The sequence below is a fragment of the Onychostoma macrolepis genome, chromosome 15, assembly GCF_012432095.1.
Source record: "Onychostoma macrolepis isolate SWU-2019 chromosome 15, ASM1243209v1, whole genome shotgun sequence".
Lineage (NCBI taxonomy): Eukaryota > Metazoa > Chordata > Actinopteri > Cypriniformes > Cyprinidae > Onychostoma > Onychostoma macrolepis.
Window position 1 is genome coordinate 16230628 of NC_081169.1, and position 144179 is coordinate 16374806.

General features: G+C 37.8%; 3 protein-coding genes across 7 annotated transcripts in view; 2 read left to right on the forward strand and 1 right to left on the reverse strand.

Annotated features, from left to right (window-relative positions):
* Positions 1-567: 567 nt before the first annotated feature.
* Positions 568-75963, forward strand: LOC131520887 (unconventional myosin-XVIIIa-like). The gene is given in 49 exon segments (XM_058745408.1): positions 568-1367; positions 3115-3356; positions 3884-3930; positions 5293-6516; positions 7320-7412; positions 7671-7736; positions 8976-9098; positions 10075-10140; positions 10997-11084; positions 11536-11642; positions 13629-13805; positions 14591-14801; positions 15476-15618; positions 15952-16052; positions 16202-16265; positions 16378-16522; positions 18557-18568; positions 20377-20550; positions 20640-20730; positions 20907-21099; positions 22318-22404; positions 24622-24763; positions 24865-25024; positions 25636-25822; positions 26707-26944; positions 27458-27567; positions 30826-30891; positions 37183-37311; positions 42077-42220; positions 43085-43174; positions 44324-44443; positions 44828-44939; positions 47622-47749; positions 48388-48428; positions 48430-48540; positions 51833-51956; positions 52091-52291; positions 52766-52876; positions 54381-54485; positions 55516-55662; positions 55755-55868; positions 58565-58681; positions 61508-61591; positions 62528-62665; positions 63589-63774; positions 65287-65426; positions 71875-71997; positions 72878-74353; positions 75824-75963. Coding segments are annotated over 47 exon segments (8085 nt in total). The 5' UTR covers positions 568-1367; positions 3115-3319; the 3' UTR covers positions 74346-74353; positions 75824-75963.
* A 17960-nt stretch (positions 75964-93923) lies between these two features.
* Positions 93924-111811, reverse strand: pipox (pipecolic acid oxidase). Of its 3 annotated transcripts, none has more exons than XM_058798996.1 (9): positions 111773-111811; positions 110786-110925; positions 110358-110506; positions 108131-108344; positions 106572-106754; positions 104744-104896; positions 103435-103584; positions 101404-101479; positions 93924-96297 (listed from the first exon to the last, which is right to left on the reverse strand). In XM_058798996.1, the coding sequence occupies exons 2-9, from the start codon at positions 110891-110893 to the stop codon at positions 96167-96169; spliced, it is 1164 nt and encodes a 387-aa protein (XP_058654979.1). In that variant the 5' UTR covers positions 110894-110925; positions 111773-111811; the 3' UTR covers positions 93924-96166. The 3 variants fall into 3 exon arrangements, with proteins under 3 accessions (XP_058654979.1, XP_058654978.1, XP_058654977.1); XM_058798995.1 differs by lacking the exon at positions 111773-111811 and adding an exon at positions 111298-111470; XM_058798994.1 differs by lacking the exon at positions 111773-111811 and having other exon boundaries at positions 93925-96297; positions 110786-110988.
* Positions 111812-134128: 22317 nt separating this feature from the next.
* The window catches only part of sez6b (seizure related 6 homolog b), a 182803-nt gene continuing 172752 nt past the window's right edge, over positions 134129-144179 (forward strand). For 2 of the 3 annotated variants that reach the window (XM_058745539.1, XM_058745540.1), the window contains exon 1: positions 134129-134400. In XM_058745539.1, coding sequence (XP_058601522.1) covers positions 134316-134400 — 85 coding nt within the window. In that variant the 5' untranslated portion in view covers positions 134129-134315. Of the gene's footprint in view, positions 134401-134619; positions 134656-144179 lie in introns of those variants that run through there. The other variant, XM_058745541.1, reaches the window with a different exon arrangement.

The window sequence follows — 144179 nt, forward strand, 5'->3', positions numbered from 1 at the left end:
TCAGAAGTTTTAGAAGATAGACATGAAGATGGACATAGACCATTCAAAAGTTTGGAATAAGTAAAAAAAAAAAAAAAAAGTAAATCAAGCCTTTTCCGCTAACCAAGGCTACATTTATTTGATCAAAAATACAATTAAAACGGTAAAACTGTGATTTATTATTATTATTATTATTATTATTATTGTTTTGTATCTCTATGTGAATATATTTTAAAATGTAGTTTATTCCTGTGATGGCAAAGCTGAATTTTCAACAGCCAATCAGTGTCACATGATCCTTCAGAAATCATACGCTGATTTACATTTTTATTATTATCAGTGTTCAGAACAGTTGTACCGCTTAATATTTTGTGGAAGCCATTATGCCTTGTTTTTTTATGCCAAAGTTTAGCATTTATTTAAAATATATTTTTTGGTAACAATGTAAAAGTTTGTAGTGTCACACTCCAATTGAATTCATTCTTGCTACCCCCCCAAACTTGTAAGTCTCTTGGACTGCTTTTTGGTCATTTTGGAGTTTGACAGCCTTTGTCTCCGTTCACTGTCTTTATATGTAAAACATTGGAAGATATTCTTCAAAAATCCACCTTTTTGTTTCCACAGAAAAAAAAGCCAGAGTAAGGCTTTAGTGCTCAGCTCTCACACTGATATAAGTGTTCATTAGGTGTGAGCCACGCCAGCTATTATTTCCACTGTGCTCTGCTCTTTTGAATTCACTCTGTGTAGGAAGTGCCAAGGCCTTGCGTCATTTCCTCAACCTTCTCTCTCAGCGCTTCTGGTTTTCTCCTCTATTTCCCCTCTCCACCCTACACCTCTGTATCTCACCGAGCAGAGAAAAACGCTTATCCAGCGCTCATCGCCTTGATGCCCGCTCCACGTCCCCCAACAACAAAGTTTGCACCGTCGTTCAAAGTTTGAGAGCTTCGTACTATTCTTTGAAACCAGCAGTCACCCTCACATGTGCACGTCTGTACTGGACCAACGTTTTCTCTGGAGCAGCTGAGCAGGAGAAGCAACTGTGGATCTGTCCATCGCCTGGCCTACATTTTTGGGGGTGGGGAGAAAGCAGTAGTGTTGCAGCGGTGGTACTTGGGGTTTTATTTTTAGTCGCTTCCCGACCCTCTACCACGGCAGCTGTCTCCCTCCTCCTCCTCTGACAGAGCAGAGTCAGGAATAGCCTATCACTTTGCACCTCTCAGAACTAGGGCTGCTGGTTAGTGTGACGTGGGTCTTCTGGTTCTCAGGACTGTCTCTCTGTCTCGAACACACACATACACTCGTCTCACCACTTTGGTTGGCACTCACCTGCACTCTGACCTTCGTAGGGAGCGACGTTCAGTGTTTGGAGCTGCCGCAAAAGATCACAGGTAAGGTGGCAGACGTTAGGTATGTTGATCTAGATCTGTGGAGGACTCTGTGGGCTTGATGTACTGCTGCAGTCTGGACTCAGGCCGGCTCTGTCACCTATTTTTAGGCTTGAATGTGATGGCACACTGGGAGCAATGACCGGGCCAACCAGTGCTAATGATAAATCTAGTCAATTAGTTTTGCAGTTTCACTTGAAAAGGTGAATTAAATGAAGGGTTTTCTCATTCTGTAGTGTTTGGATTGTGGATTGTGCTGTGTAATATGGTATTTTGAGACTGGATTGGCATTTCTGAGGTTAAGTGCTGAAGGCCATCATGCTCAATGGAAGCTTTTGTTTGAGTTGGTTTGCTCTTGTGGAAAAAGGTAGTGCCATTTCAGGTGTCTTGTTTATTTTACTCTTGAGATGAATGTTTCAAATGGGCCTCATTTTGGACTTTTGTGGCTATTTTCGAATGCTTTTGAACTCTTTTTCTGTTCAGTGAGTGTCGAGTGTTTGATAGATGAAGTCAGGGGGTTATTTTGTGTATACAGTCATTGGATCATATGCTTCACAGTCTGTCTGCTGAAGCTTTTATTGATGTGGCTATAAACTTTCAGCTGTTCATTTGTCTCTTTTGTTGAGCTGAATTGCTGTTGCTGACTTTCGGTATACGTTTCTTTTATTTCTCAGTTGAACTACAATTCAGTTCAAGAAATAAGTGTAATTTTAGTGGTTGAATTGCATTTAACCTCCATAAATGCCTACTGTATAAACTAAATTGGCTACTGTATAATTGTGTCCTCAATTAAAGCTGTTAAATTTTATTATGTTTTGACTGCTTGTATACTGTATGTTGTGTAGCCTTGTTATACATGGACATATATATATATATATATATATATATATATATATATATATATAAAATATGCTTTATCCTATTAACAATATTAATCACACATATTTTTATGTTCCTTTTTTGTTAACAAGTTATCTGTTTGTTACTGGTTTTGTTAGTGATGTGGGCTGCTTAATGCCCATGTGGTAGCTCTTATAAAAAGTCTGTGCTGTCAGTATGACAGAGCTCTGTTAACAGATAAGCACACCATGGGTAACTTTATATAGCTGCAGTGTGTCTGTTGGCTGGAAGGCCTGGTGAAGGGTCAGTGGTGGCGTGAGGGGCTTCAGGGGAGTTCAGGGTGGGGATCTAGATACAGGGTTAAAGGAGAGGATGGCAGCCACACCAAACAGGTCTAGTGGGGGATCCCAGAATAATTCACGCAGCTGATGTAGTGGCGTGATAATGAGGTGAAACTACTTTGTGTTTACTAACAAAAGCTCTCTGGCAGTTGTCCTTTTCTAAAGGACATTTTCACTCATGTCGTTCCAACTTGTGGAACACAAAAGTAAGTGTTTTAAAAATGAAAGTGACCAGACCTTTAAGGATCTTTAATATTGGGTGTAATGTTCCTTTAGGAGGGCACTAGACTCACAATATTGTTTTGTGTTTTAATGTATTTTAGATTAATAATTATGAATATTTAAATTCAAAAGACTTCAGTTATATAGAAATCAGACTGCAGCTGTACAATGAGCCCTTTTGACCCCCATACGTCTGTAATATGTCTCTTGTTCTAATATAGAGTATGTCAGCAAGTTCAGAATTTGCTTGATTTTTGGGTCCTTTTTAAAGTCTTGATGAAATAAATTCCCTTAATATGCAACTTTGAGCAAATCCCACTGTTTAATCATTTCTTTCTACCCAACAGAGCCAAGAACCTCTCTTCTTTCCAGCATTGTGGGTCTTATTTACCTGAAGTTTGTGACCTCACATAACATAACTGTGGAGACCAGCATCCATTGTGCCAGCCTCTTGTCTGCTGGTCCCTTCATCTGTCACTCATCTTTTCATCCTGCCCTCCCTCCCTCTTCAAACCCTTACCCGGCCCAGCCCATGACAGCAGCGTTGCCAGCATGGCATTCTCATCACGCTTTTCCTTCTGGGAGCAAAAGGAAAGTTATGTTCCATTCTCCATTCTCATCTTTCTGCACTGTGTGACATCAGCTAGGTGGTGTGCATGAAAATGCATCAATGCTTTCACTTTTACACCTATCTGTAGCAATGCCGTGTGCACGGTTCATGAACGCACAGCTGCTAACAGCCTCTGGTTAGGGCATGTTTGTCTGTTCTGGCCAGATGGAAAACACAAATCACTGTGTGAATATGACCAGTGTGATTCAATGTCATGGGAGAGTGTAGTTTGCCAGCTTTCTGCCATAGCTTTTTTGATTACATTTTGAAAAGCTGCCACTGGCTTGAACCCAGCCGTAAACTGATGCTACTGCTTATAATGTATAATTAGAAATGGCACTGTAAATTGGTGCCTTATTAGGTTTCAAAATTGTATATTTTTCTGCGCAACGTTGTCTTTAAAAATGCCCTGCATGAAATGTGTGGGATACAGCTGCATAATAACCTCAGCATAGACTTATTGTCCTAAATCAAATGCTAATGACCTTTTACATGGACCTTTATATAGATCAAAGAAGAGAACAAGCCAATCCCCAAGAGTTCAAATAACAATGTAAGTGCCCAGATATTCTGCATGCTAACAAATGAAGTATTACTGCTCAGAGAAGAGAGGAATTGCAAATTGAAAAGCACTCTGTCCATTTGTCCTTAGTTACACGTATCTAATTAGATATTTTCAGTTATTATTTGCAGAATAATATGATGTTAGCTCCAAGTTCACTTGTTTTGACACAGGATGCAGTATTGTTGTCAAAGGAAGCTCGTTTCAGTGGCTGCTTCAACAGTATACCACTTTGAGAATGAGTATTTAAGAATAGCCAATTATTTCCTGGTAGATTTATAAAAAACATCTTTTATTTAACACACATGGACCATTGATTTCTCACTTTTACACCTGCTACATGGTAATTTGCCTCTAAATGGCGTTATCTTGGCTTGAAGACGGAGACAGTTTGTTCGATTCTTTGTTCTGTTGAATGACGTGCAGCTGTTGCACACCACCAGCTGTGCTTTGTCTGAGCGGGAGGTTGGTGGTTAAATCAAGAGCCTAAATAAACATATCAGTAAAGCACCTTAATCAAAGTTCTTACTCGCCATCTCAGCAAGATTTCAAGTGTTAGAGTGGATATTGTTTTGGACAACAGCCTGAATCTATAATTTGCGTTCTCTTTTAATAATAGGCATTTGTTACAATTTAAAGAGGCAAGATTTCGATAAAAAGCAGGGTGTTTATTTTGAGTTGAAAAAACTTGGGCATTAGTGAGCTATGTGCAAAACCTGTTGACAAATAGACATACGGTATCTCAACATCTCATAAGCCACTGACAGAATCTGCTGGATATGTGTGTAGGAGTGAAGAGACAGCGTGGTAGGGAGCAAGACGGGGTGAACTTTCAGTCTGAGTGTACAAATGCATGCTTGGAGAGGTGCTCCATGCAGAAATTTTAAGTGCAAAAGTCACTGAAGTGTATTTATGCAACAGTTCACCTCCTCTGCTATCTCTCTTCCCTCATGCATACAAATTCTGTATAATATGTCAACAGAAACCAGTATTCTAATCTACTTCCCTTTCACCTAGTTTGTGTTTGTTAGCCAAATGGTTTTGTTTTTCTTTGTCTTTTAGTGAGAAGGTACAATATTTACAGCATTTGAAAGGCCGCCATGTGAATAGGTTTCATTTCCTAAAAAAAGTTCGGAGATATTTTTACTGAGTGGCCGGTCGTAGAACAGTAAATGAAGCAGGAATATGTGCATAGGAACCAACATAAAGAAAACAGCATTGCATGATGTGCTGGTTGAGGAAATAATTGAAAACAGCAATGTTTTAAGATGTATAATTGTGTAATTTAAAGTTCTTTTCAATGATCTTTCCTCACTAACTTTTCTACATCTACCGTACCTGCTGGGTGAGTAGTCTGACAGCGATGGCAGCCTGAGTAGCCGCTCCCAGTCGGTGCCCAGCCTGGAGCCTGGCAGAGGCCTGCTGCGTGCTAAAAGTCCTCAGCCTGTTCGGGACACACCCACAGAGATCCAGTCCCAACCTCAATTCAGGCGAGTCAAAAGCCCCTCACCCAACAGAGACAAAATGGCAACCAGAAAGTTCTCTGAAGTGCCCAAGATGCCGGAGCGCTTCAAAAGCCCTGAGCCTCCCCAAGCTCCCCTGAGTCCTGAACTTTTTCAGAATGGAGAAAGGAAAATGAATGGCACCCTCAATGGCAGTGTTAAGACTACTGCTAGTGCTAGTCAACCAGAGCTCACAGAGGACTTGCAGGGTGGCACCCATAAGAAGGTGGTAAAGGTGGTGCGCAGAGTGATTAGGAGGGTAGTTCCTGCTGAAGAAGACACAGCAACAACCCCTGCAGCCATGTCTCCAGAACCACCTAAACCAGCTTTAGAACCACCGAAACCTGAACCAGCATCTGTTCCAAAAGTTGTAAAGATGCCCGTGTTCTCCTTCAAACATGATTCCATAAAGAAGGAGGAAAGAGATGATATCTCTGCTGGACTGGCTAGTTTGATGACACGAGGCAGGGCCAGGGAACATCGTCCACGTATCCGCAAGGATGAGCCTCCTGAAAAAGAGGATGTGAAACCTGTAGAGAAATATCAAGAGAAGGAATTTTCTGGACCAGCACAAGATAAAACTGTGCCGAAAGTAGAGGCCTCCAACACTCCAAAACAAGAGCCACAGACTTCAGCATCTGCTGCTACCTTGACGACTCCTAAGTCTCCTGCTTCACCACCAGCAGGATTCATCCCAAAACCCAACCCACTCTCTCCCCCATCTGGATTTGTTCCTACACCGAAACCCTTAGGATTTGTCCCCACCTCAAAACCATCTGCTCTTTCCCCTCCAGCAGGCTTTATTCCTGCTCCAAAACCTTCTCCTGTGACTCCTGCTGGATTTGTTCCAAAAGCTCCTATTGTTTCTTCACCTTCAGCTCCTATTCCAGATCCCAAAACATTGCCTGTTATCCCCAGTTCTACACCTGCTGTTCCTAAAGCAACTGCTTCCTCTGCTCCAACCGCTCCTGGTAAATCCAACACCCTTAACCCCCCAGCCCCCAAAACAGATCCATTTGCCCCTCCATCAGGGTTCATTCCCACCAATAAACTGATGCCTATGAAGAAACCAGAGGTATTGATCACACTGATTACTTGGCTGCATGGATTGCTGTACTTCACTTAACTTTGTGAGGAGTGCACTAATGTGAATGGCGTGTACCACTAGTACTAAGATTATCCACTTTATAGTCTGTTTGTAGCATGTAGTGATTTGTAGCTCTTGGAAGTGTTGATGAATTGGGCTTTTGGTTGTTTGACAGCACCCTTCTCTTAGGCTTCTAACTCTGTCTCTGAGTTGCCTTTCTAGTCTCTTTGTATTTAACAGGGCTGTGATTACAGTACATCGTAGACCAATGGAGCTGCGATCAACTTAAGCTTATGATGCTTTTGGGAAACACAGCCCAGATCAGCCCACGACTTGTGGTTCCTGAATGTTGCTGCTGGAAAACCAACTTTAGTGTGCAGATCTTACAAATTAATGGTGGAGTTGAAGACCGTTAGTAAAATAAGCCACCTCAGAGACCCACAGAGCCATTTACTGGTTTTGATTAGGAGCAACATACATCTGTGTGGACACTTTTGTAAGATCATGGACGGTAGATTTTATGGATTGGATACTGGTTCTGTGTCGCAAAAAGCATAGTGAAGTGCAGCGTTTCCCAATCCCAGTCCTCGCCGATGCAGAGAGGGGGGCGCGATGAATATTCGTCGAATTGGGAAACGCTGGTGTAGTGAATGCTGGATGCTTGATTTGAGTGGTTTGGTTCTAGTATTTCAGATCAGAAGAAACTAATTTGTAATTGGTTGCATGGTAACTTCAGTTCCTTAAACAATACTTTTGTGACTTTGTGTGTGGTTTGGACATACTATTTGAAGGTGAAGACGGGCGTACGTATGCCACCAAGTCAAGCAGGGAGACCTTCTCCTGGGAGCATTTCTAAACCCTCTCTACCAATCTTGTCCAAAAAGGTGTGTGTTTGTGTGTGTTTTATTAAGATCACACTCTGCAGCAATTAGATGATATGCCTGCTCAGCTCTGCAGGAAGGGAATGTAGCATGGCTAACATACACACTTGTAATGTTGCTTTAAGTCAAGTTCTGTGTAGAGCTTTTGCAATTTATTCTTTTGAATAAATTGATATTGGCTACTACATAACATTACTTAATAATAAAGCTATGTGCATAGTCTGAGTTAGACTCACCTCTTCTTGGTGGTCTGACCTATAGGAGAGTCCGCCACTGAGTCCCACAGAAGAAGCACAGAGACGGCTGGAGAGGATCTTCGCTGCACCTGTAATGCCTGTCCATTCCTCCTCTTCCTCTTGTCTTTTATTTCTGCTTCCTCATCTGACTCACTCACTCTTTCTCTCTCTGATGCTAAAATGTGCTTTATCCTGATTGTTTCACATGGCTCTGAGTCTGACTGCACTGGCTGTAGACCTAAAAATAAGCCACTTTAAAGCTTGACAGCACTTACGCTGACTGAATACTCATGGGGAAATAGTTTAATACACTACATTGTTAATGAGGACAAGGGATTTTAAGGACATTAATGTGAACAGAGTGACTACATAGTGCCTTCATATCTAATGGTGATGAACTCAGTCTCTTCATAAGTAATTTATGGCTTTATTCCAAACTCTAGCGAACCTGCCTACCTAGCCCCCTTGATGGCAGTTCCAGAAATCTCTCAAAAATAGCTTTAGGCAAAGTTTTAAACAAGCTAGCCGAAGACAAAAAATAAACCTAAAATGACTTATTGATTTGTTTTCCCTCAATGTTTTCAGATCCCTTTTAAACAAAACAGAGGGGGAAAAGTTTCAAAATGGCAGCCAGTTTGAGAGAAACTCTGATTATACCTAATAATACTGAAAAACATTCAGAATTTTTTTCTCATAAAAATGTGATAATCTTATTTTACCAAACTTTTTATTTATGCTATGCTTGTTTGTTAGTGTAGTATATTGTTAGCTTGGCAACAATGATAATGCCAATTTACAGTACTGTTGTTTTTTTTTTTGCTTGCATTGTATTCTGTATAATGGGCTGCTCTGCTACAAGACCAACAAATAGGTGTTTTCCCCTCTTTGAAATAGCTCAAGCTTCTGCTCTGATGTCTACCCTGTTGAAAAAACAGCATATGCTATGTTTTGAAGCATGGCAGCTGGTCCTGAGCTGGTCCTAAGCAGCTAGCTCCTGGACCAGGACCTCATAACGAGGACCAGCTTATAACCAGCTGCCATGCATCAAAACATGTCATTGTTGTTGTTTTTCTATAAGTCTCTTAAACCCTATGTGTCTGTTTTTATAGTCCATTTTTGTCCTTGCTATATCACCATCTCATGCACCTTCAACTTTTGCTATGTGCTGCAGTACAACTTTATCTAGCAAACAGTTTTTCATTGGTTCACCTCTCACCTCCATGTGCCTGCTGTCCTTTCATCTGTGGATACATGTCTCATCTCTATCTCTCTCTCTCATCCACCGCTGTCTCTGTGGCTGTGATTTGTTTTGTTTGGCTGGCTGGTCTAGCTGGAACCTGTGGCCAGTGCCTCTGCGTCGTCTCAGGTACAGGGCCCCTCTGGGGACGGCTCATCCCCCACTGCGCCCCTCCATGGCTTGGCCGGAGTGTGCGCTCGTGTGGCCTGTTGGAGTGTAAGCTCTCTGTTCCTCTTTCTAACCCACCCCCACCCTCATACATCGCTACATATGCTTTTGTGCTTGTGTTATCAACATAAAATAGATGCTTATATTTTTATTAAGACAAATATGTTGTCGGTTTAGCTAACTGAACTTGATTTGTTCATATATCATATCTTTGATAGAAGGATTGCCTGCTTGTTTATTGTGTATGAGAGATGATTTTAAACCAGTGTTGATGCGGTGCATGGTAACTCAGGGTTAGATGTAACTGCATGAAACCTTCAGTGTGAGAATGAATTTGCTTCTGCTGCCCCACTGATCAGCTTATAAGTAAATAGCAGTGGATACGCTCTCCAATTTCATAAAGACTTTGATTTATGAATATCCCTGTTGTCTCCTCATGCCTCAAGCTCTGTACATTACCTCATTTATGCATTACCTCATACAACCAACATAGTGTCTTTTATATATCCTTGTATCACCTTTCTGAGTTAACCATGCTATTGTTAGCATAAATCATGTTATGTTCAGATATGTTTATATCTTTAATTTAAAATAGTCACATACACCATGTGGAATTTTAACAAAAATGTAGCTGTAAAAACATGGGAAAAATATCTGCCATGTTTGACCAAGGAAATAAAAAAATATATTACATGCATCTATGAATATAATATAAGTATATAATTTGTCTTTTTTTAAAAAAAAAATTAAATATAACCTTTACTAAATATGACCTGCTCTTGACAGGTTTCACGAGATTCTTCCTGCTAAAGGTTTATTTCCTAAGGGTGACCATAGTGCCTTACGCTGATATATCACATGATCAATAACCCTTTTTATTCACAGGATGCTTTAGATGCTCTCTGTGTGGAGCTGAGGCAGGCTATTAAACTGATGAATGACTGTGTTTGAGAGATGCACATTATAACATGTTATGATGTCTAACGCTGCTCTTGCCCCCTCATGCCGACCTGCCGTCTCACAGGGACAGGTGGAGGAGGATCCCGTGGCAATCCTAAAGGCAGACCATGCTGCTGCCGCCCATCCTAAGGTCTGCTTTCTGCTTTGTGTGTACCGTAGTTCACCTGCATTATCCCACCCTTGACCTGTCGTGTCAAACTTGCCCTTGTGTTGTGGAGTGTTGTGTTCGCACCCATCCCATTTCATTGGCAACACTACAGCCGTAGAGCCGTGATTGAGAGAGACACTCAGAGATAGCAAAACAGACAATCTGGGTTCATCTAACATTTAATTAACATTGGATTGTTATTAACTGTGCCTGTAGTGTTTTCTACCCTTCCTTCACATGTGCCACTGTACTTGTAGAGTGTGCCGGTTTATCTACAATAATAACATGGTATACTAACCAAACACCAGAGGAGAGAAGCTTGTGAACTGGAACACAATCAATGGATCACTGATATACTATCTCTCACTGTCAGCCCTTCACAGCGGTAGAGTTCATGTTCAGACCAGTGTGTGTAGGTCAAGCATGAGTGCAGTGGAATCAGACATGCCCAGACAACCAGAACATCGGGCTTGTAATCTGACCCCGTCCATCATTTGACGCCCGAGTTGGCTTCATCTACACCTGCCTTTAAACTCTTCCCATCTTGCATGACAGCCCACAGCATTTTAAGCTCATTTCCCAATGTAGACATTGGGAAACTGTTATTTATTTATTTTGGACTGATCTGAGACCTCTTTGTACTCTAATTCTTATTCTGTCAGCAGAGGTCTCAGATCAGGGTAAAACCATTTTTGTGTCATTAAATGATAACAGTCTTTCTCCGTTAGTGTGGACAAATGCATGGAGTGCATTTGAAGCGTATCAGTGATGTTCCTTTTCGAAAGGCCTGTGTAAAGCCATAAATAATGAGTTTGACTGATGTTTCTGTCCTTCACAGGTGAAAACAGAGGAGCAGATAGCTGCAGAGCAAGCATGGTACGGTTCGGAGAAAGTGTGGCTGGTCCACAAGGATGGATTCTCTCTGGGTTAGTACGAAAGCCATGCAAAACGAACTCAGAGTATTATTTTAAATTGAAGACAACAGGAAATGGCATTTTTTTTCTAATTTAACTTCCATAATTTGACACATTCCTATGTGAAAATAGAATATTGAGCTAGATTGGAAGAGAAAGTCATTTCAGAGGTGGAGAACGTTATTGCATTTTAATGAAAGACTATGGAAACATTTTCTCCCTTAGAATATTGTGCACCGATGTTTCGCACACAATTACACCAGGGACATTTATTAAGAAAGGAAATGGGGTCGATTTTGATTTTATGCCATTTGTAACTTAATACGGGTTTCATTACTATTACAGTAAGGAGCGCTTTAATGGCACTAGAATTTTAGACGTCTGTTTTAATTTTGTTTCCGGAATGATGTTGTGTGCAATCAGAAATAAAAATATTCACAGTGTTCTCTGGTGTTCTTTACAGCCACTGTGGTGAAGACAGAGGCTGGCAGTCTACCAGAGGGGAAAGTGAAAATCAAACTGGAGCATGATGGGACAGTACTGGACGTGGACGAGGATGACATAGAGAAGGTCAGTTGTCCAGGCTGATTATGTGCGCTTCAGTATGCACAAATAAGAGATTTTGTTCATAGTCAAAATGAAAGATTCTATTTTCTAGATGCCCGTTACAGATAATATTTTGAACAATCCATGTATGTTTAATTTTTAGAAAGTTTTTGACCTCAGAATGATTAATCACTGATATAACTGAACCTTCTGGTGACTTGTCTCTGGTGACATGCAGGACTTCTCCATTCATTTAGTCCTCTTAAAGCTTGCCCCTGTAATCTTGTGTTCATGTGCCTCCATATTTTAGTGCAACACCCAAATCTCAAAATCCAATTAACAGGCAAAGGATAGAACCAGAATTGGCTTTCCATATTAATGTGGCTTTAATTATACATTTAACATGTTGCTATATGAACAACCGTTTAATAATGACTAGTCTCGCAAACCTTAAAGGGATAGTTCACCCAAAAATGAAAATTCTGTCATTAATTACTCACCCTAATGTCTTTCCAAACCTGTAAGATCTTCATTCATATTTGGAACACAAATTAAGAGATTTTCGATGAAATCCATGAGCTTTCTGACCCTGCATAGACAGCAGCACCACTACCATGTTCAAGACCCAGAAAGGTATTAAGGACATTGTTAAAATAGTCCATGTGACAGTGGTTCAACCATAATTTCAACAAAACACGGAAGAGAAGAAATTGTTGAATGAAGAGTTATTTTTGTTTTTTGTACAAAAAAACTATTCTCGTAGCTTCATAAATTTAAGGTTGAAACACTGATGTCACATGGACTATTTTAACAATGTCCTTGCTACCTTTCCGGTCTTGAACGTTTCAGTTGCATTGCTACATTGTCTGCATTGCAAGGTCAGAAAGCTCTCGAATTTCATCAAAAACATCTTAATTTGTGTTCCTAAGATGAACAAAGGTCTTACGGGTTTGGAACGACATGAGAGTAAGTAATTATTGAAAGAATTTTCATTTTTGGGTGAACTATTCCCTTAAGTATACAAACAGTTCATGCTTCATTTAGAGCCGAAAATGACTCGATTCAGTCTGTTAAAGATTCTAACTGCAGAGATTTAGTGAATGATTTGTCAGACTGATTTAAACTAGACACGCTTGTGAGCGCTTTTGTGTGATACATTAGAAGAAACATCCCATAAGAGTCATTTTGTTCATGATGAGGTTTACGCTAGTTGTGCTGTACTGGTTTTTGAGTGCAGCCTAAAATGCAGAACACTATCCCATCTAATCTCATTTCATCATATTCAGTTCAGGTTGCACAATCACAACAGAAAACAATGATTCCTTTCACTGTAGTGCTGTGGAATCAACAGCAGAACAGCTGTGTGTATTTTAATGATTCTTCAGGTCTGCAGGGTTCATGCACAGGGTTATTTGCAGAACTCTTCTGCTATCTGGCCTGAATCCAGAGCCAAGTGAGGGTTAGACAGGCACAGGTGGGCCCTGGGTAACGTGCACAGGGTGGGAGAAAATGATTCCAGGATATGGGTCACAGAGAAACAGGTGGGATTTGGCCTAATTTTTAAAACAGACAGATTGACTAATATAGACACACTGAGAAGTGTAATAGTCTCTAATAGAATTTTCAGAGTTTGCACTATAAGGCCTTGATGAGGCATATGCTGGGCAATATTATCAGCTCACTTCCTGCCTGGCACAGTCGTACCTCCCTGTGAAGGGCAGCTCTGAGCTGATGATTTCCATAATGTTAAGGCTGACCTCAAATCAAGTTTTGAAACCATCTGTTCAATGAGGGAATTGCTAAGCTGGATCCAGAGTTGAGCTTGACAAGTTTTAAATTGCATTAAAGACTTGGCATGAAGTCTTGAGGCTGTTATGGCTAAATCACATTAATTTAAAACCCCATACTCTATTTTTTGTCATATTATGGTTTTTTTCAACTCTTTCCATTAATCACTAGTCAGATTTATTGCATTTTTTGACCTTTAATATTTGAAATCCTTCAATCCAGGCAAACCCGCCGTCATTTGACCGCTGTGAGGACTTGGCAGCTCTGCTCTACCTGAATGAGTCCAGTGTCATGCATTCCTTGCGCCAGCGCTATGGAGGAAATCTCATCCACACATACGCAGGGCCCAACATGGTGATCATCAACCCTACCAGTGCCCCCTCCATGTACTCGGAGAAGGTGAGAGACTGTTTTCTTTCACACTCCTTGCATCCAAATATGCTACTTCTTTAATATATAGTATCCAAATACACAATATTCATTAAACAGCAGGCAACAAATACTCACATAAACTGAAATGCATGTTATACTCTGACAGTGTGCGATTTATAGATGGAGTTACTCACTGTGGCAGCAATGCAGTGTATTATGGGTACTATATTTTCAACAACTGTCCCTTCATCAGTTAAACGCAATAGGAAATGGGCAACTGAAAGCCGCTAATGAGCTTTATTGGTTTTCATGAAAGATAAATTACTACCCATAAAATGTATTTAGAATCCAGAAGAGAATTTCTTTCGGTCATTGGTCCTAATTAAGTGATTTTACATTATGGATCAAGCTGATTATGTGCCGTGATGAGAGTTTTATGCAATCTAAAGCTGAAACTATGATATATGTGAAAATGTTATTGCACTTGTGCTGGAAAGATGGTTTACGCCAACTTTGTTTTCAAATTAACAGCTATTGATTTTCCCTTCTTTGGAAAATTAATGTTTATGGGTTTACATTTGAGACTTTAAGGTTTCCATTATTGACTTTTCTGTTGTACTGAAAATAAAAAACGGTGTAATACATTAAGATTATTAGTTTGGCCTGTAAGCTCCTTGCTTTTGTTTTTCCAACAATGATCTTCATTAAGTTTGTCCACAGACTTTTGTTTTCTTGGGCAAGAGGCATAAAAAAAATTAACGTGTTTATCAGTGTGTTAGAAGTTTATTGTTTTTTTTTCTCTGTTGTTTCAGGTGATGCACATGTTCAAAGGCTGTCGACGAGAAGACACAGCTCCTCATATATATGCAGTGGCCCAATCCGCCTACCGAAACCTTTTGACAACACGACAGGACCAGTCCATCGTGCTGCTGGGAAAGAGCGGCAGTGGCAAGACCACAAACTGCCAGCATTTAGTCCAGTACCTGGTGTCCATCGCCGGCAGCACTGGAAAGATCTTTACTGGTACAGAAACAGAAGCCATACTATACTAATCTAGTAGCATTTTTAAATGGGATTGTAGTGATGCACCAAAATTTTGGCAAATGGTGATTGCTTAAAATATTTGAAATCAGTACTTGCAAAAATGTCTTTGATCTTAACTTAACTTAACTTCCAATCTGAAATTTTCATACATTTGCAAAAGTGCAATACGGTGTAAAAACATTCGAATTTAATGAAAAAATGATTCTTTTTGTTTTTTTGTAACCAAGCTACTATTGGCCAATATAATATGGTCATTATGCATTCCCATTTTTAGCTGCATAGTATCTCACCATGTGCTTGAAAAGCTTGAACAGCCTGTGGTAAAGGGTGAATGGACGGGTGTCATGCGGTCACTGGAAATGGGCTTGTACAGCGTGGAGAGAGTGCGAGCGCTGGGAAGAGGGTGACAGATGAGGGCTGTGCTAATGATGCCCACTAAAGCACTCTGATAATTAGCCGTCATCAAGGCCTGCTCAACCCCTGCTTGGTCAATAATGACCTAATGAAGACTACAGTGCTCATTAACTATACCATTAAAGAGGCCTTGATGTTATCTCCGTATGCTCGACTCTGTATGCAGGATCCTGTCTTCTAGTGCGGTCAGTGTTAAAGAGTGAGTTCTTTAGTTAAATATTAATGCGTGTCTCCTCCAGCTGAGAAATGGCAAGCGGTCTACACAATCCTAGAGGCCTTTGGAAACAGTGCCACCTCCATGAACAATAATGCAAGCCGCTTCTCCCAGATCGTCTCGCTGGATTTTGACCAGGCTGGTCAGGTGGCCTCAGCCTCCATCCAGGTTTGTCGATATAATACTGGGCCATGTCTAAATTATATAAAATGCACACTGTACTAATTTTGTGATTTATAGTTAAATGGCAATCCTTCATCTATCCACCCAGCCTGCTACCTTTAATGCCCTTTTAATAAAATAATATTTAAATCAATAAGTAGTAATAATGTATAATAAAAATGTTAGCTTAATAGTTTTAATAATTTAATCATTTTATAGTACGGTACCTTAAAAATTACGCTTTTAAAATGGGCAAAGGATATAATTACCTTATTGTAATTTTATAAACATTTGTTCATTCTGTTCGTTTGTAATGTTTTGTCTTTCTTTTATATGTAGACCATGCTGCTGGAGAAGCTGAGAGTGGTGAAACGACCAGAGACTGAGTCCACTTTTAATGTTTTTTATTACATGATGGCTGGAGCAGACAGCACACTTAGGTAATCTCACAATAATTGTATGCATGTGAATTTTTCAGTTATTTTGTTTGACCCCAACTTCTCTGCTCTCAGAAAGCTTGCACTATTGAAGAAATCTGTAAAATAACTCTATAATTAATTAAATAACTGTATTTAAATTTTTTTTGCAGAACGGAGTTGCATTTTAACCACTTTGCAGAGAACAGTGCTTTTGGGATTGTGCCTCAAACTAAGGTTAGTTTTGAATGGATAGAATTTGCCATCAGAAAAATTTTAGTGAATGATGCATGCAGCAAATTTAATTTTAATTCTCGTCTAATATTCTTTTTTGTGTGTGTATACACAGTCTGAGGACAAGCAAAAGGCATCACAACAGTTCACTAAACTGCAGGCAGCTATGAAGGTGCTGGGCATCTCTTCTGATGAACAGAAAGCTCTGTGGCTCATCCTTGGAGCCATATACCACCTTGGAGCTGCAGGGGCCACGAAAGGTAATGCAAGGCTAACCCAGTGAGACAGTGTGGTGTGTCATGGATTTACTTTCAATCAAACCCAAGTCACCAATAACCCCAGAATAAACCCTTAGCAGAACGTATTTAGAAAGTTTAATATCTTGCTTTGATTCCAATTCTTCCCCTTTAAGCCCCACACTGCTAATTTAGCTCACAAAAGCATTCGACAGCTTTCTCTTTACACATCAAAACTGGAGAGCTCCAAACAAAAAAGCCTTAATGAGATAAAATGCTTAAAACGCCTAACAAGCACAGAAACAGACTTTATTAATTAAGGCTGACTTACTGTCTGCTTACTGAGCTCAAACAGAGGAGAGACAAGCAGCTCAGGGAACAGTTTGTTGTTGAGGAGTTTAGAGATATGCGTGTTTCTTTAGCTCTAATGGGGATGGATGGCTCAGCATTCACAGTCTGTGATATCACTTCCCCCTCATGCAGCCACAGGATGATGTATTAATGAACCTTTTAATCACCAGACTCCAAACTGTACTGTCTACATGCTGTCTCTAGGGTCCACAGTCATGGGAAACTCAGAAATAGCTGGGAATATTCAAATTGTGTGTGCGTTTTTATCTTATAACATCATAGAAAATTAAAATGTAAAAATCATCCAGCAATAAAAGGTGTGGGAAAGGTTTGGCTTGGATTTGAATACATGGCTATCTGTCTGTTTTAATTGTATGTAATGTGTACTAGTTTGTTGCTGATATATGGTCACTGCAGTCACTGAATTGCTCCGTATCTGCAGTGGATCCGTTCGTTCTAGTCTGGTACTCTTTCCTGTACCTGCATGCCTCCCCTGTGTCTCTCAGACAAATGTGGGAACGCCTTATTTCTGACAGGAGGTACTAATACTGCTTCAGTGTCCTGAGTTGGTACTAAAGACTACCATTATATGACCTCAAACATCATGACTGGTAAAGCTTTTTTTTTTTTAGCAACACATTTCACCTTGAGGACAGTATATTCAGTGTTTATAAAGATGTCTTTGTCTCCTGTCACTCAGTCGTACCTGACTGTCCGTACAGCAGGGGGCAGTGATGTTCTGCCTTTTTGTGTTTTATCTGGGTATTTACCCTGGTCAAGTCTGTTGTTGTTCTTCTTAGTACAGGCAAGTACCTGTAAAAGTGTCAAATAGTTTTGATATATACTACCAATCAGCTTTGGGGTCAGTAATAATTTTTTAAATGCATTAATTTAGCAAGGATGCATTAAAGTGACAGTAAAGACATTTATAATTATTTCCATTTCCGTTTTGATCAAATAAACGCAGCCTTGGTAAGCATAAGAGATTATGCTTTTAGATTTGATTTAAAAAAATACTGTGTAAACATTAATTAAAACCTCTTTCAAAAACACTGATAAACCTTACCGACCCCCAAATGAATGGTAGTGTACAGTACTTAACCAAGAAGTATCTACAGACTTACATAATTTACATTTATTAATTTAGCAGTCCAAAGCAACTTAAATAAACCCAATAAGCACAAGCAATTAAACCAAATAAAAAAAGTATTAAACCATTTATCTTTTATTAAACATAAATATTATTCTGCACAATTTTATTAAAAAATACAAATTAACCTGCATGGTATTTCAAGAAAATACACTTTTTAAAAAATTGTGATTTATAATGAACTATTATTATAACTTTTAAAAATATATATTTTTGGAGAAAATTTTCTACAATTAAAAATATACAAAATAAAAAACAAATCAATTTATTTAGTGTTTTACTAGTCCTGATATATGCTATTATATCCATTCATTGGCCAGCCATTGGTAAAAGCACGTACTGGTCATTTACTAATTTACATACAACTAATATGCAATGGAATTGCCTACTGAAAATGCATGGAAGAGCCAGTAATGTGTGTGTGTGTGTGTGTATATGCGAGAGTTTGTGTGCTAACGATTGCATTTTTGGTTCCTTGTTTGTACAATACTGAAAAGTGTCTATCATGTTCTAACCTCTTCTTCTCTACTTGCATGTTGCATGCTGTTACAAAGCAGAGGCTGATGAAGGTAAAGAGTATGAATATTATATATCAGCACAACAAGCAAACACCTCATTTGTGTATGTGTGTGTGGTTTTATGCTGTTATCGTAGTTGCCAGACATTTCCATTTGCATTCTTATTGTCTTCTTTTCTTTCTTTCTTTCATTTCTCTGCTGGGCTTCTTTTTCAGAGGTTTATAACCATGTCTTAGTCTTGAAGCTTAGATAAAACTTTGGTGGGAATATGTGTGGGTGTGGGAGGGGAGCATCGTAACTTTGTTGTCTTATAAGGCTCAGACTCTCTGATGTTTCTCCATGTTGTAGACTTTTCATTTCTGCAGTGCTTTTCTGTTGTTAAGACGCAAACACAAATAAAAAGCCTGTTCTCTCTCAGTTCTTGTTTATTTTTGGCATTCATCTATTCCACCAGAGGCCTGCGTTGTTTTTCGTGTCTCTCTGCGACCTCTTCTGGTTGCGGCAACCTCACTGCAGCTTGCGCGTCACTCTTCTTGTATAGGAATCTGTGATTTTGATCTGAGGTCAGTCGGAGCAATATCCGCTGGAAACAATTGAAAACCTTCAAAAGATTTTAAAAAGCTGACACATTTTCTGTGATGTCTAAACATTAAAACTCACAGACATTATCAGACCAATTTTGACAGTTCTGAAAGTGGGAGTTTTATGTAGTCAGTGGTTTTCAACAGTGGTTGTCCAAATTAACATTTGAAAATCAACAATATGGTACCAAAATAGCTTATTTGAGATAAAGCAATCGAATATATTCAAGTGTATTCAACCAAGTAGTATTAGGTTTTTATTTGATATTTATGTTTAAAAATCATGAGATTTATATGCTTAGCCATATACAAAATTAATAACATGACATATATATATATATATATATATATATATATATATTTACTAGTGCTGGGCATTAGTTAATTAGTAGATTAATCGCATCCACAATAAAAGTTACTGTTTATATAATGTGTGTGTACTATGTATATTTATTATGTATGTATAAAGACACACACATACAGTATATATTTTGAAAACGTGTTCATGTATATATTTATATTATAAATAAATACATTTAATATATAAACATAACATACACTTCTTAAATATATACATTCATGTGTGTTTATATATACATAATAAATATACACAGCACACACACACATATTATGTACACAAAAACTTTTATTTTGGATGCGATTAATTGCGATAAATCGTTGCACAGAACTAATATTTACACTGTTTTGTAATTTTTCCAGTAACCAGTAAACTCATCTTTGTTTCAGTTGAATCCATATTTAATCTCTTTTAGGATGTATTTTCTTTCACCTTTTGTAGTTTTCTTCATGATTTTTTTTTGAGGAAGAGGATATGTCACACAGCCTGTCCATGGCATCTGCTTAATTTGGCAAGTCTTTACCAAGTAACAGATGGATTTGCATGAAAATACCAGTGATTGACTGAATGACAATTTTGAATAACGAAATATATGCAAAGAGTTTCTCCTCCCTTCAAAACTGATATTCTAAACGAGCATAATGCTGCATTTTATCGTCCATGACCGGAACTGACCTGCTGCCTACTTTAATTTGTAATCGACCAGGTGAAAACCACTGCTCTTCTTCATCAAAACTTTTAGTATTTGGTTAAAAGTGGATCTTTACTAAAAATCTGTATTCTAAAGCTAACATGACTGTACATAAATGATGTAATCAGCGGATTTGCATAAGACTTCTCTCAGATACCATGAGAGCCCCACAGTCATTAGTGTTGCTTCATTCGACATGGTATTTATGCTGTCCCTGTGCATCTCACAGCGGGCCGGAAGCAATTTGCACGTCACGAGTGGGCCCAGAAGGCGGCTTACCTCTTGGGTTGCACCCTAGAAGAGCTCTCATCTTCTATCTTCAAACACCAGCCCAAAGGAACCTTACAGAGATCCACCTCATTCCGCCAGGGACCAGATGATGTTGGGACAGGAGACAACTCGGGTAAGATCGTGCATAATACAAGACCTCTGATACAAAGGAATTGTGTTTGCTGGCTTTGGCAATATTAAAATTTATGTTTTGCCTCACAGCTCCAAAGATCACAGCTCTGGAGTGTCTGGAGGCCATGGCTGCTGGACTCTACTCTGAACTCTTTACTCTAGTCATCTCACTTGTTAACCGGTAATGTTTGTTACCTATCATGGTCAGGACATTCATTTTCCTTTTATTAATGTATGCTTACCATACGTGCCTACCATACATCCCAGTTTCATTTGTGAACAAGAAAAAAGCCTGTATTGTTTGATGACTCTAACATACATTAAATATATATCTATTGTATGTTTGTGCTGGTTTAGAGCGCTGAAGTCGAGTCAACATTCCCTGTGCTCTCTGCTTATTGTGGACACACCGGGATTCCAGAACCCAAAGCTAGCCAAGCGGGACCGTGGAGCCACCTTTGAGGAGTTGTGCCACAACTACACACAAGAACGTCTCCAAACGCTTTTCCACGAACGCACTTTTGTACAGGAGCTAGAGCGCTACAAGGAGGTGCAGCAGTCCACCCCATTACAACGATCAAATTATTCCTTTTTAAAAAAAATTAATTATAGGCTGAGTTAAATCGATGTTGATTTTATTACAACCTCAAATTTAATTATGCAGAATTAACATGTTTGTCTAAGCTGTCATAATCAAATGTGCTTGCTTGCCTTGTTAACAAAATCAATAATCAGGCTAAGTACATGAACCAATCATAGATCAGTTATAGAGATAATGGTGCTGTAAGCAATGTTATGGAACTCCCTACAGACTTCAAGTCGGCATGAAATGAAAATTCTATTCTAAAAATAGATTGTTTTTTTAAATGCATGTTATAGAGCTTATTGTGAACAATTTATTCATGTTTCGTACTCTCATACGTTTAATGTTGTTTATTTTGTTTAATCAAAGTGTCATAACTCAATCTTTACAAAAATCCAATTAACAACCGATGAATAGAAAAAGTCCCAGCCCTACGTTTTTTTCTTTATTGATAATCTTTAACACGCGGGTGTACATAACAATACAGAAGTAAAAAATCAGTTGCTACTTCCATTTAATTGCGATTTTAATGTTTACATTTTTAATGTTTGCATTCAAAAAATTATGGCACATTGCGAAATTAGTGTGGGAAAATCTTTGAAATTCCCTCACACGAACAATGGTGAATGTGACCTCACCTGTAGTCACATAATTAGACACGCCTCCATTTCCAAATCCCCGCCCTACAAAGGCATTCTTGTTCCATCGAAAGAAATTAAATTGTGACAAAAGAAATGACAACTTCTCAATATTGTGTTTAACTTGAATGATTCAAATTCAACTACCGGGCTGGGCTGCCGTGTGATCGTGTAGGATGACTGACAGGCAGAAAATGCCTCAAAGTGATCTGAATGGTCGGCGCTTATATATTTTCGGCAGTTCACAGAACCTAGGGCTGTCATAGAGAGGACATAGTATTTCAGGACACCAAATTCATTGTGATGTTTGAGTGCCGTTCCATACTAATCGCTTACAGCACCTTTAATCAAAAGTCTTGAAATGATCAATTTTCATGCTTGAGTTTTGATCGATTCTGATTCTAAGCCTCTTACATGGTTTTTTGTTTGGCCACGAGGCTGTAAAATCATAGAACAAGAGAAAATATGGTATTAGAAAATTGAAACCTTTAACCCAAAAATCAGTTTGAAATCGTAGCTGACTCATACTCCCTCTATCCCTGTTTAGGAAAACATAGAACTTGCATTAGATGACATAGAGTCCAGTACATCACTGTCTGTATCAGCTATAGACCAAGCCTCCACTCAAGCATTGGTAAGCAACTCTTTTCTCCCCTCATCTTTTCTTTCCTCCTCAGGTTTTTGTAGTGCATCCCAGCCTGTCCCCAAAGGGGCCTTATCTGGAGAATGTGTGCTTTTCAGTTTCAGCAGTGACTTGAATCACTGAGTTTTCCCTCGTCTCTCACAACTCTGGGGAAAATTCAGTTTGACTGCTTGAAAGTTCTAGTCAATGACTTTTGTGTCCTTTAATTTGTCATTTGAGCGCGAACTCAACCTCAAAGTTGTTATCTGTTGTGGTAAGTTGTTATATTGTCGTATCTAGCCAGTTGTTGCAGGAGCAGCGTGTCAGGAACGTGGCTTTCTGGGATGTTAATGAGACCGGAGAGGCTGTTCTTTTTCTCTGTGTGTGTGGGTGGGCATTGAGTGGGAAGTGCCCTCCTTCTTCCCGAGGCACAACGTTGAGCATCTTTGTCAATGAAAGCACTTTTGATGACATTGTCTCTCTCACAAAATGTGTCGGGATCATGCTTAGTAGTCCCTGTTAAATCTGAAGCATATTGGAATCAGAGACATGTATGAGGCCATATATATATATATATATATATATATATATATATATATATATATATATATATATATATATATATATATATATATATATATATGTATGTATGTATGTATGTATGTATGTATTTGTGTGTGTCTTTGATTGAATTAATAGATTTAAATGGGCATCCTTGGCTTAAAAAAAGATTTTAGATTAGAATGGGTTAGTGATACTTGACTGATTGCAAAGACGATGAGTGTGATTTTTATTCCTGACAAGCTTTGAGTTTCACTATGAAGTGTTTTGAATGCCACCAGTGGTCACAATCACCAATTACGGTTTTGCAACTTGAAGTAGAAATACAAACACGAATGCCTGTGTAGTCATATAATCTTTTAAGCCTTTCTCTGCTTTTCAATTTGCTGAAGTTTTGAAAGAAATTCATAAATTGTCAAATGAGCACTTTAAAAATTAAGTAATTGAAAGCACTCGTTAAAACAACCCTGACGAGTTAATTAGCCAATCTGTGCCTGATGGAAATAGTACTGAGGCATAGTGACGATGGTCTCATCAGTGTGAAAAATAATATTTAAAGACATATTCTGAGCATATTCATAAGCCAACATAATTGCTGTAAGTTCTTTTCTGCACCGGTCTCATCCGCAGTTATTCAGCAGCCTGCAAAGTGTCAGTGCGGTAATGCAGAACAAGGAAGAAGCCATTACTGGTATTAATTGCTTAAGTAGACAGCCAGAGTGTAAGGTTTAAAAATGCCTGCCTGACTGCCCTGGAGCTCTTACTTAATACAGGCCTTTAATGAGGAGCCCAAGACTAATAGCTCATCTTTTTTCCCCTCGTTTTCTCCTCCTCTCTCTTATTCTATAAAGGATAGTAATTGCTTTCATGTAATGACTAATGTTGTGTTTGAGGTCATTATCGAAATTTGAAATGAAAAGTAAATTAAACAATGCATAGTCTTGATGAATGAAAAGGGGTTGAATTGCGAGTAAACAAAGTTCTTGAGAGAGATTGAGTTGTTATAGCCACAGTGCAGCATATTCTTTTGGGTCTAACGTTTTGTTATTCGCAATGATGATTCATGTGAAGAATCGTGCGGAGAGTGATGAGTTGGAAGTGCTTTCATAAGGTTTAGAGGTCCTTTTATAATGGGCTAATGCTGTTTGTATGTTGCGTGTACATAAGTGTGGTCACATTCACCTGTTCTTTATTCCGTGGATGAACTCTATAAAGTCTACTTTATAATATTTGATATGCAATTATCATGATCAGATCTTTGCTTGAAAACCTGTTGTATGCCTTTGCTGTGAAATTTATACTGATTTTTGAAAGTAAACCTAAGAAACCTAACTTACATTTGTTAGTAGTATTTCAAGATGAACACTTGAACACTAGACTTGGGTTTACTTCATTATATTGATACATAATTTATTTTAAAAAATCATGTTAAAATGTGAGTATCAAACATGATACACCAGGCTTTTGAGATCTTCTAATCATCATTGTATTGTATTTTATGTTAAACATTAAAAAGTATTTACACTCTAGCCCAAAAGTGGGGTTGTAACCTAAATCGTGGGCTCGTCTGGGATTTGAATCAGTTATGTCCCCAGCTCCCCAGTTTATATTACTGACCCCTGTCTACGGTTCAGTCTAACAGTGTTCTTGCATGTCCATATGTTTCAGGTACGGACCTTGGCCAGGACAGATGAGGCGAGGGGCCTGCTGTGGCTGATGGAGGAAGAAGCTCTGCAGCCCGGGGGTTCAGAGGAAACTCTGCTGGAGAGACTCTTCAGTTATTACAGCCATGTGGATGGAGAGAGCAAAGGTCAGAACACAATACACTTCCCACATGCCCACCCACGCACATACTATAACACACATGTATGAAAAGGTCATGCAACCTCATGCACTCAATGCATCCCTCAGGCCCCGCCCTGCTGCTGAAGAGTGAGAAGGTACATCACTTCCTGTTGGGTCACAGCCATGGGACTGACTGGGTGGAGTATGATGCTAGCGGCTGGTTGAGCCATGCCAAACAGAATCCTGCCTCTCAGAATGCGGCCATTTTACTGCAGGATTCTCAGAAGTAAGACCCTAATATCTGCCTGCTGGTGCAAACATTTAGTGAACTCCGTCTCTGCGAGTGCTGTGAGTTTGGGTTGCTTATAACTAAACGCGAAAACACAATGAGAATCACTTAATTTATGGTTACATTTTTTATAAGAAGAAATTAAGACGGCCAGGAAATTGTAATATTTATTGATTTATATTATGTACTTTAAATAATAATAGTAATAATAATAATTGTTATAATAATCATATAAAAACTGTATTGTATTATACAGTACACTAGTATTATTACAATATTAATAATGCTTTTTTTAATTTAATTTTTATAATTTAAATAATGAAAAATAATTTACTAAATTTAATAAATTACTGTTTAGTAATATTGAATGGGGATTTTATTTTAATTGTATTTTTTTGCAGTTACCTGAATTGTTTTGTTCAAATTAATATTTACTATGTTTAGTGTTTGGGAAGCTAATGTTGCTTGTTACTGAAAAAGCAACTGCTGAGATACAATTATGTATAATGGCAATATTTTTTGCTTATTTCAAATGTTGCATAATTTATTTGTGGAGGCGTTAAATGATCCAGCTCATTTTGTGTGTACTCTGGTCCTTCTCTCTGCAGGAAGAATATCAGCAGCTTGTTTATGGGGCGTTCAGGGGGAGCCACAGTTTTGTCAGGCTCTATTGCTGGGCTTGAGGGCGGATCACAGTTGGCCCTGCGCAGGGCCACGAGCATGAGAAAGACCTTCACCACTGGTGTGGCCGCTGTTAAAAAGAAGTCCCTCTGCATCCAGATTAAACTGCAAGTGGTAAGTACTTCAAATGTGAAAACTACATCCATACACTAATGCATTCAAAACAGCTAGACAGAGAGCAACGGAATGGAACCTTATTATGGACCTCCTTGACTGGAACAGAAAATGCATGGCTCTCAAGATGTATTTTTAAGAGCTAAATCTCAGCATGCTAATTAGAGCACGGCCACTAAAATATAAAGTAGAAAATCTAGATAAACTAGTTACCCTCATTTATAAATTAGTCAACCATTTTTTTGATGGCCAATGGGATGTCTTAGAGCAGGATAGCCGATGTCCTATTTAATTTAAAGATAAGTGCTACAATTAAATGCATATTTATTTTACATAGTGTGGTGGAGAGACCCTAAAATTGTCTTCATTCACTGTTTTACTGTGTTCGTATTGTTTGAATTGTTATAATTGCATATTTCCTAATCTAGCTGAGTGGGCGTGGCAATAAGCGGTGTGGAGAACTTGAGGGAAGCACTCATTTTAGCTAATTTATGAAAGTGTTTGTGCAAATGTTTTGATTTATCAGTCCTCTTATTTGTATTTATTTACTTCATCTATTTACTTAATTCTTGTTACATTATGTATAAATCATATTGTGAAACAAGAGTTTATTTTATAAAAAACATGGTATGTTGTGATTAGTAAGAGTGGGAAAATATGTATTTAAGATGGCCGTCACTAGTAGTAAGGAGGGGTGGACTGGAATAAGAGTTTGTGATGCTGTGTGTTACGCAGCAGTTCTAGTTTTAGACTGTGTTTTTATCAACAATCTTAGTTTTAAGCTCTTAAACACATTTGTTTGCACAATTTGCACATCGCCTGAAATAAACAACCTAATAATAATTGAAAAATGGCTTGAAACTTAATGTGACTATGTCCCATAGGATGCGCTGATAGACACAGTGCGGCGGTCCAGGGTGCACTTCGTGCACTGTCTGCTGCCTAAAGCGGAGACTTCAGCTGGGGATTTGAAGGTGTTGGGAGGACCCTCATCTCGCTCTGGGGAGATAGATGCACACGGAGAAAGCTGTGACAACGGCCTCATGCAGCTGGATGTGTGCTTGCTCCGGGCGCAGCTGCGTGGCTCCAAACTGCTTGACGCCCTGCGTATCTACCGCCAAGGTTAGACTTTAAAAAGCAAGGCATTTAAAACATAAGATAAAGACAGTGAATGACCCTGGTTATCGATCTGTGACCTTTAGTTTGAAGAGAATGTGGGGAAAAATGTATGAAGAGAGGAAAGATTTCAAAGTTCAAATTTTCCATGCAGGTTTGACTTTTCCGAATATCGCGTTTTTCTCGCAGGGTTTGTTGACCTTTTGTAGGTCTTATGTGGCCAGACGCTATGTGGTATTCTAGATGTCATTTTTTTTATTCTTGAAGACGTTCATGGGCTTATTTTGTTGAGTAGTCTTTTTGAAAACATTGCAGTGAAATCAGCAAAATGTCACTGGAAAATGTTTTGGCACATTTCAGCCTAAAGCCCTGAGTAAGCACAACATTCTCAAGATAAGCGACTGACCAATGCCCTCATCATTGCTCTCTGCTGAACCTCCACGGAACTTTTAGATTTCTAGAATCACACATGTCCTTCTCCTGTAATGCTCCTGTCATTCGGCTCTCCTTTTCCGCAAGGTTATCCTGATCATTTGGTCTTTTCGGAGTTCCGTCGCCGCTTTGATGTGCTGACTCCCCACCTGACAAAGAAACATGGGCGGAACTACATCGTAACCGATGAGAGAAGGGTGAGTGTCCTTTTAATGTGTGTGTTTGTGAGTGTGTTGTTTCTCTAAGCGCCTTTTGGCTCCTCCTTCATGAGCTGCTCTTCCATGTAATTGATTATGACAGTGCTCAGGGCAGAGAGCTGTGTTGTTGATTAATGGGGCTGTAGTACACATCTTTTCCCCCTTAATCTCAGCTCTGCTCTGGTGACAGGGCAATAAAGGCTTTAATCAGGGCCCAGAGTGACGACTCTATCAGTGGCATCATGTGGCATCCTGTCCTATCACTGACCCCGCTTCTGTTATTGAGTCTACAAAGATCTGTAATGTCTTAATTTGAACTTTGTGTATACAATGGATGTATATGCGTATATATGTACATTTTAAATATGCACATTATACATATGTGTGTGTATGTGTGTATATATATATATATATAGGCCTAGTATCAGTTAAACATTTGGACATATTTAACTGAACGTAGGTTTCTCATGACCCTAAATATAGTTTGATCCAAATGCGTATGCTTAAATACTTTATTGGCTTTTTGAAAAATATAAATGGTAATGTATCAAATGGTAATAATGAATTTACTAAACTTACACACATACATGCATACATGCATACATACACTGAACAAAATTATACATGCAACACTTTTGTTTTTGCCCCCATTTTTCATGAGCTGAACTCAAAGATCTAAGACTTTTTCTATGTACACAAAAGGCCTATTTCTCTCAAATATTGTTCACAAATCTGTCTAAATCTGTGTTAGTGAGTACTTCTCCTTTGCCTACATAATCCATCCACCTCACAGGTGTGACATATCAAGATGCTGATTAGACAGCATGATTATTGCACAGGTATGCATTAGGCTGGCCACAATAAAAGGCCACTCTAAAATGTGCAGTTTTACTGTATTGGGGGTGTCCGAAAACCAGTCAGTATCTGGTGTGACCACCATTTGCCTCACGCAGTGTAACACATCTCCATAGAGTTGATCAGGTTGTTGATTGTGGCCTGTGGAATGTTGGTCCACTCCTCTTCAATGGCTGTCCGAAGTTGCTGGATATTGGCAGGAACTGGAACGCGCTGTTGTATACGTCGATCCAGAGCATCCCAAACATGCTCAATGGGTGACATGTCTGGTGAGTATGCTGGCCATGCAAGAACTTTGATGTTTTCAGCTTCCAGGAATTGTGTACAGATCCTTGCAACATGGGGCCGTGCATTATTATGCTGCAACATGAGGTGATGGTCGTGGATGAATGGCACAACAATGGGCCTCAGGATCTCTTCACGGTATCTCTGTGCATTCAAAATGCCATCAATAAAATGTACCTGTGTTCGTTGTCCATAACATTCGCCTGCCCATAACCCCACCGCCACCACATCAGCAAACCACTCACCTACACGACGCCATACACGCTGTCTGCCATCTGCCCTGTACAGTGAAAACCGGGATTCATCCGTGAAGGGAACACCTCTCCAAAGTGCCAGACACCATCGAATGTGAGCATTTGCCCACTCAAGTCAGTTACGACGATGAACTGCAGTCAGGTCGAGACCCCGATGAGGATGACGAGCATGCAGATGAGCTTCCCTGAGACGGTTTCTGACAGTTTGTGCAGAAATTCTTTGGTTATGCAAACCAATTGTTGCAGCAGCTGTCTGGGTGGCTGGTCTCAGACGATCTTGGAGGTGAAGATGCTGGATGTGGAGGTCCTGGGCTGGTGTGGTTACACGTGGTCTGCGGTTGTGAGGCCGGTTGGATGTACTGCCAAATTCTCTGAAACGCCTTTGGAGACGGCTTATGGTACAGAAATAAACATTCAGTTCACAGGCAACAGCTCTGGTGGACATTCCTGCAGTCAAAACTGTGTGATAAAACTGCACATTTTAGAGTGGCCTTTTATTGTGGCCAGCCTAAGGCACACCTGTGCAATAATCATGCTGTCTAATCAGCATCTTGATATGCCACACCTGTGAGGTGGATGGAGCATCTCGGCAAAGGAGAAGTACTCACTAACACAGATTTAGACAGATTTGTGAACAATATTTGAGAGAAATAGCCCTTTTGTGTCCATAGGAGAGAAAAAAAATATAATTTTATATATATATATATATATATATATATATATATATATATATATATATATATATATATATATATATATATATATATATATATATATATATATATATATATATATATATATATATATATATATATATATATATATATATATATATATATCATTTTTTTTTTAAACTATTTGGTTTTATTAAATTTTTTAATTTTATTTTATGAGCATGAATGGACCAGAGAGTGATACTAAACTGTTCTCTTTTCCTTTTCTTTCTCTTTCTCATTCTCTTTTCTGGACCATAGAGTGAACTAAATTGTAGTTTAAATTAATTTGAATTTTATTATTTAATTTAAATCATTCATTCATTCATTAATTTATTTATTTAGAAAATTATCTAAAATATAGTTTAGAATTAATATGATTTAGTTTCAAATTATAAAGTTCAAGTATACAGTGGATCCAATTTTATTTTATTTATTTTATTGTATGAATGGACCAGAGAGAAAAGGAAAATAATATAAAAAAATATAGTTTTGATTACATTTTTTGGTCCCAGTTCCAATACCAATTTGTTGTTTGATGACGTACTACTTTTAACTGGTATTGTATGTATATTATCTTTTTTTATAGCACACAGGTAATAGGTCAGTATTAGAACATGTTATAGGCTCAAATAGGCCTATATGTATCTCAGGAGAATGATCTTTGTTTTCATGTTGCTTTTGCTATGTTTTTCAGAGGTCTCTCTTTGGTAACTAATTCTCAGCAGATTCCCCATTAGACCTGTGATCTGTCTGCTGCTGCTCAGTCTGAGACGTGGCTTTTGGCTTGTCTCTCACTGCTGAACCTGTTCACCAGTCGGTCCCTGAGCCCCAGCAGGGAGCACTCAATACCTCCCTGTGCTTTTAGCTCAAACTCTAGCCATTAGTCATCAGTCCACAGAGATTTTTTTAATCCCCTGCCATGTTGTTATTTGCCTGACATCTTGTCAGGAAGAAAGCACTCATGGGTGAGTGGAAGAGAGGGGTCAGACATTAAGACAGTTGTCTGTGACCTGGTTTCCCCAAGGTGGCTTAGCTTTTGGACAGAAAGAGCACCCCAGTCAGCACTCTGTCCACTTGGTGCCCTGCTGAGGTGGAAGTCATACTAGATCTTTATGTCTGTCTCATGGTTTTATACGTGTGTGTTTTAGGCTGTCGAAGAACTGCTGGAGTCTCTTGAGCTGGAAAAAAGCAGTTATCACATGGGCTTGAGCAGGGTAAGTCATTCCTCACAATACATGTACTAAACATTAAAAACGATAATGTAGCTAATGATTTTAGAACTAGAAGTGGCTCATTACCTGCAATTCTTAAGCTGTTCACTCTAGCCAGCAGAGTTTTTAAGTAATTTAAGTGTCTGGCATGTTTCAACACGCTAACTAGGCCTTCTCAATTAATCAAAAAAATAGTCAAGATTGCGATTTACGGAAAAGTGTCAATGCACACATCATGCAACAGGAGTAAACCGACATCTATTTACAGTGTTTCGTAGCAACTGAGCATTGTAACCAATCACAGACGTGTCTGTTGATTTTAAGATTGGGGGATTTAAACTCTTGACATCTGGCAACCGCAACAGTGAAAGCTTGTGAAGGCTTCTTACCAATGTAAGATAACACAAATGACAAATTAAAATGAAAGTTTTCCAGGATAAACAAGCAGCAGACAAATATTGCTGACGATTGTGCTTAATAAATCGACAGAAGCAGAAATTGTGATTTATGATTAAAATACAATTTATTGCACAGCCTGCATCAACACTGAACTGATTTGAGCTAAATAATGACACCATTGTTTTTTTTATCATACTCGCGAAGCTCTAAATTCATCTCAAAAAAGAAAGACTTCACATGTTCAGTCGCTCTATGTTATGGATCAGTGCATTGAGTCAGTTTGTGGCATACAGATTCGGCCTGAGTCACAAGGATCAGTTCCAAACAGATGGCATGATTTCCATTTAGATTGCCGAAACGTTTGCTTCTTCTACACCTCTTAGACACAGACAGACTTTAATCCGCTCTGCCGCTGTGCTCACATCTGGATGGAAAGTTCGGCAGGGTGGGCTTCGGCCAGAAAGACTCGTCTCCTCCTCTCCCGCCGTGAAGAACTCTCTGCTCTGGGCCGACGCTTTACCCAGAATGCTAAGCTGCAGATGGGACATGGCTGGCATCGTTGGCAGGCCTCATTGGCGGGCGTGTTGGAGCGAGAAAGACAATTATTCAGAGGTTTTCTGAGAACACATGAGCCAGGCTGGAAGGTTGTGCTATTGCACACTGGGTCTCCCCTAAACTTCGAATGATTAAAGCAGAATTCCTTTTGTGCATCTTCTGTAGACGATAGATTGATTCTGGCGAGGCACCGGCTTGCTTTGTTTGGTTTACTCTGGCTTGCCGCACGACGATAACTCACTACAAACACCAATCAGCCCAGCAAGATATTGTGCTTCCAGACAAAGAACAGAAGCCTGGAGAGAGAGCCAGAATAATGACAATCTGATAAATAGCTGATTACATAAATGGGAATAGATAAAAACGTGTCCAGGAAATAGTTGGCGGCCATCATTTTAGAATTCTCCTTCACACCACTGATGGTGATTTGTACATACAGTGGCCGTTTAAATTTTTTTATTTTTTTTATTTTTTTTTATTTTTTTTTACTGTGTTTTGTTTAAAATAGTAGGGCTATTTTTTTTTTTAACCTATTTTAAATTTTTTACTTATGGTTTTTTAAAGTAATTTTGAAACCTTATTAAAAATTTAAGTATTAAAGGAAGATTAATTTAATTTAAAGGAAAGCTCTAGGGCCAGATTTACTAACAGCTTTCATCAGTGCAAACCATCTTTTGGCGTTAAAATAGTACTGTCAGGATTACTTATGACGCGCAGTGAAGAATTACCGCTGAAAAGGCTTGGACAGAGTTATTTTTGTGCCTGACCTTACTGAATATGCATTTGTAGGAGTTTCCGTTTCAGATGCAAAATTTATGGGAGGAGAGTATTAAAATGAATCACGCAACGTGATTTACTAATGTATGCACTCATCAAATGACTGGTATTTGCGTCATTATTTAACGGCCAAACAAAGCATGTCTTAAAGCAGGTGGCAATTTGCACTGTTTTTGGTAGATTGCACTGGTCATTATGGAAATGATCTGGCTGCGTCTGTGTTCTTTTAATGTGTGCATTGTCAGTAAATCACACACAGAATTTTCCCCTCCCATCGGCGCTTTTATGGAATTGAGCTCTAACGCTAATTTGCCCCGTTTAGTAAATCTGGCCCCTAGTTTCTTGTGTACAGATGCCACTTAGTTTTATGTCTACTGTAGTAACATTAAGACATTTTTAAATGTGTCCAAATTTTTTTGGAGTCAGTGTTGATGTGAACAAGATCCCAAGCAATCATAAACTCCCTCCACTGCTTATTGAAAACAGTCATTGTACAGTTGCCACCTTAGTACAATACATCCGTCTAAATCACAGACTCCCCACAGACTTACACACAAGCTCCTCTCTTTGCACTCCTCCATCGTCATTTGTTTCCCCTTCTCTTCGTGAGGAATGTCATTCTCTCAGTCTCCATGGAAAACGCTGCCATTTGACCCCCGTGAAAGGACTTTTCCACCACGCTGACCTTCGGTGCTCTTGTGAGGAAAAGCCTGGCGAATCACAGGCCTGCTGGGTGAATGTCATGGGGCGACTTGGCTAACAAGCAGCCGCATGCAACAGAGACATTTCTGAACACTATCATCATGTTCTTCAAGTGAACCCTTCCAACAGAGTCTCTGAGGATGATGTAATTCAGTAAAATAGTGTTTCGCACATGCTCCCTAATGCCGTGGGTAATGTAGTTGTGAGTATTTTAGCATCTCCACCGAATCTTACATTTGACTCGAGAGGACCATGAATGAAGTTCTCGTTTGGGTGATATCAGGCTTTTTTTGCGGCACATCTTCACTGACATTGAGAAATGAAACTCAATTTTCCTTTGCTACTCTCCTGAGGTGGAGTGGTCCCTCTCTGATATTACACCTGCCTGAAAGCAGATAAGTGTGTGTGTGTGTGTGTATTGGCTGCCCAGCAGGTAGCTCAGCCCTGATGTTCTAATTTACGGGGTTGTAAAGGGTTGTGGGGAGCGTTTCAGGTAAATGTATTGTCTTTTATTTTTATTTGTGGTACCATTGGGTTGGCAGTCGAATGCCATGGGGTCCGAAAGCTGTCAAACTTTACATGAATATGGAATCATTTCATAACACTCCATTCTCCCCTATGATCTGATGCTTGGAGCTCTGAAAGATTGCCTCCTGTAATAACAATAACCAAGGCTCTACATCACTGAAAGGCTCTGGCTGCCTTTGATGTAAAAAGGAAGATTATACTGCAGAGCTGCTCCAGATAAAGGCTCAATCAAGAGGCATTTGTTGCCATTCCCTCAGATGAGTAGTAATTGCAGCAGTGGACTATCATCTCTCTCTCTCTCTCTCTCTCTCTCTCTCTCTCTCTCTCTCTCTCTCTCTCTCTCTCTCTCTCTCTCTCTCTCTCTCTCTCTCTCTCTCTCTCTCTCTCTCTCTCTCTCTCTCTCTCTCTCTCTCTCTCTCTCTCTCTCTCTCTCTCTCTCTGTGTCTGTCTGTCTGTCTCTAGATAGATAGATAGATAGATAGATAGATAGATAGATCTATATATATATATCTCTCAAACCAATTTCCCAAAGCAGTACTTCTTTCCAGCACAGGGTCTCAGGTACACCCCAGATTCTGTGCGGTTTTAATTAGGATTCTGTTCATCTAGATTAATCCATCTTTAAAACTAATAGAATGCTAATGCAATTAGACCATGTCCACAGAGTTTGATGAATGCACGTCTGCAAAAAACGCAAGGTCCACTTCCCTCAAATTTCTCTGATTAAATGGCCTAATGGAGTTGGATTCCGAAGTGTTAATCCACCTCGATTTGACACCCCCACCACAGAGCGGAAAATTACGAGTAAACAGAGCATGGGCAGAGGTTTAGAGGAAATCCTCACGCTTTCAGACAGGGTGACTGCAGAACTTATTTGCAGGAAAGGAAAATCTGGGACTATGAAATTGTATATATATCACTCACTTATATATATCTAAATAATATATATTAATATATTTGTATTTATAAATTTTTTAATTAAAAAAAAATAATTATACACAAGTTCAAAAGTTTGGGGTCTGGAAGATTTTTTTGAGTAATTTTTATGCTCACCAAAGCTGCATTTATTCAAATGTACAGTAACAAATGTAATATTGTGAAATAGTTACAATTTAAAATAACTGTGTCTGTTTTAATATATTGCAATATATTATAAAATATAATTTCCTGTGATGGCAAAGTTGAAAGCAGTCATTACTCCAGTCTTCAATGTCACATGATCCTTTCAGAAATCTTTCTAATATGCATATGCAAAAAAAAATTATTTCTTTGAAATAGTCTTACTGATCCTAAACCTTTTTTTTTTTTTTAATTTGTTTTTTAAATGTATCTTTGCATTACTGTATGTCTTAAGACCCTTTGGGTGAAAGTGTCTGACAAATGCATTAATTAACTGAAATATTTAAATGTATGTATCTTGGCGTGTGTGTGTGTATATATATATATATATATATATATATATATATATATATATATATATATATATATACATACATATATATATATATATATATATATATATATACATACATACATACATACATACATACATACATACATACATACATACATACATACATACATACATACAGGTGCTGGTCATATAATTAGAATATCATCAAAAGTTGATTTATTTCACTAATTCCATTCAAAAGTGAAACTTGTATATTATATTCATTCATTACACACAGACTGATATATTTCAAATGTTTATTTCTTTTAATTTTGATGATTAGTGCTTACAGCTCATGAAAGTCAAAATCAGTATCTCAAAATATTAGAATATTTACATTTTAGTTTGAATAAATGACCATCCCTACAGTATAAATTCTGGGTATCTCTTGTTCTTTGAAACCACAATAATGGGGAAGACTGCTGACTTGGAAATGATCCAGAAGACGAACATTGACACACTCCACAAAGAGGGTAAGTCACAGAAGGTCATTACTGAAAGGTGTGGCTGTTTACAGAGTGCTGTATCAAAGCATATTAAATGCAAAGTTGACTGGAAGGAAGAATTTGGGTAGGAAAAGGTGCACAAGCAACAGGGATGACCGCAAGCTTGAGAATACAGTCAAGCAAAGCCGATTCAAACACTTGTGAGAGCTTCACAAGGAGAGAACTGAAGCTGGAGTCAGTGCATCAAGAGTCACCACGCTCAGACGTCTTCAGGAAAAGGGCTACCAAGCCACTTCTGAACCAGAGACAACGTCAGAAGCATCTTACCTGGGCTGTGGAGAAAAAGAACTGGACTGTTGCTCAGTGGTCCAAAGTCCTCTTTTCAGATGAAAGTAAATTTTACATTTCATTTGGAAATCAAGGTCCCAGAGTCTGGAAAAAGAGTGGAGAGGCACAGAATCCATGTTGCTTGAAGTCCAGTGTGAAGTTTCCACAGTCAGTGATGATTTGGGCTGCCATGTCATCTGCTGGTGTTGGTCCACTGTGTTTTCTGAAGTCCACAGTCAACGCAGCCATCTACCAGGAGATTTTAGAGCACTTCATGCTTCCTTCTGTTGACAAGCTTTATGGAGATGCTGATTTCATTTTCCAGCAGGACTTGGCACCTGCCCGCACTGCCAAAGGTACCAAAAGCTGGTTCAATGACCATAGTGTTACTGTGCTTGATTGGCCAGCAACCTCGCCTGACCTGAACCCCATAGAGAATCTATGGGGTATTGTCAAGAGGAAGATGAGAGACACCAGACCCAACAATGCAGATGAGCTGAAGGCCACTATCAGAGCAACCTGGGCTCTCATAACACCTGAGCAGTGCCACAGACTGATCGACTCCATGCCACGCCGCATTGCTGCAGTAATTCAGGCAAAAGGAGCCCCAACTAAGTACTGAGTGCTGTACATGCTCATACTTTTCATTTTCATACTTTTCAGTTGGCCAAGATTTCTAAAAATCCTTTCTTTGTATTGGTCTTAAGTAATATTCTAATATTTTGAGATACTGATTTTTGACTTTCATGAGCTGTAAGCTCTAATCATCAAAATTAAAAGAAATAAGCATTTGAAATATATCAGTCTGTGTGTAATGAATGAATATAATATACAAGTTTCACTTTTTGAATGGAATTAGTGAAATAAATCAACTTTTTGATGATATTCTAATTAAATGACCAGCACCTGTATATACATATACATATATATATATATATACACACACACACACACAAACTTATTTATTTGTATTAATAAATATAAATTTAACAAACAGAATTTAATATTAAATATTTTTATTAACATTGTACCATTAACCAAATGTGATGAATTCAGTGAAAGTTTTATTGTATTTCCATACATCTCATAGCAGTGGTCTTTTTGCAGGTGTTCTTCAGGGCAGGTGTTTTGGCTAAGCTAGAGGAGCACAGAGATATCCAGACCAGACGCAACATCACCCTGTTTCAGGCAGCGTGCAGGGGCTACTTGGCCCGACAAGCCTTCAAGAAGAGGAAGGTAAGTCCTCCTTACCTCATAAAAAGGAATTCATAATGTAAATAATTTACACTGTATGAAATATTTAAGACATTTTAAGCCACTTTTTGTTCCAGCAAAGTGGAAATGTTTTGTGCTTGAGCGTCTCTCCCGCTCTCAGCGCTCGAGTTCATTTGTCGTGAGGTTTGTCTCGGAGTCCATCAGAATGTCAATGCTGTCTTGAGAAAATCCCTCTGGCTGTGGCCTTGGCTGACAGATAACATTCAATCAGAGCATCTCCAGGGAAGAAGACACCTACCCCACTGCCCTCCATCACAGGCCTATCGATTCTCCTGCCACTGTGTGCCCTGCACTCTCGCCTATCCCCTCTCTGTCCATTAATTTCTGCTTTGCCACTCACGCCGTCTCTTTTTGGGTTTAAGCCCCAGCGTCTTGTATTTTGTTCTGCCTTCCTTTTTAGTCTCTGATCCTTTGTGCTCTATTCTCACTTCCTCACTTCCACACTCATGCTGTCCTCAGTGGGATTGGCTCAGGATGTGAGGGCCGGTCCTACAGTTGCCTGTGACTCTGTCTCTGTCTCTTGAGAAGACTGGGCCCCTGTCTCTGTAAAGTTTGTGTGAAAGGAGGTGGGCTCGATGTAACTCCTCATGCTGCTGTTGGCCCTCGGTGGTCAGCTGCCTTGGCAGTACAGCTTCATCAACAACATCCACTTCCTCTTTCAGTGTTGTACACAAACCAAGAAGGCTTTCCTTGGTGAAACTTTGTTTTCAGTTTACCTCAGAGCTCTTGACAGGAGACAAGACTGTTTACTGGATGTTTTGCTGTAAGTAAAGGGAGTTTGTTTTCACTTGTGGGCTGTTGTTTGTATCGTAGATGTTAGTAGGGGTTGTTTTCTTCATTTAGATCTGTTTTTTGCCTCCGTTGTTTAGTAGGGCTCCTTGTAAGGCGTCTTTTGTAACGCTGATTTGTAGGTGAGCCGCTTTATAGCTGTTGCCATAAAAAATGTCTTGTGTACTTCTAGATTTGTTTAACTTCTTTGAAGAAGTTCTTGACTAAGTACTGCGGCTTTCCATTTGCTGGCGGGTTCACTGTTATTTTCTGCTTTCTGTAAAATTATTGTCCCAACAAAGAGCCTTGTCTGGATGCCTCTGAATCACAGCAACCTGTCCCCAAAGGAATTTATTTCCTTAGAAAGAAATCTTTTGTCAAGCACATGTCAGAAACCTGTGCTTCATGCTAGACTGAGAGATGAGTCTAGGGATTTGTGCTGGGTTGTAGCTGTAGAAAGTCTCCTGATGGGCCATAACCTCAGACACCCATGGACTTGTCAGTGACTATATAATGAATATTACATGCCAACACTTAAATATAAAATTCCAACACTTTCTTTTTCTGACAAGCTGTAATCTGATTGAATGGAAGTTAATTTGAATTTCTGGAGGTCAAGGTACACAAATAAACGCTTTTGAGAATGAAATAGTCAAAGTATTTGGTTTTCCTGCTAGTGACATTAGATCTTTTGAAATACATTTTTAAGGACAATGTCTGAGGCACTTACTACAATTAAAATTCCACTAGGTACTATGTTTGTGAAATAATTGGTACTTTTTAATTGTGTAGTTTTTTTTTTTTTTTTGTCTACAACCTGCCACAAATGGACATTCGGTCTGTCTTTTACTTTTAATTTTAATTTTGTTTTAATTAAATATTTTTTGAAATGGGCATTAACACTCTTATTTCAAAATTCAAAATTTTGGGGTATTTTTTTTATTTTATTTAAGAAATACATTTATTCAGCAAGGAAGCATTAAATTGATCAAAAGTGACCGACATTTATGTATAATATTACAAAAGATAACTATTTCAAATAAATGCTGGTCTTTTGAACTTTCCATTTGTCAAATAATTAAATGTATCAAGATTTAATGTTTCTTGAGCAGCAAATTAGCATATTTGAATGATTTCTGAAGACTGGACTCTAATGACTGCTGAAAATTCAACTTTACCATCATAGAAATACATTTTAAAATATATCACAATAGAAAACAGTTATTTTAAATTATAACAATATTTCACTGCATTTTCTTGTCAAATAAATGCAGCCTTGGTGAGCATAGGAGACTTCTTTCAAAAACATCAAAAAAGCTTACTGAACCCAACCTTTTGAATGGAAATGTAAAAAAGTACATATTAATCATTTTATAGTATTCTTCTGCAAAATGAACTACGGTCAGTTATTTTACATGGAATAAAATGGTCTCTTCCATTCTTTATGTTCAAATTTAACCATTATTCTGATTAAATGTCTGGTTATGAGGCACTACAAAGGCTGACCCAGTGATGAAAACAGTCTTGGACAGAATCTCAGTATCATATCCTCTTCAAAATCTAAAAAAAGTGAGTAGAAAGTGGAAGTGGATGTGATGGAGTCATTTTTGTTTTATAGGATGTATTTAATGTCAAGACAAGCAGAGTTGAGTTGAATTGTTACAGCGGATCCCTGAGAGACAGCCATGTGGGACCAGGCTTCCTGTGGCAAACCACAGATGCCACAATGCAAAATCAATTTGCTTGTTTCTCTCTCAGATCGATAATGGAGGGATCTCAGCACCTTGAAGTCTGTTCCAGTTTTAGAGCGCGTTCTAAGCCTTCAGTCCCTCCAGATTTCTGTCTTTCCTCTTTCCTCCTTTCTGTTTGTCTCTGTGGGGGGCATCTGAAAGGAGAACAACTCCACGTGGGTTTCTTTGAAGCTCGCCGGCCCCTCCCCAAGTTTCTTTGACGTTCAACAGAAATGACACTAGAGGGAGCTGGGAATTTCACGAATGCCAATCGTGTGTCTAATTAACTCGTTGCCTAAAGACACAAGATTTCGCTCCAAGTGTGAACAGGTGCCCTCGCAGACACGAGTGAGTGCGCTCAAATGTCCTCGTGTTCATACGTGCAGATGAATGCCACCTGCTGATCCGTATTCAAATTCACACCACACACCTGTTGGAAGGGTTGTGGCCGATTTTGTTGGAGTCGCATCCGCTCCTGCCAGGCCCCAGGGCTCACAGGCACCATTTCCTCCAGACGGCCATTTTAATTAGGAAGCTCTTCCTGATTTCGCCGTGTCTTACAAGCTGTTTAGATGGCTGTTTGTGGCATTTGTTGTGGTCAAAGCGTGGCAAATGAGCTGCGGTGCATATGTCGGTCACACGCTGCCTCTGTTCTGTGCCGAAGCTTTCTTGCCGTGACAAATTAGACATAGCTCGAATGCAACGTGCATGGACTCGGTCCCGTTAATGTGCTGAATTGGGCCTGTCTAATTGGGTTTCCAGATAATCCTCTATTATTTGAATCGTCCCTGTTCCTGCAGCATGTAAATCTTATGCAGGGTTTAAATCAGCTGCCAAGTAGTATTGAAGTTTAATTGAATTACTCAAAGGAGCTTGGGGCTTTTGCTTCGAGCTGCATTTCTACACAGTTGGTAAGACTCCAGAATCACTCCTCTGTATAGCCTTCTGACGGCCTCATTGAAGAAAATGTTTGTTTTCCATTTATTCTTCCTGTGATCAACACAAGTAATGGGTGTTTTGCTGAGGGTTAGTATGCAAGCCATGTTTATGTCCACTTGATGGAGTAGAGCAGCATTTTTTTTTTTATAGTCTAGAGTGGAAATAAGTGGGTAGCACACTGAGATGTGTAAGATGACTGACTTTGTGTTCATGCCATGTTAGAAATATGAAAAATACATACAGTCTCGTTAATAGATTTTCATAAGCCTCATGATAACACTCTGAAATTGATAAGAAGGCCTACCCAATTTGACAAATAAAATATAACAGTAAATAAATAAAATATATAATACTATTAAAAATTATATATTTATTTATATATATATTTTTTATTTTTATTATTTTTAATATTAAATTTAAATATTTCCTCAATATTAAATTAAATTAATTTTGATAACACTCTGAAATTGATGAGTAGCCCTACCCAGTGTGATAAATAAAATATAAAACTAACTAAATAAGAGAAAACACTATAAAAAAAAATATATATATATTTATTTATTTATTTATTTATTTATTTATTTATTTATTTATTTATTTAAATATTTTATTTATTTAAATATTTTATTTATTTATTATTATTTTTTTAAAAAAATTTAAAATTTTTTTTTCTAAATATTATATTTAAACACTTCCTAAATATTAAAATTCATTTAATATGATAAATCTATAAAATTCTTAAGTAGGCCTATCCAATGTAATGAATAAAATGTAAAAAGTAAATATTTTATTTATTTATTTTTTAATATTACATCCATTTTCCTAAATGTAACATTTGAAATGTTTTACAAATATTATTGTTAAATAATAAAGTTTAAACTTTTTTTTAAATATAAACTTTTTTAAATACTATAATTTAGTTTTCAAAAAATAAATATTTCTCAATATTTCATGATAAAACATTTTGCTCGGTCTTGGGGTTACACCTCACTTTGTGGTTCCTTGCGTGTGAACATTCAGGAACCCCTAGAGACAATAGTCCCACCCTCAGGCTTATGGCGGACCCTACTGTGGACGTCCTGGAGCTGAAAAGGTCCATTCACTGCTGGCTTCCCAAAGGGAACCTCTTTGACTGTGGGGCCCTGGCCTTTAAACACAGGCCTGCTATTGTCCATCTGGCCTCTGATTGGTTTGAACCACTGTACTTCACAAGCACAAGACCTGACAATTTCTCACGAGCACAGCAGTAGGAAGAACATGCAGTCATAAACAATGTCTTTGTTTTTCAGATCCAGGACTTGGCAATCCGCTGCATCCAGAAAAACATCAAGAAGAACCGGGGTGTGAAAGGCTGGCCGTGGTGGAAGGTCTTCACCACCGTCCGTCCTCTCATTGAGGTTCAGCTTACAGAGGAACAGATCCGCGGCAAAGACGTAAGTGCCCGTCATCTTCACTAACCACTTCAAATGCTCTAAATAGGCATGTCATGTACAGGTTTTGCCTTTTGACAATAGCACAGCTGAATTTAAAGCCCATCTGTGTGGTTTTTAATGCCCCTCTCGGTTTCTCCGCCTTGCGGGGGTCCCTCTCAAATTCAACTGCAGCTCTCAGTCGCACCCAAAGCGCCCGTCTCTTTGATCACTGTCTCTGCGGCTTCGCCTCAATCTGAGTGTTTGTAGAGTTGTGTGTGTGTTTGTGTGTGGGGAGAGTGGCAGGGTTGTGTGTATGCATACATTACCTATGTAGCTAGCTGGATCAAAAGCAACTCTGCTTCCCGCGGGGGAGTGCATTAGCATGTCACAGAGCGTGTGTGTGTGCGTGCGTGATTCGTCCGCTGGGCCGCGTCCTGCTGAGTTCTTGTGTAGCCATGCAGTCAGGCGTGCTCCTGCGAGAGACAGACGGGTGCTGACACTGCCTCCAAACAGTCTGCTTTTAAAAAACAAACACAGAGTCACTATCTCCTCTGCACAAACAGCCTTCAGAGCTGCAACTGATTGGCTGTAGCCTGCAGTTCTCTCAAGTTGGCAAAAGAAAAGTTTAGGAAAGTGGGAGGAGGTTTGCAGTACGGAGTCACAGAGACTCAGAGAACAGGGCAGGGTTTTTACCTGTCTGTCATTCTGTTACCATTTCTAATTTATCTCACCTGTCTATCTCTATACTTCGCTAAATATAGAGGCTGTCATTGTGTCTGAATGTCTGACTGTCTGTGGTCATTTTTCTACATCATAGCTGAATTTTGTCATCCTATCTTTCTGACTGTCTTATTATTGTTCCTTCGATTGCCTGTCTGTCTTTAGGAGGAAATTCAGCAACTCAAGTTGAAGCTGGAGAAAGTGGAGAAGGAGAGGAATGAGTTGAGGCTCAATAGTGACCGACTGGAAAGCAAGGTTAGTGCTGAAATTCAATTGAGATTGACTTCAAATTCAGTTCAGATTCAATTCAAATTCAATTTAAAGAAACTAAAGTTTATAAGTTTATCACATACCAAATACCAATGTTTCAGTAAGCAATGAATAGGATTACACTAATTAGTATGCTTTATTTAAGAATTTATATATTAATATAAATATCAACAGATTAAATTGGTTACATTTAAATAACTTTAACTGTAAATAAAGTTAACAGCAAAATGTATGGGGTTATAATAATTAACATAACCCCTTTTATTTAAAAATACATGTTAATGTAAATATTAACAATTAAAACAATGCCATGAAATGAATTATTCAAGAAAACGTTAATAAAGTATTTTATACAATAATATTTTATATTTGAATAATATAATTGATTACATTTAATTTATATAGTATTGAAATATATTCATATATATTATATTTATTAATTTATATTAACATGTAACATATTACATTAATTTATATAGTATTTATATATATTCATATATATTATATTCCTATATATTCATATAATATCTTTATTATTTATTATTCAAGCAAACAAAAACTTATTAAAAAAAATTAATGAATTAAAGGTTACAGCAATATCAAGTATTCAAATAAACATTCAGCAATAGGAAAAAAGTAAATTTAATGAAAATGAATTACTAAATTAAATGACTGGCTCCATCTTCAAATGCATGATTTTTAGATACAGTACTATACTGTACATTAATGCTTATAAAAGCTGCTAAACACATTTTACCAAATATAGGGTTTTTTGTTGTCGGTTTTGTCAATTTGATACCAAAGCGCAATGCGTCCCCACATTTACATGTCCAGTATAAGGCGTCCTTTATAATATTCCTACATCAGGTTATTTCTATACATGTCAGTATTGCATCAGTGTACAAAATCACACACCCACAGTCATAGACACCCAGAGCTCACGCCGTCACCATCTCACCACATTTAAAAAAAATCTGTCATCTGTGTGTGAAATATGTGAGCGATGATACAGATGTGAAGTGCTGCATATGAGCGAGAGATGAGCTCATGCGTTACTCTAAAGTTTGCATAGAGCATGTGTGACACATCTAGTGGACGCGCACTTCATGTTTGCTCATTATGTGTGTGTTTCAGATCACAGAACTCTCATCAGAGCTCGCCGATGAGCGCAACACGGGTGAATCCGCCTCGCAGCTGCTGGAGTCCGAGACCTCGGATAGACTGAGGCTAGAGAAAGACATGAAGGATCTACAGGTACCACACGCACTCCTCTGAACAGAAACAGAGTTGTGACTTGATGGTTTTCTGTGAGGAAATCTCCTCATGCCTGAAATAGATATTTTCTGCCAATGCACAGACAATGCAGTTCATGCAGCAGAGCGTGAGCCGTATACAAATTGTGTCGTCTCATATTAAATATCAGTGTGAAAGACAGTGTGTGTGAGCGAGAGACTGCAGATGTTTGTCTCTGTATGCCTGGAGTGTGTGTGTGTGTGTGTGTGTGTGTGTGTGTGTGTGTGTGTGTGTTTTATGTGTCTCTTAGGCTCAAGGTTGCCTGTGTGAGCAGATGGTCTGAGTATTTCCCTGCAGAACAGAGATCTGATGTGCTCTGGGTCTGTGTATGTGTTTGCATGTCAGGCCAAGTTTGACGCTATGAAGAAGCAGATGGAGTCTATGGAGATGGAGGTAATGGAGGCACGACTCATACGGGCATCAGAGCTCAACGGGGAAATGGACGACGATGACACTGGTGAGTTTGTGATGTCATTTCCTGATCTCAGTGAAGGGATTCCCTCATGGCTGAGCTTTGAGCAAAGCTTTGAGTGAAAACGATCACAGCCTTCCTGAATCGTTTTGGCAGAATTGAAGGGTTATCTGGGAGGATTTCCATGAGTGTGGCGGCCCATGACTCTCCGGTGAGGAGGAGAGCTTCAGGTGTGCTGAGCTTTTCAGCGTGGCACCTCCAGACAAATGAGAAAATAATCTGTAGCATCAGAGCTGCTGCTCCTCATTAAGCTGTTTATATGGAAATGCCAGGGGGCACTGAAAACACCAAACATACGCACGCTCTCACTCTCTCTCTATGCCTCTCTCGCTCTTTTTCATTCCTTTATACTTGTGCTTCTGGAACTTTCCACGAAGAGGGAAAATTTGGTTTCTCATTATTTTTTTTTTTTTTAAGTATTAGAGAGAAAAATCCATGTGTTTTACTTTGAGAACTGAAAAACTACAAAAACTATCCATCATAAAATTATGAGTTGCATGAAAAGTAACTTTTAAACCCATCAGATTAGTTTTTTTGGGCTCAACTCAAGAGATTTTTACCTTCTTGACTGTATCAAACAATTCAATATATTTACCATCAAACTACTGCTAAAGCTTATATTCAGTTAGTAAAGTAATACTTTGTTGCACATTTTGAATGCAACCCTGTTCATGTCTGATTTTGTGAATTGTAATGCCGAATAGGCTAGACCCATTCTGCATCATGACGTAAAGACAGGTCAATTATTTAATTAGAATTTTCCATTTTTATTACAGTGTTGACTGGATTCATCAAGCTCAACCATTCAACCCGTTTACCAGTTATTTTATTTTAATAAATATTTTTCTTAAATTATAGGAAATACTGCAAACCAACATTTCAGTCATGACAACTCTCGGAAAAGTTTAGCATGGTGATGGATATGACAGTGATAATGTATTTGGTCTTGGCGGAATAGATCTGCTACACTGCTGCTGCTGTTGGTTATTGCTGTAGTTGTAGATTATTGCTGCTGTTGCTTGGCATCAAGCAAGTACAGGAACTTGCTGCTGCCAATGCATATGGCGATACAGTGTCGTGAGTATTTAAGACATACTGGTGCTGCACAATAGCATGTAAAATAACCCGTAGCAGATCTATACAGGTGGAGCTGGGGAAGGTGGAGGGCTTCAGATAACTCTGAAAGCGTGCTGTAGGAATCTCAGTGGATACTAGCCAGCCATATAAATGCAAGGCATTAAGCTCATTGGCTGCATATCCAGTGCATATACATTTTAAAATAATTTTTTTTAAAGTTCATTTTAAATGTTTATTTTTGGTGGTCACTGGAGACTAAAGGTCCTTGCACACTGAGTCCGAAATTTTCGTATGCGTTTTATCGTATACGTCATCCTTTCCTATCAAAATGCTTGCTATGGATGCAAAAACACAGTGTGTAAACGTGATTGACACGAGGTCGTATGTATTTTTTAACGTGCAAAAATTTCAGATGAGATTTTCAGACTCTATGTGCAAAGACCTTAATGCTTACTAAAAAGTCTTGTCAACCGTAGATGTTTGAACGGTAGTGTTTTTTGTCTATTATTGTTGTAGTTTTCTATTAGAATGTATTAAAATATTAATATGTATTTAGTTTCAAATGCTATTCTATGGAAAAATGTATATATTTAAAATATAGCTGTCTGGCTTGGTTGTCAGTTTACCGTGACAATCTAAGGTCGATGATCAGTATTTTCTGAAGGTTAAGCATTTCCTTTCACTATAAATTTGATGAAAAGGGAAATAATTACTTTAGGCTATATTTTATACCCTATTCCTGGAAAGTGGCTTCTGTTTTTCTCAATCTCTCTCTTTCTCCTCTCAACATACACACTCTTACTCTTACTTCTTCCTCACTCCTTCCTATTTCTTCTCATATTGTTCTCTATGAAAGCCTGACTGTGATCATACTCAGTAGTGCTGTTCTTAGAATCACTGCTGTCATGAACTGAGCTCATTTTAATGCATGTGTCAGACTGGTGACTGCTTGTTCTCACCTCTGTGTCACACAGCTGATCTCTAAGGCTTAATGCTAATCCACGAACATTTGATTTATTCCCTCTCCAGCAATTACGTTCTCTAATGGTGACGTGGATTGGCTCCATTCTGCATGCCATCGCTAAAGCCACCTCTCATATCTAGGTTTCAGAGCATTTCATTTTTCTGCTTTGATTTATTAAGTTGTGTACATTTTCCCAGTTTGTTATATATCTGTCAAATTCACAGAATGGGATTTTGTGTGAGCCATAATCAAAAGGATTGCAGTGAAATTTCCCTGGCAGAGGTCCATAGTTTAAACCTTGGCTCTCTTTAGGAAATGACCGCGGACAATCTGGCACACAGTGTTTCATCTCGAAAATCATATTGCAATTATGATTCCAAATAATACGATTTAACTGCTTTATGATAGACATCTGACATCTCAGATTGCACCACAAACTACAAGTGCACTGAACCTGTTGAGATGGAGTACTTGGACTATGTGCAGCAGACAAAAGAGTGCCGCCACTTCGCTTTGAAGCATTGACATTTATTTAATTAAATAACAGCCTTTTGCATTTGTGTAATCTCACAATTTTTTCTCACAATGAATTGTGCGGCCGTAATCATCACTGACTGTGTTTTTAGGAGGAGAATGGAGGCTCAAGTATGAGAGAGCAATCAGAGAGATTGAGTTTACTAAGAAGAGACTCCAGCAAGAGTTTGATGACAAACTAGAGGTGGAGCAGCAAAACAAGAGGCAGCTGGAAAGAAAGGTAAGGATGTCTTAGGCACGCAATAAATGATATATATATATATCATGTTCCATGAAGATATTTAGCAAATTTCCTACCATAAATATATCAAAACTTTATTTTTGATTAGTAATATGTATTGCTAAGAACTTCATTTGGACAACTTTAAAGGCGATTTTTCTCTCTTTTAAAATTTTTTTAAATTTTTTTTTGCACCCTCAGATCCCAGATTTTCAAATAGTTGTATCTCAGCCAAATATTGTCTTATCCTAACAAACCATACATCAATGCATCATACATCAAAGCTTATTTATTCAGCTTTCAGCTTGATGTATAAATCTCAATTTCAAAAAACTGACCATTATGACTGGTTTTGTGGTCACACATGTTATCAGATATTATTTTTGTTTTGTATTATTATTTTCATTTGATTGTGGAAATCATGATCCCTTCCCAGCATCCCTTCTGACTTTATTCTACCAAACCAACCCACATATCATAAAGACTCAGACTTCACTCGTATTGTCAGTGTGGTCCAACACAACAGCATGTATTGTCTCAAGCTTGAATGTATTAGCTGAAACTCATACATCTAGACAAGACACACACTGGATGGACAGATCCACCTGTACAGACTCACTGAGAATCTGTGTGTTTAGCTGACAGACCTGCAGGCAGACAATGAAGAGGTGCAGCGTGGCGCAGCAGCTGAAGAAGAAATGCCAGAGACTGACAGCCGAGCTGCAGGACACCAAACTGCACCTGGAGGGGCAGCAGAGCCGCAACCACGACCTGGAGAAAAAACAGCGCAAGTGAGTCAGACTAGATAAAGATTTACTAACAAGAGTTAAGGAATGGTGCAGCAAGTTATTTTGGTGCTCGTATGTTCCCACCCATAGTGAAATCCTATTGGCCCAAAATCCTGTTCTTCATGACTGTGTGCTATAATGCTTGGTATCAATGCAGATGTGCTGATTTTATTCGATTCTGATTCACAGGCTCTCAATTCCATTTGAGTTTGATTTATTTATGATTCCTTTGGGTGCATTTACATTATGGTGACCATTTTGCTTGCATATTCTGACATAGGGAAAGAAGTTCTCTTTCTGCTAAGAATGTAAATTATACAGAACAGTTTTTTAGACTGATTCAAACCAGTACGTAACCTTTCTTTTTGAGCTCTTTATTAAAAGAACTACTACACTGGTTGTGTTATGTTTGTTAGACAATTCAAATACGTTTCTTGCTGTTATCGCTGTACACAATCTTTTTATTGAATCACAATCGATACAGACTGCAAGCATTCACAACTCAGGTAAAATATGATTTCTTTTGCTAACCTTCTAACGTGGAATATCATGAAAAAATCATTTTAACCATAAACAACACAGTCTGCACTGTGTGGTTGCATGAGTTAATCTAGCAAAACAGAGCTACTGAAAATAGGCACGGAGCAAAAAAAAAAAAAAACACATTAGGATTTTAAGAATCTCTATCAAATGAAGATCACAGTTAATTGGAAAATCAATATTTTTTTATCTAACTCTAGTTTGTTAAACATCAAATATTTTCTGATGATTTGTTACACACAGCAACTTTGAGGACAGTACAATTACTTGACGATGGAAATGTGAGTAAGGCCTGTTTCATCCTTGTGTGAACAAGCCTTAAGAGTAGTCCACCGGTGCATCAGTAACAAGCATCTCAAAATTAAATCTGTATCATTACTTGGAGCAGGCCGTAAGCAGAGTGATGGTGATGTGTGAAGGTGCTGCAGCTAAGCCTCTTTAGACTGATTGAGTAAACAGGCGGAGGCTGTGCCTGTCACTGCGGTGGGGTTGTGTAAAAGTCCTCTAAATGAAATGATCGGCCAGAGGCTTAGGGTTACGGCAGATTTAGCCAGTAGGAGAGATGGGGGGAGGGCAAGGAGAGTGGTCCTTCATCTCTCTGTGGGGCTCGGATTAACATGAAGAGTTGCATAAGACTCATTTAGGGGATCATAACAGGGCCTCGGAGAGAAGGGGGTGGAGAACAAGAGAGAACTAGGAAAAGAGGAAAAGAACAAACTGATTTGCCCCAAAGCATCACAACTCCCCCCTCCTTGCTCATTGTTGCCCACTTACAAGTTAACCCAATCAGAATGCTTTTCCCTAATACCCCTCCTGACACACACGTCACACACAATACTGTAAAGCTTAGATGAGTTTTAGTTTCTCAACACTCTGCTATGCTTGGCTATTTTAGGAAAAGCAGGTATGCTATTTTTTTTGTTGTTTTGTATCATGTTATTTGATTTTGGTAAAACCTTTTCGTGTATTTCAGGCAAATTTAACTTGTGCTTTGATTATAGTAATTTGATTAGTTATTCAAGAATTTGAAATTTGCTTTAGTTATTGTATTGTATATATTTTGACTAGTGGTCAACTAATACATGTTTTTCAATGACAAATACTGTTGTCTAAAGAGCAGAACATTTTAATGACAGGAACTTGTATGAAATACATTTTTTATTAAGGATGAAAATAGATAAACCTATACTGTTATAGACAAAAATGGTCATATAACGAAACTTTCTAAAATAAAATTTCTATTAAATTTCTTTTCAAAGTGGGTTGTGGGTTTTTATTTCTTTTTTAATATTTGCTTTATTCCCTGAAAAATTTAATATAAAATGTATAAAAAAAAGGATGATTCATTGACATTGGCTCAAAAATTTGTAACATCAGCTTGGCTGATTTTTAAGTGATAGTTCACCCAAAAATGAAAATTCTAAAACTATGACTTACTTTCTTCTGTGACGCATTAAAGAAGGTATTTTGAATAATGTCTTGGTGTGTTTTGTCCGTAGAGTGGAAATCAAAACTTTTTGCTTACCAACATTCCTCAAAATATCTTCATTTTGTTCCACAGAAAAAATGAGTGAGTAAAGGATGACAGTTTTCTTATTTGGGTGAACTATCGCTTTAACTTCCCTGCGATTTTTATTTATTTTTTTTTATTTATTTATTTTTTTATTATTCTAATGGACCCTTCGCCAGGAGTTTGGTTGATTGATGGGTGATCTGACCAATCATAACGCCAAGTTTGCCATTTTGTCCGATAAACAAACCAGACAGGAGAGTAGATTAACGTCGGTGGACTTAAATTTAAAAACTGTGTATTGACGTCTTTCCATGGTTGAAACAAGATACATTCTGATGTTCATTCATGTTTATTTCATGCTATAACTAGTAAAGAGGAAGAGATTAACGGTTCACATGCAGCTTGAACTGCAGCAATCTGTCAAGGTACATTATAGAGCCACAAAATGGTATTTCTTGTTTGAATTTCTTAAATGACACAATTTGAAAGCTAAGACTTTGTTTCATACAAAAAGTAACCTGCTCTGTCTTGCCTGTCAGCACAGTGTCAGTGTCCTCTGTGCTCCGCGATGTATTTTTACATGATGTGTGGTGTGAGAGCGCCATGGCTTTTTGGACATAGCAACAGTAACTAAGGGGGGTGGGTCTTTGCGAAGTGTCAATTGTTTATTCACCTTATTCTTCCCGTAAAAATGGGTGTGGCCATTTGTAAATTTTATGGGTCTTGCTTCCGGTCTCATTCGCTTCCAGCTATTTTTAGCTGTGCAAAACCACTCGTTTTGCTGCTTGATATTGCAAATTGTTGTCTTACCGTATTATTTTAATGCTTTATCTTAATTTTTGAACACACTTGTTTGTAGTGCAAACAGTTTGTGATTTACTGCATGGTGTAATTCTTCTCGTTATTTCCCTATAGCGGCTAATGAACCGTAAGTTTCGCCCATAGGCTTACTTCCACGTTGAAGAATTAGGTGGATCATTTTTTTCATATTTGGTATTATATGAAGGCCTGTCATGGTTGTATTTCAGTGCTTGTGGAATTTATTTGCTATTTATTTGGTCTCAGCAGATCAGGTGTAATATGGCAGCTCGTTCCACCACATCGGAACAGAGAGAGTAAAGCATCTGGAAAGCGTCTTTGTACCTTTTGCTTCCTCTTTTTTTTTTTTTTTTTTTTTTAAGTTTTTTAAGTTTGTTGATGGTGTGTGTTTTTTTTTTTTGTGTGTGTATGCAATGTCTGCAGGTTTGACTCGGAGCAGACTCAGGCTCAGGAGGAGGTTCAGAGAGAGAAGAGTCAGCGGGAGAAACTGAGCAGAGAGAAAGACATGCTGACTGGGGAAGTGTTCAGCCTTAGACAACAACTGGAGGTCAGCAACCTCTCTTATATCATCCTCCTTTGTTGTCTCGCACTCACAGATTTTCCTGGCTGTGACGTACACGTGTCTGTGTGTGCTCAGTCCTGACTGTGTTGTTCTAAATGAGTTTTTCCCTGCTCTCTCAGGATAAGGATCTGGAGATATGTGCTGTCAATCTGAAGCTCGAGCAAATGGAGGCAGAGCTTCAAGATCTGAACTCACAGGAGACAAAGGACGAGGCATCATTGGCCAAGGTTAAAAAGCAGCTTCGTGACCTTGAGGCAAAGGTCAAAGATCAAGAAGAAGAGCTTGATGAACAGGCTGGAACTATTCAGATGCTGGAGCAGGTAGTCAAACACACACACTATAACATTTTTCAATCTGGGAGAGAACTTTATTAATTTTCACTAACTTTTGCAACAATTTTGTCTTCAAACTTTGTAAACCCTCGCACACACACCACTCTCGTACACTTGTGACATCATGTCATGAGAATAAGGGTATACATTGTATTGAGCTGCCTGATGTTTAATGTATTATTTCTTGGAATGATGCACATTCTCCATGCACACAATTTTCACCTGTCATGCGTAATATGCTAATTCATGTAAATTCAGCTGATGTATCGGTATGAAGAAACTGTCAATACACTCACAGTCTGCATACATTATAATAATAATTACAAAGCGTTTTATTGGCCTGTACGACAGGGATATTTTGCATATGCATCTGTATGCATATAGCACCTGTTCCTCTGTATTCCAATGCATGCAGAAGGTGTGGATTTGTATTCACTGAGCTGTTGATGTTGTGACCTGCAGGCCAAGCTCCGTCTGGAGATGGAGATGGAGAGACTGAGACAGACACATTCGAAAGAGATTGAGAGCAAAGACGACGAGGTGGAGGAGATCAGACAGTCCTGCAGCAAGAAGGTATGATACAGTCAACCAGCAATAACTGCTAATAATCATTACGGCCTTTGGTATGTTAGCTTCATTGTGTGATTTATATTTATTAATAATATATTACAAAAATAATAATTACTTAATTAATCACTAGCAGTATTAATATTATTCATTTATTAATTATACTAATATATGTATTAAATCATATTAATATTCTTTTACAGTAAATATTAGTATAAAGTGAAATATTTTACGGCACTGTTAAATAATGCATTACTATATTAACAAAAAGTTTAGTGTTGTTGTTGGTAGTAGTAGTAGTAGTAGTAGTAGTAGTAGTGCTGTCAAATTGATTGATCACGTCCAAATTTAAAGTTTGTTTACATAATTTGTGTGTGTACTTTGTAAACTTTATATATATATATATATATATATATATATATGTATGTATGTATGTATGTATGTATATATGTATGTATGTAAGAAGTATTTAAGTGTATATAAATATTCATATTAATGATTTATATATTCTTTGTATAAGTATTTATAATAAATATATATGTAATATGTTTATTATTATATAATGTTATTATTATATAGTATAATAAATATATTTATAAATATTTATAATATTTATATATACATGTATATATGTATTTATATATACATAAATAATCACAGTACACATACACATACTATGTAAACACAATAAAAATTTCCATAAAAATCAAATAAAATAATTTTCATAAATTTTAATGTGATTAATTGCATTTAATCGATTTGTCAGCACTTATTATTATTATTGTTGTTGTTATTATTATTTTCTTTTAATAACAAAAGTTTTGTCAAGATGAAGACTCAAAGTTTTATGTCAAAATCATGAGAAAATTATGATAAAAAACAAAACAAAAACAAAATAGCCTTTTAGAGCTCCCATACACATGTACAAGTCACCAGCTAACACCATTTAAACATGCTCAGAATAGTTTACAACTGGTTTCAGAAGTTCAGGTGAGTTCAGTTTATAACATTTTAATTGCTGATGTTCAGTTCTTATGCAGAGCTCGTTTCAGCTCCTGTACAACATAAATAAACAAGACGTATTCGCCCAAGTGTTGAATAAGAATTTCCATTCAGCGTTGTTCAGTGCAGCTCTTGTTGCAGATAGCGGCTTTCACATTTGTGGAGTGTCTTTGCCGCGTAGGTGCAGATAAGCTGAACTCATTGAGTTTTGTTTTGATGTATAATTCATGGGGGCTGCTATTTTATTTTCCTCACGTATAGTTCACCTTTCCCTCCTCTCCACTTAACCAATCAAGCTGCCAGTACAGTGCATCCCATAATTACCCTTCTTTCTCACAACCGAGTCCCTTGATTGACACTTGAAGGTGCTCAGAAGCATCTAAAGGCACATTTAGGGAATGTGTTTATATGTCTGGAATGATGGTATATAATTGGATTGACTCTTCAGGGCAAACCTACTTCACAAAGCCCTCCATGATGTTCTGTTACTATGCTTGTGTGTGAGCAGCTCAAGCAAATGGAGGTGCAGCTGGAGGAGGAGTATGAAGAGAAGCAGAAGGTCTTGCGGGAGAGGAGGGACCTGGAAGCCAAGCTGATGAGCGCTCAAGACCAGGTATAGCACTCAACCTACTATATACTGTACTATATCAAGATTTTAAATACGGTTTCAAATATGGTAACTAAGCACTGTCTTAAATAAATATGTACAACCTTGCATATCACCCAAGTTATTTTTATGGCATTTTGTAATTTCTTTTATTTTTTATTCACTTATTTTTGACAGACTTTGTTTAAAGAACCGAAATAAATGTTTTGTAAGTTTGTGGTCAATACGATTTTTTTTAGATAATACTACTTTTAGGCATCAAGGATGCATTAAATTGATCAAAAGGCCTGTAAAGGCATTTATAATGTTCTAAAAGATTTCTATTTCAAACAAATACTTAATTATTTTTAACTATATAAGAATAGAAAGAATCCAGTTGAAAATGTATATTAGATGATTAGATGTTCTGTGGAGGAACTGAAAACTGAAAACTGGAGTAATGTGTGCTGAAAATTCAGCTTTGCCCTCACAGGAATAAATTACATTTTATTTTACAATATTACTGTTTTTTTTTTTTTGTTTGTTTTTGTTTTTTTTATCAAACAAATGCAGCCCTGGTGAGCATAAAGGTCATTGCACACCGAGTTCGAAATTTTAAACAGTACTGTATACACATTTAAAATGTAACACGTTTCTGTAAATCACAGACCAAAAATGCTAATAACTCATTTCACACTTTTGGGGTAATTCCAAATCATCGCCAAACTTCTGGTTTAGCACTAGTGGAGCAAATCATGTAAATAAAGTCATTTTTTTTTGTTTATCCACCGGAATAACAAAACGCTTTTGTTTGTTCTTTTTAAGATTACTTGCTATATTCAATTAAAAAAAATAAAATAATAATAAAAAAGAGTACCTACTATGAAAATTAAATATAAAAAAATATATATTTCCTATATTAACAAATTATACTTTGAGGAAAATGCAGAAACATTTTATTTACCTTCACAAAGAAACGGTTGCTTGAGTGTGTACTGTACAATAGTTAGAGTATATTTATATATATATATAACCAGTATGCAAATTGTCTTTTCAGGTGAGCCACAGAGATGTGGAGACAGAAAAGCGTCTGAGGAAAGACCTGAAGCGCACAAAGGCCTTGCTGGCTGATGCCCAGATCATGCTGGATCACCTGAAGAACAACGCTCCCAGCAAGAGAGAGATCGCTCAGCTCAAGAACCAGGTCGGTTCTGTAGTTAACACATCATATATGACATCCAGTCATAAACAAACATTTTATTTATGTGTGTGTGTGTGTGTGTGTGCTCTTCACAGCTCGAGGAATCAGAGTTCACGTGTGCTGCTGCAGTCAAAGCCCGAAAGTCAATGGAAGTGGAGATTGAGGACCTTCATGTCCAAATGGATGACATATCTAAATCCAAGCAGGCGGTAAGTCTGTCTGTGTTTGAAAGAGAACAAAACTGAGTCGATTTGCTTCTTTTAAATTAGACTTATCCCACACACAGAGACAAAGGACACCACCTGTCTTCATCCACCATAGGTGGCAGCCAGGATGTCATTTCAATTATTTACAGCGGGAAATGATTTCCGCCCATAATGGCACGTTCCCAATGTCAGCTCTAATTTGAACAGGATGTATCAGCGTGAAATGTATTACACTTTAATAATTCTGTCATTGATTCAGTATTATTTCAGCGTGGAGAAAATTGTGTAATTGTGTCCTCGCTGTAGCGTATTATGAAGTGATATCAGGAGAGACGGATGCAGCCCAATTCTGCAGATGCTGTTCCCCTGACGCTGTCTCCATATTGTTTTCAATTTTTTTTTTCCTTTTTTTTTTTTTTTTTTTTGTCGTCGCCGCCTGTCATATTTGCTCAGCTCTCTGGAGCAAGAGACACTGACAGAAGGGTGCAGTGAACATTTTAATTTTCTATAAAGCCGCAGTCATGCTGAAGCATTGTTTTGGTGCAGAGTGTTTTTGTGGGTATTGCTAAACCTGTCTCTCTTCTAAATATTGTCATATTGATTAGCAAGGCCGTGATAAATGGTCTGGTCATGATCACAGTGTGATTAGCTTCAGGTCTGTCTGTCACCCCTCCCTCCCCTGGGAGCTCATGGATTTCCACTAGAGGATTGGAAGGTGACGCATAGGTTTGATACAATACACCTGCCAGACAGAGTTTAAAGGTGTGAAATGGAACAGTACAGACAATAGTGAATATCTTCTATCAGTATCTTGTGTTAAAAGAGAAATATAATGGAAAACTGGATTTTCATTACTATGTAGACATAATCCTGCAAAGCCAGTCCATGTATATAATTTATGAAAATTTAAAAAATGGGTTATTGAGAAATCATCGTAATATTGATACCATAACCATAGGCACGCATCATATGACCACAAAAATTTACACTACTGTTCAGAAGTTGGATAATTGTGTGTTGTTGTTTTTTTTTCTTGTTTTTTTTTCTCACTTTTTAGTCTCTTATGCTCACCAAGACTTTAAAAAAAAAAAAAAGTAATATTGTGAAATATTATTACAATTTAAAACAGCTCTTTTCTTTTTGAATGCATTACCAAATGTAATTTATTCTGTTTTATACTGTTCCGAAGTTTGGGCTTAGTAAGATTTTTTTATTTATTTGATCAAAAATGCAGTAAAAACAGTAATACTGTGAAATATTATTACAATTTGAATCAGTGTTAAATAATATATTTGTGGTATCCATGATACATTTTTTCCAGGATTCTTTGATGAATAGAAAGTTCAAAAGAACAGCATTTATTTGAAATAAAAATCTTTTGTAATATTATAAATATGACCCTGGACCACAAAACCTGAAGTTGCCGGGGGATATTTGTAGCAATAGCCAAAAATACATGGTATGGGTCAAAATTATAGATTTTTCTTTTATGCCAAAAATCATTAGGATATTAAGTAAATGAAGATATTTTGTAAATTCCCCACCGTAAATATATCAAATCTTTGTTTTTGATTAGTAATATGCATTGCTAAGGACTTCATTTGGATAACTTTAAAGGTGATTTTCTCAATATTTAGATTTATTTTATTTTTTTTTGCACCCTCAGATTACAGATATTCAAATAGTTGTATCTCAGCCAAATATTGTCGTATCCTAACAAACCATACGTCAATTTATCTCAATTTCGAAAAACTGACACTTAAGGTTTTGTGGTCCAGGGTCACAAATAATATTATAATGTACTCTATTTACTGTCACCCTTAAATCAATTTAATGTGTGCTTGCTGCATAAAATGATTAAGAAAATCTTACTGATCCCAAACTTCTGAATGGTTGTGCACATACAGCTAAGGCAATTTTCACATTTAGTGAGATTAATCAAGTCTCATTCACTTTTAGGCTTCTTAAAGAAACAGTAGGAGTCTGTTTTTGATCAGAGAGTGTAAAAATGGTGATATTTTTGGTGCATATCAGAGAAACAAGTAAAATTATTTAAAGTGCAGAATATAACCGGTTTCATTTTAATTAATTTGCCTTGATTTGTTAAAGATATGGAATGTGTAAAAGAAATTGCAAACTGCTTTCATGAGGATGTTTTTACAAAATAATGTGCGACGTCTACAATTTTTGCTTTTACTAATGCATTTGAAAGTTACTCCTCAGAGATTAGCTGCCTGTATTGTTGAGGTAATTATTATTGAATGGAATTAGACCTCTGATACTGTTTGACAGAGCAGGCAGTGAAGTGTCCATCTCTAATTGGGAGACGGTGCTGCGTTCTCAGGGATTTATACAATGCAAGCAGCTACTGTTTAGTGACGGGGTGACAGGAAAATGATCTCTTTTAAGGAATTAAAGGAGCTGGGCTTTCAGTTGCTGAAGTGGTTAGATGTGTATGTTCCTGACATGCAGAGGTTTGAGTCTGACTGTGTTGAGTCTGTGGCCTATTTGCTGTTGTCTGTATCAACAAAAATAGCTAAAAACACATTCTGTCACCCAATCAGTTCCTAATGCATGAACTTAAGACCTGCCAAAACGTCAAGCATTTCAATTAGATAGATTGTTTTCTCAGACATTTTTTATTTCAATTTGCAGACATATTTGTGTTTGTCTTATGCTTTTGTTTGATTTCCGTGTAGCTTGAGGAGCAGCTGAGTCGATTGCAGAGGGAGAAGAATGACCTGCAGTCTCGCATGGAGGAGGATCAGGAGGACATGAACGAACTCATGAAGAAACACAAAGCCGCTGTTGCCCAGGTAACTCTCTCAGGCACTCATGCCTGTCAGATCGCTATACAGAGCCTCTCTGTCATCATCGCACACAGAGTAGATGTACATGTACGTGTATGTACATTTTGTTTTTTTGTTGTATCCTAAAAATTCAATATGAATAAAATGTTATTTAAGAAATTATACATCAATTTAAATAACATTTTATTTTTATATATATATATATTACCTGTAAATAAAAAAAATAAAATAAAAAAATATATATATACATGTATGTGTGTGTATATATATATATAAATAAATATATTTAAATAAATATATAAAAAATATATATTTTAAATAACAAATTTATAGTTGGATAGATATCCATGATATATAATTCTAATTCTGATGTGTGTGTGTGTGTGTGTGTGTGTGTGTGTGTGTGTATGTACAGTCATGGACAAAAATATCTGCACCCTTGGTAAATATGATCAAAGAAGGCTGTAAAAATTAATCTGCATTGTTAATCCTTTTCTTCTTTTTTTTCTTTTTTAAAAAATCACAAAAATCTAACCTTTCATTGGATAATATGAATTTAAAATGGGGGGAAATATCATTATGAAATAAATGTTTTTCTCTAATACACATTGGCCACAATTAACGGCACCCTTTTATTCAATACTTTTTGAAACCTCCATTTGCCAGTTTAACAGCTCTAAATTTTCTCCTATAATGCCTGATGAGGTTAGAAAACACCTGACAATTCCTGACAATCAGATTTCGAAATCGATGAAGGAATTCAAGGGGTTTGAATTCCTTCATCCAGAATCACTCCAGACCCTTTAGATTCCCAGCTCCATGTTGGTGGTGCTTCTCTTCAGTTCACCCCACTCATTTTCTATAGGGTTCAGGTCAGAGGACTGGAATGGCCAGCAGAAGCTTGTTTCTGTGCTCAGTGACCCATTTTTGTGTTGTTTTTGAGGTTTGTGTTTGGATTATTGTGCGGTTGGAAGATCCAAACATGGCCCATTTGAAGTTCCAGTCGTGTCTGATAACTGAATATGCTGAAGTTTGTTTTTGGATGAGCTAGGAGAATTTTTCTTGAAACCCTCCCAAACAACATGTGGTGATGTAGGTGCTGTTTGACAATTTTTTTTCAAGGTTTTCCGACCCCGAGACTCAACTATTTTCTGCAATTCTCCAGCTGTGGTCCTTGGAGAGTCTTTAGCCACTCAAACTCTCCTTCTCATCGTGCATTAGGACGATATAGACACACGTCCTCTTCCAGGCAGTTTCGTAACATTTTATGTTGACTGGAAATTCTTAATTATTGCCCTGATGGTGGAAATGGGAATTTTCACTGCTCTAGCCCTTTTTTTAAAGCCACTTCACTAATTTGTGAAGCTCAATTGTCTTTTGCTGCACATCAGAAATATATTCTTTGGTTTTTCTCATTGTGATGGATGATTAAGGGAATTTGGGCTTTGTTTTCCCTCCTGTTTATATTTCTGTGAAACAGGAAGCCATGGCTGGATAATTTCATGTTCATAATCACCCTGGAGTGCTCAAAATTGTGAATGGGAATATACTTCAGAGATATTTTACTCATAAGAATTTGTAGGGGTACCAATAATTGTGTCCAATGTGTATTTGAAAAACAACATTTATTTCACAATGATATTTCCCCCCATTTTAAATTCTTATTATCCAATGAAAGGTTAGATTTTTGTGAATTGTTTTAAATAAAAGATCAAAAGGATTAACAATGCAGATTAATTTTCACAGCTGCCTTTGATCATATTTACCAAGGGTGCCAATAATTCTGACCACTACTGTATGTATGTATGTATGTTTCACGAAGCCATATTTCACAAGTTACAGCATTCACAGCAAAAGTGGTGTGAAACAGTCCTAAAAAGCATTTTTATTCACAGTTGTGTTGTCCTTTTTGATTATATATTTTTGACACCGCGCATATTGCATGCTACATCATTTCCACATTTGACATTTTCCAGTATGATTCATTGCTGTTTCTCGGCAACATGTTTCCATCATGCAAATCAAATCGACAGCATCATTTAGCGTGTGCAGATGGACCACTTTGTATTTTTCTTTTTGATTGGTTGCTCGTGCCAGTGTGAAGGTGTCACTGCAGTGATTGTCGTGTATTTGAGTGCGTGGGTTGATTATCATTAAGAGTGTTTTAAACACAGCATGCTGCTATGGCAGTGATGTTGAGATGAGTGATGTGTCTCCACAGACCCTAAGTAAACAGATCCTCTCCAGTGGAACAGGCATATTCCCCTGGGTTTACTTCACCAGCTCTATGGTTCATTTATGGGAACACTGCACAGGTTTTGAAACAGTCACAATCATACTTGAGGCATTCAGACAGTCTCGTAGTTAACTCTCTCTCCGCTTCATTTCACTCATGCTTCTGTTAGCATGCCATTTATTGCTGCCATTTTTCTCTGAGATGTCATTAACAGACCATTAGATTGCTTGTCTGTCAGTAGTTAAATGGTTTGCAGTGTGTAACAGTGCCTTTCCCATTCCGCCACAAGTGTGCTATAAGATATCACCAACATAGCATACGATCATAGTGTATATTGCCCACTTGTTTGGTATGTTCTCTACATGCTGGTTTTTTAATAGTATGCATCAATAGAATAAGGGAAATGTAGTCCATCTTTATAAACAATGCAAAATTCCTCAAAACAACTGATCTTCTATTTGAGTCATTTGTATATTTCATATGTACATGTATAAAGCATGACAAATGACTTTGGATAAATATGAAGTAACTGTAGGTTCAGGTTGTCCTGTGATATGTAGAAGACTCTGACCCCTCTGTGGTGTGTTCTTTTGCAGTCCTCACAGAACCTGGCCCAGATCAGTGACCTGCAGGCCCAGCTGGAGGAGGCCATGAAGGAGAAACAGGACGTCCAGGAGAAGGTGAATTCGCTTTGGCATCTATACAGAAATGCATATTTCAACACTGTTCTCAGAGTACATCCTAAGTGAACTTAAAACAAAACAAAACAGAAGCTGAATTATGCTTAAGTTAAGCTCATTTCATTCAACTCTTTAATGATAGGATCAAACTCCTCCCCTTTCAACCATTGACTCTTCAATGATATGATCAGACTCCGCCCCCTCATCATTTGACTCTTTAATGATAGGCTCAGGCTCCAACCATCTCAACCGATGACTCTAATGATGGAATTAGATTCAGCCCCCTCAGAATTTGAATTTTTAATGAACAGACTCCACCCCTCAGCATTTGACTTTTTAGTGACTCAGACTCCACCTCTCTCAGTTTTTAACTCTTTAATTATAGAATCAGTCTTCCCCTCTTAGCATTTGACTCTGCACTCTCAGCATCAGACGCTGCACTCTCTATACTCTCTACACTCTCTTTTCCAATTTAATGTCCCATACTGTAGGGAACAGTTTGTTTCCTCCTCACAAAACTCAAAGTTGAGTAATTTGCTCAAAAACTCTATCTGGCCAACTGTGTATTCAGAAAAAATATTATTCTTGGCACTGAATAGTTTCACTCTTTGAAACGACTGTGGCTATATGCAGACATGGCACAGTGATGGGGTTTGAATAATACATTTGAGACCTGTGTAATTGAACAAGTATCAGAACCTCAATTGTGGTCTGAACTGGGTTTGACTTATCACTGGATGTAGAGCGGCAGAGCCGGTTTAAAGGCTGATAAACCAGGTAGGCATTGTAAAAGACACTCCGTGGTGGTGAGGGATTTGTCTCTGAGTCATTGCTCAGCAGGTAATAGTTATATTCAGTATTTCCATGAAATACAGATTGCTGTCCTTTCTCAGTATATTTGTGTGAATTCTCACTCCGTATGTGTGTGTTTGGCAGCTCACAGCCCTGCAGAGTCAGCTAGAGTTCCAAGAGCAGTCCATGGTGGACAAGTCTCTGGTCAGCCGGCAGGAGGCCAAGATCCGTGAGCTGGAGACCAAGCTGGAGTTTGAGAAGACACAGGTCAAACGCTTGGAGGTGAGTTGGCAGGATGCATGTGTTTATGTGGGATGCTGGAAGTGTCAAAAGGTCAGCACTCAGACATTGAAGTGTCAGATAAGGGTGAAATTAATCTACACACCCACCAGGCTTTCCTCATTGGTCTACACTTTATAGACCTTTATCCCTTGTACTAAAAGTGTTTAAAAATTCCCCACCAAAAAAATGTCACTATGAATTGAAAGTGGATTATTTCCAACCCCCTCTGTGTTTTTGAAATCAACAGTGTCAGTCCCACTTTTAAAGAGGAAATGTACATTTCATTTCATGTGTGATTTTTATGTTGCCGGAGGCAGCGGGTCATCGGTTTTTGTGTTGTACACAACTAGTGTAATTAATGTGTTTCCTCTAATGCATATTATTTCAGCGTTTTGTTTTGTTTGATTTAATGGGATTTTTGCTCCTTAAGTGACATTTTCCAACAGCATTCATCTCTGTTGGGTGCTCCCGTTCACCTGCAGAATTACAATTGGCACTCTGCACAAATTACAAACTTCTACTGCGCCCACAGCAAAATCTGTCAACAGAAGCGATTTAAAAGCGCTATTATTACTGATTTGTTGGACGTATAGCTTAGTTCAGGCTTGGGCAATGTTATCTCTAGAGGCAGCTTGTTTAAACCGTGCCCATCCGAAGCTGTAAAGAATGTCTGTTTTCCTAATCTGTAGATATTTCTGTTTCGATGCCAGCGCAGCCCACCTTTTGGTGTGAAAAATCACAGAAAAGTTGCTGTGGAAGTTATTTGGAGTTTCACACCATATGGATAGCTTGACAGTCTTGCATATTTCAGTGCTAGACTTGCAGGATTCTGTAAACAACCACAGTGGGTCCAGAAACACTTAAGCGATGGTGCATGTTATTGCTCCGTATATGTGTTAAATAAATGATTGCGTCTTCTGCAGAGTCTTGTAGCGAGGCTGAAAGAGAATCTCGAGAAGTTGACTGAGGAACGAGACCAACGCAGTGCCAGCGAGAACCGGGAGAAAGAGCAGAACAAGCGTCTCCTGAGGCAGATCCGAGACGTCAAGGAGGAGATGGCCGAGCTGGCCAAGAAGGAAGCAGAAGCCAGCCGCAAGAAACACGAGCTGGTAAGAAGCCTGCTCTGATGTTCTGCTTCATTGACGTTCTCATTCTGAAGTGTCTTGAAGGGATAGTACACCCAAAAAGGAAAGTTCTGTGATTGTTTACTCAACCTCATGTCATTCCAAACCGGTTTGACCTCTTTCCTCTGCAGAACATAAAAGATGATATTTTGAGGAATGTTACAAACATTAAAGCCCAAAAAACACTGAGAATTTTTTTCAGAATATCTTCTTTTATATTCCAGGTTTGTAATTGCATAAGGGGAATAAATGATGGCAATTTAAATTTGAGTGAACTATCCCTTTAAGCATGTGATGAAAGCAGAAATGTTACATACACCCTATATGGACCCTCTAGATAACAGGTTTGATTAAACCTCTTAATTCCAGACAGATTGTAAAATTATAGCATACAGTGACGTTCTAAAAAATGGTTTGAAGAGGGCTCTTTTCTCTTCCAGCATGATATGAGGTCCATAAAGAAATGATTTACTAAGTCTGGTGGTGAGAAAGAAATTGATTGGCCTTCATAAAGTTCAGACCTGAACCCCTTTGGGATGAATAGGAACAGCAAGTCTACCGACAATAGTGCCTGACCTCACGGATCAGGGTCAAAAATGAACTTTTTTGCCCACGGCCACCATGGCTGATGAATGCAGAATTTTACTTTGTCAATTCAGATATAGAAAATAATGGAACAAATGCACGAATACTTACATTTTTATAGATGTGTTCTGTTTTTTCACAAGTGAATTTATGTGAACTGAATCTTTAAAGAAGAGTCAGTTACAAATAAATAAATAAATAAACAATCAAATAAATAAATCATGATTTACTAAGGATGCACTGATATTAAAATTTTGGCTAATACAGTGTAGCTACTGATTATTTTGTCCAATAATCAATAAATGGCTAATCAAAATTCAATTTTCTATTACATTTTGTCTAAAACATTTTCAAATACTACAAATTGATTTAGGCGTCACAACATGTTAATTTTAGTATTATTTATATGCTTGTATAGTATTTATTAATATTTTGAATCTTTTATTTTTATATTTTCATTTTAGTTCATTTGTATTAGTTTGTTTTTTAATATTTCTATTTAGCTTTATTTTATTTTTATTTTTGAATTAGTATTAGTAATTTTAATCCTTAAACTTTTTTTTAATTTTTTTTTTTTTTACTTTAGCTGCCATGTAACATTTCAGTTTTTTGAGTTTAAGATTATGGTGACTAAGTATCAAATATTTTTATCTAATATTTATATTTTTTCAGCTTTTTGATATTTTGGTTAACAGTAACATCACTGATGTACCGTGAGAAAAATGGATATTCTCTTCATATCCTTCATATCTATGAATCATATTCAGATTCATAAAAGATTACATTTAACTGTGTTTTTCAATAATATCTTTAAGTGAATGTTAGATGACTGTAGCAAAAATAATCTAATTGTAAAAACGGGCAGAAACGAGTGCCTCTTATTTAGACTGAAATGGAACGCTGTCTCTTCAGGAAATGGATATTGAGAGTTTGGAAGCGGCCAACCAGAGTCTCCAGGCGGATCTTAAGCTGGCCTTTAAGAGGATCGGAGACCTCCAGGCTGCTATCGAGGATGAGATGGAGAGTGATGACAATGAGGATCTCATCAACAGGTAACACTTGCTGCTTTGAGGACTCTTTATTTAATGCATACCTTAGGAGAGCTTCTCCATGTGTATAAGTGGGTAAAAAAGAGATAGAAAAAGTGAGAAGACACTATCTGGATGAATGCACTGTTCACTGAGCTTTTGGAGACGGCAATCAGCGAGCCAGTCTCAGTCTCAGTCATCTCTTATTCACACTCTCTTAAATATTTATGCCTCGAAAACTGCTGCACATAATTTGGAGCTCCTTTTTTATGTACTTGGCCTCATCAGTCAGAGGAAGTCATCTCTATTCAGCCTCATTCCGCGCCGCTCCACTTCTCTCAGTGACCTGCACCTTACTGCGCAGAGCTGAGTTTATTTGCTCGTTTATGTGCGTAGAAGGATTCCAGTCACCCAAATAGCAGGAAATAGCACCACACTCGTACTTCGCAAGGGTTACGCAGAGCAAAAGTCAGCAAAAGGTCAGAATTCTAGGTAAACATCTTGAGCAATATGTAGCGCTAGAAACCTTTACACTAGACATTATAAATATTAAATCACAAGCTGTGTTTTTAAGAGCGTGACTTTATTTAAATTTTTTTCTTACATCCATTGTTCTTTACTTTTCCATTTGAAACTCACTTATTTCTGCTCTTTGTTTTTTTATGTATGTGTCTCATTTCCCTCCCTCCTCCAGTTTACAAGACATGGTGACTAAGTATCAGAAACGAAAGAACAAGATGTGAGGAGTTCAAGTTTGAACTTGTTAACATATTTGAATTCTCCTTTGCCCTCACAGGAAGATGATGCAGTATACATGCAGTCATTTTCGAGAAATGAAATGCAGAATAGGGAATATTCTGTATTGTAAATCTCGATTTTGACTCAAGAAAATACTAGAAGCATCATGTTGATACTGCATCACACTTCCGGGCATGACAACTAACATCACAAACATGGTTTTCTCCTTTTTTATGCACGATGCCTCATACATAATGTATGCGTACTACAAACTGCATGCTTTTTCTAAGCCAAGCATGGTCCCTACTCAGTTACCCTCCCCAGAGGCGATTCCCTTACCCTGAACCCCTGCTTTGTAATGTTGAACTTTTGGATATCTGGTGCTTCACCATTGGGACTGGCGTCCATTGACGGGTAAGAACCATTTTGAGTGCAGCCCAGGTGTAGTTACATGTCCGCAGGGTCTAGACCATGGTCTATTCCCTGACTGTCTAACTCGAGAGCCAGAAGGGTCTACATGCAGACTTGTTGGACGCTGCAGGGCCTTGTACAAACATCTGCGAGGGGTTGCTCTGCCCTCCCTCCTTCTTGGCCTTCTTTTACCTCTCTTTCTTTCTCTCTCTCGCTCCTTTGAATAATTCACACTTCTGTTCTTGGGACTTAGCAGCCTCTTAAGGCAGGAAAGGAAGGCGTGTTCCTCATCAATCTTTCAACCATGAGGGCTAAATAATGAATAACCCTCAAATGTCCTACAAAAAGCCCCCCAACTCATCTGGCAACGGCCTACAACAAAGTACCAGCCCTTGGCGTCGAGCCATTTCATTCCCCTGTCAATAGCCCTTGGTCCGCACTGTATGCTACTTAGAGCGTTTTCCAGTTTTAAAAACCGTTAAGCTCTAAGCACCACTTATTACATCATGTGAGAAAGTATTAAAAGCTAATGGCCAGTCTGTGCATTACTGATCAGGTTTAGATGGATGTGCCATTTCTGAAATGTTTGTTTGAGTTCATGCAGGGATGTTGACCCTTCTGGCCTGATCATTTAATTGGGGAGTTCTTGTTGCATTACTGTAAATTAGACTGGCTTCAAGAGGTTTGTTAGCTAAATACAGACCTTAGTGGAGAACATAGTAGAGAACTGATTATTCTGATTTTCACAGAGAATATGAGAGAATAGACAGGCCATAACAAATGAGGAGAACAGATATTTTGAAATGAGATATAATTAGGAGCGTTGTTCCTCTGCCCCTTTCATGAGCGTATATTCTACTCCATGACATGATTTAAAAATTTTGTTTACAATATATCATGAATAATTTGAAATATTTATGAAGATTTTCTGGTTAATCAGTGACGGGAAAATTCAGTGTCTTAGTGACTAACTGTTAGTGCCACTGAACATAAATGAATCATAAAACATTAAAACTACAGTCATATGATCAAAGAAGGCTGTGAAAATGAATCTGCATTGTTAATCCTTTTGATCTTTTATTAAAAAAAGTCACAAAAATCTAACCTTTCATTGGATAATAAGAATTTAAAATGGGGGGAAATATCATTATGAAATAAATGTTTTTCTCTAATACACATTGGCCACAATTAACGGCACCCTTTTATTCAATACTTTTTGAAACCTCCATTTGCCAGTTTAACAGCTCTAAATTTTCTCCTATAATGCCAGATGAGGTTAGAGAACACATGCCAAGAGATCAGAGACCATTCCTTCATCCAGAATCACTCCAGACCCTTTAGATTCCCAGCTCCATGTTGGTGCTTCTTCTCTTCAGTTCACCCACTCATTTTCTATAGGGTTCAGGTCAGAGGACTGGAATGGCCATAGCAGAAGGTTTTGTGCTCAGTGACCTATTTTTGTGTTGTTTTTGAGGTTTGTGTTTGGATTATTGTACAGTTGGAAGATCCAAACATGGCCCATTATAAGATTTCTAACAGAGTCAGTCACTTCTTGATTTTTTTTTATCTGTTGGTATTTGATAGAATCCATGATGCCATGTGTCTAAACAAGATGTCCAGGACCACCAGCAGAAATATAGGCCCACAACATCAAAAATACAGCAGTATATTTCATTGTACACATGGGGTACTTTTTATCCCTGTGTTCACCAAACCCATCTTGAGTGTTTGTTGCTAAAAAGCTCATTTTTTTAGTTTCATCTGACCATAGAAGCCAGTCCCATTTGAAGTTCCAGTCGTGTCTGATAACTGAATATGCTGGAGTTTGTTTTTGGATGAGCGAGGATAATTTTTTTTCTTGAAACCCTCCCAAACGACATGTGGTGATGTAGGTGCTGTTTAACAATTTTTTTTTTTTTTTTTTTAAGGTTTTCTGACCCCGAGACTCAACTATTTTCTGCAATTCTCTAGCTGTGGTCCTTGGAGAGTCTTTAGCCGCTCAAACTCTCCTTCTCACCATGCATTAGGACGATATAGAGACACGTCCTCTTCCATGCAGTTTTGTAACATTTTATGTTGATTGGAAATTCTTAATTATTGCCCTGATGGTGGAAATGGGAATTTTCACTGCTCTAGCTCTTTTTGTAAAGCCACTTCACTAATTTGTGAAACTCAATTATCTTTTGCTGCACATCAGAAATATATTCTTTGGTTTTTCTCATTGTGATTGATGATTAAGGGAATTTGGGCTTTGTTTTCCCTCCTGTTTATATTTCTGTGAAACAGGAAGCCATGGCTGGATAATTTCATGTTCATAATCACCCTGGTGTGCTCAAAATTGTGAATATGAATGGGAATATACTTCAGAGATATTTTACTCATAAGAATTTCTAGGGGTACCAATAATTGTGTCGTGTATTTGAGAAAAACATTTATTTCATAATGATATCTCCTCCTCCCCCCCCCCCCATTTTAAATTCTTATTGTCCAATGAAAGGTTAGATTTTTGTGAATTTTTTTTTTTTAAATAAAAGATCAAAAGGATTAACAATGCAGATTAATTTTCACAGGCTTCTTTGAACATTATACAGTCATGGCCAAAAATATCAGCACCCTTGGTAAATATGATCAGAGTAGATGCACCTAATTACATTCTAACTGAATAAGAGTTTTTAGTGTGTCAGTGTTATTTTAGCATTAATAAAAGCTACTTCAAAATATGAATAAAAACATTTTGAAGTAGCTTTTATTTTCATAGTTTTAGTTTTCATTTTATTTTTGGTTACATTTTGTTATGTGCTTTTGTCATTTTCTTTTTATATATATATTTAGGTTAATTTAATTAAATTTTTTATTTTTCAACTTTAACTTATTTCAGTTGGGCCTATATTTTAAATTTCTGTTTAGTTTAACCTTTTCATATAATATTTATATTTTGTTTCAGCTATATTTCAATTAACAAAAATGTTTTTCATAGTTTTAGTTTTTGTTAATGATAATCCTGGTTTAGATACAGCATGTAAAGAGTCATTTGTCATGAAGGAAATGTTATTCACATTGTTAATAAATATTCAAGTAAAGCTCTGTCGATTTAATAATTGAATCATTAAGTGATTAATTAATCAAATTAATTGCAATTAGTCATATACATTTTAAGTATTGTTAATTCTGCATTTGCATTAGTTGCATTAATTTTACAAGCTTCATCAAATTATAATAAAATAGTAGTAGTCCATGCTGTCTATTAATCAAACAAAGCTCTATCATGATTTCAAAAGACTTAGTATATTGTACCCAAGTTGTATTTTTTTTGTAACTATTATGACATTTTTATTGTTCTTTTTTTGTCATTTTGCAGCTTAACAGTCCCAGTTCCCATTCATTTTCATTGTCTTAAAGAGTATTTTGAATATAGTCATGTTGGTTTGGAATGACATGAGGGCAAACAATAACCATAGCTTTCATTTTTTAGGAACTATTTCTTTTTCCCTCACATTTCATTATTAGACAGATGTTAGTCGTGTTTTAAGTTCATATACAATCAAAGAAATAGTCAGAGACAAAGCCAGGAAACTGTTGCACAATATAAAAGTCCAAATTCTCCCTGTTTAAGGGTCAGGGCTGAAGAGAGAGCGGGGATAGAGAGAGAAAACAGAGTAGAGAGACTGTAGAGGAAAATAGAGGGGTTGAGAGAGTTCTGTAGGTGCTAATGATAAATGTAATAGCCTGTAACAGAGATGTACAACCAATGGAGGCATGTTGTCACAGACAATTAATGTCTCTCCTCTCTCACTGTGTTGTTTGTTTGTTCCCCTGGGCTTAGGTGCAGCTTAACTAATGGTATATGGTCAAGGACATAAATTGTGTGTGACATTTTGCATTAGCGCTTCATTACAAAGACCCTGCTGTCCCGCTGTTTAGCGACTGGCCGGCTAGCAGAGCTCAAGGCTTATTCACACAACGTTTTCACCTCGGTTTACCTCCAGGGCACTAGGGCTTACGCAAGAGCCAAAAGGGCTCTTGAAGAAATACACACTCTGGCACTCGTAAGTTGCCTGCCCGTATCGACGGAGCGGTACTCGTTTGACAACAAATTATTTTGTCCTGAGTGTATTCGCTTGAGTGTATCAGATCTTCTAATTTAGATCCTAGCACCCTGACTGTGAGTGTACAGTTAGTGTTTAGCGACATCTGCGCTATCTTGTGGGTCTATGCATATATAATATTCTCATATGCATAATACCACAAAAGGAGAACTAAGCAGACCGGAACCCTAATGTCAGAGAAAAGCAGCTGCTGCTTCAGAGTTAACCTTCTCTCTACGCCTGGGATAATGAGCTACTATATGTAGTATAATTTCATTGGGAGATATTTGACTCCTACGGTGCTGGAGGACAATAACAATGATTATTAAAATTTAAATTGAGAAAAAATTGTGAGAAAAGGCCCAGTTCGTGCGAAATCTTCTTTAAAGGTCTCCTGTCTGTGCATATATGGAGACGTTTTAGTGCTCTAGGTCCTTGAAGGGCGATTCATAGTTATTCAGTACGGTGTGCTGTGCGATAAGTGAAGGATAAGACTAATCTAAAGAGGCAGGGAAGCATTGACTTGCAAATCCAGCCAAACATAAATCCAATGGTTTTATCTGGTCCAGAGAAATGAACAAACAGGACTGGGATTCACAGCGCTGCTTTCCGTGTGAGGTGCTAATGCATCTGCTCCCAGGGACATTCAGCCTGTGTTTACTCGTTCTTATTGACAGCGCAACACTTCCCCACAAAACCCATTCGTATCCAGAGATGAATTGTATTGGTAGTGTATATATACTATAATTCCTAATTCAGTTTTTATTCAACTATACATCACAGTATTTTTATTTAGCTGTTTCAGTGGCTAGTTAGCCGCCCACTGCCTATATAGGTACACCTAAAATCAGGAGCATGTTAATGATCCCTTAAAATGCTGCCTCCGCAGGCAGCCAGCTAGATTTTGGAACAGAGCTGTTGTCTGGTAAGCTACAGTCTGAATGGTTTTTCTCTTTTCAATGCTCTCCTTTCTTCTGGTTTGGCTTGGAGTTGTACTGACCTCACCCTTTTGGATGCTTCACACATTAAGCAAAGCCAGCTAGCTGCAGGATACTGTTGTTGGACTATGAGTCTGACTTACTAACACATAGGCCTTTTCCAGGTTACTAGAGTTTGGGCGCATGTATCCGTGCTGTTGTGCCTCCACTGTAAATCCCTGTGTTCCTCCTACTAACAGTATTTATGTACAGATTCTGCTCGTTCATTTTGTTGAAATTCCCTCTCTTCCTCCTGCACAGCGAGGGCGGCTCTGATACCGACTCTGAGGTGGAGGACCGTGTTGACGGGGTGAAGTCATGGCTGTCCAAAAACAAGGGCTCTGCCAAGAACCTGTCAGATGATGGTAGTCTGAAGAGCTCAAGGTCAGTCCTGCAACCTCATTTCCCCCTGTTATCCCACAGAATGGTTTAACCCAAACCCAATGCAGTAAGCTAGAAAAATGTGTTTGGAAAAGCTAATTAGCTAACGCTAAGGGATTTTACTGTTGGTATTTTCTAGCTTATTCTCCCCATTGTCAGCAGTTTGATAACAGAGGCTTGTATAAAAGGGAACGGCTTCACAGGCAGATTAATGGATATGCCATTGGCCAATTGGCAAGCCTACCTGTGCCTTTCTGCTGAAGATGAATAGGTCTTCCCACCGGCAGACACTTTCGATGTTTTTTTTCTTTTTACCAGAAGATTTAAGTTTGGCTCTTGAAGTTCTTGCACCTTTTTAAAACCTTGAGAACTTCTGAGGCATAATTTCAGTCATTTTGATCATTTCAATCAAATCTGTAAGGTGCAGTTTTATGGGAAGTTGGCTACAGATTACAGTCTGTAATTTTTTTTAATTAACATTTTCTATCATTAATCATCCTGTGAAGGGATTTATAGTCTTTGTCAGTATGCGTTTTTATGCAATTACCTGAAAGATGTCCACCTAAAAGGATCTTTATGTCCACATTTATATGTAGATACCTGAGTTTATGGATTAACTATTGATTTTGAATCACAGAAACTTAAGAGTCTTCCTTGAGTGCCTTGTATTCCCTGCTGTCACTTCAAACTTTCATCTTTATTCTACCCTGTCTGCTTGGATAAACTTGTACTGTTATTTCTCTCTTTGGGTGTCAGTCATCTTTTAAGTTTTTATTCATGTATTTTCTCATTCTCATTCTCATATTTCCATCTCTATCCTCTCCTCCCTCCATCTGTTTGTCTTTCTACTCTGTGCACACCCGTCTGCCCCTCCTTCATCTAGATTTGCTGTAAATGTTGACGGAAAGGAGGGAAAAGAGTGGGAAGAGGGTAAAGAATGGAAAGACAGTGGCAAAGGTAAAGAGTTAGAACCCAGCAGGCCTGTGTCTGTCATGAGTTCCCTCAGCTACAGGAAACGCTCCAACATGAAGGACTCCATAGGAGGTAAGGGAGATGAGAGTTCGCTCCTCAACACCCTCAAAGAACAATCTGATTCCCAGGACCTCTCCTCTTTCCGCAAGAACAAAGCCAAGCAGGAAACTGAGGATGACTCCTATTCTGTCAACTCCTGGAGGAAGGCAGGAGATGATCTTGACGATCGCGGTTCTGTCATCTCTCAAGCCTACTCGGAAGCCGCCAGTCGGGCAAGGAAGGGCATGGACAGCCGCTGGTCTGAGTTTGATAAAGAGTCTGTTGTGTCCTCCGTAGCCCCGAGCCGGGTTTCCACCTGCCGTACTGCAATGGACCTAGATGACGATGCTATTTCCAGCGTGAGTCGCATAAGTTCAGTAAGCCGGCGTCGGAGCATGCCTCGTCTTGACGATCGCCAGAGTGAATACGGTTCACCCGTCAGCCCCAGCCTGAGTCGGCGCAGCCCAGGAAGCGTGAGCCGTGCCGACTCTCGCATGTCACTGTCTCGCAGCTGTCGCCTCAGTGAATTTGACGTGGACGATGATGCCCGAAGTATAGCATTCAGCGAGGCTCGCTCCAGCGCTTACAGCCCTCACTCCACCTCCGGCCGAAGTTTCTCCATGCCTCCGCAAGCCCGGACCACCGACTCTAGCCCGCCTGACGTCTCGGACGTCAAGCCAGTCAGTCACCGCAACTACCTGGACCCTGACCTGGAGGCCGCTATTAATGAAGTGTTAAGCTTCAAACCTATCAAGTTCAAGCGCACCAGCTTGGAAGACTCTGAAGCGGAGAAAAATAAGCCGGAGGAGGAGGAGGATGACCGGAAGAGCGTCAGCAGCTCCAGGATCGGCAGAGACAGTGGGCGCTCTTCCAGCTTGCGCCGCTCTGCTTCAGCCGTGGACTTCATGCGTTCCAGCAGTAGCCTCAGCACCCGCAGCAGCCGAAGCAAGAAGAGCAAGAGCAAGAAGAAGAAGAAGAGGAGAAGCCACAGCTCAGAATCAGACAGCTCTGACGATGACCGCAAGAAGAAGAGCTCCAAGAAGAAGAGTAAGAAGTCCAAGAAGAAGTCCAAGAAAGAGTCTTCGTCTTCCTCCTCATCCTCGGAGTCTGAGTCTAGCACAGAATCGGACTCCAGTTCAGGAGCGTCCACTATTTCTTACAGAAGCTCCAGCAGTATCAAAAAAGCCCCTGGCAGGCAGGCCTCAGGCTCTGAGGGAGAGCTGGAGCCCGAAGGCCCCTCTGAAGGAGCTCCCCCAATGTCTAAGAAAGAGGAGAAGAAGAGGAAGAAGAAAGTAGACAATCTTATGATGAAGTACCTGTACAAGCCTGACAGTGACTAAAGATGGCAGTAGGTGATACCTGGTGTGGAGTGAAGGAATGCAACAAGCATGGTGTTAAACTAATACTCAAGTACCTCAGTACCGTCTGATATCATTCATTGTGTTTTACCATAACTTTACTCTCTACTTTCAGTTTTTCTTTACACTGTGTTGATTCACTTTGTTACTCACACACATTTTTGAGTGATTTTTGTAGTTCTTTATCAGTAGTTCTCAACCTTTTTGACTTGAAGGCCTTCCTGTCTAAGCTAATATGTAGCTCTAAATAACTAAATTTATATCATTTAAGACTTATTGGGGCCCCCTAGAAGTTTTCTGAAGCCTCCTGGTTGAGAACCACTGCTCTATATCATTCACTGAATGTCTTTGTGATGTAGTATCTCAAAATAAGTGTAACTAAAGTCGGTTAGAAATTCTTTCCTTGGTCTTGGACATAATTAAACAGAAAATCGATTAGGACTGCTTGCCAGCAATTAACCTGAAGTTTGTATTATTATGACAAAGGGAAGATAAGAGTCGGTGACATGAAAACTTATCGTTGACTTTTGGAAGAGGGTGAGGTATTCATGCTTTCTCTACATCGCTCTGTTCACTTTTGTATAATTAGAGGACACAGTTCATTTATATGTTAATTCACTGATAAGATTATGAGTAGACATCAAGAATATTACAAGTTGTTTAAAATAGACCACAGATTTTTATAGTAAGGGATTTTTAATACATCATTTTTATTTGAATTCAACTCTGTACTGGCTTGACTATTTATAGTCAAACAGCGAGAGGCTTGACTGCGATGGCACCTAAATCAGTACTAGTAATATATTGCTACTGTATCAGTTATCAGTAGATATTAGTTATTTGTTATTGTACTGGATATTTAAAGGGATAGTTCACCCAAAAATGAAAATTCTGTCATTAATTACTCACCCTCATGTCGTTCCAAACTCGTAAAACCTTTGTTCTTCGGAGCACAAATTAAGATATTTTTGATGAAATCTGAGAGCTTTCTGACTCTGCATAGACAGAAACGCAACTGAAAAGTTCAAGGCCCAGAAAGGTAGTAAGGACATCATTAAAACAGTCCATGTGACATCAGTGGTCCAACGTAATTTTAGTTTTTGTTTAGTGTTTAACTTTTTCATTTATTTAGACAAAATAGTATAGAATTTTAATATCAGCCATAACACACAAATTTTGGTATTTTCTTGGTATTTTTTGCTGTTTGCTTGTACAACTTCACTAACAATTATCCAATAAGGTGATGTTTCAGAGCACTACACTCGGTGTGATTTGCATGTGATTTGTGTGGCTGCACCTCTAATGCATCACCAAAGATGATACTGAATTATAGGGCCTGTTAAATATTGTTACCCCACTTTCTGAATTTTGATAACCCAGCGTTCCTTCAGAGATAATCCTCTTTGGTCTCTCTTTCCACATGCTGATCCTAATCAAAGCTTCTCTATCTCCCCCTCCAGCCCACCCTCCAGTCGCAGACGCTTCTGCCTTGACAGATCTGACGAGGAAGAGGAAGAAGAAAAAGAGGAAGGGAGCACGGGCCGAAGCACCTACCGCGCCCGCTACAAACGCAGCAGCTACCTGAACGACAGCGATGGCGAGACCACCGCGTAGCCGCCCCCCTCCCACCCCGCACACACATTCACATGCACTCACGTTCACAAAAAGGAGGACTTCATATCAGTGTCTTCCTTGAACTCAGATCCAGGATTTCAGCGAGAGAGGAGCATGATGGGACGCACTCTGGCAAAGATATACCCCTCATTTCTTTTGACTTGTTAATTAGTATTATGATTTCACATGTGCTTTGTGTTTAGAGCTTTAAAAGGTTTGTACAGCATCATGAATCTCAGCACTGTTGACTCTTTCCTCTTTGTGTGCTTTTACTTCTGACGTTCTTCCTCTTCCTTTCTAAATGAGCAGTGACTTTACCAAACACCGTGCTTGCATTCGTACTCTGGTCAGGATTCGGTAATGGATATTGTTTGAGGCAACACGCTACAGCCTCTTGCATGGTCAGGCCTGAGCCAAAGATACATGGCATTGTGTAAACGTGAAATCGCTGGATTTTTCTGTTGTGCTAGATTTAAAAGAAAAGAAAACCAAGATAAAAAGGCAAAGAAAATATTGTATTACCAAAATTAATGAATTAGCAAATTAGTTTTTCACTCTTGAGTCGAGGTGGGATTGATTTAAGACCACCTTCCTCTCCATCTTCGCTTTCACATGGTGAAGGATTCATGTTTTTTTGCTCAAGTAAGAGAGGAAGTCCATTTCTCCTCTCTGCCTTCACTTTGTTTTGATGTTTTATGTGGAGAGGAAAAAAGCGATCAGGTCAATGATACGAGACGAGGGCAGCGTTTCAGGATGTTCAAGTCTGGACTCTCAAGCCTTTTTTTTTTCTTCTCCGTAATATGCCTGTCTTGTTCTGTTTTGACTGAATTGACTAAGTGCTTGCTCATAGTAGACCTTGTATGGCTCAGTGGTTTATTCCCACACTTTTTTGTTGTGGTTGTTGTTGTTGTTGTTGTTGTTCTCAGGCTTTTTTGTTTTGGTTATCATAGATGTCTGGCTTTCCCAAGGGAACGTCCATGATCTTTGCTATATGGGGCATTGTGGTAATTTATCATCCAACTCCACCAATACTGGATAAACCGCTTCAAAGTTGCTTTTTGCGCTGATGTTATGCAACCAGAAGCACGAGATGAAGACGTTTGACAGAACCGATACTGTGAAATCCCAGCTTCCCTGCGGCATGTCGTCACATTGGATTCATCAGTATTTTTGGCCTTACCTAATGACTTTGAGACTCACTTGAACCCATACGGACACGCACCCCTCCGATTTCCATTGTTGCCTTCTGTTGTTTTATTGTTCTGCTTTCATTGTAGTATTTATGATCTAGCATTGATGATTGAGCGAAGCTGCCAAAATATAAAGCAACAGCATATGAAATGGCAATGAAAGGATGTCATTGCTTCTCTTTGATTTTTAAAGGGAGATCGCGTGTGTATTTTACATGGTTTTATAGACCCTCTGCAAAGGTCAACCACTTTATCCTCTTTTCTATGCAGTCAATATTGATTTTAATATGAAAAATGAGCATTTTATGATGTTTCTGGCGAATTAAAACACGTGGCAACAAGATGCATAACGTTTGCTGGCTGTACACATTAATATAAAAATATATAAATATCTGTATGATTCATTCTAGCTTTCAAAATAGCTAATGTTTATTTTCTTTATTGAATAAATGACCACTTGATAAGTAATAATTTTTGCATTACAGTTTAATATATTGTAAATAAATGATGGTGATTGTTTAGACTTGTTTCAACATGCTTATTTCATAATGCATTTTTTTTATTAGCAGACACAAAAGGAAAAAATAATTTCACCGTGTTCAAGATTTCTCACATTTTAAAGCTGCAGTGTAATATTTCTGCATCATTAGTGGCATAAAAGATAATTTTTTTCAGTGAAATGATTTCAATAAAAAATTAAATAAAAAATAAACAATAATGAGATGGTTCATCTTAAGAGGTTTATCTTTAAATAATTAATTTATTGCAATAAATAATTGAAGTTTTCTAAATGGGTTTCATTAAACCTTTCATTATTTGAATTTATTTATTTATTTTTTTCATTATTTGCTGTAGGTTGAGCATATAAATGTCTCTTCTCAACTCTGTTTAAAAAAGTTACACACAACAGCTTAATTTTTTTCTTATTCATCCAAAGCTTTTATATTTTAATTTATCATGTTAGTAGGAAGATCAGTTCTGCAATATTTGTCATTTCTGTAAGAGCAACACATTAATAGTGCGTTCTTCTCAGAGATCAGGTGAAATATCTGAATGGAGCCTTAAATTTCAGTATTAAAATCCAAAATATGCAGCCAAATTACACAGAGTACAAAAGCCCGGCCTATGGTTCATATTCAACAAGCTTTTCTTTTCCATTGGCTGTTTGCTTCATTGCACAATACGAAGGCTTGCAGTAATCTGTATGAGCTAACAATAGGAAAGGCAGCTTACTGGGCGCAGTGCAGCTTGAGCTTTCCATTGGCTCCATCAGTGCAGTCAAAGCAGAGAAGTAGGTGAGATGAGTGTGAGCCAACAGCAGTCCTCTGCAAAATAAACCAGCATTTTATCTTAAAACACATTCAAATAAATGCTGATGGTAGGCCAAAATTATCTTGCCTAAAAGCTAACAATTACGATCCATATTTAAACTACCCATTCAATAAATAATTGCTATCTTGAACACACATTTGAATGTACTTTTCTATGTCTTATGGATTATATGCAGATTTGCTTCAACAGAAACATCTACAGTACAAATAACATGCTGTTTTTTTTTTAAGAGTCTGACCTTTTATAGCCATTTATAAATGCAGGTTTTAAGCTTCAATTTTTTTTATAATGGACTGTTATTATGACAGCAGTACAAATCAATACAATAATATGGCCTTGCATAACGTATAGTGCTTTTTAAAAACACTGTCAGTCTGGGTGCTGCGGTCTTTTCACAGGAGTGTCCTTGCATTGTGTTACACAAACCCCTGCTGTGCAGATAAATTGAACTTATAGATAAGATGGCAATGCTTCACATCAAACCAGTGTCTGTAAGACACGTCTTCTCAAAACCTATATTCAATTAATTAATTAATTTTTTTATTTCATATTGTTGGAATTTTCAAAATAATTCATGGATTTTAACTATTATTATTGTTGTTGTTGTCGTTATTATTATTATTATTGATAATATTAATAGTGTTGTTGTTATTGTTGCTGTTATTTTTATAATAAAATTGATATAAATTAAAAGTTATATAATTAATTGCATAATATAAATTATTAAATTATTGAATTAAATTATTATTTATGAAACAATGTATATCAATTCTAAAATTATATAAATAAAACATTCTTAAACATTTTATAAATGGTAATATTATTAAAATTTAGAATTTATATCCATTTTATTTTATTAAATAATGTGTGTGTAAATATAATCATTTTATTTTATTTTATTTTAATAAAACAAATTAAAAAGACAAAGACAAATCCTTATTTAAAATCTACAAATCTTAATCTCAATGGTTGAAAATGGGGAAAATATCATTATGAAATAAATGTTTTCTCAAATACACGTTGGACACAATTATTGGCACTCCTAGATTCTTTAAATAAGTAAAATATCTCTGAAGTATACACACACACACACACATATATATATATATATATATATATATATATATATATACACACACACACACACACACACACACACACACACACACACACACATATATATATGTATGTATATATATATATATATATATATATATATATATATATATATATATATGTATATATGTATGTGTGTGTGTGTGTGTGTGTATACTTCAGAGATATTTTACTTATTTAAAGAATCTAGGAGTGCCAATAATTGTGTCCAACGTGCATTTGAGAAAAACATTTATTTCATAATGATATTTTCCCCCATTTTAAATTTATTATCCAATGAAAGGTTAGATGTGTGAATTTTTAAAATAAAAGATCAAAAGGATTAACAATGCAGATTCATTTTTACAGCCGCCTTTGATCATATTTACCAAGGGTGCCAATATTTTTGGCCATGACACTATATACAGTGGGTACGGAAAGTATTCAGACCCCCTTAAATTTTTCACTCTTTGTTATATTGCAGCTATTTGCTAAAATCATTTAAGTAATTTTTTTTTCCCCCTCAATGTACACACAGCACCCCATATTGACAGAAAAACACAGAATTGTTGACATTTTTGCAGATTTATTAAAAAAGAAAAACTGAAATATCACATGGTCCTAAGTATTCAGACCCTTTGCTGTGACACTCATATATTTAACTCAGGTGCTGTCCATTTCTTCTGATCATCCTTGAGATGGTTCTACACCTTCATTTGAGTCCAGCTGTGTTTGATTTATACTGATTGGACTTGATTGGGAAAGCCAGACACCTGTCTATATAAGACCTTACAGCTCACAGTGCATGTCAGAGCAAATGAGAATCATGAGGTCAAAGGAACTGCCTGAAGAGCTCAGAGACAGAATTGTGGCAAGGCACAGATCTGGCCAAGGTTACAAAAAATTTCTGCTGCACTTAAGGTTCCTAGGAGCACAGTGGCCTCCTTAATCCTTAAATGGAAGACGTTTGGGATGACCAGAACCCTTCCTAGAGCTGGCCATCCGGCCAAACTGAGCTATCAGGGGAGAAGAGCCTTGGTGAGAGAGGTAAAGAACCCCCCAAAGATCACTGTGGCTGAGCTCCAGAGATGCAGTCGGGAGATGGGAGAAAGTTGTAGAAAGTCAACCATCACTGCAGCCCTCCACCAGTCGGGGCTTTATGGCAGAGTGGCCCGACAGAAGCCACATGAAAGCCCGCATGGAGTTTGCTAAAAAACACCTGAATCAGATTCTCTGGTCTGATGAGACCAAGATAGAACTTTTTGGCCTTAATTCTAAGCGGTATGTGTGGAGAAAACCAGGCACTGCTCATCACCTGTCCAATACAGTCCCAACAGTGAAGCATGGTGGTGGCAGCATCATGCTGTGGGGGTGTTTTTCAGCTGCAGGGACAGGACGACTGGTTGCAATCGAGGGAAAGATGAATGCGGCCAAGTACAGGGATATCCTGGACGAAAACCTTCTCCAGAGTGCTCAGGACCTCAGACTGGGCCGAAGGTTTACCTTCCAACAAGACAATGACCCTAAGCACACAGCTAAAATAACGAAGGAGTGGCTTCACAACAACTCCGTGACTGTTCTTGAATGGCCCAGCCAGAGCCCTGACTTAAACCCAATTGAGCATCTCTGGAGAGACCTAAAATGGCTGTCCACCAACGCTTTACCATCCAACCTGACAGAACTGGAGAGGATCAGCAAGGAGGAATGGCAGAGGATACCCAAATCCAGGTGTGAAAAACTTGTTGCATCTTTCCCAAAAAGACTCATGGCTGTATTAGATCAAAAGGGTGCTTCTCCTAAATACTGAGCAAAGGGTCTGAATACTTAGGACCATGTGATATTTCAGCTTTTCTTTTTTAATAAATCTGCAAAAATGTCAACAATTCTGTGTTTTTCTGTCAATATGGGGTGCTGTGTGTACATTTAATGAGGAAAAAAAATGAACTTAAATGATTTTAGCAAATGGCTGCAATATAACAAAGAGTGAAAAATTTAAGGGGGTCTGAATACTTTCCGTACCCACTGTATGTATGTATATGTGTGTGTGTGTATATATATATATATATATATATGAAATTTAAATGCAGCCATAAGGATATCATTTATATATTATTACAAGGAAATGAAAGTTATGGACATGTATTGTGTAAAAGCTGTGGCAACCATATAATTAAGGACAACTTAAGCATCTTTAAAACTGGTTTTGCAACGGTATGAAGCGAGTTACACATGGCTATGGTGGCAACACTAGCAATTACACCCCAGTTTTTTGTCCTTTGTAGCCGTGTAACAAACAGCAGCTGTCAGTCTCATCCCACTCATAAGCCACGGGCGTCATGAACGTGAACACTAACTCAAAGAGCTACACTCCCTCCAGCAGTCCTGGGGCACTGCTTTATGTGTGTGTTCCAATTATGGCATGCAAGCTCGTCTGTGTGACTGCAGCTCAGAATGAGGGTGGAATGGTGTGAGGGATGATTTAGGGAGTGTGATGCACATTTGCTGTTTCTAGGTCAAATTTTAAGACCATAACATTTAAAAATACCTTTTTTCCTGTCATCAAACTTTTGGAGGTGTGAAACATGTTTGTCAGTGACTACATTAATAGTCATGATCTGTCTGTCTTTACCGTGTCCTGCTCATTATTCTTTCCATGTGTACAGAAACAAAAGTCTCAGGTATAAAATGAGCCACAAGAGGTTTTTTCCCTCAGGCAAGGTGTCTTTAAAGCACAGAGTGAAACTGAGTGTTTTTTCTAGCAACAACAGCAATATGATAAGAAGCTTATCAATAATCTTTGCTAAGCCCTGCCTTTAATCATTTTGCTGATCAATCAATACTATTTTTCCTATTATGCAGTGGCTTAAAACATGGATCGTCCAATCAGAATATAGAATTGAAAGTTGGAACTATTGTTTTTTTTGTTTGTTTGTTTTTTTATCGTAGTATAATGTGAATAGGCTACAGCTTGTAGGTATGTGTTTGCTTCCTCAGAGGCCTCTTCCACTCCATCGGATACAATTGTCTGACACTGTCTGGATTGCAATATCCTCTGATGAAAAGGAGTGATGTAATATTCATGGATGGCCATTATTCCCCTGCTGGGCTGCGGTGTGTGCTGAGAGAGGTGGAGGTACAGTAAAGACACAGGGTGGGTAAAGGTGCAAGTGTTGTCTCTCCCCAGCATACATGTGACGAGTAGAGGCTGTAACACTGTTTGATGCCCTCTGAGTTTCCTCCTCGCAGCGCTGGCACCAAGCTCATTACCCTACCAAATGCAGCTGGCACATCCTGTAACCTCTCTCCCAGATCCCTGATGACAGCGTCCCCAAGACAGACACACACTTGCGGTCACCAGCCACTGTCGGCATCAGAAAGCAGCAGGTAGTCCATATCATGATGGAAGTAAATGGATATCAGAGTGAATTGTGTTATCAGGCTCTCAGAGGCCAGTGTCTAAAGATTTTTAGTGCAAAACCCCCAAAATTGGTATCTTTACTCAAATCGAGGTTCAATTGACTGTTTGGTATTTTTAATACAGTAGTTAAGTAAACAAGTTAGCATGAAGTAGCGTACCTTTTAAAAATACGAGTTGGGGACCACAATTTTGTTTAAAATTGCGACATGCAGAACAGTCGAATAAGAAAATGCAAGGTCTAAAGTTGAAGTTCTTTTAACTTGAGTGACATGTTTAAGAATTATGAAAAACAATTGCAAAGCAGCGGAGTAAAATGAAAAACCTTTTCCTGTATAAACTTTTTTTCTTTCTTTGCCAATGAAAATAGTCCAAATAGTTCAAATGAATATAATCAACTGCAGCTGGCCTGCAAGCAACACGTTACTTTTGTTCCTTAATAAATCAGTGATTTGAACAAATTGGTTGTGTAAATGATTCAATGACTCACTCATAAAGACTAGTTGCGTTTCTGCAAGAATGTGTGTTTTGAACGAGTCAGTTGTGTAAATGATTCATTGACTCGCTCATAAAGACTTATTGTATTCCTGAATGAACCAGTGTTTTCAATGAACTAGTTGAGTAAAATTTTCCTTCACTCAATTCATAAGGACAGTCACTTACAGTTCTGATCCTTAAAAAAATTACATAGAAAATAATCAAATCAAGACTCACTGTAATTCACTTTCAGAAAAAGATTAGTTCACTTTTCAGATTAAACATTTCCTGATAATTTACTCATCCCTATGCCATCCAAGATGTTCATGTCTTTCTTCAGTCGAAAAGAAATTAAGGTTTTTGAGGAAAACATTCCAGGATTTTTCTCCATATATTGGACTTCAATGAGAGCTAACGAGTTGAAGGTCGAAATTGCAGTTTCAATGCAGCTTCAAAGGGCTCTACACAGTCCCAGCCGAGGAATAAGGGTCTTATCTAACAAAACGATTGTTTATTTTCTTTAAAAAAAAAAAAATTTTATATGTATATACTTTTTATCCACAAATGTTCATCTTGCACTAGCTTGGCGATGCGCATTATGTAATCACGTTGGATCGGTCACACAAGGTTAGTTCTTCGTCTATGGACTTCGGTTCAAAGAGGCACGGTAGGCCGAAAAACTTCATTTCATTTTCTTTTCCAACTTCAAAATTGTCCATCATCGTTGTTATACCTTTTTTTTTTTTTTGTAAAGGGCATTTGAATTTCTTTGCATGTTCGCTTTGTAAACACTGGGTCGGTACTTCCGCCTACACCACACGTGACCATTCCAACTTGACTACGTAATGTGTGAGGCTGAGCTAGTGCAAGACGAACATTTGTGGATAAGTATATAAATGTTTATTTTTCTTTGAAAATGAGTGATAGTTTCACTAGATAAGACTCTTATTCCTCGGCTGGGACTGGGAAACTGCAATTTGGACCTTCAACTCGTTGGCTCCCATGGAAGTCCACTATATGGAGGAAAATCCTGGAATGTTTTCCTCAAAAACCTTAATTATTATTTTTCTTTTCGACTGAAGAAAGAAAGACAAGGACATCTTGGATTACATGGGGGTGAGTAAATTATCAGGAAATTTTTATTCTGGAAGTGAACTAATCCTTTAAGGAACACCATTCCTCATTATTTCTACTTTTATTTCTACGTAATCGTTTTACTTTATTTATTTACAACATTTTGTCTTATATGTCACTGTAATTTATAGTTCAATTCCTAATTCACTTCCAGGAATATTTATTAGTAAGTAAATTGCATGCATTGGCTTAAATGTAGTAGTAATAATAATACAATTAATTAATAATGATTAAATCAATATTTTCTTTATCATATATGGTAACTAAGTTGACCAAATAACAGGTTTTTATTTCCACTTTTTGTAATTCACTCTTTTTTTAATATTTGTAGCTGAACCCCAAAGGCAAACTCTGTCCAAAAAATAAAAAAACCCACCCAAGGGACTCATATGCTGGCACTACACTACTGTGCTCTGTCATAACCCAGGGATATTGATCTTTACTGGTGCTGTCATCATAGTCTGCGCTGCCATGTTCTCTGATCCCCCTGCTGGAATGAATCCTGGCCCTCTTGACCCTCACAATGTCTTCCTGCAAAGAGCTCCTCTGGGGTTTATGCGGGCGGCCGATGTGCTGCAGGATGATTACCCCAGGGATGGAGCATTTTGTTTGCTGTTGGTGTCTAAAGGAGCGAGTGTTTTTGGTAGACAGCCACTAATTAATGTGCTTCTCCTGAGGCAGGGTGTGCAGCATTAGATAAACCTTGGGGTTTGACTGGCAGGGGTCAGGAAGGCCTGACCTCCTTTTTATTACACGCTCATGTGTGGATATAAAAATCACAGAAGGGCAAAAAAACATCACGGCTTTGAGCTCTGGAGACTCGATTTCAGGTTCCACAGCAGGTGCAGGGTCACAGATTTAAAATGAATGGGGTGTTTGCGCAGTAAACATCATTTGTTCTGTATTTCAGATGGCAAATAAAAAACACAAGGATGTAAGACAAGGTGGCATCTACAGTGAATTGCACAAACAGCACAGAGAAGCAGATTGAAAACAGATAGAAAAAAAAGTCCAGATCTGGTTGGAAGTGAAGAGAAGACACAGTGGACTTGCATAAAAAAAATTCAATAATTCAGTAGGCTACTCTGTTACCTTTATAGTACTTTTTTAAGAGTATGGTTTCCTTACATGTATTTTAAAATAGTAATTATTTTTATTAGAATAAAATAAGTAAAAATAATAATAAAAAAAAAAGCAAATTCCCAGTGCTGCTGGATCAAACACTGCTCAGTCTATTTAATTTGAGTATCAGAACTAACTGTTGTATCATTATAAATTAATAAAACAACAATAAAACACTTTAACATGAAAGATAATCAAATCAAACATGGCTTAAGGAATGCCATGTACTTTTCTCATTCAGTATACTTTACTACTTTTTTCCTCATGCATGGTAACCTAGTTGACCAACTGCAAATATAAAAGAAAAAAAAAAACAATACATTGCAAATAATGTAAGTGGAAATAAAAACTTGTTATTTGAAGTATACTTTTTGGCCATGAATATGATTTAAAAAAAAAAAAAAAAGGAAAAAAAAAAAGAACACCACAGTACTTGTTGTAAGGGTATGAAGTTCTCACATGTATCTTAAAATAGTTAATCACACTTTGAGAGCAATTAGCATTTTTGTCTGTGTGAAAAAGAAGCAAATATGGTTACATCTAAAATCTATATTTTTTATGAAAGAGTAGGAGTGTTATTCTCGTTTCAATGCAAAATAATAAAAAATATATATATATTTTTTTTAATTAATTAACCCCAGTTTACCTGTGCCTATTTACTTAAAATAATAAAATGTTGAAGATGCACCTCTAATAATAGCCAAAATGAATCAAAAACAAGCAAAAGAGAGAATATGACAGTTCTGAATGAAACTTGACAGAGTTTGTGTTTTAGATGAGATGTTTCAGAAAGGAGGTTAAGTGAAAACTGAGTATGTTAACCCTGAAATGAGGGGAACTCTGGGTTTTCCGTTTCAAAATGGGAGGTTTGAGAAAGCAGGGTAAGTCAAGTGGTAACTTACTCTGTGAACCTAACCTGGTCAGGAGCAGGTTTTCTTCGGTAAACCCGGAGTTTCTTTCCGTCTCCTCCCCCTTTTTATAGTGTTAGGCAAGTTTAAATACCTTATTCATTCATTCACACTGCAAAATTGCTTTTCTTACTGAGTATTTTTGTCTTATTTCAAGTACAAATATCTAAAAATTCTTAATATGCATTTTAAATATGAAAAATGGTCTATATTTGGGGGATTTTCCTTTTAAGTGCATATTACATAAAACAAGTAAAATTGTCCGCCATAGGGTAAGAAAAATAATCTTAATGCAAACGGAAACAAGAATAATTATTTTGAATTTCTTACCCCATTGAAAGATAATTTGCAAAATTAGAAAAATGCACTTTAAAACATCGGAGATGCAGAACACATACAGTGAGGAAAATAAGTATTTGAACACCCTGCTATTTTGCAAGTTCTCCCACTTAGAAATCATGGAGGGGTCTGAAATTGTTACCGTAGGTGCATGTCCACTGTGAGAGACATAATCTAAAAAGAAAATCCAGAAATCACAATGTATGATTTTTTAACTATTTATTTGTATGATACAGCTGCAAATAAGTATTTGAACACCTGTCTATCAGCTAGAATTCTGACCCTCAAAGACCTGTTAGTCTGCCTTTAAAATGTCCACCTCCACTCCGTTTATTATCCTAAATTAGATGCACCTGTTTGAGGTCGTTAGCTGCATAAAGACACCTGTCCACCCCATACAATCAGTAAGAATCCAACTACTAACATGGCCAAGACCAAAGAGCTGTCCAAAGACACTAGAGACAAAATTGTACACCTCCACAAGGCTGGAAAGGGCTACGGGGAAATTGCCAAGCAGCTTGGTGAAAAAAAGCAATCATTAGAAAATGGAAGAAGCTAAACATGACTGTCAATCTCCTTCGGACTGGGGCTCCATGCAAGATCTCACCTCGTGGGGTCTCAATGATGCTAAGAAAGGTGAGAAATCAGCCCAGAACTACACGGGAGGAGCTGGTCAATGACCTGAAAAGAGCTGGGACCACCGTTTCCAAGGTTACTGTTGGTAATACACTAAGACGTCATGGTTTGAAATCATGCATGGCACGGAAGGTTCCCCTGCTTAAACCAGCACATGTCCAGGCCGACTTAAGTTTGCCAATGACCATTTGGATGATCCAGAGGAGTCATGGGAGAAAGTCATGTGGTCAGATGAGACCAAAATAGAACTTTTGGTCATAATTCCACTAAACGTGTTTGGAGGAAGAAGAATGATGAGTACCATCCCAAGAACACCATCCCTACTGTGAAGCATGGGGTGGTAGCATCATGCTTTGGGGTGTTTTTCTGCACATGGGACAGGGCGACTGCACTGTATTAAGGAGAGGATGACCGGGGCCATGTATTGCGAGATTTTGGGGAACAACCTCCTTCCCTCAGTTAGAGCATTGAAGATGGGTCGAGGCTGGGTCTTCCAACATGACAATGACCAAGCCCACAGCCAGGATAACCAAGGAGTGGCTCTGTAAGAAGCATATCAAGGTTCTGGCATGGCCTAGCCAGTCTCCAGATCTAAACCCAATAGAGAATCTTTGGAGGGAGCTCAAACTCCGTGTTTCTCAGCGACAGGCCAGAAACCTGACTGATCTAGAGAAGATCTGTGTGGAGGAGTGGGCCAAAATCCCTCCTGCAGTGTGTGCAAACCTGGTGAAAAACTACAGGACACGTTTGACCTCTGTAATTGCAAACAAAGGCTACTGTACCAAATATTAACATTGATTTTCTCAGGTGTTCAAATACTTATTTGCAGCTGTATCATAGTTTTTTATGTTAATAAATAGTTAAAAAATCATACATTGTGATTTCTGGATTTTTTTTTTTAGATTATGTCTCTCACAGTGGACATGCACCTACGATGACAGTTTCAGACCCCTCCATGATTTCTATGTGGGAGAACTTGCAAAATAGCAGGGTGTTCAAATACTTATTTTCCTCACTGTAAGTCCGCTGTATGCAGATTTTAAGGAAAGTGTGCATCCCTCTCGCACTCATTCTGAGAATTTTTTCCTGGCGTTCACTTGATAACATCTTTCTGTGACGTCTGGAAGTAATCCAATAATCAAAATTTCCTTCAGGATTTCCAGTGTGGTTGGATGCATTGATGACAAGCATATCCCCACCATCTCACCTTCTGAAAATGAAACTGATTACTGTATGGAATGGAAGGATGCCAGATGGAGGGGTAGTACGAGCCGTAACCATCACCACAGCTGTTAAATAAACAAATTATTCAAAATTTTTGGTCATCTTTATTTCCCAATACAAAAGCAAACGTTATTCTTTTTACTTTTGGATTTTAGAAATCTTCCAATACTTGAACATCTCGTCTTCATCCGTCAGTGGTGCTGTGCAGGTTCTCCCTCTGCCTTCTTGCTGTCGACAAGTCAGTAGTTAATTTTATTAATTAAGAAATGTAACAGGTTGGATTTAATTATGTGAAAAGAGTGTTAGACTATGTGGAAAAACCTGCAGCGCATTGAAATAGACATTGAATGATATTTAATTTAATGTCAAATGTTTGTAAAGTAATTTAGCCCACACCCATGAACCTTTCACGCTTAAAGCTTTACCTTGATTGAATTGCGTTTTTATACCTACTTCAATTTTAGCTGCTGCCACGTTCTTGTTTCTTTTTTTTGTCTTTTTCCTTTTTTTTTTTTTTTTTTTTGTGGCAATGCTGGGATACCATTAAAATGAATATTAGTTCAATAATTTACAGTTTTCACCTCTGATATTATAACAGTTATTAAGTTATGCATTGACGGAAGTACGCGCTCTGACCTCTTTTTGGCGGGAGCTGTTGCCATGGTGAATCAGTATTTCACTGCGGTCAAGCCAGCCGCCACTCCGAAATGCATGGTCAATCTAGCCGCCGCGCTGTTTTGTTGTGCGCGCATATACTGTGCATTACGGCGATCTTCCGCTGGTCTTTCGCCTGCGTTCACTCAGCCAATTTTTTTTTTTTTTTTATTTTATTTTTTTACTGCTTAACTTATACATACAAACAAGAACAAGGAAATAAGAGTAAAAAATAAATTGTCTAAAAGTGTTTAGTAACAACCTAATAATTATGGTTCAAACAAAATGATATCAAAATAACTGATGTTGAATTACCCTCCAAAATCTCATATCCAACCGGTTTTACTTGGCATTTCAGATAGTTCTAAAAAGGAAAGTCCCTGTTACCACAGACTAGTTTTACTTCAGATTGATAGTAAACCTTCTCAGGTTGTCACTCACCCAATATCAGGTAAGTCTGATGTTGCATTGCAAAATAAAAGCCCTCCAAAATCTCATATCCAACCTGTTTTGCTTGGCATTTCAGCTCTAAAAAGAAACGTCCCTGTTACCACAGACTAGTTTGATTTTGGATGGCTCTAAAAAATAAACACTCTGGTTTCACAGACCAGTTTCAATTCAGATTAACAGTTCACTGCCCCAGGGTGTCTCTGAACCAGTTTCAAGACGATCTGATGTTGCATTACAAAATAAAAGCCCTACAAAAACTCATATATGACCAGTTTTGTCTGATTTTGGATAGCTCTAAAAAAAATAAACTCTCTGGTTTCACAGACCAGTTTCAATTCAGATTAACAGTTCACTGCCCCAGGGTGTCTCTCAACCAGTTTCAAGACGATGCATTACAAAATAAGGGCTTTTATTCTGTAATGCAACATCAGATCGTCTTGAAACAACCTTTTTAGAGCTATCTGAAATGCCCAGGAAAATAACCTTTATATGAGATTTTGGAGGGCTTTTATTTTGTTATTCAACATCAGTTATTTTGATATCATTTTGTTTGAACCATAATTATTAGGCTGTTACTTAACACTTTTAGACAACTTAATTTTATAAGGCTTATTTAAAATACATTTTTTTTTTTTGAGATTATTAGAATAATATTACAGACAGTTAATCTGATATTAATTAGTATAGTTAATTTTCTTAATATATATTACCCTTACTCTTATTTCCCTGTTCTTGTTTGTATGTAGAAGTTAAGCAGAAAAAAAAAAATAAAAAAAATTGGCTGAGTGAACGCAGTCGAAAGACCAGCGGAAGATCGCCGTAATGCACTGTATATGCGCGCACGACAAAACAGCGCGGCGGCTAGATTGACCATGCATTTCGGAGTGGCGGCTGGCTTGACCGCAGTGTAATTACGGAGCTCCGCTGATCATGACTTTTCATAGTCGTGGTGCACGCGCTTAACTCAGAGTCAACCTACTTAGAGCTGAGTAAACTAACTCAGTTCAGCTGTTCTGTAACTGAAAACTCAAGAGTTTCCCATTTCAGAGTAAGTCAACTCTGAATTCAAGTTTAAACTCAGAGTTGGTTGAACCTCCTTATTGAAAGGAGCCCCAGATCTTTAGAGGGTGGTAAACATCACTCATCACCATAGCAACGCATGTTGTCAGTCAGTGTGCACTTTTCTTCGTCCTTGTGCATGTCAACTCCAGAAGGCCAATCTTTTGGCATTTCCTGGGAGAGGGCAATATTTGAGAGACAGAAAGACATGCATGAGAGAAATGCTTATAAGAAAAACTCCAGTCCAGCAGTCTGTACTTATTTCCTAAAGCTTTGAGTTACGGTTGCCTTCATCATCCACCTCTCTGCTGTGAAATCTACTCCTGATGGCTGATGGAAAAAAACACTTGCATCAGAATTCTGTTTTAACTCTCTATTGCATGCACTGACAAATTTCTGTTTATTGAAATGAATTTTGTGATGCTATGAAAAGAATGTTACATTCAGGACCAATGTTAGTGTTACAAACTTTAACTGCTACTGTACAGAATCGAATACAGTATTATAGTGAGTCTTTTTCTTAAATGTTAATACTACATTGCTTTTTTTAAGAAAAGATTTAGAAAAGTTTATTTTAAAAAGTGTTATATATATATATATATATATATATGTATATATATATATATGTATGTGTGTGTGTGTGTATATATATATATATATATATATATATATATATATGTATGTGTGTGTGTGTGTGTGTATATATATACACACACAGTCATGGCCAAAAATATTGGCACAATTGGTAAATATAATCAAAGAAGGCTGTGAAAATTAATCTGCATTGTTAATCCTTTTGATCTTTTATTTAAAAAAATCACAAAAATCTAACCTTTCATTGGATAATAAGAATTTAAAATGGGGGAAAATATCATTATGAAATAAATGTTTTTCTCAAATACACGTACCGTTCAGGTCAGAGGACTGGAATGACCAGCAGAAGCTGGGTTTTGTGCTCAGTGACCCATTTTTGTGTTGTTTTTGAGGTTTGTGTTTGGATTATTGTACAGTTGGAAGATCCAAACATGGCCCATTATAAGATTTCTAACAGAGTCAGTCACTTATTGATTTTTTATCTGTTGGTATTTGATAGAATCCATGATGCCATGTGTCTAAACAAGATGTCCAGGACCTCCAGCAGAAATATAGGCCCACAACATCAAAAATACAGCAGTATATTTCATTGTACACATGGGGTACTTTTTATCCCTGTGTTCACCAAACCCATCTTGAGTGTTTGCTGCTAAAAAGCTCATTTTTTAGTTTCATCTGACCATAGAAGCCAGTCCCAATTGAAGTTCCAGTCGTGTCTGATAACTGAATATGCTGGAGTTTGTTTTTGGATGAGCGAGGAGAATTTTTCTTGAAACCCTCCCAAACAACATGTGGTGATGTAGGTGCTGTTTGACAATTTTTTTTTTAAAGATTTTCTGACCCCGAGACTCAACTATTTGCTTCGGTGTGGTCCTTCACTTGGAAAGTCTTTAGCCACTCAAACTCTCCTTCTCACCGTGCATTAGGACGATATAGACACACGTCAACATAAAATGCAGTTTCATAACATTTTATGTTGATTGGAAATTCTTAATTATTAGCCTGATGGTGGAAATGGGAATTTTCACTGCTCTAGCTCTTTTCTTAAAGCCACTTCACTAATTTGTGAAGCTCAATTATCTTTTGCTGCACATCAGAAATATATTTTTTGGTTTTTCTCATTGTGATTGATGATTAAGGAATTTGGGCTTTGTTTTCCCTCCTGTTTATATTTCTGTGAAACAGGAAGCCATGGCTGGACAATTTCATGTTCATAATCACCCTGGTGTACTCAAAATTGTGAATATGAATGGGAATATACTTCAGAGCTATTTTACTCGATATTTTTTCTAGGGGTACCAATAATTGTGTCCAACATGTATTTGAGAAAACATTTATTTCATAATGATATTTCCATTTTAAATTCTTATTATCCAATGAAAGGTTAGATTTTTGTGAATTTTTTAAATAAAAGATCAAAAGGATTAACAATGCAGATTTATTTTCACAACCTTCTTTGATCATATTTACCAAGGGTGCCGATATTTTTGGCCATGACTGTGTATATATATATATATATATATATATATATATATATATATACACACACACACACACACACACACACATATACACACTTACAGTATATACATACATACTAGTAGTTTAAAAAAAAAAAAAAGGATGCACTAAATTGATCAAAAGTGAGTGTAAACATTGTCTTTTGATCAATTTAAAGAAGAAATTCTAAAGAAAAATGATATTTCAAATAAATGTTCATCTGAACTTTCTATTCATCAAAGTGTACCAAAAATGTATCATGGTTTCATACAAAAATATTAAGCAGCACAACTGTTTTCAACATTAATAATAATAATAATAATATTACAAATAATAAATGTTTCTTGAGCACCAAATCGGCATATTAGAATGATTTCTGAAGGATCAAGTGACACTGAAGACTGGAGTAATGGCTGCTGAAAATTCAGCTTTGCCATCACAGAAATAAATTACATTTTAAAATATATTACAATTAAATTGTACACAATATTTTTTTCACAATATTAGTTAAAAAAAAAAAAAAAAGAAATCTAATACGCCTTGGTGAGCAAAAGAGTCTTCTTTCAAAAACATGTAAATTACCTTTCCACACCAAGCCTTTGATTGACCTCTTACTTTTTAAATAATTATTTTAATATTGCTTTCATATGTGCATCATGTGCTTTCAAAATAAAGAAAATGGTTTCGTCGAGTCACCCTAGTAGCAACTTCATACAATATTGATTAAATCACTTTTTTCATATATATTTTTTTAATGATAAGGACACTTCATGGTCACTTTAACAAACATTGAAGCCAGTGTTAAGTGCGGTTAAATCCAGCTGCAACTCTCTAGGACAACAAAACCATTTTACTGAATTATCTGTTATGAAAGGACAGAGATGAACAAGTGTCCACGGATTCTGTGGATTATTTTGTGCACAGACGTCTTCCTTTAGGCATCCTGCACCTGCATTGTTTCAGAGAGCACATTTGCCTGATTCTCTCTCTCCCGATCATTATAAAGCTCCTTTATCATTTGCGCCAGAGAGCTATTTTGTCTTTTCTTGGGAAAAAAAAAGCTCTTGTTTTGACCGAAGCCACGGAAATGACCCTTCCACACATGTGAGCCAGAAAACAGGCCTGGAGCTGCATTTATTAAACCTCAGTGGGGTGAAGCCTTTGCCGTCACAATAGCTCCTGTTGCTCTCATGGCATCAGGTTAGCTCTCATCAGAGGTGGTAAACATTAGCTCCTGCATGTTTGATGGCATTTTCATATGGCCATCGATACCCTAATACTGTCAATACATGCTAACTTCTAGCCAGAAGGATGAATGGGCCCTCGGTAACCCGCTGTCACATTGTATAATTTCCTCATTCCCCCTGATGGTGCCGGTGGACGTCTAGAGTAAAAGGCTGCCTGATTAGTGATTAACATGTTTACAGGGGAAAATGGGTCCAGGCAGCAAGTCAACAAATGACGCTGACTTCACCAAGACAAATGGCTCGACGGCTGATGTCTTTTTAACAATATGCTCCGTTTGCCGCCAGACTGCTCTCTCTCCGAGCCGTCGAGAAGTAATGCGTAAAATCATAAAAATTGACAAGTGTGCACTTTAATTTTAATGCCGTTGGCCACAGATGAATGCGTTCACAATCAGACAATATCAGACGATACTGTTAGAAACTCATCGCGGGAGGCTAATGGCTCCCTTGTCAGTGTAGCAGATGCTGAAACATGGCGGGCTTTACTCTGGTGATCAGCATCGGAGGGTATTGATCAGTCATCCTTCTCCTGCAGAACGGTGCGGAAATCTCTGCAGACTTTTCATATAAACGTTAATGGTGAAGACAGATTTAAAATGGTTATTAATCACGTTCATATAATCACATTTCCTCACTTTTATGCTTAGGGTGGCATATTTTTGCATTCAAAAACAGCTTGGCGAAGTGCGTGAAGCGGATGCAAGTGGATCTCATGTATAATGTTTTAGTAGATCCTGCTTTTTTAGATTTTAGTAGCATTGAGAATATTATAATTTTTATAATATAGTTTTTAAAAAACAGTTCTATATATTTTCCAATTTAATTGTCGTTTTGAAGTTGTAATTTTTTAAGTTATAGGTGTTATAGTAGTTTTTATTCGTATATTTTCCTTTTTTGTAATTTAAATGTGTATTTTTCCAAGTTATCCTTTGTTTTTCATTTTTATCTTTTAAATTTTCATTGTAATTTTAAAGTTGTGTAATTTTGTTGTCTGTTTTTGACATTTAAGAAAATGTCTGCAGTTTTTATTTTTTTTTCAGTTTTAGTTATTTTAGTACATCAAGTTAAACTAAATAAAATGAGAAATGCTGCCTATGCAACTAGCTGTAATAAAAAAATAATTAAATTAGTCTATTTTTTCATTTAACATTCAGTAGTGACATTTTTTATGGTTTTAGTTTTAGTGAACTATAATAACCCCAAGTATTAAAAAAAGTAATAAATTACTTTTTAATTCAAATGTGTATGAAAATTAATGAATATGGCTTTAATTTTATATACAAACATTAAATCATCAATAATGGTTAGAAAAAACCCGCCCCCATGCTTCTCTTTTAGAAATACTAAATGGACAAAATGCAATGCAAAGGAAAAAAATTATATCAAGATTTAAAAAATAACAATAAAAGCAGTTAGACTCACCCAGAGTCTCCACAAAAACAATATAAAACAGGCTGTTACCTAGAAACATAATTAGCACATACAATCTCCATGTCTTCATAAAGCCTATGGTATTTTTATCATTTCACATGTTATAATTGTGCAATAAGGTGGTGGAAGTCAACTTCTTAGCCTGGTAACAAAAGGCAGCTTGAAAGCACATCACTTCAACGGCACAAGTCCACAGCACCATAGACAGACAGACAGACAGACAGGATTCCGTCTGATACAGCTGATACAGGTATATAACTTGATACAGCCCTGATATTAAAGAAAAAAGCATGTATGAATTAACATAGCACAGTTACCATTCAGACATTGTTTAACATTGGCTTATTATATTAAATGCAGCTGTCATTGCAGGCTCCTGGATTCAAAGTGACGATCTGGTGTGAGACTGGAAACGTTGAATACGGAAAGGTGAGAGGTCGTATGAGGGAACCTGCCCCATGGCCAACTGAGAGAGCAATTTCCCTATGATAGGGCCGAACTTGAAGCCGTGGCCTGTGGAGAAAGAATGAGAAAAAACAAATCACATTTGCTGAGAGGTGAATCATCATAGGATGGAGTTTACATTCATTCAATACACTGGCTAAAAGCAGCGCACCTCATGGGAATCTACAGTGGCCCCTCTATAAATAGCCATTATCTGTCATCCAGTGTCTGACTCAGAAAGCCTTTGCACGAGAGAGCATGGAGAGAGAGAAAAAACCCTCAAATCATGCTAGCACCATCACACCCACTGTCACAGGACATTTGTCTTTTGGGTGGGTTTTGGCAAAATGCTAAATTAAGAAAATTTATCTCCCTTATTGAAGAAAGTGGACTGTCAGAGGATTCATTATAGCATGGTTGTGTACATGCATGTTTTCTCTGGTGTGTTAAAAAGATAATTTTAGCTTAAAATGAAAATTCTGTCATTATTACTCACCTACATTTAATTCCATACATATCTTTTATTCTTTCACTGGAGCACAAAAGGAGACATTTGGAATAATGTATACTACAAACCGAATTCCGGAAATGTTGGGACGTTTTTTAAATTTGAATAAAATGAAAACTAAAAGACTTTCAAATCACATTAGCCAATATTTTATTCACAATAGAACATAGAGAACATAACAAATGTTTAAACCGAGAATAACAAATTTTACACTTTAATCCACTAAATGAGCTCATTTCAAATTTGATGCCTGCTACAGGTCTCAAATAAGTTGGCACGGAGGCAACAAAGGGCTGAAAAAGCAAGACATTTTGAAAAGATTCAGCTGGGAGAACATCTAGCAACTAATTAAGTTAATTGACATCAGGTCTGTAACGTGATTAGCTATAAAAGGGATGTCTTAGAGAGGCAGATTCTCTCAGAAGTAAAAATGGGCAGAGGCTCTCCAGTCTGTGAAAGAGTGCGTAAAAAGATTGTGGAATACTTTAAAAACAATTTTCCTCAACATCAAATTGCAAAGGCTTTGCAAATCTCATCATCTATAGTGCATAACATCATCAAAAGATTAAGAGAAACTGGAGAAATCTCTGTGCGTAAGGCAGTCGCGTAGCTACGGGTGGGCCTGGCCCACCCACTTTCATCTGTGGCCCACCCAAAGTTTGTAATTTTCCAAATGGATGTAATTTATTAAACAATACTAATAAACGTCTTATTTCACTGTAATTTTATGTATTAACAATATTAAACGCTTGTTTTTATGGTCAATTACAGTTTCTTAGTTTTCCCTCTTCCTATATGTGCATATCATCACACGCTTGTCAAAATGATGATTCGTCCGTTTCTGTTAGTCCCACCCACAATGTTATGTTTACGACACATGTTTACGACGTAAGGATATAATAGTAAAATGCGCGCATTTGTGAAGTTAAATTTGAAAATAGCCTAGTGAAGCAAAAATAAATCAGATAAATTCTTTTAAAAAGTAAAAGTATTAGCAATTAATCCGGACCGTCTGCAAATGAAAGCTGACAGACCACCAGAGGGTGTTGGATTTATCGATCGGAAACTTCTGAACCAAGTGTGTTTGAAACATCATATTAGCATAGGTACAGTGTTTGATCTGCTAAACAGATGCGTCCTTTGTGGAAAGAAACACATAAACATTGTGCTAGATCCTGGTCGCCACAACAAACTGCATAATTTGCAGCTGCGCACATTTCTGCGGTCCTTGATGTGCGTGAACTGACAGAGACGTTTGATTATGAAATCAGCGAAGCCACGTTGTTTCACACTGAGGTAATTGCTTTTTAATAAACTTCCTTTAGTTAACGTTAGTTAATGCATTAACTAACATTAGCAATGCATTTGTTACCGTGTTTATTCATCTTTGTTAACCAGCTCAGGCAAATGTTAACAGATACAACTTTTAATTTTAATAATGTCCTATTAGTAAATTTTGAAATGAACATTAACATAACAAATTACTAATGTTAATGCTTTAGAAGTACTGTGTAATGAACCTTGGTGTTGTATTTTATGTTGGCAATTTGACATGCAGTTTTCATATGCTACACACCTGGCCCACCCAGTTTTATGTAGGCCCACCCACTTAAACATTTCTGCCTACGCTAGTGGTGTAAGGGACAAGGACTTTGTTGGATGCCCGTGGTCTTCGGGCCCTCAGACGACACTGCATAACTCATTGGCATGATTCTGTCATTGACTCTATCATGCAAAAAGGAAGTCATATGTGAACATGGTCCAGAAGCACCATCATGTCCTGTGGGCCAAGGCTCATTTAAAATGGACTGTTTCAAAGTGGAAAAGTGTTCTATGGTCAGACGAGTCCAAATTTGATATTCTTGTTGGAAATCACGGACACCGTGTCCTCCGGCTAAAGAAGAGGGAGACCTTCCAGCGTTTAGTTCAAAAGCCAGCATCTCTGATGGTATGGGGGTGCATAAGTGCATACGGTATGGGCAGCTTGCATGTTTTGGAAGGCACTATGAATGCTGAAATGTTATATAAAGGTTTTAAAGCATATTCTCCCCTCCAGACAACGTCTATTTCAGGAGGACAATGCAAAACCACATACTGCAGCTATTGCAACAGCATGGCTTCGTAGTAGAAGAGTCCGGGTGCTGAATTGGCCTGCCTGCAGTCCAGATCTTTCACCTATAGAGAACATTTGGCGCATCATTAAACGAAAAATACGTCAAAGACGACCACGAAGTCTTCAGCAGCTGGAAACCTATATCAGGCAAAAAATGGGACCAAATTCCAACACCAAACCTCCAGAAACTCATAACCTTGATGCCCAGACGTCTTCAAACTGTTTTGAAAAGAAGAGGAGATGCTACACTATGGTAAACATGCCCCCGTCCCAACTATTTTGAGACCTGTAGCAGGCATCAAATTTGAAATGAGCTCATTTTGTGCATAAAATTGTAAAATTTCTCAGTTTAAACATTTGTTATGTTATCTATGTTCTATTGTGAATAAAATATTGGCTCATGTGATTTGAAATTCTTTTAGTTTTCATTTTAGTCAAATTTAAAAAACGTCCCAACATTTCCGGAATTCAGGTTGTACCATTTAAAAGTTTGGGGTCAGTTTTATTTTTTGAAGATGTTTTTGAAAGAAGTCTCACCAAGGCTGCATTTATTTGATTAAAAATACAGTAAAAACAGTAATATTGTGAAATGTTATTACATACCTGTTTTCTATTTATATATTAAAAAATGAATTTTATATTCAAAAATGAAAATTTTCAGCATTACTCCAGTCTTCAGTGTAACATGATCCTTCAGTAATCATATGCTGATTTGGTGCTCAAAAAAAAGCTTATTATAAACGTTGAAAACAGTTGTGCTGTTTCACATTTTTGTGGAAACCGTGATCCATTTTTTTTTCAGGATTCTTCAATAAATACACAGTTTAAAAAGAACAGCATTTTACTGTTTATTATAAATTGTACAATTGTCTTCACTGTCACTTTTAATCAATTTAATGCGTCACTTCTGAATAAAAGTATAGTCTAACTGACCCCAAAATTTTGAAAGGTAGTGTAAATGTCCATATTTTACATGCAATTACAATGAACAGAGACTTCTGCTTCTAAAGGAATGTAAAAAACACCATAAAAGTATCATGAAATTGGTCTATATGAAACATGCACTATATTCCAGGTCTTTTAACAGTTTTGTGAAAATCTTAATATCAGTCCGAACTCTCTTTTTAAATTTCATGAGATATAGTAATATCTGATTCATGAACAATGTGATTTTCTCTTTAATAAATCAGCTGATAGTGTTCACAAAACTGACCTGGTTTTCAAATTCAACTCATTGACATAATGATCAAGTCAAAATGATTAACTGTACACTGGAGGGGAAGATTATGAGTGAATAATGATTTCATTTTGGTCTGTTCCTCACACAAAGCTATTGTATGACTAGTCATAGAGACTGCTTTTATGATACTTTTCTGAAGCACTGACAGCTTTAGTCCCCATTTATTATACAGTAGCTACATGGAAAAGAACAACCTGTGCAATCTTCTGTGCTACACAGAAGAAATTAAGTCATACTTTAGAGTAAATGATGACAGAATTTTCATTTCCGGGTGAACTATCCCTTTAAGGCAGAGATGGGGCTGGCTAAGATGTTTAAAATGCACTGCATTCTTCTCCGACGCTCTCGGCTCTTGCCTTTGCGGATTGGGTGGCCGTTTGAAGTCTGCAAGGCTGGGCTGTGAGTGGATATGGCTCTGACCGGCAAACAGTCTCTGTTCTTCCTTAAACCCCACTGATGTGACTGGGTATCCATGGCAACCGGAGGGCCTTGAGCTCAGAGACAAATTCTGGGTGGAAAGAGGGGCAACTTCCCACCCAAAAGCTACGGTCTGTGTGTTTGCCCCTGAAACGAATCCAATTCGCACCCTTTAGTTTTTCCCAAGCTGCAAATACAACAGCTGCGCTGAGGGCAGGAGAGCAGCGGGGAGGCGAAACGCTGTCATTATGGCAGACAATAAAACGAGAAGAGGCAGGGAGAGGTTAATAGTGAGCATTCCTCCGCTCCTATCGGAGTTGTAATGTATTATTAAGGCAGAAGAATATATGTCATAAATCATTAGTGCGCGACGTGCCAGAGCATTGGGACGGTACCGGTACAGTGAGGCAGCCACACAATGCTTCCTGTGACACCTCCTTTAACCAGGACAATGTGTTACAAGATGAATAGCTACACCGTGCCGCCACAGTAGCGCTCAGCTGCACTGTATTTTTCTAACCCCTTCCTACCAAACGCCACTCTCCGCGCCCCATGCTGCTAACCAGTGCTTCTCTGAAGTGATTACCAGTGGAATTTAATTAGCCCCATAATTAGTCTTAGGAGGAGGTGATGGGAACAGATGGAACAAATGCCAGGTGAGCCCTTTGGCCCCCTGAGAGGCGAGTTTGGGAGCACGCAGGACCCTGGGAGCAGCAACCGCCTTTAATTAGACGATAAAAGGGGCCCGCACTGGGGGCTTCGCTTCTTGTCCTTCACTATCGCCCTGTTCCCTTCCCTCATTAAAAAGTTCGGATAGCTCTTCCAGTCGACGTGAGCACGTGTGGCTGTGTTTTACAGGGACGGGTGTGTGCCGAGTTCATTAGTGCTCGTACTGACCTGAGAATCCTGCACCGATGATGATGTTGCCGTAGGTTGGGTGGGAATCAAGGACGAAGTTATGGTCTGGTGTGACCTACAAACAACCAAGCAGGGGAATGTTAAACATGAAGACTGGATGGTAATTATTTCTGCAAATATTTGACCTTTTTGTACACTGAACATGCACGCGGCATGAATTATGAGCACTGTTTGAACTGAACTTAAAAATGAAAAAGCTGCTTAAGAGATAAGCCACTACATGCCCGAAATTGCTAATGAACAAATTGACTAAGTGATTTAGGAATGACAAACATTTAATTGAATGTCTAGTTGGGGTGTACGATACCATTTGAAAGTTTGGGCTTGGTAAGATTTATTTTCTTTTTAAGAAATTCAGCAAGAATGCATTAAGTTGGTCAAAAGTTACAGTAAAAACATTTATAATGCTACAAAAATTCTTTCTGTTGATAAAAAGAATCTTGAAAAAAAATCTGACTGTTTTCAACATTGATCATAATAAGAAATGTTTCTTGGGCACCAAATCATCATATTTGAATAATTTCTGAAAGATCACATGATACTGAAGACTGGAGAAATGGCTGCTGAAAATTCAGCTTTTCCATTATAGGATTAAATTAAAATTTAAAATATATTCCAATCGAAAAAGGTATTTGAAATTGTAATAATATTTCACAATATTTGTGGTTTTACTGTACAAATAAATGTAGCCTTTGTGAGCATAAGAGTTATTTCAAACACTTCAACAAAAAAATAAAATGTGGAAGATGACAGCTCTGTGCATCATACTACTAGGTAACCGTTTTATACGGTTCCACTCAGTTTTTTTCAGTGCTTTAACACTGAACTTTATCTCTGCGTTCTCACCGGCGTTCTGTGGCTCTACTGACAGGGCAGTCAAGGGCAGTTTCTAAAGGATTTAGGTTGTGTTGCATCACCGCAGTCCTTTTCCATGACTGATGTGATTGTACCTTGCATTTGTAAGCTGTTTGTATTATTTTTTTATTTCAACCATCTGGATGGAAACTTTGTTTGGTCATGCGGAAGTTTACAGAGCAAATGAAAATCTGCTCTGAAAAAACTGACTTTTATTGATGTACTGATGCATTAAATGAGAGGCTAACACCACGTCCCAACCAGATGAGATGTGGCAAGCTTCCCATGACAAGCAATTTGTCTGTCCACACTGAATGTGAAACCGCAGCGTGATGTGACACAATCACAACCAATCAGAACATCAGGGTTCCCACTTTTTTTGACCAGTGAATTTCCATGACCTTTCCAGACATTTGTGATGACTGAATGTTTTTATTTTTTTTAGAAATCATCGTAGAGATTTTCATTTGATTACCAAGCATCTGTCAGCATGCATCTGTCAATAATTTTTTTTTATGATGATTCTCATTACTGTAATAGTCATTTTAATTTTATTACAGTAAATGATTTAATGTTTTTTAATTTGAAATTAATTTTTAGTGAATAAAAACAATACTATATAGATTTAAAAATGTAAACAATAAAAACTTGAATTATATTATATTATTAATAATATATTATTAAATTATTATATATTAATGACATTTCAAGGCCTGAAATCATAATTTTCTTTCTAAGACTTTTTTAATGTTCACTGTAATATACAGGACTTCAGAGGATGAGATTTCACTGTGAACAGGAAATAGATATTGAAATCAAGCGACCCACAAAATATCCTGTCGTGGTCACATCTGATTAGAACAAAAAGTCAGATTTACATGGAAGAAATAACTTTAATGGTTTGTCACCATATCAGGTGTGTCTGGTTAAGATATGCTGTAGTTCTGAGTGTCTAGAACAAAAAAATCAATTTAAAACCCAAGTAGAGCTAAAATAAATGGCTTGGTTCAATTCCAGCAACCGTTCAATCAAATGACATGTCAGAATAAAATATGAGCCATGCATTCAAATATCTTTCTTCTCTCCACACGAGAATGAAAGTTTGGTCCAGACACACAGTGATGGCACCTGAGGACAAGTAATGAAGCGACTCACCGTGTACATGCAGCTCTCCACCACAGCAGGCACTGGCACCAGCCCAGGGAGACAGCGGGTGACGTAACGCACCAGAATATCGATGTCCCCTCTATCCGTCTGTTTATCTCGCTCATCCGGTTCGGTCTCACTGCCCATGTGGTAACACACCTGCTCAGACACATGCACGCACACTATGATCCATAAAAACAATCTGACCTATGATACATTACGGATCTGTGAGCCACCGCTCGGTATGCTTGGAGGAGCAGCAGATATACGTGCAGAAGCCAGGCCCCAGCGACTGGAGCAGACATAATACATCTAACATGACACAGCCATCTGTGCTCTCCCATTCAGCCTTGCTAAGTGTGATGAGACTGAAGACTCCTGCTGGGCTCTCCCGCATACTGAAACCGGGCCATTAGTACTGGGAGAACAGACCAGAGGAGAGTGCTGCTTCTCTGCTTTTGTAAAAGCATCGAGGTCCATGGATCCTTTCAGAGAGCTATAGAACCTCTCCTGTTTGGGCTTGCATCTGATGCACTCGAACTCTGAGTGGAGATGCGTGCTGTATATACATGAAGGAATTGTGGATTAATTAACAAAGAATGAAAACTATGGACTATTAGTCTCTGGTGGCTTTTTTATGAGATGGTCTGTGGTACATACTGATATAGCGGTTTAGGACAGGCTATATCTATTGTTTCCACGGAGAAGTGGTCTTTCAAATAAAAAATATTGGGCAAACAGGAAAGCAGGCTAAAGTTGTTGTTGAAACTGAAACTTTTTTTTTTTTTACATTTTTGTCACTATTTTTAAGTGAAACACGGTGCGGACAGGATCCAGGGTCATTTGATTCTATTCTGATATAGTAATTATTCATATTTTTAATTTGTTTTGTTTTATATTTATACATATATACATACATATACTGTATATTTTTATATATATATATATATATATATATATATATATATATATATAAACTTTTCTAATTTTGTTAAGTGATTTTGATATTTTTGTAATTGGTTATTTATATTTATATTTAGCTTTGTTTTTATTTTAGTTTTAGTAATTTTACTACATATCTCAGATAGATGCCAAATTTCATTTGGCTTAATTTTGTGCGTGCAATATTTTCCTTTTATTGTATTTTAATTTTAATTCAATGAACAAAATTATTTTTAATATTTCATAGTTTTACTAAATAATCCAGAATGACGCAAATAAGACTTGAAAATAAAACTGAGCACCATAAAGTTAGCCATTAGGCCATGACTTTAATCAAACCTGTTCTTTTAAAAACAGCATCCCTCCTGTCACTCACCTTCATTAGCCCAGGATACTCATTGGATGGAAGGCCGTAAATATCATATTCCCCCTCTTTTGGCTCCATCTCTATAAAACATGGGAAACTCTGGCTGACACTGTAGGTGCCTGGGATCTTCTCCTTCCAGTAGCATACGTTAATCTTTACAACCTGCCCAGAAAAAAAAACTTTTCACTCCAAAGAACAAGCTCTTACACAGATTATTTTCTTTGTGCACAAAAAGTATTCTCGTAGCTTCATATAATTAAGGTTGAACCACTGATGTCACATCCTTTCTGGGCCTTGAACATTTCAGTTGTGTTGCTGTCTATGCAGGGTCAGAAAGCTCTCGGATTTGATCAAAAATATCTTCATTTGTGTATGAGGATGAATGAAGGTCTTATGGGTTTGGACGACATAAGGGTGAGTAATTAAAGACAGCATTTTAATTTTTGTGTGAACTATCTCTTTAACTCACTTTAGAGTAAATGTAATAAGCAGCAAGGAATCGCTAGCTCAGAATAGTACAGCCTGTCTTCTCATTCAGAGACCATAAAAATTCACCAGTGCACAAATTCATTGCTCATATATTGTTGTGCTCACCCAAGCGCAGACTTTCAAGCCTGTGCTATCCTGAAAAATGCAATTCCAATTCTAGGTCCAATTCGGAGTTTAACTAACACAGAATTCTTTTTCCATCACTTCTCTCGTGGCGTGTGACACATAAGAGATCTCGGTGGACTGGAGGCTCTGGGAGCTATTTATAGGATCGGGAGGTGAGTATAGGGTGGTTTCTGTGCATTCACAAATAACTCACTTTTCGTTCTGCCCAGGGGTGTAATCCAGATCAATCTATATGTGCCTGTGTGTGTTTCACAAGCTGTGGTTGATAGTCAGTATGCCTTATATATTCCCATGCTTCCATTTTTCACAACCTGTTTTCCAAACCCTGACATTTCACACTGATGTATTGTTCCATGATGCTTTTAAAGAAGAAAAGAAGGAGAGTAAATGGATGGTTGGGAGAAAGAAAGAAAGAAAGAAAGAAAAAGTGAACAAACTAACTAACTAATTAACATACGTACGTAAGAGAAAAAGAAAAAATGGATGGATGGGAAGAAAGAAGGGGAGTAAATGAATGGATGGATGTATTGGATGGATAGATGAATGGATGAAAAAAACAGTAAATAAATATGGTAAAATAAAGAGTGTAAGCAGGTGAAAATTAAACAAAAGGATGAATAGCTGAAAGAAATAATGTGAAAGAAAGAAAGAAAAAGAAAGAAAGAATTTGTGTAGGTGAGAAAAATTAAATGGATGGACTGAGGGATGGATGGCAGACAATTGGGGAAAAAAGGGGAGTAAATGAATAAACAGATGGATCCATGGATGGATAGGTGGCCGGATGGAAGAAAGAAAGAAGGGGAGTAAATGTATGGATGAATGGAAAAATGAATAAATGGGAATGAATGAGTAAACAGATTAAATAAAGAGGATAAATAGGTGAAGAAAGAAATATAACAAATGGATGGGAGAAAGAAAGAAAGAAAGAGTGTAGGTAAGGAAAACTAAAAAGATGGATGAATGGATAAAAAAGGGGAGTAAATGAATAAACAGATGGACGAAATAAAGAGGGTAAATAGGTGAAGAAAGAAATCAACAAATGGATGGATGAATGAAATAATGTAAAAGAAAGAAAGAAAAAGAAAACAGAAGGCGAGTAAATGAATGGATGAAATAAATTATAAAAATTAGGTTAGTGAATGAAAGAATGAAGTGGAAGAAAGAAGGTAATTAATTGAATGAATGAGTGAGTGAAAGAGGGGTGGCTGGATATCTGCTGAACCTTGAGCGGGAGCTGCAGTCCTGTGTGTGTCAGTAGAGTGTTGGCCCAGGGTCCCGCAGTGATCACCAGACTCCTCCCTCTGTACACTCCAGAGCCCGTCGTTACAGTGACCTCCGCACCAGGCCTGATGTCAATCACTTTCTCCCCGTCCTTTATCACACCCCCACAGGACTGAAACAGCCTCTGAAAACACACAGAGACCAACAGATTCAAAATCAATCTGACTACAGCAAGCTCAACTTTACTGCATAGACAAAACTTCTTCAAAACACTTCATCTATGACAGAAAATCCTAATCAGAGCAGTGAGGAGAGACTTGGTTCAAATTTAACAGGGGCCAGTTTGACACAGAGGGATGTCAGCGGGGATCAGTTAAAACTGGAAAAAGCTGGTCAGATTCGGGCAACAGATAATGAAAGAGTTTCCTTAGTGAGAGCCAACAGGGAGCTTATCACTGCACACTGTATCTGCTGTAGGCAGAGCTTATTGAATCCAGAGAGGCATTGTGTATAAAAGTGCATGGCCATATTCCCTAGATAGGGTGTAAGGAGCCTTTAACAAGCTAGTTTGCAGCCATATCTTATCTTTGAAAGCTTTAAAAAGCATGGTGAAGGCTACACTGAAGTACAGTTATGCACACAAAGAACATTGCTCAATGCTTTTCTGACATTGAAAGTTTAAGAGTTTTCACACAGAGATTTATTTCCACTGTATGCTGAATTTCACAGCACTTGCTTAAACTGAACTCTTATCTGAGAATAAAAAAAATAATACTTTTATTAATTACAAAAAGGAAAATCTGACGTCAAACAAAACTCATATCGATTTTTTTTTTCCATTTGTATGCCTCTTTTTTTAACTGCTATGGTGAGCTAAGATGATCTACTGACTCCAATTAAGAGAAAATCCATTTCAGTGATAGTTCTATGAGAATAGACACAATCGGTCCAAAGCGGGTTTTGGAACGGTTGCAAATGTATTCATTTTGCATACATAATTAGATGAGCATCTGATAGCTTTGAGTTGCCAAGCTAAATATAAGATTGATGTGTGACATTCCAACGGCCTCCCAGAGATGATTTTAAATAAATATTTTAATAAAATGTTTCACTAAAACAAGAAAATGTCTCATTGTACACTGCTGTTCAAAAGTCTGGGATCAGAGAAGATTTTTATTTGTACCTAGGCTGCAATATTGTGAAATATTATATAAATAAAACACTATTTTGGTGCTCAAGAAATATTTCTTGTTATAATCAATGTTGAAAACAGTCGTTCTGCTCACTATTTTTGGGAAAACTGGCACACTTTTTTTTCAGGATTCTTTGAAAAATAAAAAGTTAAAAAGAAAACACCTATTTGAAATATTATTTTTTATGATACATTACAAAGTTACGTTAGTTAAGTAACATTTTTTTTAAGTAAGTTATATTACAAGTGTTTTACTGTCACTTTGGATCAATTGAACACATCCTGAATATAAAAGCATTAATTTCTTTAAAATCAATCAATCTTACTGATCCGACACTTTTGTACAGTAGTGTATGTGATCAGCTGACCTGCACAGCTCGGAGGGCTCTGTCCGCATACAGCACGCCAGCAAAGGTGTCTATCAGTGCTCCGTTCCCATCAGCGAGATTCACATTGGGAATGTGCTGGCTGAATTCCTGCTTCTCCAGAAACACTGTGGGAATCTTGTGCCTTTGCATCGTGGCCTTTAGGCGTAAGAAACCCTCTCCGTTCTCTGGACCCATAACCAGTACGCGTGTGCGCCTGCGAGGAGAAGTTCATAAGACGACCATGTTAAACAGCTGTACCTTGATTTAGGTGAAAGTGCTTAGAGGCATGTATAAATTGTGCAATGTGCCGTCCGCGCCTGCTTGTGATGCAGGTGTCTTAATGTGAGGAGTTATGGCAGTATGGATGAGAGGTTGGGAACACAGGCTTTAAATCAACAATGTGTGATAGATGGTCGTGCTGTTTTCTGCGGATACTGTTTTTCAAGGCCTACTTCATCTGCCAGCCATCATGATGCATGGGCAGCATAAGTTCACAGGTCCAAGTCATTCATCAGAGATTTTTATGACTGAATCCCCCGCTGTATGTGTGTGTGTGTGTGTGTTTGATTGGGGATGCTGAAAGAAGGACTCCATGTCACATTAGTCAATGCCCTTGTGCCTAATAACAAAGAGGCGGGTCACATCATGTTGGGGCAAGATCCTTGCTGAGGTAATTTTAATACCATCTGAATCAAAACTGCATAGAACTTTCTCACAACCTTATTGTTTCTCAACTACCGAAAATTATAATCCTGTCCCGGTTAGGAACGTCCATAATTGCAGCATCCTCATTTATTTTGACCTTCGCTGAACACTGTAACTAAAGCTAAATTTGTCACTGCACTGCCTGTCAAATATTTATTATGGATTTTGACCTTTTTGGCAGCTCTCTGGGTAAAATAACAGTTGGTGGTTCAAGCTGCCGGCATCCCATCTGATGTAAAAAGAAAATTAAATCACTAAGAGTCAGAACAGCCACTGTAAGAATGTCAGGTGCGATCTTCACCATAATTAATTCAATCTCTTGATTATATTAATAATATTGTAATATTTAGAAGCGCCCTGGGCAAAGTGGTGTTTTGGACAATATCTGCTTAAATCTGCATCATTTTGCAAGGACACTGCATTGCTAATGGACAACATAAATTATGTAACTATTTAATTTAATAAGTAAAAAAATTATTCAAAACAGAAAAATACTAGGTCTATGTATAATAAAACATCTCTAAACTGTGTTCTAATTGGTCTGTTATATAATAATCTTAACTAGCAAGCAATCAATAAAGCTATAAAGGTGTGCTGAATCGACAATCCTCAGGAAAAAAAAAGACTGATGTGTATAAATGTTTCTTGAGCACAAACTCAGCATATTAGAATGATTTCTGAAAGATCATGTGACACTAAAGACTAGAGTAATGACTACTGAAAATTCAGCTTTGCCATTACAAGAATAAATTACATTTAAAAACACACACACACACACACACACAAAAAGCTATTTTATATCGCAATAATATTTCACTGTTTTTACTGTAATTATGATCAAATAAATGGGTCCATAGCGTGGATTGCCCTGATTGACATTATGCAATCAAAAAGAAAATCATTAATGCTGGTCTTAAATGATAATTGCAAGTCACTTTATTGCATTTACTCCAAAAAATGAAGATTTATTCTCCAAAACTCCACTTTGCAAATGACTTTCCACAACCACCACTTCCACACAAATGACCCTCTCGTCTAAATAAATACTAATCCTGTCCAAATCAGTAATATTTTTAATAACTGTAACTTGTTTGGAAAGCAAGTGTCATCTTAATAGTACAAAGAAGAGAACAAATCTAGCATTCTTTAAAATCTTGCACACATTTTTCACTCGCTGCCTGGCAGTCTCTGAGATGCTCAAGGGCACAGGTGGTCTCTCATCAGGACCCATCATCCGTCAGAGAGCTGAGATGGATAGTGGCGAGAGAAGAGGAAGGCGCCTGATTCTGCATCAAGGCTGAGTGGGCTTGATCCACTCGTGATCCATTACACCTCTCAGACACTGTAAAAACAAGTGCGCCCCATGGTCTGTTGATGATCTTCAGGGACTAGAATGAAAATGCTCCTTTAAAGTTATGGGTGAGGGCTATGACAGTCTGCAAGTTTCATTGGACAGTGTCTGCATGTTGCTTTGTGGAGAAAAAATTTCATCATTCTTACTTGGATGCTTACAAACACTCACCTGTACAGTTCAACACCTGCTTCTCTCTCAAGCTGAGCCCAGAGCTCATAGCTTTCGTGCATCATCTGTATGTAGACATCTTCCTCATAGGTTTTCCGTATAACCCTGGTTTGGCCATGAGAGCTCCCTCTGGAGTGGGGCAAAACAAACTGGGGAGAAAGAAGGAATTCAAAGAATACTGTCATAATAATCCCACTGGACTTGCATTGCCTTGCATTGTTTTAATAATGACAAAAAAAAAAAAAAAAAAACTACCATAACAGTCAAATCCCTATATGCAAAAATTAATGCTGTCTCTTACATTTATTTCATTCTTTAGGTGAGTATTCTGCCTTTATAAATTTACTAAGAGTTTTTATGCTGTCATTTAGAATTAAGTGATGAATCATAACAAGACTGAGCAAATGATTTAGAAATACTGCACCGACCTGCTCCAGCAGTAGAGTTTTCTGCTTGTTTTTGGCCAGCTGATAGGCAGTGCAAGACCCCTGGATCCCTGCGCCAACGACGATACAGTCGTACACTTCAGACGACATTTCCAGCTTTAATTCTCTCTCGTAAGATTTTTCTGAAACACAAACACGTCGAACTTGCATTAACCTCCTTTCAGCCTCCAAAGTTCAAAGTTCTCCGGTTTCAGTTATGTAACCATGATCAGCTGAATGTAAGACCCACATTCAGGGTTTACAGCAGCACACGGAAGTTTTACGAACACTTAATTCCTTGTGGATATCGTATATACTAGTCTAGAAAATAAGTTATTTCAGACAGCCATCAAGAACAAGATTCAATAGCCTATACACCATGACATAGCTTAATTACGTCTCTGACACGCGGTATAAAACAATCCAAAGCTTTCTGAGTAGTATGAATTTTATTTGTTTGTTGTAGTTTTAGATTGTTGCAGCCATGATTTAGTTCATAAAAACTTTTGACTTACTTTTTTAAAAATATCTTGGCTGAAAATGTGCATAATGTCAATCAGGGCAATCCACGCTATGGACTCTAGAAACCTTAATAGTGTATTTTAAAGTATATTTTAAAGAAAATCTAGTTCCTACATTATTTTTCTATACATCGACTCACAGGAGTCTCTAACCTGGAATATGCCCTTTAAAACTAGTAACTTGAAGCGGCGCTGCGCAGAATGATCACTGTATGACATCAAAGTACCGCGAGAGTGATAAGAGAGCAGACAGATCCTATGCATTCAAAATGCTCTCGCGGTACTTTGATGTCATACATTCTGCGCAGCGCTGCTTCAAGTCGAACGCGCCTATCGATTCAATGACCCATTCATAAAGAGAGTCACTTGCTTCGTTCCTAAATGAATCAGCCGTTTGAACGAATCGATTGAATGAATGATTCAGTGACAAAGACAGTGGGCGTTTCTCAAACGGAAGGCTGGATCCTACCGAGGCTGCGTCCTTCTTAGTTCAGTCCTTCAGAGTCTTGTAGGCTAGACTCCTCCTCAGCATATAAACGCTAGATTGAGACGTTCTAGTAAGTGCGCGAGGCTACGTCACATATGTTCCCACCCTTACCGTCACGGCACAAAAACACTAATAATACTTAGTTTTGGAAAAAAAACCTTTGTATTACAAATCTTTATATTATTTGGCTTTCTATTAATGCAATACAATGAAAAACCGCCATCTATGATCTCCCTGTGGCATAAATTATTGGCAGTTTAGCATTTAGTAAGTAATTTACACCAAAACAAAAGATAACATCTATCCTTTCATGTCCGAAAACATTATTTTTGTCTTAGATTTCATAATAAATTCAGACAAGCTCAGTACGGACTCGTTTTTCGTCAGTTTATTTTCATGAAATGGGTACAAAGGATTGTGGGCGATTGAAGGTTGCGGAGGATACATCCCATGCATCCTTCAAATTCAGCTGAAAGAAGGACGCGAAACGAAGGCTGTCTTCCGAGGATCCTTCCGATTGAGACGGCCTTCAGCGACGTTTGATGAGGTGGCAGCCGAGATATGCAACCTTTGTAGGATGCAGCCTTCCGTTTGAGAAACACCCAGTGACTTGATGCCACTTACTGGCGGTTTCTGTTTCATTTTTAAATTATAAATTGAGTAATTTAAATCATTGAAATTTCTATATTTAAAACATTAATCGCATAACATTGTTATTATGAGATGCATTAATGCCACCTCTGAGTCTTGTCAAACATTTCTTAAATTCTGTAAATATGACTTAATGCCACTTTTGTGCTCTTCTGTGCCGTGCAAATATGAATTGTTGATGCTGATTTCATTTGACTGGAAACTTATTCTTCCTTATTGTATCTTAATATTTTAATTTAATTTATTGTTTTAGCTTTATCTTTAGATTTATAAATCTGTTTTTTTTTTTTTTTTTTGGCAAAGCAGATGACATACATTTAAGTTAGAAAAATGGCATTACAAAGGTAAAAAAAAAAAAAAAACTTTAAGGAGTCAAATATCAATAGGAAGGTTAATTTCTGGGTCATTCCTGGGATTCGGTAATATTTCAGTCCCCCAGAGTTTCTAAAGTGGTGGTTCACCCAAACGATTTATTAGAAGCTTTTCACAAAACTTTGGGATGCCCATTATAATTAATAAAAATAATTACTGCATTTTTATATTTTTAGCATAAAATAATGTCTTATATCTATCTTAAACCAAACATTTTGTCATGTCCCTGAGTTTGTACTTAGAAAATTATTAACAAAATGTGCATAGTGTCTGTGATTTTTGGCAATAATGTAAGCATTTACTTACATTATTGCCAATAATAAAAATATTTTTCTAAAAAAAATGCTAAATATTTGATAAAAAACAGACTTTAAAGTTATGTCCCTCAGTCTGAACTCAACCCCGTCACACTAACCATTCTACACCATTCTAATAATTTAGTCTCCACTCATATGTGACTTCATTCAGGTCTCTTTAATAGTGGTGCAGAAAATGGTTAGTAGTATCAACCCGTCATATAAAATTAAGATGGAAAATTATTACTTTTACAACATTTTATTTTAATTCATAAGTATATACAATGTGTTTATTTTATTGCTGCCATATATGGTCTACTCTCCTATGCTACATGAGCAGCAGTGGCCACAACCCCGTCACACTCAACCCCATCACAAATATATGTATTTCTCATTGTTACAGGGTTGAGTTATTTGCTTCATTTATTAATAATTTTAATGAAAAAATATAAAATAGTCATGGTTTCAGTAAATATACTCCAAAACATTGACAACTCATATTTTTGTTTTAAATAGAATTTTTGACGTAATATGTCCACTTAAACGTTGACAAGCATCATACATCAGAAATTGTGCCCACATTTGCAGCAGAAAGACAATGTTGGCCATGCAGATATGTTGACCCAGAAACAAGGGGACAATATGAGTGAGAAACAAAACCAAACATTTAAATTTAAGGCAATGTATCCCTTCAAATGTGTTACAGTCTTCAACCCCATCACACCTTGTCACATTAATATTTTTAGAAAAATATAGGGAAGACAATTAAGAACAAAAGTATTTCTTGCTGATTACTATCTGACGTTAAGGGCTAAAACAATAAAATTGTGGTTTTAGTTAAAATTTTAAATTAAAAATATTTTTTACAATAATAAAGACACTGTAGACACACAATTTGTGTATTTTTAGCTTCAGTCCTATAAAAAAGTGAAAATTATGATAAATGTTATCATTAAATTGTTATCAGGGACACAAGAGCAGTAGGTAGATGTTTGTTTTATAACGATTTCTGTGTAAAATCCTTTTTAAACCAATCCCATTTTGTCCGTTATGGGGTTGAGAAAAAAAGGTGTCTAAAGCTGAAAAAAACTGAAAAAATAAAAGGTCTTTAATGCCTGAGGTGGGAAAGTATGATTTTTTTTGAGATATGTGCCTAATGATGTGGGGTATTTAGAAGTTGAATCACATGTAGTTGAAAAACCCTCAATGTTTCGGATTATTTGTTTGCTTAAAAGGGAAGTTACTCTAAATTAATACATTTTATAATATATATTGAACGGTTGTATAAAGCAATATCGCAGTCAAACACTAAGCTAATTTTTGTCTAATACAATTTAATGATGCAATACATTTCAAACATGGAGAACATAATGTCTTGTTATGGGTTACGTGCTCAAGGTAAAGTTTTTTTTGCTTGCCAGTTGTTTGTTGACAAACAAGAAACGGTTTCAATGTGCTAGTTTTGCGCAATATAGTATACTGATTGTTAGTACTATCGATAATAAATGTTCGCTTTAACGCAATCAGGTCAACAAAAGAGAGTTGAAAGACTGAAGGGACAGGTGACATGAGGTGAGTGAGATAATAGTAAATGGGTCGTTCCTGTTATGTGTATACAGTACATTTAAGTTGTTTTGCAAGTGTACTTGAGCAGATAAATATGAGAACAGGCCGAAACAAAGAGGGAGTGCTGTGTCTGGCAGGGTTGTGACTGGGTTCCTATGTGTGTGACATGGTACTGTGGAGTCAGTGGCAGGCCGAGCAGATGGATCCTGTGGATGGTCAGGTCTGGAGAGGGTCAGATGGTCCTGCCCCCCTGCCGCCGAGGCCTGTCACGGACAGATGTAGTCTGATCTTCCCCACAGAAATGCTGGTAGAGTGTTTTCTGTGTTTAGTATGCAAACAGGTTTACTGAAGGTATAGCTTATTTTAAAGAAATAGTTCACACAAAAATCAATGCACTATAAGGGTTCGAACAGCTGATAAAAACATCACAGTAATCCACAAATGACTTGGAGTCCATAATCCATAAAGACATTAACTGTAAGGCAGGTATGGCAAATGCTTTTCCCTGCTAATATGACAATGCTTGACTAATGTATATAATCAGATCTGATTTGATTTCCAAATATTAGAGATATTTATTTAGCCAACATAATTAGGATTGGCTGCCTGTAACTGGAAACTCGTGGCAGAAGGACGTGCATCTGACAGAGAGCTATTGTGTTGTCATGCCGTCTCGGCTTGATCAAGACACCCCCTCAGTCTCATTCATCTTCGGTTGATTCTGTTCACTCTCCAGCTTTTGAAGGACGGCTCCAACATCCCAATTAACCCCTCTCTTCCCCCTCAGCTTGTTAGGGTGGATTTGTGCTCCATCAGACCGGTGCTCTCACAGAGATGTATCAGCCTTCCGAGACATATCTGGAAGCTTATTGATTTTGGCATATTATTTTATGAGTGGGAGTTGGGAGGCTGTAAATGGTGAACAGGCTGTTTCATTGTTTGAGCTGCTAAGCTGCTGCATAATTACATCGGTGACCGTAAAGCCTGCTGACTGAGCTCACAGCTGGGCAAAAACACAGCTAGTGAAATAAGATGGTGCCTCATGCTCTTTATGAGCCAAGGCCTTGCTGGGACCCCAGAATCACCATCTGTAGGCAGGGAAAGTTTATTTCTTGAAAGGCCTTTTGTGGCATAGGCACGTACAGTCTCCCCATGACATGATGTATGACAGGCCTCTTAAGCATTTTAAGGGTTTACTGCCTGGCTGTACAGCAGTGTTTAAACTGCAGTGTCAGGACAATCTCATGAACATCACCATGTCTCAACATCAATAACTATTTGAGTGGAGAAAACGATGCTGCAAAGATTTTACTGCCTGTGGGATAAAAGTGCTGTCACACCACTTCTAGTGATGCGAACTCATCAGGGAATTGCTGCATTTTCTTAGCTCCGTGGAAAGGTAAAAGCAAATTCCATGCACCGGAAAACATTTGTTGGCCAAAACTAAATAGTGCTATAGGCTATTATTTGACACGTATCTGTATTTTTACATCTGTGTTATTTTTTTTCAGCAGCCTTGGTTCTGAAAGTGTTTTTCCCATAGGGATTTTTTTTAAAAAGTCTTCATTAAAGAGTTATAAACCTTGAAACAAACCAGCCAGCCAGGAGGAAACAATAGTACAAGCTTTAATTTGAAGCAAAAAAAAAAAAAGATTTTAAAATCAGGCAAAAAGACGAAGGTACAAGACTACCTACTTAACACTTTAATGAAGAAAAGGACTACAATCCCGTGAAGCATTGGTAATGACAGTAAAAAAAGAAAAACTATTGATTTAAAGATGGTAATTATATATATATATATATATATATATATATATATAACATTCCTTCATCTAGAATCACTCCAGACCCTTTAGATTCCCAGCTCCATGACGGTGGCTCTCCTCTTCAGTTCACCCCACTCATTTTCTATAGAGTACAGGTCAGAGGACTGGAATGGCCAGCAGAAGATGGGTTTTGTGCTCAGTGACCCATTTTTGTGTTGTTTTTGAGGTTTGTGTTTGGATTATTGTACGGTTGGAAGATCCAAACATGGCCCATTATAAGATTTCTAACAGAGTCAGTCACTTATTGATTTTTTTATCTGTTGTTATTTGATAGAATTAAAGATGCCATGTATCTAAACAAGATGTCCAGGACCTCCAGCAGAAATATAGGCCCACAACATTAAAGATACAGCAGTATATTTCATTGTACACATGGGGTACTTTTTATCCCTGTGTTCACCAAACCCATCTGGAGTGTTTGCTGCTAAAAAGCTCATTTTTTTAGTTTCATCTGACCATAGAAGCCAGTCCCATTTGAAGTTCCAGTCGTGTCTGATAACTGAATATGCTGGAGTTTGTTTTTGGATGAGCGAGGAGAATTTTTCTTGAAACCCTCCCAAATGACATGTGGTGATGTAGGGGCTGTTTGACAATTTTTTTTTAAAAGGTTTTCTGACCCTGAGACTCAACTATTTTCTGCAATTCTCCAGCTGTGATCCTTGAAGAGTCTTTAGCTGCTCAAACTCTCCTTCTCACTGTGCATTAGGATGATATAGACACACGTCCTCTTCCAGGCAGTTTCGTAACCTTTTATGTTGATTGGAAATTCTTAATTATTGCCCTGATGGTGGAAATGGGAATTTTCACTGCTCTAGCTCTTTTCTTAAAGCCACTTCACTAATTTGTGAAGCTCAATTATCTTTTGCTGCAAATCAGAAATATATTCTTTGGTTTTTCTTATTGTGATGGATGATTAAGGGAATTTGGGCTTTGTTTTCACTCCGATTTATATTTCTGTGAATCAGGAAGCCATGGCTGGATAATTTCATGTTCATAATCACCCTGGTGTGCTCAAAATTGTGAATATGAATGGGAATATACTTCAGAGATATTTTAAGAATTTCTAGGGGTGCCAATAATTGTGTCCAACGTGTATTAGAGAAAAACATTTATTTCATAATGATATTTCCCGCATCTTAAATTCTTATTATCCAATGAAATGTTAGATTTTTGTTAACAATTAACAATGCAGATTAATTTTCACAGCCATCTTTGATCATGTTTACCAAGGGTGCCGATACTTTTGGCCATGACTGTATATGTATATATATATATATATATATATATATATAAAGAAATGCAATTTATGTTTTATGTTAATATGCATCTAAATTATGTAACATAGTGGACGGACGCTAAAGAGCACTTTTGGCACAGTTTGCTTCTTGTAGGTCTCTGATTGGTGCAGATTACCTTGCAGAATCATGGATGATTATCACGAATCCGGTCTGTGAACTTCCATTCACCCTCCACCAGAGGTCACTCGCTCACCACATGAACTCTTACACTGCACAGATCCTTACACTTACACTGAACTTCAGTTCCCACAATCCATTGCACTCATTACACTCAGCTGCAGCCAATCACACGCTTACACCCGAGTCTGATCACACAGATCACCCCCTACTTTCTCTCCCTCACTGCTGAGTATTGTATGCATTATCGCTGCCCTACAGAGCCTTGTTAGGTTCCCTAGTCTTGCCTGTTTCGGATTGTGTTTTCCCCTGCCTGGACTCTTGCTTACGTTGTGGATTACCTCTCTTGTCTAGCCCCTTTTGATACTGTTTGCTGTTGTATGACCCACACCTGTTTTTGATAAAGCTGTGCATTGCCCTTTATATTCTTGTCTGCCATTGATCGACCCTGCCTGTTATTACCACGCCTCTTGTCAAATAAAGCTTGCATATGGATCCGCACGTCTCACGTCTCGTCAGCCCCGTTACAGAATACTCGGCCACACAAGGATCCAGCAGCTTTCACGAACAATACTGGCCTGGTATGTACACTTCAAGACTATTATTAGCAGGGCACACGATCACTCGAGGGTTACATTGCGGAATATTTGGCTTTGGCTAATGGCTCAGAATTACCGGACGATATGTTGATAGACTTTTTCTGTGATGGCCTTAATCAGCCTTTAAAAACTAAAGTGATTCATAAGGGTCCACGTTCATCACTGAATAAGTTTGTGGATTATGTTCTGTAGACTGTTGGTTCAGTTTTCACTGTGGGTGTCGCGGAGCAACGCGACACCACACTCTCTCATTGGATAGCAGCCACACTGGAGCAGACGCACAAAGTGGCGGCGACAGCAGAACCCGTTCGCAAAATGGCGGCCACAACAACACCCCGTCTTGTCATCGCTGTCAGTCATGAGCCAAGTCAAGTCACAGTTAATGTCAAAGAGTCAAGTCAAGTCACAGTTGATGTTAAAGAGCCAAGTCAAGTCACAGTTGATGTCAGAGAGTCAAGTCAAGTCACAGTTGATCTTAAAGAACCAAGTCACAGCTGATCTTCACGAGTCAAGCCAAGTCACAGCTGATCTTCACGAGTCAAGCCAAGTCACAGCTGATCTTCACGAGTCAAGCCAAGTCACAGCTGATCTTCACGAGTCAAACGAAGTCATAGCTGATCTTCACGAGTCAAGCCAAGTCACAGCTGATCTTCACGAATCAAGCCAAGTCACAGCTGATCTTCACGTCGCAGCTGATCTTCACGAGTCAAGACAAGTCACAGCTGATCTTCATGAGCTAAGTCAAGTCACTGTTGATCGTCACGAATCAAGCCAAGTCAAAGCTGATCTTCATGAGTCAAGACAAGTCACAGCGGTCCGTCCAGAGTCACAGCACGTCACAGCTGTCCGTCCAGCGTCACAGCACGTCACAGCTGTCTGTCCAGAGTCACAGCACGTCACAGCTGTCTGTCCAGAGTCACAGCTGACCGTCCAGAGTCGGGTCACGTCTCCGCTGACCGTCCAGAGTCGGGTCACGTCTCCGCTGACCGTCCAGAGTCACGTCACGTCTCCGCTGACCTTCCAGAGTCACGTCACATCTCCGCTGACACACTCAGATCATCAAGGTCAGTCGCCCATTATCCCAGTTTGATGTCTAGTGTGAGGGATGTACCGCTGGTGTCTGCACGCACGGCTGGTATCCCTAAACCAGCTCACTGTAACCCTCCTGTTCCTATTCCCCTGTCCGACGCGCTTCCCCTGATGGGAATCACTTTATGTTGTGTTTGGGCTGCGTACACCACTGCAGAACTTTCTGAGGTGGCGGCAGCTGCTGCAGCTTCTCCAGAGGTGGTGGCACATGCTGCAGAACCTCCAGAAGCGGCGGGGCTCACCTCAGCCCCTTGTATAGTGGTGGTGCCCAGTAATGTACTCTCAACCTGTTGTGTTGTGGTCGAAGAGGCCGTTACTAAACTCTCCCTGTGTTCTGAGTTAACCGCTGTAGAACCTCCAGAGGTGGCGGCAACTGCTGCAGAACCTCCAGAGGTGTCAGCGGTATCCGTCTGCGAACTCTCGCCCTGTCCTGTCATGGCTATGGAGGCTGTCAGAAAACTCTCATCTTGTCCTGTCACGGCTATGGAGGCCGTCAATGACTCGTTCTGTCCTGTCACGGCTATGGAGGCCGTCAATGAACTCTCGTTCTGTCCTGTCACTGCTATGGAGACTAATTATGAACTTCCTGTGTTCCCTGCCTCGGTCCTTGGGTCCGTGCATGTTCTCTCTCCTTTTTATGTCTCAGTTCTCCCTAGGTCCCATGCTCTGCCGTGGGGGTCTGCTGTCTGGCTCTGGTGGTCTTCTGCTCCGCCCTGGTGGGCTCCAGCTCCGTCTGCTCCGCCCTGGTGGGCTCCTGTTCCGTCAGCTCTGCCCTGGTGATCTTCTGCTCCACCTGTCACGAATCCGGTCTATGAACTTCCATTCACCCTCCACCAGAGGTCACTCGCTCACCACATGGACTCTTACACTGCACAGATCGTTACACTTACACTGAACTTCAGTTCCCACAATCCATTCACTCATTTCACTCAGCTGCAGCCAATCACACGCTTACACCCGAGTCTGATCACACAGCTGATTCCCATTTCACCCCCTACTTAAGCCATGGACTTTCTCTCCCTCACTGCCGAGTATTGTATACATTATCGCTGCCCTACAGAGCCTTGTTAGTTTCCCTAGTCTTGCCTGTTTCGGATTGTGTTTTCCCCTGCCTGGACTCTTGCTTACGTTGTGGATTACCTCTCTTGTCTAGCCCCTTTTGATACTGTTCGCTGTTGTATGACCCACGCCCGTTTTTGATAACTCTGTGCATTGCCCTTTATTTTCTTGTCTGCTATTGATCGACCCTGCCTGTTATTACCACGTCTCTTGTCAAATAAAGCTTGCATATGGATCTGCACGTCTCACGTCTCGTCAGCCCCGTTACAATAATGTACTTTTTAACCTGCTATGAAATGATTACTTCTTAAATAATTTGAAGTAATGGGGTCTTGTGGCTTCATCAAAAGCAAAAACTATCGATTAACAACCTTGTAGCTCACAGTAGGTTTCTCGTTAAAGATTTGTGTGTTACTGTTAAAAATGAATTTCCCTATGGAGAAAATGAATTATATTTTTTACTTCCGGAATCCGACTGTTGCACTCTATAAATATAAGGCCATCGTTCCATAATTTTTAGGACATTGACTTGGCTAACATGTGGACCTATAGCTCTACGGCCTAAGCCTATTGTTGCTGTTTGAGTGTGGAGAAATAACTCAGCCTGGGTCTGCTCGTTTTTTATTCATAATTTTTATTTATTAATGTCTCTCTTTTTTTACTCCCAAAGTGTTTCAAAAACCAAGAGAAAGAAGTAGCAATCTTGCAATGGAAAGGTCATGCTTTAGAATAACAACAGGCATTGGCAAGCTGCAGCACACTGTAACTAACGTGCTGTGCTATTTACTTGGCATTTACTTGCAGGGATTTATTCCACGCCATGTTTAAATATCAAGTCTCCCTTGTTAATATTCATGGTCTTCCACACCTACAGTATGAGATGGTGCCCGGTCTTGTCTAATGAATAACTTAAGGCCTATAAATAATGCATTAGAGTGGCTGCATTACTGTGGGTGCTTCAGGTTTTCCAGGTTTTCTTTGGAGAATAAACCGAATTGAATTTGAAGTTCTTGTGTGGTAGATCGTAGTCACGAGAGGTAATGTTTCTCTGAGCTCTTGCTGCCGTTCGTAATTGGCTTCCCTGCTGTTAACGCAGAGCTAATAACTTCATTTGACTGTGTGCTATGTATGAATTGGTGTAGGATTAAACAATTTAATCTCTTCGTGGCCTCATTGGTGCCAATTTAAATGGCTGTGCTATAGCAAGAAAATGTTGTGCCGGTGATCACCCAGGGAGAACGGGATTACCTTGAATCTTACCCGAAGGATTCTCTCTCTCTCTTTTTGTATCTTTCTATTGAGACTGATATAAACAAACAGATAAATAGAGAGGTGTGTGAAAACAATAAATTAATTTAAAAAATAAAAATTATAAAATGTAATAAATTTTATTTTATGCTATTATAGTATTAGGTATTTATTTAGTATGTAGTATTTATAGTATTTATTAATATTTTGAATTGGCTTTTATTTTTGTTTTTAATGTTTGTTTAATTTTTAATAATTTTGTTGTGTGCTTTTGTCATTTTTTGGATTTTTAATACATTTACATTTTTCCAATGTTTTTTCTTGTCATTTTAGTACTTCAGCTTAAACTTATTTCAGTTACTTGCCAAGACAACATTTCTGTTTTATTTTATTTATTTTTTACTTTATTTATTGATAAATCTACCCTAAATCTATCTATATATTCCCAGCATTAAAAGAGCAGAATCCACTGTAAATATATATATATATATATTATATCGAGGAGATATATCATCTCTCTCATGTGAATAGACAACCCCCTTCTTTTCCATACATCTTCATGTATTTTTTATGTTTGGGCCTTGAGTGTAAATATGTATCCAGTTGACTCACAGTGTACTGACTGTACATTTATATGTGAGGAATGCAGTGGAGGTAACATGATCCCACATACTGCGCTGCCAAATCCTTAAATGAAATGCGTGAGTGTCTTCAATTATTCAGTTACACATAGTCTCCCCATGCACCGTTTAGAAGCATCTCAGGGGTGAAATCACCTACTGCTCACACAACTACAGCATCAGAGGATAGCAAGACTCCCAGGCACTGAGGAAAGCCCTTCTTCCTTCCAAATTTTATTATTACTTATACACAATTATAGTATTCAGTATTTATTCAGTATATAGTATTTACAGTTTTTATAATTCCTTTTAATTGGCCTTTTGTCACAGGTTGGTTGCAGGCAAGGAGTCGAGGATCTAAATGCAGCAGTCTTCATTAAACAAAGCTAAAAAGTCTGGAATGTAGGAGAACAGGAAAAAATGAAGGAGCAACGCAACCCAAAACCCAGACAGTGACAGACCAAGAACAGAACTAACAGGTGATATAAATGCACAAGACTAAATAAGAAACAAAACCAGAAACAGGAAAAAGTAACTGGTAAATATGCATATTTATGCATAGAAAAAAAAGTTAACACCCCAAATAAACACAACTCAGGAAACTTCCTTTACATTAGTTTGGCATATTGGTTTTGGCATTTCAGTTTTAAAATAGTTTGTGATACATTAGTATCTTCTACAGGTGCTGGTCATATAATTAGAATATCATCAAAAAGTTGATTTATTTCACTAATTCCATTCAAAAAGTGAAACTTGTATATTATATTCATTCATTACACACAGACTGATATATTTCAAATGTTTATTTCTTTTAATTTTGATGATTAGAGCTTACAGCTCATGAAAGTCAAAAATCAGTATCTCAAAATATTAGAATATTTACATTTGAGTTTGAATAAATGACCATCCCTACAGTATAAATTCTGGGTATTTCTTGTTCTTTGAAACCACAATAATGGGGAAGAATGCTGACTTAGCAATGATCCAGAAGACGAACACTGACACCCTCCACAAAGAGGGTAAGTCACAGAAGGTCATTACTGAAAGGTGTGGCTGTTTACAGAGTGATGTATCAAAGCATATTAAATGCAAAGTTGACTGGAAGGAAGAATTTGGGTAGGAAAAGGTGCACAAGCAACAGGGATGACCGCAAGCTTGAGAATACAGTCAAGCAAAGCCGATTCAAACACTTGGGAGAGCTTCACAAGGAGAGAACTGAAGCTGGAGTCAGTGCATCAAGAGTCACCACGCTCAGACGTCTTCAGGAAAAGGGCTACCAAGCCACTTCTGAACCAGAGACAACGTCAGAAGCATCTTAACTGGGCTGTGGAGAAAAAGAACTGGACTGTTGCTCAGTGGTCCAAAGTCCTCTTTTCAGATGAAAGTAAATTTTACATTTCATTTGGAAATCAAGGTCCCAGAGTCTGAAGGAAGAGTGGAGGCACAGAATCCATGTTGCTTGAAGTCCAGTGTGAAGTTTCCACAGTCTGTGATGATTTGGGCTGCCATGTCATCTGCTGGTGTTGGTCCACTGTGTTTTCTGAAGTCCACAGTCAACGCAGCCATCTACCAGGAAATTTTAGAGCACTTCATGCTTCCTTCTGTTGACAAGCTTTATGGAGATGCTGATTTCATTTTCCAGCAGGACTTGGCACCTGCCCGCACTGCCAAAGGTACCAAAAGCTGGTTCAATGACCATAGTGTTACTGTGCTTGATTGGCCAGCAAACTTGCCTGACCTGAACCCCATAGAGAATCTATGGGGTATTGTCAAGAGGAAGATGAGAGACACCAGACCCAACAATGCAGATGAGCTGAAGGCCACTATCAGAGCAACCTGGGCTTCCATACCACCTGAGCAGTGCCACAGACTGATCGACTCCATGCCACGCCGCATTGCTGCAGTAATTCAGGCAAAAGGAGCCCCAACTAAGTATTGAGTGCTGTGCATGCTCATACTTTTCATTTTCATACTTTTCAGTTGGCCAAGATTTCTAAAAATCCTTTCTTTGTATTGGTCTTAAGTAATATTCTAATATTTTGAGATACTGATTTTTGACTTTCATGAGCTGTAAGCTCTAATCATCAAAATTAAAAGAAATAAACATTTGAAATATATCAGTCTGTGTGTAATGAATGAATATAATATACAAGTTTCACTTTTTGAATGGAATTAGTGAAATAAATCAACTTTTTGATGATATTCTAATTATATGACCAGCACCTGTATACTACTGTTGATCAGTGAACGCTAAACCAGTCTTACTCTTTGAACAGCCAGATTTCTATTGGCGGCTTTGTCCTAGTCTCTTCAGATAATAGAGATCCGACTGACCCCAGGGGGCAGAGAGCACTTTTCGGGTACAGTCCGAAGCTCTGTCTTCTGTACAATATGACCACAACATCTGCCGAGCAGAGAAAGAGCATGTCTGGTCCCTTCACCCCGAGGCACTCCTATCTGCTCTGCTGAGCGCTGCCCTTTAACTTTTGATGTGAGGTTTATGTGTCTTGGTGCATTGCCGACTGCAGTGTAAGGAGCTTAGGGTCACTATCTACTCACAGATGTGTTGCTTGAATAAATAGGGACTCGGAGGAAAGGCAAAATATAGTCTTCTGACAGTACAGTAGAGTAGGCTGGAGTCTGATGGCTTGAGACATACAATCATGTAGTGCAGTTTATGTACTCTCTTCCACGCTCTTATTGCAGCCCCAGGGATTTTTGCCTGAATTCATTACTCTCAAATATTCACACATTGAAATTTCTATAAAAAAATTCTGATGTTGTTTTAGGCAGGTTCAGAGTGGCAAAGATCTTTTTGTGGAGATTTTGAACTGTAAGACAGATAAAGGGATTTTCTGAAGCTTGATTTGAAGTCTGTTTCTGCTTGGCGAAGCAAGTTTAGAAATTAATATATTGAATTATGGGACCTCTGTAAAACACATGTGTTAGTACTCTAAAGTTGCAGGTTCAGTGATTTTTTTTCTTTCTTTCTTTTTCTGCTCTCAATTTAATTTCCTACTCAGTGTTTTGTTGGACTTTTTTTTTTAAAGGCAGTCGGAAAACACAGAAATGCCACTTGCAACAATTTTTCTTTAGGACAGATGTCACCATGGTGCAAGGCTTTCATTTCCCCTCGAGCTAGATGCTTTATGCTTGCCCCAGCATTTACGTGTGAGACGGAGCATGCAGGTGGACTGCGTGATAGATCCCTGCCCAGTGGGGCTGAGTGGCCGCTGGGTCTGTGGGTACTTTTTAACCCGAACCAAGGCTCCACTCCAGAGATCACCTAAGCTGTGGTGACTGGTCAAGCCTCAGTCTGTACTGACATGGCCACTCTGTGACACAGCATTATAGGAAGTACCACAGAACAAAGAATGCTAGTTAAAGGTGATGACGTTTAGGTATGCTGCTAAAAACTTAGGACATATGATTGAGGCCTTGAAACCTGTTAATGTCCTAGTGTACACTACAAAAGGGGTTACTAAAAATTTTGAATGTTTTTGAAAGAAGTCTTTTGCGCTCGCCAACAGTGTTGGGGAAAGTTACTTTTAAAAGTAATGTATTACAATATTGCGTTACTCCCTAAAAAAGGAACTAATTGCGTTACTTAGTTACCTTTTATGGAAAGTAGTGTGTTACCTTACTTTTGAGTTACTTTTAAAATCTGGGCAGGGCTTGCTTGTTTGTTTTTAATATAAAAAGTTCTTCTTTTACAAATGTAAAAGCCCTTTCACACCAAAAGTGAAAAGAAGTTACCTCAGGCTGAAGGAAATATAAATTCACGTTTGTACAGTAGAGAATGCAGCTCAAACAAATTTCATGAAGAATATGATGCAGGAGAAGAAAGTTCAACATTATTCAGCAGTAACAAAATGAAACATGGGCCATCAGCAGAAAAAGAAAAGAAATAAAACAGTAAACAGTCAGGACGTAACTTAGAATGGGAGATGGATCGGTTTGGGAAAGGGAAGAGAGAAGCCATAGACGAAGTCGCACAGACCCAGGCAGGTGCTGCTCATTCAAAAGCTAAATGCAGAAAATATAAGGAGGCATATGCATTCTTGCTCTCGGCTTCACTCACCGGACGCCTCGACCGTTGCAAATCATTTTATCTTTGTGTCCGTCATAAATAGAACAAGGCATCAGTTTAATGTCAGGGATTTGTCTTGTCGTGTCGTGTCGCGGCGCGGCGCATCCAGTGTGTAGACCACATCACTTATTATAATGGGTCCTATACTGTAACTTATTTTGCTGCTCGCGTCCGGTGTAGACACGGTGTTAATTTCGTTGGTGTGGAGGAAAGGCCTCTGTCTGTGTGTCCTATGCCTTTTAGCAGAAAGCATGAAACCCACAAAAATAATTTTTTTTTATAAATAAAAAAAAATTAAATAAATAAAATAACAGAGAGAATAATAATAACAGTTATTCACTCTATGTTATTTTTCAATGTTTCAAGTGATGCAGGTGTCCCCCCCCCCCTTCCTATTTTAAATTGAAAAAAGCATTAATTTTTCATTATGTTTAGTGAAATTATTTGGTAGTTTGAGGTGGGATGGGCGCCAGATTTTTTGTATAGGTTTAAAGGGAGGTGCGACCTAAAAAGTCTGAGAACCATTGCGTTACCCCCAACTCTGCTCACCAATGCTGCAATTATTTGATCAAAAATACGATAATGTGAAATAATATTGCAATTTGAAATAACCATTTTCTATTTGAATATATTGTAAAATGTCATTAATTCCTGTGGTGGCAAAGCTGAATTTCCAGCCATTATTCCAGTCCTTCAGAAATCATTCTAACATGCTGATTTACTGCTCAAGAAACATTTATAATTATTATTAATGTTGAACACAGTTGTGCTGCTTTAATATTTTTGTGGATTTTGTGTGTGTGTGTGTGTGTGAATAGAAAGTTCAAAAGAACAGAATTTATTTAAATTATAATGATAAATGTCTTTTACTATTACTTTACTAATATTTGAACAATACTGTATGTGAAATTTGTTTAATAGCAATAATTCAGTGCATATGTCAGATGTATTTGTGATATACATATCGTACAGTGCCTTTTATAATTGTTTCAATTAAAAAAACAACACTACTTAATATTTTTAAGTCTTTTGTAAATTTATAACAAAATTAACTGGAATACATATTTAGATTGTAGCCACTGAAATTATTATTTCCATATGTTTTGCATATGAGTCATTCTATCAGCCTCAGGATCCACAAGACAATAAATGCAGTTTACAGAATGCAGATGCACTCAGGCTTGTGTGTCATAAACAATGAGAGAGGCCATTTTCTCATGGGCGTAAAGAAAGAACAAATATTCAAAGAATCACACTGTGTATTATAATGCACAAAACAAGGTCTTGAATTGCAAGGTTGTTGTTTGTATTTGGTTTTGTGGCTTTGCCAGATGGCTTGTGCGGGAAGAATTACCTCATCATGAACAAGCTTGCGATCAGCTCAGTTTGTGGTATGGGCATCATGAAGAGAAATTTCTGCCTTTTGCACGAAATAAACCGAAAGAGTTTGAAAATGCACATTTTAAATAATTGAAATAGCTCTGTCGACTTTCGACAGAAAGATCTGGTGGTCAGGCTTGATGAGAGTTGATTGCTCGGTGAACGCAGGCGTCTAAGATTGTATGGAACCATGGTGCGCTGACAGTTTGAGATCCTGTTCTCAATTATTTTGGCGAGATCAGAAACACAGATTTCATTATGGTTGAAGTAGAAAGTATATTATTGCCTTTCTCAGCCTGGCTGATAAAAGGATGATGAAGGTTTTGTTTTTGCAGCATGTCGAGACAAGCTTTGGTGAACAGGAACGAAACTAGATACACTATCTGTGTCAGAATAGCTCTCGAGTTGTTCTCTAAATAATTTGATTTGTATCTATTGTATTTTTTTTGTCTGTGATTTTTAGACATTTACAGTTCAAAAAAAGGGAATTGTCAAGCGTCTTTCATTCCTTTGGTGTTGGCTTGTCTCCTTTGCAAACAGTAGGAGGTGTTTAAGCTGTTCTCAGACCTTGCCCCTGAATGACAGGGTGATTGGCAGGCGACGAGCAGGCAGGAAATGAGGCCCACATCCTATCTGAGTTGGCTCAGCGGCGTAGAAAAGACTCTTATTAAACTCGTTTAAACCCTGAACTCTCCGATTTGTTTAGCTATAATCTCAAAAAGCAAGCAAATTCTTTTTGAAAGGAAGATATATTGTTTTGCACTAGGAAACAAGTGACCCAGCTATTAAAACTAAATTACACGCACACAAGTTACTGCACCGTCTTTAAAGCACACATGCTTTTTACAAAAACAAGTCTGAGCATAATTCCTCGAAGTAGCGTGACTGAGGTCCTGAAATACGGACGATGTCTGAACTGTTTCTTGTCATTAGCCTTTTGCAAACAGCAGGCGAAGAAAATTACTTCTGAGCAGAGAGAACTCACATCTTGCGCTTGTGCTAAATAAGTCACAGGCTGCCCACATTAGTTTGCGCGTTTGATGAGTAACTTTCCGTTCTGATATAACTCACAGTCTCTAGCATGGACATAAAACCCCATTCAACAGTTACGACTAAATATAAACCTCTGAGCTGCTTTGATGCTCCCCTGAAGCCATCCAGAACCCATAAAGCCTGACCTTCTTCTTGTCTTCCAGCTGCGTGCGTCGGCCCAGAATTGCTTCCCTTTGATGACCTTAATATTTAATTTGCATGCATTATTGTCCAAAGTGGAGATTAGTGTGGGTGTGTTTGACTTTCGAGTTAATTTAGGTAAATGCAAAATGTTGCTGTTCTTGATTTATAGCAGGAGGCATAATATTAATTAAAACGCCTAGATTTTAAATAGTTTTCATTATTTGGACGTGACTTTGATTCTTATATGCTTATACAGGTTTACTTTTTCAGCACATGCCTCAAGAACTTACCATAGCAAATCATATAAATGAAATACTACACTGATAAATGTTTTATATGAATAGAATATGAAAAAGACTTACTGCTTGATTTTATCTTGCAGTTCTGACAGAATTATTTAAATCATTTTATGTGTGCAGGGTAAAATCTTATGTTGTGGTGTGATACATAGCCTATGTTATTATGTCTTAATCTATTATTTTCCCTACCTTCAAATGTTATATAGTAGGCAAAAAATAGTACATGAAAGATTAGAATGACCAAATTTGCAATTTTTATAAAACAGTTCACGAAAAGAGTAGTGTCCGAATTCCCTTTTTTATAAAATAGTATGTGAAGAGTAGTATATCTGAATTTCCAGTTTTTATAAAACAGCATGTGAAAACAGTGGTTAGTCTGAATTCACAGTTTTCATAAATTAATGTGTAAATGTAGTGCAGATGTAGTACGTCTATATTTAAGTCATACTACACAATGTAGTAGAACATACTTTTTAAACAGTTGTGAAGTAAGTTCTTATTCAAATGCACCTTCTAAGGGTGTTTTTACACTTAGCAGGTTGGGTTCGATTAGTGTGGTTCACTTGAATGCCATCCGGATCTTGGTGCGCATCAAACAAGCAGACTGAGACCCCCTGAAAAAGTGGTTCTTCGTCTGCTTCCAAGTGAACTCTGGTGCGGTTCAACCAATATACAGTATAAAACAAAGACTAAAAACATCTAATCAACCCCAAAACAGAACGTGATGTCACAAGTTGTGACCCTAAAGAGGACAGAATGCTCAAGCATGGTTCTTTTTATCATAGGAGCTTTGTTGACCATTACATTTTGGTGCAGGTGTCGGAATTGCCAGCTCCTTACAGCAGATCTGTGTGCAGTGGAGGAATTCCTGGATCTGTTTTGACTTCTTTACACATTTTATAAGTTCTTTGTGAGATATAAGCTGGTAAAAATAACACTTTTAAACACATACAATGAGTGCATTTAGCCCAGCACACAGCATTGTTTTAGATGTTTGGTAAATTTACATTACATTTACATTTAGTCATTTAGCAGATGCTTTTATCCAAAGCGACTTACAAAAGTGAACAATGGAAGCAATCAAAACCAACAAAAGAGCAATGATATGCAAGTGCTAAAACAAGTCTCAGTTAGCTTAACGTAGTATACATAGCAAGTTTTTTTTTTAAATTCTATAATAAATAAAAAGAAAACAGATAGAATAGAAAAAGAATAGAGCAAGCTAGTGTTAGAGGCCTTTTTTTTGTTTATTGTAAAATAAATAAAGAAAACAAATAGATAGAATAAAAAAAGATTAGAAAAGCTAGTGGTAGTTGTTTATTTGGGGTTCTTTTAAAATAAGAAAACAAGCAGTTAGTAAATGAATGGAGTGCAAGTCTAAAAAGGGGCAAGTTTTTTTTATTTATTTATTTATTTTTTCATTTGCAAGATATAAGTCATAAAATCTGTCCAACCAGGTTATGGCCAGGTTTTACAGACGGGGCTTAGCTTAAACCAGGACTAGGCCTTTAGTAAATTAAGGTATTTAAGCAGCTTTTATAAAAATGCCTTAGAAGAAAACATTAAAGGTGTGCATCTTGTGACAGAACAATGGCATTGACATTTTAAGATACTGTATGTCAGAGCAAGATATTTGCAGTTGAGACAGCTCAAACATTCATTTTAGTCTGGGACTAGCCTTAAGCCTTGTCTGTGAAACCGGAGATATGATTTGTATCTTTAGGTTCAGTGTTAAAAAAGACAGCGTGAACACAAAGCCAACCAAAGGACCAAAAGAACCAAGAGAATCAAACTACAAGTGTAACCCACTGGTTTATAATATAGAGTATTTGCATGATTTTTTCTTCGATGTAACACAGAGTATATTTTGAAGTATTTTGTGCATGAAAAGTCAGTGGGGTCTATTGTTGTTCTGGACCCTGTTGAGTTTTATTTTATGACACAAACAAGTGAAACTTTTCTAAAATGCCTTCCTTTGTGGTGCACAGAACATACAGGAACGAAATAAGTGTGGTTAAATGATGCCAGAATTAAACTTTTTGGCTGAAATATCACTTTAAGCATTGACACACAGAGATGATTTAACCTCAGGATACTGGCTTGTTGGCACAGGCAACTTGAATGCTTCGATGAACCCCGGCCCAGTCTAGCTTCAGGGGAATAACCCTGTTCTTGTGAAACATCTGCATTCAAACAGACCGAATACAGTGTAGCTGGTTAAGACTGCTCCGCTTCAATCAAGAAATCAATCATTCTCTGCTTGTTAAGTTTGTCTAAATAGGTTGTAAATTCAGCATTCTTACTTTTGTAGTGTGCAATTATAATTACCAGTTTAAGGCTCGCCACTGCGCTTGGAATAGTAATTATTACACAGAGGCAGAGAACATTTCCACATAAACATGAGCAGGCTCCGAGGGAAATATGGTGGAATGAAAAGGTGATGATGGCTTCCTATAATTCCAATAATGGCCGGCAGATGAAGACTGCATTAACATTTGGTGGTTAACGTTCATAACTTTTCGACTCTGCGGCATCACTTAACATTTCTATATTATTGCCACAAAGTCCTCTGTCTCACCTCATGTATATTTCATGAGTAGTGCTCTTTTCCTTACCATTTAGTTCTTTGTGGAGTGCAAATACTGGGAACTGATGAGCAGGTCATTGTATGGGTAATTTTTAAGAGAGGCAAGTTTTGAGATTTTACTTTTTCCTTTTTTCCTATCTAGATTCCTTTAAATTATCGCTATAAATGGAGGCGGTTTGCTCTTAATTAGATGTTTTTATTCACCAGAATGACCCATTCCAGAGGGAACGAATGCAGCAAAAAAAAAAAAAAAAAACAGTGGCTCTGTTGCAAATAGCTATGATATTGCTGTAATTGGAAAGTTATTGTTTAGAGACAGCTCTAACAAGCTGTGTAACCATCAGGTAAATGCTAAAACCCGTTTTTATCCGTTTCATTTGAAAATAGTTTTTAAACATAATTTCAAGGCAAAAATATCTTTATAAATATTTCTACTTTAAATAATGAACATTTAAGATATTTCTTGGAATTACTCCTTCTGACCTGAACAAAACCTGACTGAAAAAGGTCAAAATATATGGATTTTGGGTCTTGAATATAACGTGAACATCATGTTTTTTGGTTGAATTGCACAGTTTGACCTAAACTAAACTTGCTCTTCAATAAGAAGGTTTAAGTATGTGGTATATATCGTTCAAATGTTTGAGGTCAGTTTTTATGTTTTTGAAAGATTCTTACAAAGGCTACATTTATTTGATCAAAAACACAGTAAAGACAGTAATATTGTGAAACATTTTTGCAAATAAAATCATTGTTTTCTGTTTGAATATGTAATAAAATGTAATTCATTCCTATAATGAATGCAAAGCTGAATCATCTGCAACATCTTCATTGTCAAATGATCTTTCAGAAATCATTCTCATATGAGCTATTTGGTGTGACAATTATTAATGCCAGTTGTGCTGCCTAATATTTTTCTGTTGATACATGGGGCAACTTTTTGAGCAATTTTGAGCAATGTTGCTTGGGGACTTTCCCACTGAGAATGGGTAACAAATTTCCATCTGGATACTTTAGAACGGTTGTGGGCCCTGTTTCTCACCTGGTTGCCCATTGATGGCAACATTGCTCAAAGAGTTGCCCGTGTATCATCAGCCAAAGTTGCCCCATGCATCATCAGCCTTTTTTGTGCATTCTTTGATGCATGGAGAGTTCAAAAGAACGGCATTTGTTTGAAATATGTTTTATAACATAATGAATGTTTTTTTAAATGTTTTTATTATTGTTGCTTTTGATCAATTTAGTGCATCCTTGCTGAATAAAAGTGGCCATTTCTTTTATATAGTAATATTATAAAATAAGTAAATATATATATATATATATATATATATATATATATATATATATACAGTACAGTTCTATTCAAAAGTTTAGGATCAGTAAGATTTTTTTTTTTTTTTTTACTCCAAACTTTTGAATGTTATATTTGTATTTTAAAAGTACTCTTCAATACCCTCTAATCCAGTGGTTCCCAAACTAATCTAACACACCTGATTCCACACATCAGCTTGTTAGTAGAGACTGCAAGAACTACATTGGGTGTGTCTGATTAGGGAGACAGGTTTGGGAACCACTGCTCTAATGGTTTTCTTTTCCCATGAAAATGAAGTGAATTTTAGTTTAAGTAATGATAATATTTGATTTGATTAATATTTTTAATAAAACATTATAAAAATAAAACATTTGACAACTTCTTTCACCATATTTCAGCCTCTTAATTTCATTTTTATAATCTCTAGACAGTTACACACATGCATTTGTTACACTATGCTTATACGCTTTGTTTTTTTTTTAATCTATTTTTGACTAGTCCAGTAGATTTGCACACTAGAGTGACCGGTTTAATCCGAACACTTTGGTCTTATAGAGCACGGTCGACCACTTCCTCCTTTCCCTTCAGTCAGCAATTGAAATGAAACACAAATGGTAAAACTCGAGCCATTTAATCGAGGGCACTATTAGATTATGTACGGTACAAACTTTGCGCGAAGCCTGAAGTTGTTCCAGTTGCTGACGCTAGGAGCTGTCCGCGGTACTGAAACAGCTCGACTCAGTCTGAGAGGTGCTGACAGAAACTGAACATTCTCTGGCTCTCCTCCGTTCACAATTACAAATCTGATCAGAGCTCCCCGTCTCGCGCAGCGACCTCGTTCCTCGCGGCGCGGAACGTTTGCGTCCTGCTCCTCTTTAATTATTCGGAAAGTGTTATAATACAAGGACATATTCTGTGATAGGAGTCCACTGCCGCGAGCATGAACTCGACAAGAAATTACAAACCAAACATGGTCATTCTGATTCTGGCCGTATTTGCTGGCGTGTGGATGGCACGAGGGCAAGGTAAGAATTTATATTTGTAATTCTAAACATTTGATACTTGTTCTGGTGTCCACGCGATTAGCGGAAGAGGGTACGCGCAGCTCCACAGACCCCGACGGGTAGACCCATTTCTCACTGTATTGTACATTTGTTGGCGGAGAAAAAACTCCAGCAGATTTGTGCCGAGGAGGTTTATTTAAGCCGTTCCTCTAATACTTTGGTTGCACGCGAGCAGAAATGTGTTCTCTCATCACGCCTTTCACAACAGATGCACTCGTAAGTCACAAAGTCATCGGCGTAATTGTGATAAAGCACGCACAGAATGGACAGCACCGCGCCTGACAGTATATTTTCTATTTGCTCCGCGCTCTTTCGTGTTTATTTATAGCATTGTATTATTTTTATATTCGAGCCAGAGATCTATGTTTCAGTCTCTCGTTTTCATTTCCCATTTTTCTTGTGTAATGGCTGTAAGTTCTCATTCAGTTTTATGTGATGTAAAGTTAGTACACAAGCCAGATCTTTGGTTATAGATTTATCTGATCAGTATACTAAAAGTGATCGTGTATAACAAGCGAAAAAGTTTGAGGTTCAACAGGTTTTTAATTTGGGGATCACAGTGTGGTGAGACTAAAGCGACATTATTTATTTACTGATTTAGAAGTGAGATATACTTTCAGTGATCTGCACCTTCACAAGTCATTGTAAGGAAACTTATTTAAATCTCTTAGACTATTTAATTTTTTTGTCACAGAAAGAAAGCAATATAATCACAAAAGTGTTTAACTAAAGCACAATGTTTGGAATATTAGAATTATGTAGATGTTAGGTATTTTCTAATATAAACTGTAGGCCTGTTTCATCCAGATTTTCTTTACACCACACTGTTGACAGAATAAGTGAGTGACATCTTCTGATGTACAGTTTTCATGTTTCATATCTAATATTTGCCACTTAACACAGGGGACTATAACATTCTTGTCAGTAATATTTGATGTTGATACTTTACATTAGTTTCTCGGGATTTGCATGGGTTTGGGGGATTGTATCAGTAAAGAGCTTTACAAAGTTCATGTTCATCTTTAAAACATTGATAAAAAATCATACAATACATGTAAAATATAACACTGAATGCTATCCATGCATTTTGCCCCCTGAAACCTGCTACAGTCATTTTCCAGGCACAGAGTAGTCCATGTTACACTTCATTTTCACTCTAGAAAGCTGTTGTACACCACTACCTCAGAGCTCTGTGTTGTTTTTAGCTTTTGTCTGACAATTCCCCTCACTCTTTTTTTTTTTTGTCTTACTGTAAAAGCTCGGCGAGCAATACAAGGGATAATCCTGTGTTATTTGTCAAGAGCTGCTCCATGCAGTATACTTCTGAGAGATGCGCAGCACTCAATTTTCTGCATAAATGTTCTATTCGGTTTCATTTTCCTTAAAAGTAAGAATGAGCTGGAATTTGATTGCATGTCGGGCAAATTATATTTTTTAATCTATACATAATTTCCGTCTTGTCATTCTTCCAATTCAAGAATACCTTTGCACTTTTACTCACCTGTCACTCGCTTTTGCGGAGACACTTGCGAAGCAATCATCTCACAAGCCCCTCATCATTCAGGAAGAATCTTTCATTTGCAAATGTGATGTTTCATAGTTTTAGGTGGCAGAATTTAAATTGCACTTCATATTTGAGACAGACCGTTTCTAGCCTGAGTCTGTTGTCTCAGACTCATCTTTTCTGTCTGTACTAATTACATTTCGCACTGTATTGATTACATATTGGTGATTGGAACATTGACCTTTTAGCTTTGAGAGGTGTATGAGTCAGTGTGTTCCGATCAGTCACCTTCAGGACGGGAAATGAGCTAAATGGCTCTTACCTTGAAAAGCACTCTGACTAATGCACAGCTCCATCATTCCACATTGAGCACAGACAGCAGGCTAAAAGCAGGGCCCACCACTCACAAATGGATGATGGGCTATACAAGAAACACAGGAAGGTCAGTGGGTCAATTTGCTTGGGTCTGCACTGTCCTGCTGTGATAGACGCAGATGTAAATACACATTTAGTGCATGCACACCAGGAAACGCACAAAGGAAAAGACGAATGTTAATGTTTAAAAAATATGTGACTCATGTTACAGATGTTTTGAACAAGGCAACAGTGCATTAGCAAGTATGAATGTTTTTAAATGAGGTTCACTGGCATACAGGACAGCCCCACAGCTCCCTCATGGCATTGTGAGCAAATGATATATGGTTAAATTTGTAATCTGCAGCAGTGTCTACTACATACAGTAGCTGCATATAAGCATGTATTTATATATGGTTCCTAAGTGTACATGAAATCAGTGAATGTTGATTTGCATGAACAAACCGACAGAAATCAAGTATGCTGATTGTCATGACAGAGCAGCTGGTGTAAAGATGTTGTAGGAACCTTTACCAGCTGCTTCCCTGTAATGCAACGTTAAGATTTTAATGGAGCTCCATTCTAGAATCTTTGCTGTGGAATCACTTCTCTCATTTACAGCAGATTTACACTTTGACAGAAGTCTATTAATCAAAATATTTGAACACGGCAATGAAAATGCATAATAAAGATAAAAGAAATAGGGATGCGTGATGTATCTGTACCATAGTTTTGAGTAAAATATGCTGGTTAAAATTACTTAGTCTTTGCAATTTTTGTTCTACAAAAAAAAAAAAAAAAGCCTCTGACCTTTTGAAGTTGCAAAACAGTTGCTATATAAGGACTACAATGGTTTCCTAATTGTAAAGCTTTCATCCCTGTGCAGCTGTATTTCATATTCATATTGCTTGCTATTAATGATTGCTATTAGATATTTGTTTTAAATATATGTAATACTAAAAGTTTTATAACAATGCTAAATGTAACCTTTAGCAAATCTCAAAAATGATTTTTTTATTGTTGTAAATACTGTGCATTATAATGTGGTGATGCCTAAATTCACTTTTCAGATTTATTAATTTTTTTATTTATTCATTTTTTTCCTAAATTAAGATCATTCACTTTACATTTTTATTTAGACAAAATATGATAGAATTGTATTATCAGTCATTTCTTGGTTAATGACCATAACATAAAAATCAACAAGAACTGTATTAGGGAATTGGTGCAAAAAATACTATTAAGGCTAAATTGCCTAAAATAACATTAATGTCTGACTATTCTAATTATTGCAAAAAAATATTGCTAAAAGCTATGCATTCATGACATCAGTTTGGAAACCAAAAAGCTTATTTACTATTGGTTTCCTCTGACGTGTCTTTTGAGTATTGCGATGAGAATGGCAGTTTACGGTTTTGAGAAAAATATGCTCGGAAATGTTCACGTTTTGTTGTATAAAATCAACTCATACCTCTTACATGAATTTTAAAGTTGCTAGCATGTTTCTATACACTGGAAAGAGTATATACTGAACATACCATAACGTAACAAACTGAATTAAACATAAAATTTTGAAAAGTTTTAAAGATTGAAGTAATATTTTCTTTTGTAAAACGTATACCTGTTTTATTTACAACTTCGAAAAATCTTTTTACAGTCTTCAAGTCCCACAACGGTTGTCTAATTCATCAAGCATGTAAACTCAAATCCTTGTAGTAGCTGTAGTCCATATTTAGCCATTTGCTAGCAAACGCAGCGGCATTAAAATACACATTTGAGGTATGACTGTAGTGCTGAATGGTCTCAGCAGTACGAGTAACATAGTACAGCCGTCTGAGCCGCTGTCTGTGCTCTGGCACTGTGTAAGATCAGACATCCCAGGTCTCCACTGAGAGAATAAGAGTGTCAGTGACGGGTCGAATTAAACACCCAGCCGAGATCAGCCCTCGAGGAGGGTGAGTGCCACAGCCTGACTCCATTACCTGAAGCACCAGGGGGAGGATTCGGCCACACTTCCTCCCAACGCAGCTCATCCTGCTCCAATAAGCCATTAGGCTCGCACCCTGTCTTTTAAGATCAAGCAATATCACTCAATCAGCAATTTATCAGTGCCCTTGTGTCGGCCCAGGCAGTGCTGGAGAAGAAGGATGGAAGGGGGAGTGATTGTCAGCTTGACCTCTTGACCCCCCCACACACATTCGCTCAGCTGCGGTTCAGCTGGAGCTATGAGGTTGAGCGTCTGCTCTCCTAGTCTTTATTACGACCCTGATAAATGAGTCGGCCGACAGGCTGGATGGCCTCCCACGGCCACACTGGCAGACCTGCCACTTCTGTAATGCTGACGAATGGTCAGCTGGGACGGCGCTCAGCAGACAGTACTGCTGGGAGAAATCTGGACACTGCCAGGGTGCCCCACCTCCTGCCGCTAGCACAACTGGCACATATGCACCACGGGCGTTTCCTCTTAGGAGGTAAGGGGAGGCATTGCCTCCTTGAAAATTGGATGAGAAAACATTCGTAGTACAGAAATAAAATAATTACAAAAATATAGCATAAAAACGTGTAAATCTCTCGTTTTATAGCATTTGTAACGTAAAAACAAAAACACTGTGGGTTTGGTGGGGGGAAATTGAAAATGAATAGGAAAACATCTCTCAAGAGCAGGCAGTGCCTCCTTTGTGCTATGACTGGCTTATTAGGCAGTTAATAAAACCTGTCTCTTGTTTTGTGCGTGTTGCTCTTCTGCACATCAGTCTGAATGAATAAATATAATGTGAAAGCTAATTAAAAGGAAAGTAAACAACTCACCCAAATAGATATCATGTAAAAAGAGTTGAAAACACAATTTGTAAGGGTTTTTTAGTGAGCAGTCAGCTTCTTAGTGGTTCATCTCCGTGTCTGTGACCATCATGACTCTTTTCACCTATACAAAAATAGGTTGGCTATTAAAACATCAGTTCACAAATAAAATAAAGATGAAATTCAAATTTTTTTTACTGTTTTTAATTATTATTTTGGAATACATGTATAATGCTTAATACTAACTTGATAAGATATATATATATATATATATATATATATATATATATATACTTTAAAAAAAATACAAAAAGAATTAAAATACATTAAAATAAAAAAATGGAAAGTGCAAGTAATGTTTATTTAACCTGGAAAATGTCAACATTAAAGGGATAGTTCACCCCAAAATGAACATTTTGCCATCATTTACTCACTCTTGTGTTGTTCCAAACCTGTATGAATTTCTTTCTTCTGTTAAAACTCAATGAAGATGATATTTTGAAAAATGTTGGTACCCAAACTGTTGCTGGTAGCCATTGACTTCCATAATATGGGAAAAAAAAATTCCTATGTAAGTCAAAGGCTGTTTGGTTACCAACATTCTTCAGAATATCTTCTTTTGTGTTCATCAACTTGAGGGTGAGTAAATGATGACAGAATTTGTATTATTGGGTCAGTTATCCCTTGAAGTGTAACTGGAACCTTAGTTTACATTGGATTAAAAAAACAGTGAGGACTTTGCCTCAGAACACCACAGATACACACACAGTTCTTTCTGTGTTGCGTGACCTGCTCTTACCATCATACAGTAACTAACCCACTTAAATAGCATTTGAAGTTCGTCTGAACATCTGTGCAGCCTGGATGATCAATGACTTTGTCAGGCTTCCAGAGGCCAGATGGTAAAGATGGAAAAGTAGGGAGTTCAGATGTAGAGATGGGATTGAAATAACGCGATTGCCTTACTGAACTCGTAATGTAATGGATCCGGTCTATATATGGAAGAGAAGGAGGCATAATGTAGCCCCGGAGTCTGACAGGCTTGAGTCTAATTATAAAACTCGTATTTTTGCAGTCTAGTCTTTATGTTTGCTCTTGACCTGAATATGCCATAGTCTATATCCTTTCCTAATGATTCCCGAGCTGTTTTGTAGCACAACATTGCACTCGCACACACATCGCACTCATGTGACTTGAAAATGTTGTTGCCCATTTTTGCTGTTTTCTCCATTAGCCCTGATAAAAATGGAAGACCTTGCCGTGGCGCTCTCATCCTTTAACCCACACTGTATATATGTTAGTCTTTATGGCCTGTTTTAATCACTGGCCATGGCAGGAGCGTGGGGTGTAATGGTGCTTTATGTGCTTGTCCTGCCCCTTCCATAATTCAGCCAGCCCTGCTTTTTACATCACATTCTACGACATTCTAGGAAGCGCATTATGGTTTACAATTAAATTCAGTCTTGTCCTTCTCCAGAAAATGAATGGGCGGAAATTGCCGATGAGAGCATGTTTTATAGATTAAACCTCTTATTAAATAAATCCAGAGTCTTATTTGTATCTGATTGAATTCACGGACGTCCTCCCCCAGCTTTCATCATACACGGACATGGTGATATGTCAAGGGTGGCGAGATTATGTTTATATAGATTAACCGCAGATGGTATGTATTATGAAACAGATGAGGACAGATGTAAAAAGATATAATCAGATAGATTAAATTTAAATAGAGTATCTAGTGTTATATTAGATATCATGTTAGGTACAATGTCAGATGTGTTTATGCAAAAAGGTCTGTAAAACAGGGCTCCAGACTGTGACTAAAATGCCCTTTCATCGAGATATTATCTTGCGCGTGAACTGGAATGTCCAGTTCATAAACAAATGACTCTTATGAACCAGTTCTTTTTAGTGAGTCAGTAAAAACATTTAAAGCTGCAGTCCGTAAGTTTTGCCTCCTTGTCACCATCTCTGTTTGAAAACCTGGAACTGCAGCTGGGTGCGGAATTATCTTCCTTGTGTGGGGTTGTGCTGTGGCACGGCTCCAGCGCGGATGAATCTAATGCTTTGAGGAGTATGTGTGTCAGTCTGTCAATCACCGCACCGGTGTGGATACTGTACTTAGGAATCACAGATTCTAGCCTATGTCTTGGAATATATGGCTCAAATAAGAATTTTCATCATATATTGCCATCTGAACAAGTACGTAACAAGTCTGCCATGTTTGTTCTGACCAAATGAGGAAAAAAGAATTACAATAAATAGCGCTACCAATGGTGATTTAATCTAAAGATTGGTTAGCTCATATCACATCTAACCGTGCAAATTATTATTATTGCTATACTTTATTCTCAAATGATTAATGTTAACAACATAAGCATTGTGTGACAATGAGTATAGAGTGTATTAGCGTGTAGATTTCAATTTCTGTACAGTCTAATCTCTAATTGTCATACCATTCGAATTTCATATTAAGAAATTAATTCTTTTAAAGCAAAAAACAAACTATGCTCCCTTCAAACTGGTTGTCTTTAAAATACAAATCTTGTGTAATTATTTTTTAATGAGTCAGACAAAAATTTTAATGTAACAGCCTTTTGTTAGCAGTTCGAATCAGATTAATTTACTGACTCGTTAGCAGTTGTTAACAACTGACTCTTTCACTGAACCTAGAGTCTTTTTTTTTTTTTTTGGTTATGTCTGAAATGAACCATTTCTGTGATGTATAATGTAGAATTTTGAGACTTATATTAATCTGTTTCCTGATTGCTTGTTAATATGATATTGTATAAGTAAAAATAAATAATACACCAGAGTTTTGTTGCATAAATTACTAATAGTGATGGTAATATTTTTTATATATCCCAGTAAAATATATGAGGTTATTAAGGTCCAATTGTTTTTTTTTTTCTAAAACAGGCAGTGAAAAAACATTTTTATTGAGTGATTCTGTAACATGGCTCCTAAATATTTACCTTAAGGAGCCAATGGCTCCATAGTCATTTTGTTTTCAGTCTAGACCCCTATAAAATATATATTGTGAACACGTACAGAGACTTCAGTTTGTGTAATATTTGGTATTTCCTCTATATTTGAAAAGTGACCTTTGAGTGTGTTTGGGCTTTAGACGTAAAATATGTCTTTACCGCCATTCCAAAACCCTGCTGAAGGGCCCCTAAATGTTTTGAGCCGCTGACAAACGACAAACTCCCTCTATCCCTCCCCCCATCACCCCCACCTCTGCCTGTCTCTTCTGCCGAGGAAAAGCAATTTGCTCTTGGTGATCCGATGCAATCAGTTGTGCTTCATGGCTTTCGAAAAAAGTCTGAAAAAAAGAGAAAATAAACAGAAGGGAAAAAAAAAAAAACTTGCGAGAGAGGGACATCACTATTAATTAAACCGCACGCTCCCGAGTTCTGATGATCATGTGCAGGAACTGCAAATATTCAACACCTGTTTTTTGATTACCAGTGATTAACCTATTGCAGTGTGCCTCAGACTCTCATCAAGAGGCATTCAGTGCATGAAGACCCTCCTTAAACCCTCCTTTTCGCAGCGCTTGCGTGAAAATGAGTGTTATTGTGCCTGTGCGTCTGCCCCTCCTTTAGGACAGAAGTTGTGAATCAGGCTTTGACAGTTTCCAGGTGCCGAGGCGATGGTAAAGCTTTATCACGTTCTCTCTTTTTTGCTTTCCCTCTGCCATAACAGTCTCTGAGGCACGCCTGACGCTTCCACAGCCTTATGAAGTGTGTATCCCAATCTCTTTATCCCCAGCGCCGCTTCTCTCAGGTTGTGTTCGTTCGCTTCAGAAGCCCTTTTGCGTTTTGCCATGTGTATATATGCTTTTTCCCCTTTCACGCCTGCTCCTCATCTCGCTCAAGAGCTTGTCTGATGCGTTAAACATCTGCGGCACTCAAAAGCACCTGCATGCCCGCTCAGCCTCTGTATTCTGACAAGCCTCCACTTCATTTGAACTCCACTTCCACTGTTTTTTATTTTTATTTAACTGTATATTATTAAACCGACAGCTCACGTCGTCATATGATTATGCCTCTCCAGCGGGGCAGGTTATGAATGGCCACCTCCCCATCTGCGGCAGTCTTGATAGCAGGCAGAACGCCATCTCTGTGTCAATACCGCTTTTCAGAGCCAGTCCCTGCTGTCCTTTCATTTAGATTTCTTCGCTTGTCCACCAAGATGCACAGCTGGGGTTCAACCATTGCCGCTGGTGAAGCCTGTAAGTGGGCTGTGGGACATTAGTGGTATGCTATTAATGTGTAACTCCACAATAAAGGCTTTCAACCCACTTGAGGGGGGGAAGAAAAGCTTGTGGATATTCATTACAAATCAATAAGCCAATCTCCCACGCCATCGGCTGGTGTCCACCGCTCTATTTTTCTGCCCATTTCTGCTTGGCTTATGCTTGTGATGTATTGCGCTCATAAATTTTGTGGTTCTTTACTGCTTGGTTTTATGTTAGCAGTATTGACGGATGGACTGATTCGGATCTGTGAGACACAGATTGACCCAAACCTTTGCTTCACCTCTCCTTGCCTCCTTGCCTCCCCTTGTGAAAAATAAGTACACTTTACTTATAAAAAATGTACTTATTATGGAAATAATATATTTTGAAAGAATATAATATGAAGGGATAGTTCACCCAAAAAGTTGTCCCAAACCTGTATGTGTGGAGGTCAATGGTTACCAGCAATTGTTTGGTTACCAACATTCTCCAAAATATCTTCTTTTGTATTAAACGGAAGAAAGAAAAAAATGTAATGTGTTTTGACACTTAATTGCATGTTATTTTCAATGAAACGAAAATGTACTGTAGTTTATATATTAAAGATAGCAGATTAATTAGGACGCCGCCAGTACTTTAGATATAATTTCATAATTCTATTGTCTTGAAAATATGGTTAAATTGTACAGTTGAATGTACTGACAAGAATTCAAGGTAAACTAAAATCTACTTTAATCTAATTTCTATTGAAAGTTTTTGTCATGTATTTAAATATATATATATATGTATTAGAAATTGCACATTTGTAATGATGCAGTTTCTATTTATTACATCTAATGT

Excerpts from the sequence above, each read along its gene's own strand:
- pipox (XM_058798994.1), bottom strand. The coding sequence starts at position 110,953 with ATGCAAGTTCGACGTGTTTGTGTTTCAGAAAAATCTTACGAGAGAGAA. Across the intron at positions 108,345-110,357 it reads GCAGGTGTTGAACTGTACAG|GCGCACACGCGTACTGGTTA; the intron begins GTGAGTGTTTGT and ends TTCTCCTCGCAG. Across the intron at positions 106,755-108,130 it reads GAGCCCTCCGAGCTGTGCAG|AGGCTGTTTCAGTCCTGTGG; the intron begins GTCAGCTGATCA and ends GTGTGTTTTCAG.